The sequence below is a fragment of the Podarcis muralis genome, chromosome 3 (assembly GCF_964188315.1).
Source record: "Podarcis muralis chromosome 3, rPodMur119.hap1.1, whole genome shotgun sequence".
Taxonomy (NCBI): domain Eukaryota; kingdom Metazoa; phylum Chordata; class Lepidosauria; order Squamata; family Lacertidae; genus Podarcis; species Podarcis muralis.
In genome coordinates, this window is record NC_135657.1 from 118,944,711 (window position 1) to 119,088,889 (window position 144,179).

At 43.5% G+C, this 144,179-nt stretch overlaps 3 protein-coding genes and 1 long non-coding RNA gene across 7 annotated transcripts; 2 read left to right on the forward strand and 2 right to left on the reverse strand.

Moving 5' to 3' along the window:
- The first annotated feature begins 4,053 nt into the window (after positions 1-4,053).
- Positions 4,054-55,625, forward strand: B3GNT2 (UDP-GlcNAc:betaGal beta-1,3-N-acetylglucosaminyltransferase 2). 4 transcript variants are annotated; one of them, XM_077926569.1, is made up of 3 exons: positions 4,054-4,164; positions 20,860-20,950; positions 51,986-55,625. In XM_077926569.1, exon 3 carries the CDS (start codon positions 51,995-51,997, stop codon positions 53,186-53,188), a length of 1,194 nt encoding a protein of 397 aa, XP_077782695.1. In that variant the 5' UTR covers positions 4,054-4,164; positions 20,860-20,950; positions 51,986-51,994; the 3' UTR covers positions 53,189-55,625. The 4 variants fall into 4 exon arrangements, with proteins under 4 accessions (XP_077782695.1, XP_028577750.2, XP_028577751.2 ...); XM_028721917.2 differs by lacking the exon at positions 4,054-4,164 and adding an exon at positions 4,486-4,600; XM_028721918.2 differs by lacking the exons at positions 4,054-4,164; positions 20,860-20,950 and adding an exon at positions 31,513-32,175.
- Positions 6,438-16,915, reverse strand: LOC144327340 (uncharacterized). The gene is made up of 3 exons (XR_013392427.1): positions 14,527-16,915; positions 14,070-14,142; positions 6,438-6,734 (listed from the first exon to the last, which is right to left on the reverse strand). It is a non-coding gene; the product is annotated as an uncharacterized LOC144327340 (long non-coding RNA).
- A 23,871-nt stretch (positions 55,626-79,496) lies between the features above and the next one.
- Positions 79,497-92,132, forward strand: LOC114593259 (uncharacterized). Its single transcript, XM_028721638.2, has 7 exons — positions 79,497-81,370; positions 82,164-82,229; positions 83,103-83,203; positions 84,398-84,486; positions 84,772-84,917; positions 90,067-90,219; positions 91,497-92,132. Exons 1-7 carry the CDS (start codon positions 79,858-79,860, stop codon positions 91,808-91,810), a joined length of 2,382 nt encoding a protein of 793 aa, XP_028577471.2. The 5' UTR covers positions 79,497-79,857; the 3' UTR covers positions 91,811-92,132.
- A 27,291-nt stretch (positions 92,133-119,423) lies between these two features.
- TMEM17 (transmembrane protein 17) lies at positions 119,424-127,240 on the reverse strand. The gene is made up of 4 exons (XM_028721913.2): positions 127,111-127,240; positions 124,160-124,263; positions 122,475-122,588; positions 119,424-120,288 (listed from the first exon to the last, which is right to left on the reverse strand). The coding sequence occupies exons 1-4, from the start codon at positions 127,217-127,219 to the stop codon at positions 119,935-119,937; spliced, it is 681 nt and encodes a 226-aa protein (XP_028577746.2). The 5' UTR covers positions 127,220-127,240; the 3' UTR covers positions 119,424-119,934.
- Positions 127,241-144,179: the final 16,939 nt, after the last annotated feature.

Sequence of the window (144,179 nt, forward strand, 5' to 3'; positions counted from 1 at the left end):
TAAAATCAGACTTGAAGTCACCAACATCCTCTGCTCCAGCAAACCACCCAGAAGCAATTTACACAAAGAAGAACAGAAAGCACTCACCAACCTGAGGAAAGACAACAACATAATCATTCTCCCAGCAGACAAAGGTAATGCCACTGTTGTGATGAACACATCGGACTACCAAGCAAAACTATCAAATCTACTCCAAGACCCTACCTACCAACCTATAAAAACAGATCCCACCACCTATCTGGAAAAAACCACCAAATCCAAAATAAAAGCCTCTCCTATCAGTGAAGAAATCCAGCTAAGAATCATCCCCAGAGAAAAATCATCCAGATGCCCCAAACTCTACGGCCTCCCCAAAATACACAAAGAGGGAACACCACTCAGACCAATAGTCAGCTCCATAGGCTCACCTCTACAAAATCTCGCTAAATTTCTCGCCAAGCAACTTCAGCCCTATGCAGAATCCATCTCTTCACACGTTCCAAACTCCTTCCAGTTCATAGAAACAATAAAGAAGCAAAACCTACATCCCAATGACCTACTTGTGAGCTTCGATGTTGTATCTCTCTTCACACAAGTGCCCATTAATGAAGCCTTGACAGCCATTCAAAACAAATACAATCCCCCCGAATACATCTTGGACCTGACCAACCACTGCCTAACCAACACGTACTTCATCCACAATGGACAAAGATACAAACAGATAGAAGGAGCACCTATGGGATCACCCCTCTCACCGGTCATCGCAAACCTGTACATGGAACACTTTGAAACCAATGCTTTAGACAAGTCAGAACACAAACCCAAACTTTGGCTCAGATATGTTGACGACACCTTTGTAATTTGGCCACACGGGAAGGAAAAACTGGACAGCTTCCTCACACATCTCAACAGCCTACACCCCAAAATACAATTCACTATGGAAATAGAAGCCAACAACCAACTTCCCTTCCTTGACGTCCTAATCTACAAAAAACCTGATGGCTCCCTAGGACACACTATCTACCGGAAAAAAACACACACCAACCGCTACTTACATGCACAATCACACCACCACCCTGCACAAATAAACTCCGTAGCCAAGACTCTCATCTCCAGAACCAAACGCCTGGCTGACAAAGACCACTTGACAACTGAGTTACAGAATCTCTCAAATGTGTTAATTGCCAATGGATACCAGCAAAACAGGGTTACGAAGCTAATCCAAAAAGAAACACCCCCCAAAAACCAAGACACAGAAGAAAACAATGGCATGGCCCTCCTTCCTTATATCAAGGGCACTACAGATAAAATTAGCAAAATCCTCCATAAACACAATATCAAAACAGCCTTTTGCGCCAACCAAAAGATAGCCAATATCCTCAGAAACCCCAAGGATAAAATCCAGTTGGAAAACCAAGGGGTCTATGAAATACCCTGCAAAGTCTGCCCAGCCACGTACATTGGACAAACAAACAGACGAATAAATGCACGTATCGCAGAACACAAGAATGCCGTCAAAAAAGAAGAAAAAACTTCCTCTCTTTTCCAACACATGAAAGAAACAGGACACGAAATTAATTTTGCAGATTCCAAATTGCTCTCTAACATGGAACATCACCACAAGAGAATAATCATGGAAGCCATCGAGATAGAGAAACACCCTCACAACATGAACAAGCGTGACGACACATCCCGCTTGCCAGACATCTGGAAATTAGCCCTCCCCACAAAAACTGACACCAGATCCAGAGGCACACAGAACGCCATCACCAATCAACCACACCAGACCCAAACCCAGACCCTCTCCACAGATAAATTACAGACACCATCCAGTAGCCAAACCATGATGGCACCTCCGGATGCTGCACCCCCCTGCAATCCCTACACAGATCTGGCTGGCACAGGCCACAAAACCACAGCTCGCCCCTATACACGAAGCCAAGCCAGAGCACAACTACAGCCATCTTCTCAGAAAAACTCTTCACAAAGTTCAAGAGGTCAAGACACAAAGGCTTTAGCAACTAATCCACACCTAATGACCCACCTAAGTGGTACTCAGGATATCACTCAAGAAATCACTCAAGATATCCCTCAAGCAACTAAGGAACAAAAGAAGAAAAGGCACACTAGCCTGGGAACTTCCTCTCGGCCCAGAACATTGGAGGCTATACACCACACCCCTCAACAGTATTTATAGGAACTCAAACACTGAGATCCTGCTCTGTTCCAGTAACAAGAAGCCGAAAGCACCAGCCTGAAGATGACGAGTGAGACCTCGTCGAAACGTCGCCTAGACACCCCAACTTTTACACGGGAAGACACCCGAGGACACCAAAACCTGCATACCTATACCCGTGAAAATCTACGAAAGCATATATATATATATATATATATATATATATATATATATATATATAAAATACCATATCCTCCCATCTTTGGGGACAGGGCTTGGCTGGCAATGGAGAAATCTGCCAAGCAGCTTTCACACTAGATTGACTCTAAGGGGATTCATGAAGAATGACACTTCTAGCTTGTGCTGGCTGGAGGCTCTGCTTTTTCCAAGATCTGCTTTCTCATATGTCTAACATCTCTCATCACTAATTGTGCTGCTCCTTTACAAGTTACATAATACTGCACTGCTGAAAAAGCTTTTGTTTGCTGAAAAGGGTAAAATTTCACAATGGAGGTAAAACACACTAAAAAGGAAATGGTTATAATCTCATTCCAGTAGAAAATCCTTCTCTTTGCAGAGCCTTGCCCACCCCCTTCTCCATCAGCCATCTCTTCTCTGAAGTGGTCCTCAAGACTCTGAATACAATTGTAATTTGCACATAACAGTCTCTTCTGTGTACTGCATTAGATTTTGAAGCCCTGTTGATTAAAACAAATATACACAGATCTCCAGCTTTTAAAATGTGCTATTGCAAGCAAAGGTGTAGCAAGAAGTACGCTCAAAGGAAGATCACTGGATATTAAAATGACATTGTCTTATCCCATCAATTTCCCTTTGGAAATTTATTTGCCTGCCAGGAAGGGACACCTATTGATGGAAGATTCAAATGTGCAAGAGAACAACAAGTGGAATATAGCAGAAAGACGGGAACGAGGAGGGAATGACTGGATTGGGGAATAATCAAAGGCAGAGGAGAAAAACGTTTTACATTAAGAGGGGTGCAAAGGGGAGTAGTGTGTGTGGAAGAATAGCAGGGAGCAGGAATGGGCCCCAAGGCTGTGGGAGAAAATAACGGCTATTGGAGGTGGCAGAAGGGAATCTAATGGCTGAGTGACAGGAACGCACTCCCCCCCCCCAAAAAAAATCCTAACACATTTAAAGGGAAATCCAGCTAAGCTTTGGGAATGGCTGCCCAATCAACTGTATCAGCCCCAAACGATGGTGTGGGGACAGAGGTTCCCTGTTTGCAGGGCTGTATTTTTGTGAAAACAGTTCTGGAAGCAGATCTTTGCTACAGATAATATGGATATTACTGGTCAGCCTTGCTCCCTGATCTGGGGCTTGAATCTATCTGTGCCTTATAGGGAAATGGTGGTGATGCTATTAGGAGTGGCATGTAAGGAGATTGCACAGCACTGGATGTACATATAAGGTTTCTCCTTTAACAGGTTGATGCCCTGTGTCTGATCTGTTGTACAGTGGTACCTCGGGTTACATACGCTTCAGGTTACATACGCTTCAGGTTACACACTCCGCTAACCTAGAAATAGTGCTTCAGGTTAAGAACTTTGCTTCAGGATAAGAACAGAAATTGTGCTCTGGTGGCGCAGCGGCAGCAGGAGGCCCCATTAGCTAAAGTGGTGCTTCAGGTTAAGAACAGTTTCAGGTTAAGTACGGACCTCCGGAACGAATTAAGTACTTAACCTGAGGTACCACTGTACTCTAAACATGTAAGCTAGCGTGCAAGAGTAGTTTGGTGTTTTTAAAAGAAATATCATTTTGACACGTAACCTTTTTATGTCAACTGTCATAGGTATATCATCCCCCATCCCCCTTGTTACGTAGTTGAGAGGTTATGTATCCCCAAGTTTTTGAGTGTGAGAATTTCAAATCTGCAGTTACTTTTGTGATTGGACAACATTTAGCTTGGTCAGTCTACTACGTTTGATGCAGAAGCACGTAAACTGCTTTCGGAAAAGAATTTGAATTCTACCTTCTGAAAATATCAGGTAATGCATAAGAATAAGTATACAACTGCAAGTACTTGGCATTTTTTTTAATGATTTCTGTGCCATTTCACACGAATTTTACTCACCAAGCAAAACTAAATTATATTAATTTGACCCAAATGTATTTTGCATTTCCACGTCATGGTACAATTTTTTAGCACCTCTCAATTTTGGAATTTGAAAGCTGGAAAATCCAGCCCGTGGTGCCATTGCAGGGCCTGTTTGCCAGGGCCCCCACTGTCTGCTGCTCTCTGGGTGGCCGTTTGGAGGGCCCCTGGGCTGTGGGGGGCCCAGACTTTGGCCCCAGGGCCTCCTTGCCTTCGCTCCCAGCCTTGGAGAAGGAGGCCCAGCTGGTTCTCCCTGGAGGTGGGGGAAGGGAAGAGGCCGAGCCGGACGGGGCGGCTGCGCTTGCGCTGTGTGGAAGAGGGCGAGAGAGGTAAGGGGGCAGGAATCAAGCAGCCATGGGGCTGGAAGAGGGTCAGGGAATGGAGCTGCTGTGAGAGGGGATGGGTGTGTGTGTGTGTGTGTGTGAAGGGAGAATACTGAAGCATCCCAGAGGAGGGAAAGGGGACTGGAAATCTCCGCCTGCAGGGCAGCCATTTTGTGGCAGGGCTTGAAACTCCACATTTCCGACTTCGCCCCGTGGGCCCAAGAGGCTTTCAGGAGCCTTCAGATTTACAGCTTCCTCGTGTTTTATTCCCTTCCCACAGCTAAAGCCTGCTAACGTCGTTCTGCATATAAATGCAGGGAGCCGGGAGACGTTGGTGGCGCTGACTCTCCATCATTCCTGTGGCCTGTGAGGTTGAAAAGGGCCTGGGGGGCGAGAGGGGGCCGGAGGGGGTCCCTCTGTCAGTTTTCTGCCTTTGAGGCCTTGTGCTCTCAAACTTCCTCCACAAAAATATACATAAATATAAATAAAAGAGGGTCAGAAACAAGAAAGCACATTCAATTCGCACACCTTTGTTTATGTACAGATGAGGAAAAATAATTCAGATTGAAACATCCTTTTATATTGCAGTGCAGATCAGATCATCAGAAGACATAAGCATTAGTAAAAAAAGAAAGAAAAAAGATTAACTTGCTATTTGCTTTTTAAAAAAGACCTTTTCTGGCCTTTTTTGCGAAAAAATTCAAACTACTGCATGGAAATCAATTGCTTTGGCAGTGTTTGATTCAACACTTAGCCTAGCCAAATCCACAAGACATTTCTGAGACATTGTAGATAATTATTAATTAGCTAAAATTTGCTAAACAACCTCTCTCCAGAAGCTACTGTTGCTGAAATTGTCAATAGTATACTTAATACTATTAATATTTGGAAACAGGTCACAAGTTTACTAGATCTAATGGCTTTAACTTGATATTTGATTTGATTTATTATATTTCTATGCTGCTTTTTATTCAAATGAATCTCAAAGCGGCTTGCAAACAATAAATAACAAGAACATAATAGAATATAGTAGAACATAGTAGAACATACAGCATAAATCATAAAACAATTAACAAATTATCAATGAAACAATTACAATCTATAAAACACTTAACGAAGCAGCAACTAAAAAAATATGCCAAACATCACAATTTCCCTCCCAGATCCCCTTTTTGACCCTGGGCAGGAGTACAATGTACCCCCCTGCAGCCCCCTCCCCTGCTTTCCAAACAGGTGTCATTGTGTCAATGGGACTTTGTTCTGAGTAAATGTGCTGAGTGTTGCATTATTGTATGAGGCCAGCTAGTTGCTAGTTCAAATCTTACTTTGATAGAGAATTCACAAAGTGGCCCTAACAGTAAGTGGAAAACCTACATTCTAGGTTGTCCGATAGATTGCTGAGAAATGAGCTGGGCCTGAGTGAAAAGTGCTTGGAAGCTCCTAAAACACTTTAGTATTGTGCACCTGTTCGGCTTTCTTTTAGAATCTAGCCTGATTGCATTTTTAGTTTCTGTTCTGCATTCTCATTCAGACATAGTTGAAGATGTTTCCTCCTGCTACTTCCACTTCTCTGCTTTAAAAAGGTCCTCTTCTTTCTCAGCAAGCCATAGCTTATTTCTCACAAGGGCAGAAATGTCTGTTGTGCCTTTCCCCCCAAAATTGAAATTCTATAATATTCTTAATTTGATTACTTACGTCTGTCTTGCCATCCTTAGTCTCTCTTCTTACTGACTTTAAATTGTTTTCTCCGGCACATTTCTTCACAATACAGATGAACCCACCAGCTGGGATGGGATTAAATAACAGGATAACCCACCCCTAGGAAAAATGGTACTGTATTGTAGTTCTCTGCTTATTTTAAGAGAGATGCAATTTTCATACTCTTTACTGACCATATTAGGCAGTATGCAATGTGAGGGTCTCCCTCTAATCTTTACTAGTGCTGTTATGTGCCTTCTCCATGTAGGGTCTAATTTCTTACCCCACATTATGCCTCAGTCTTCTCCTGCAAGGGAAGAAATATTCAGACCCAACTTCTTTCTGGCAGTATGCCTGTGAAACAGACAGGATCAGGAAGTGGTGGGCTCTTCTTCATTTGCAGTATTTTTAGCAGCTGTCGGGTGACTGCCTGTCAGGGATCCTGGAACGGTAGATTTCCTGCATTAGGAGGGGTCTGACTAGATGACTTTTGAAGCCCATTCTAATTCTGTGATTGCGTGATTGGCTGCCACTAGCATAGGATGAATAATGTTGGAGGGAAATCAGGTCTGGACTATCAGATGTTACAGGGAAAGGGAGAAAGTTAAATGTGGTGGATCCTTATCCGAGAGATGTTCACAGATGACGCAGACTTGACAGCACACTCCAATGAATCTCTACAGAGACTCATCAGCCATTTTGCCCAAGCCTGCAGGGAGTTCAGCCTTACCCATAGCCTGATGAAGACCAATATCTTAGGTCAGGACATTGCCAGCACTCCACACATCAGCATTGGTGATCACACACTTGAGGTGTTGACAATTTTGTCTACCTACGTTCCACCATAACCAGCAATCTCTCCATCAACGTTGAGCTGGCGAGGCAGCTATGGCAGTGGCTCACCTCTCCAAAAGGGTATGGGAGAACGTGATGCTAATGTCCAATACCACGATAAAAGTTTACCAGGCTTGCGTCTTAAGCATGCTGCTTTATAGAAGTGAGTCGTGGGCAACTTACAACCTATTTGGAGTGATGTCTCAATGCCTTCCACATGAGCCATGTCAGGAGGATTTGGAGGATCAAATGACAAGACAGAATTCCAAACAAAGATGTGCTCACATTCCCAGCATGTTCACATTCCTGTCTCAGCGATGTATATGCTGGCATGGTCATGTCCACAGAGTGGAAGATGTCAGGATTCCCAAGGATGTGTTTCCAGCACCAGGCCAATTGGCAGACCAACTCTGCATTACAGAGATGTCTGCAAAGGTGACAAGAAGGCTGGTAACATCAACCATGCTATGTCTCCAGGCACTTGCAGACAACCACAATCAGGGCCAGATTTGGGTTTAATGAGACCCTAAGCTACTGAAAATGGGACGCGGGTGGCGCTGTGGGTAAAACCTCATAGCCTAGGACTTGCCGATCGTATGGGCGGCGGTTCGAATCCCCGCGGCGGGGTGAGCTCCCGTCGTTCGGTCCCAGCTCCTGCCCATCTAGCAGTTCGAAAGCACCCCTAAGTGCAAGTAGATAAATAGGGACCGCTTTATAGCGGGAAGGTAAATGGCATTTCCGTGTGCTGCGCTGGTGCTGGCTCGCCAGAGCAGCTTCGTCACGCTGGCCACGTGACCCGGAAGTGTCTGCGGACAGCGCTGGCCCCCAGCCTCTTAAGCAAGATGGGCGCGCAACCCCAGAGTCGGTCACGACTGGCCCGTACGGGCAGGGGTACCTTTACCTTTAAGCTACTGAAGGTAATGGGGCTTAATATATGTCCAGCTGTCCTTTGTCAACAACAAATTGTCACTGTTTTTTGTGTTGAATATATGCTATATGGTAATTTATGGACTTAATGGATATCTAAAGCCATTTGCACATAACAAAATATGTACATCATAGGAGCCTACACAACACAAAACAATGTTGCTGCATGTAGGTTTTATTTTATTTGTTTTTTATCTTATATTTTGGAAATGTACATCCAGTTGTTTTTTCCTTTAATTTTTTGGGGGGACCCCAAGAGATTGGGGCCCTAAGCTATAGCTTGTTTAGCTTATACATAAATCCAGCACTGGCCGCAATGCCTGGAGATAGGCAATCAAATTGTGCGTCCATAGCAGTGACCACAGGAGAAATGACCCCTGGTAGGAGCACAGAGAGAAGAAACATCATAGTCCCAGTGGGACGCCTTCATCTGCCCCAGCTGCAACAAAACAGGTCTCTCCCACATTGCTCTCTACAGCAGTCACTAAAATCATCCAACAGCTTGACCCAACCCCAAAAAAGTACACTCCTCCATTGTCTCCCAAGACAGACAGATTCCAACCTCAGTACAGTCCAGCCTCAAAATGCAGGAAATTTTGGTCCTGACACACTTCCTCCTCCTCCCCATTCTGCCTCCAGTTATCCAGCTCTGCATTTACTGCAGCACTACAAATGCATACCACACCTTTCATGTTTAAATGCAGAATAGTTTGTTGTTGTTTTTTAAAGCTGCTGTTCCTGCCATTGCTACTATAATAAACACCGCTTACAGGAGATATTTTAAGACTGGGAGAAAGTCAAAAGATGAATGGAAGGTTGGCATGATGTTTATTGGACAAATGGCTAAACAAATTAGTACCTGTACTGGATCTGGGAGTTCAGAAAGTGGAGGCTTGTTCAGCCTGCTTCAGTTCCCTCTGAGAAATCTGCATGCAGAAAGAAGCATTCTGTTCACCATGGTGGACAGATGTAATACAATTCTGGCAAGACAGAGGCCTGTGGATGATTGGTTATGCTATATGAGAAATATGTCAGTTTCCTGTTCTGGATGAAGCTACCTTCCGTCTGCAGGAGCATGTTTGTAGTCTGGGAGGATTCTTTGATCCATCATTGTCATGGAGGTTCAAATGACTAGGAATGCTTTTTACCAGCTTCCAGCCATGTGTCAAGTCCAACCATTTTTGGATAGGGATATTTTAGCTACAGTGGATGATGCACTGGTGACCTCAAGACTGGATTATTGCATTTTATGTGGAGCTCCCCTTATGGTTGGTCCAAGAAAGCAGCAGGCAAGTGCAGAAGGCGGTAGCATGACTTCTAGCTACTTCTGCTTTCCGACAGTACTGCACATTATGCTACTGGGCCACATTTAATATTTTGCCACTAGTTTATAAAACCATTAATAACTTGATCTGAGGAATGACCGCCTTCCCTACATTTCTGTCCTGCCACTGTGGTCATCTGTAGGCACCCTCATGGTACTGCATTGCATCAGAGAATCATTCTGTGGCTATACCGGTTAGGTCAGCAGTGGGGATTCTTTATCTTTAACCAGATATTTATCTCCTCTCCACCCTGCAGGCCAACTTTGACAGTTGGGTTGAGACCTGTCAGAGTTGCCCCATGGGGGTGGAAGTGACCAAACAAGACTGAACTCCCCACACATCAGCTGATGCACAGAGAGCTCAGTCCTGCTTTCTGCAGGGATCAGCTGTGTGAGCCACAAATCTATCTCTGCCTGCGCCACATCTGACATTGCATATAATGTGCGCACTAGATTTAAGCCTCCTAAGTATTGCTCAAAGGGACGTGGGTGGCGCTGTGGGTTAAACCACAGAGCCTAGGACTTGCCGATCAGAAGGTTGGCGGCTCGAATCCCCGCAACGGGGTGAGCTCCTCTTGCTTGGTCTCTGCTCCTGCCAACCTAGCAGTTTGAAAGCACATCAAAGTGCAAGTAGATAAATAGGTACCACTCCGCCGGGAAGGTAAATGGTGTTTCCGTGCGCTGCTCTGGTTTGCCAGAAGCGGCTTAGTCATGCTGGCCACATGACCCGGAAGCTGTACGCCGGCTCCCTCAGCCAATAAAGTGAGATGAGCCCAGAGTTGGCCACGACTGGACCTAATGGACCCTTTACCTTTAAGTATTGCTAACAGCTGAGCTAAAGAAGGACTTCTTCTTTTTCATATATATGGGGTAGGGAGAAAATGCAGTATGTCAAGTAGTGCTAGAGTGATGGAAAAGTTGCACTTGGCCAAATGTGCTAATGTTCACTTCAGAGGCACAAGCAGAGAAAGGCAGGGAAAGGCAGCAAAGATACTTTTGGCAGAATAGTTGCCTGTTCTTGCCTCCTGGTTGGCTGGGGACTGGAGCTAGTAAAGGAAAGTATTTGTCTTCTGAGCAAATATTGTTGAGCGAGAACTTATTATGAATGGTGGCAGATATGTGAGACGGTTGGCTGGGAGCATCTTCCGTGATCCTCAGAGTGCCCTTTCCTGAACTGATCATCCATTGATAGCGCTCTTCTCTGACATTTTCTGGTGCCGCTCTGTTTTACATTATAGTGAAACCAGGGTGTTCTGTCTTATGACAGACCCTGGGCATCTTATAATCCTAATTGAATAACATTAATGTAATTAAAATAGCACAAACAGGATGTTCTTGTTCATTCAGTACAGTGGATCTGGTTCTTTGTAGAAGATTTCACTTTTGAAAGCTTTTTCTGTCATGACAGCTTTGTCATGAAGGAACAGGTTTTCAGTTGTATTTCTGCCTGATCTGTCTTTTTGTGCATGCAAAATCCCAACTTTTCGGCCAAGAATGCAGCTTGCTCCACTGTATTTTGCTACATCTTTTCTTTTGCAACAGTCAAAAAGGTCAACTGAATCTACAGCATTTTTGGTCAAGAGACAAATTCAGTAGAACCATGAGGTCAAATGGTGTTAGAGCTAAGCTGGAAAGACCCCTTCCTTTAGCTTCCATACTCAAGGCAGAGAAATGGGCCATTTTTTGCAGCAAGAAGTGAAACTACCCTAAACCATTTCAAGGGGTACTTCAAGATATAGTGCCATTCCATTGTACCCAGCCACTCCCACACCACCCCCAGAGTTCTCTCTCTTTTTGCTCTGTAGAGATGAATGGGGACATCATTCTTAGCCAATGAAACTGTACCAGGTTAATCCAAACTGGTTTACCCCACCCCTACTGTAAATACAAACTGAAACAAAGATTTTACTATTGAACAAAAGACATAATTTTATCATATGCTTGTAGAAAGCACCCCTTTTTGTTGTGATTAATAACTGGGAGGGGAGAATAGTTTTTCCCAATGCCTGTGAGACCACGGTGGTTTGAATAAGTGCCTGAAATGTGATTTAATGCAAATTACCATTTGCATAGAGCCCACAGCATCACTGATGTCACAGCTCCTCTTCTCCCCAGTGTTTACACCATGTTCAGATAGAAACACTGGACCTCAGTCTGCTAAGAGGCGTTTGCATGTCATAGGAAATGCCCATAGTTCAAGGCACAATGTGAAGAAGGTGGTTTAAAACTATGGCCATAGCTAGTTTTACTTTGGGAAGGGATTAATCAGTAGTGGGTCAACATTGCACCTCACTCTGCCCTCCCAACAGAAGATAGCTGGCCCCAGATGTTGCTCTGTAAACGTATACCTTTTGTCTCTGGGATAGCAACCATATAAAAGGTAAAGGTACCCCTGCCCATGTGGGGACGCAGGTGGCGCTGTGGGTTAAAGCCTCAGCACCTAGGACTTGCCGATCGAAAGGTCGGCGGTTCGAATCCCTGCGGCGGGGTGCGCTCCTGTCGTTCGGTCCCAGCACCTGCCAACCTAGCAGTTCGAAAGCACCTTCGGGTGCAAGTAGATAAATAGGGACCGCTTTCTAGCGGGAAGGTAAACGGTGTTCCGTGTGCTGCGCTGGCTTGCCAGAGCAGCGATGTCACGCTGGCCACGTGACCCGGAAGTGTCTGCGGACAGCACTGGCTCCCGGCCTATAGAGTGAGATGAGCGCACAACCCTAGAGTCTGGCAAGACTGGCCCGTAAGGGCAGGGGTACCTTTACCTTTACCTTTACCCCTGCCCATACGGCCAATCGTGTCCGACTCTAGGGTTGCGCGCTCATCTCACTCAAGAGGCCGGGAGCCAGTGCTGTCCGAAGACACTTCCGGGTCACGTGGCCAGCGTGACTAAGCTGCATCTGGCGAGCCAGCCCCAGCGCAGCACACGGAAACGCCGTTTACCTTCCCGCTATAAAGCGGTACCTATTTATCTACTTGCACGTAAGGGTGCTTTCGAACTGCTAGGTGGGCAGGAGCTGGGACCGAACAACGGGAGCTCACCCCGCCGCAGGGATTCGAACCGCCGACCATATGATCGGCAAGTCCTAGGCTCTGTGGTTTAACCCACAGCGCCACCCGCGTCCCAGCAACCATATAGTACCTGGGTAATACAGGGATGCGGGTGGGCTTGCCTAGGGCTTGCCGATCAGAAGGTGAGAAGGGTGAGCTCCCGTTGCTCGGTCCCTGCTCCTGCTAACCTAGCAGTTCAAAAGCACAAAGTGCAAGTAGATAAATAGCTCCAGCAGGAAAGTAAACAGTGTTTCCATGCGCTGCTCTGGTTTGCCAGAAGTGGCTTAGTCATGCTGGCCACATGACCCAGAAGCTGTACGCTGGCTCCCTCGGCCAATAAAGCGAGATGAGCGCTGCAACCCCACAGTCGTCCGCGACTGGATCTAATGGTTAGGGTAGCCATTTTTATGTTGTGGATAGAGGAGACCTGCCTCTTGCAGAAATGCAGTGAGCACAGCTGTTTCTGGCACTGGAGATGCAGTGGTAGATCCTTGCCTGCCCATTTAAGGCACAGAGTCTTGGCTTGTAAAATGGCAGGGGGACCACTATTTGAGTGTCATGGCAAATGACTCATACACACTACATTGGGAGATGTTTGCATTTGTCCTATATTGAAAGACAGGTCACTTATAGGATGTGGGCCCTTTTGGTGGATATGAAGAATTGCAGATAGTGGCTGAGCTCTGCAGAATGCTGGTTTTTCCACTACCTTGCCATCCAGCAATACTTTCAATCAGGGCTGGCTCAAGACATTTTGGCAACTGAGGCAGACCCCAAAATGGTGTCTCTCCTCCTTGCCAGGGAAGAAGGGGTAAGGGAAGATCAGGAACAAATGAGGAAGAAAAATCAATATTGGGATCTTCTGCCCTGGTGGATCCTACTGCCTGAGGTGGTCACCTCACCTTGCCTGATGGGTGGGCCGGCCCTACTTTAACATTCCTTGGGAGCATACAGAAACTCTAGGGGAAAGACTGTGACAGATTGGGAAGGATGGTGAAAACATGCTGATAGCAACTCCATAAAAATGAATGTGGCCCTCTTTCTTAGCACTGAACAAATAAGTATTACCCTTATGTATCTGAGCTAGCTCACCCCCTCTCCGCTGACCTTTTTGCATAGAAGCAGAGGCTATTGCTCAAATGCCTTGAACTACATAGATGTGTCTACACTGATTTATTTAAAGTTTCACATCAGAGTGCTGAGTTCTTTCACAAATGAATACTGAAAATATGTGACTGCAACCCCTGGGAAAGGTTGCCTGCCATTCTTCCTATATCGTCGAGGACTGTGTACACACTAAAGCTTTAAAACACATTCCAAGCACATTCTTTCCCTCAAGGAATTCTGGCCACTAAAGTTTGCCTGTCACAGAGTTACAATCCTCAGCAATCCTTAACAAACTAGAAGGCCCAGAATCCTTTGAGGGAAAGAATGTGCTTGGAATATGCTTTAGAGGTGTTGTGTATACCCAGCCCTTGACAATGTACAAAGAATGGCAGGCATGCTTTCTCAAGTGTTGCAGTTGCATAGTTTTCAGTATTCACTTTGGAAATCAGGAGAGCTGGGTCTGCTTCCATCCCTGCCCTGATAAGTGTCCCAAATGACCTTTGGCAATGCTTTCTTCTTACGTAAGAGGAAAACAACGCATACCTGCTCCCAGGCCGCTTAATGCATGGATACTAATGCAGTACTGTATGTCGATGATGTCTCTTTCTTCTTATTGCTGTAACAAAGTGCAATAATCTTGTTAATGTTATGATTCTTTAGCCTTTGGTAAAGGAAGATTTGCACAGCAGTTGGTTTGGGGTGGGGGCTGCCAAGTCAGCATTTCAGTGGTACCTTGGTTCTTAAACTTAAATCATTCTGCAAGTCTGTTCCAAAACCAAAGTGTTCCAAAACCAAGGCACATTTTCCCATAGAAAGTAATGCAAAATGGATTAATTCATTCCAGACTTTTAAAAACAACCCCTAAAACAGCAATTTAACATGAATTTTACTATCCAACAAGACCATTGATCCATCAAATCAAAGCAATAACCAATGTACTATGCTATAAAATAAATAAGACAGTATTGTAGATGATAAATTTTTTTAAAAGAAATCTTACCTGCACTGATGATAGTCATTGTTTAGATGGGGGGCTTTTATTCATTTCCGCAGTCACACAATCAATCACAAGGGGCTCGTCTTATACACGGGTAGTGCTGAGGGGTGTTTTCTTAATTTGGAGTCCCCAAAATTATACATTGGGGCATCTTATGCCTCGGAAAAATATGGCAATAATGATTTGCCTATCTCAATATTTTTACATATGAACTGGATTTCACTCTTGACTTTGAAAGGGAACTTAGAAGGGTATCTCACAAAAGAGAAGACATAGGCCAGACATTCTCTGTTCTTCCCTTCTGAATTCAGCTTCTCTGGCTTCAAGATGATGATCCATGTTCCAAGGTGTAGCCAGAGAGCAACTGCTGAACCTCGCTTGACAAGTTTCCATGACTTCTGCGTAATGTTTTTCTCCCCAGAGTGAGACACTCATTGCCTGGAGAGATAGCATGACAGGATTGTAGCTTTAAAATGAATGTGTTCAAATTCCCCATCCACCAGTCACTTCTCTGTACATTATAGCCTTGGGGAATTCACTTAACTTCTTTCTGTTTTATTTCCTTACCTGTGAAAGAGAGATGGGTAAGCACAGTACTACCACTGGGGAGCCAGTTAATAGCTTTAACAGGTTTACGAGACACAAGCCCTCAGCCAAAAAGACCCTACTTACTTCAAATTAGGGGGATCCTTTCAGGATATATGGGGTCCTTTGTGGCTGTTATCTTGAGGTGAACACCACATTTCTCTGCTTATGAAAACAGAAACTACTCAGGAATGAGTAAGGGTTCATTTGGTGCCTCCTATCTCTTCTTTTTCTTCTTCATTTCAGTTTCCTTAGCCAGGGCCAGATTATATGATGTGTGACAGTGGGGCACACAAGGTTCACAGAGAGAGAACAGTGAGAGCACACTCTAGCAAAAGAATCTGATCATTGGAAACTAAAAAAGGGATGTGTAGTAATAATAATAATAAAGTGCCATGATTTGTGCACTTAGAGAGTGACAAAGGATCCTTGATTGTATGTGTAAAACAAAAGCATTCCTTGTTGCATTCCATTTGCATTTAACATTTTTATTATTAGAGAGATTTTAAAAACTAATTTATATACCACTTGATTGTAACAAAAAACTAAGTGGTTTATGAAAATGTTAAATAAAGCATTAAAATTATCAGTGACAACAGTTAAAAACAGGTATTTAAAAACATTATTAAAATCAACAGTAGCTAAAAAGAGATAAAACACACATTATTTTTACATGTCTGGATAGGCTTGTCTGAACAAAAATGTTTTAAGAAAGTTCCAAAAATAGAACATTGCACTAACGGAGTCTTGAAGACACCAGGGCATGAACTACTGTGGCCAAGGTTTCCCTGTCCAGGAATGGCTGTAATGGTTACACCAGTCACAACTTCTAAAAGGCACTTCTAGCCACTAAGACTACCTGGGCCTCTAGTGACAATACTGGATCTAAAAGCACTCCCAAACTGCGGTCCTGTTTCTTCAGGAGAAGTGCAACCCCTGGCCAGGGCTGGCAATTGACCAATTTCTGGAAAACAGGAACTTTGATCTTATATTTGTTCTTATTTTGTTTGGGGGTACCTGTTTAGCATTTTAAATACAGACCATAGGTCTGCAGAGGTGTATGGGGTGGTAGGGAAGGGGTAGAACCTCTGGTGGGAGACATGTCCTGCTCCTTCTGCGGTAGTTTGTCCACCTTTAGTCCCCAACCTGTACTCAGCTCCCGTCTGTGGTTCCTAGAAGCTGTCAGCATGCAACAGCAACCACACCCCAGGAACCGGCCGGCTAAACTAGGTGAGGGTAGCCGATGGGTCTTAAACCCTCAATGAATTAGGGACTTTCTCTGCATACAAAGACAGGCTCCGGCAGATTGAGTAGATGAGACCAAAAGTGGCTCTAAAGGCCAAGAAGGCAGTTTCTGCATGTGGTGTAGAGGGAAATGAGGGGCAGAGGGGCTCATCAGCCAGGGAAGGTATCCCATCTAAATGAAGGAAAACTCTGATCCTTAATCTCCACTGCCTTGTCAGATATCTTTGGGAGAAGACTAAGGAGTAAATCCTAATATCTAGAGTGGAGTCCCTAAGCTGCCTGGATGGTGCCTTGTATGCCTTGTTCCAGTAACTCTTGCAACCCAACTGGTGCCAAATGTATTGCTCTGCTTTCCTTTGGACATCAGTGAGACTGAGGGGGGAGGTCTTGTCGTCTTGGCAACCCAGGACTTCCATACACCAGTGGCGTAGTTAGGGGGTGCGGGAGGGGCTGATCACCCCGGGCAACACTGGGCCTGCAGGGCACCCAAGCTGCCGCCAGCTGTTGGGCGCCTGGGAGGAATACTCTTTACCTTGGCACTCAGGTCTGTTCATCTTTCTGTTCTTGCATTGCACCAGGGCAGGGGTCTGCAACCTTTAAGACAAAAAGAGCCACTTGGACCGAAGAAAAAAAAACTGGGAGCTGCAAAACCATTGCAACATTTAAAACAGTGGGGAGTGTCGGGGCACACAATGCGCCTCCTCCCCTCGCTAGTATCCGCCCCGGAGCCGCGGCAAAGGTGTAAAAGAGCCACATGCGGCTCCGGAGCCGCGGGTTGCTGACCCCTGCACCATTGTGTTTTGTTTTGTCTTGGTTTTTTGATATTATGTCAAAGAGGAATTAGTCAATGCCTTTCTTAATGGACTCATTAAATGAAGAGCCCTTTGACCATTTATCTGAAATTTGGCAGATGTGCTTCATTGGGGGAGGGAGAGGGAAATGTCTGAAATTTTTGTTGCAGCTGGATGGAAAATTTGTGTTTCTCCCCTATATCTTATCATCTGATTGAAGGTTAGTGAAATACAAATGAGAATCCAGCACATGATTCTTCTTTTCAAGATCTTCTGACTACAATAAAGTGTTTCAGATACTAACCGCCCCTCAGTGTTTCTGGATTAAATGATATTTTTAACCAGGGCCTTGTGGCTTCCTCAGACACTCCTTAATGCTATTACAGATAGTTCTTTCATTATGACCATCTTAGGAAAAGGGGGACTTACTTTTGTAAAAAGGGATCTACATCAGACTTTGCTAATCTTGAATTGTATCTTTCTACCATTGGAAGCATCTTGTGAGTGGAGTTCCATTCACAGGATGCTTCTGCTGGTGAGAAGGAGTGAGGCAACACACACTTTCCTTGTCCCTACAGCCCCTGAAAATGTGCTCAGTAAGGGGAGCTGCAAGCAGAGAGGAGAATCAGTGAAAACTGCCTCCCCTTTTCCGCCCATTTGTTAGAATGACATTTATTTCATCACAAAATTTTACCAGTTTTCATAATTCACAGTTGTTCCAATGATTTCAATTAGAGACTCTACTTCTACAGCCTGAAACATCTATACTTTCTGATATTGGTGACATTTATGAACATTTGATAACGGGATATTAAGTTTTCCATTCTGAAATGACTTATTCCAGAAATACCTGCACACAAATTACAGCTGCCAGCTGCTTTGTGAGTGTAGGGTAAAGGGGAAATATCTTGGAGGACGGGGGGAGGGGGAGTACCCATCATTAATTAGTATAAATATGGGTAACTATCAGCTTCTTGCCATCTATTTAACTTTATTCCTGCCTACTTCTTGATGTAAGATTAACATTGAACATTTTGTGGTTGAGTCAAACAATCAGTGGTGCCTCTGTTTAAACGGTATGAGCAGCTGTTTACTAGCTTAGGGGAAATGATTGTACAGTTCCAAAATCCATTAGCCTCAGTACTTGTTGCATTAAAATGTATTTAGCTGGACAACCATGTGTGACAAAGGTACACATATTCCTTGTGAGGTAGGTGAAGCTGAGAGCGAGAGGCAGCCACCACCCACATTATATAACCCTAGTCTGAATGTGTAAGAATTCAGACCTCTTCTGTGGAGAACAGCAGATCTGGGCCAGTTTCCTTCTTTTAACCAGGTAGCTTTAGGCACAAGTAGCCAACTGTGGGTGAGGGAGACTGTGGGCAAACAAAACCTTATTCAGTCAGCTCCAGGTTTATAATTAAACTTTTTATTAAAGGCTTCAAAATAAGCAAGTAGAAGAACAAGAAGCAGCATGAAATTTAAAAATAAACAAGTGTTTTCTAGCTAACCTCACCCTGATATAGATTCTAAGCTAGGTTTGATAAGTTGAAAGTAGAGTCCCTTCAGGCGCCATGCAAACAAGTCATTGCAGGGTACCCTAGAAGGCATTCAAAGGGGTGACAAAAGCACCAGGGGAGATCAATGTAGCCCAAAGTGGGTATGCATGCATGCCTAAAACAAGGTTGCCACCCTCTCTTCTCTCTGCGTGCACCCCCTTAACCTGTGCTGGGGGTTCCCCAAACCCTACAGACAGATTTAGGGGATGCAAGGGTGGAGTCCCATTGCACAAGTGGACCTCATTCTGTGTACACATCAGCTTAAATGAATCCTGCCCATTCTTTTTCTCGCTGGAGATTCAAGAAAAGGGCTGGCCAGGAAGAAATGAATTGATGAATCAGGGGAAAGCCAATTCTTCTTGGGACACCTGAGGTTCATCATGTACACAGAGAGGAATTGACCATTAACACTTGCCAACAACCAAGTAAGCTGATAGAGCAGTGTTTCCCAACCTTTTTTGGGCAAAGGCACACTTGTTTCATGAAAAAAATCTCGAGGCACACCACCATGCCAGATGGGGAAAGGTCACTTTTTACTTATGTAAAAAAACGCGAGCCGCGTTAACCCCTGTAATGCTTTCTATAGAGTAAGCATAGGGGACACTGGGGGATGTGGAACCAAGGGGGCAGTGGGCCAAAAGAGTTCGGGATCTACTGTTTTAAACAGAAATAAGAGCCAGTGGGTTCTTCCTTTTTTAAAGTATCGTTTCAGCGGGGACAGCAGTCCGGATTTCCAAAAAGCGGCGCTTTCTTGCGTCTGAGCAAAGAAGAGAGAGAGGGGAAAAAAGAGAGAGAGATTGATTTGTGGCTGCGCAAAGGGGGGAGGAGCCCGCCCCGTCGCCGCAGGCTTCTCCCGGCTGAGAGCCAGAGGACGGCGGCGGAGCAGGAGGAGGAGGATCGGGTTTGGCGACGGCTGCTGTGTCCTCTCCAAGCGCGGGGCTGGCCTCCGCCGCGCCCGATCCTCCGCGCTCGCCGCGCTTCTCGGCGGAGCAGGTCTCGTGCGGGTGCGAGGCGCTGCTGCAGGCGGGCGACCCCGGCCGGCTGGGCCGCTTCCTGGGCTCGCTGCCGCCCGACGCCGAGGCGCCGTGCCTGGAGGCGCAGGCGGGCGAGAGCCTGGCCAAGGCGCGCGCGCTGCTGGCCTTCCAGCGCAGCGACTTCGCCGAGCTCTACCGCCTGGTGCAGAGCCGGCGATGGGATGTGGGAGGGAGCTCGCTCGCCGCCCCGCGTGTGCCTATGTGGGGCACGTTACAGCCCCGTGACGTCAGCGCCACGCAGGCAGCCAGGCAGGCAGACGGCGAGAGCCCCGCGCTGGGCGGCCTCTCCTCGCCGCCGCCGCCCCGCCTCTCGCCGCCCGCCTCACCCGCCTCCCTCCCACGGCACACCAGGCAACGTCTCGCGGCACACTAGTGTGCCGCGGAACACCGGTTGGGAAACACTGTGATAGAGTACTGGTAGGAATGAATGGTAACAGTCTCCTCTTGGTCCCTGTCCAATGAGATTAACTAAGAATAAACACGACCTTGTGTTTATTGGGTGGGGTGGGGGGATGCTCAAGATGTGTCTTGTTCATTATAACGGAGTAGAAAGTTTCTGGACTGAGATAGAATTTCTTAAAGTAAAGAAAGTCTGACCTGGTTTGTATATTTGAGGCCTGGGAGTCCCAGTAGCCAAGTCACCAGTTCCCTGCAAGTTTGGGTCAGTAGAGGGGATGGCATGAAGCTGGTGTCCCATTCTATTTTTCTGATCACTGCCACTAACTATGCCATACCTTCTCCTCCCAGAAATAACAGCAGGATATTCATACTCCCCTCACACCTACCCCCACCATGCTTACTCCAGCATATCCTGCCATGCTTATCACACCACAATTAATTGCTTCTCAGTTCTCCACATCCTCTGCCACTGAGGAGTGACCCATTCACTCCAGGATCACAGATTAACATCCACAAACAAATATGTTCCCAAAACCAAAGAAAGATTTTTCCACACAACAGGGCCACTACCCTGTATCACTATATCATATGAACTATTGATGCAAATTCTGCATTACAGTCCCAGCATCTAGCAGACTGCATCATGCCTTTTTGAAAAAGCCTCCAGGACATCCAATACCCTCAATATATATATTTATTTTTAAATTAATATTTCAGTTTTAGGTTCAAGGAGACTGAACAAATTGAAGTGAAAACTACCGTCCGCTGTTGTCGACACATTTGAATTCTCTGCTTTGCTCCTCTCTTATTTCTTGTAAGTTACATTTTGTCTTATATATACATTAATGGTTTTTAATGGTGGTGAAAATATGGGCCATTAGCCAAAATAATACTCATTGAAATATGAATTTGTTCAAAAGTGACTGGCAAAATATTTTTTTAAAACTGCACATATCTTTTTTATATTTTACTGTATAAAATTTTTATACTTTTATAAAACCATGTAAAAATGGAGCTTCCCCCCATTATGAACATTTCTCCACCCACCCATGTTTATTATTCTTGTGGTTGCCTAGAAACTTCTATGTGCAACTGAAATTGCAAAGAAATTATAATAGTGAGTTGACTACTACTTGAGAGTGAAAGTATACATTGCTTTATATTAAGATGAAACCTTATTCAACTTTAGTGCCTGACAGAAGTCTAGAAAGCAGGAATACTGGACTTAATTGTTTAACAGTAGACACGACAACTTGTTATATGTCCCCATGGATTTTGTTTCTTTCAACAAAAAGCTCTTACCCTGGGAGGGACATGGAGAATGATAGTCATGTGACCATACCAAGATGTGGTTAGCTTCCCTCTTCCCAAATATGTTCATTTGGATTCCAGATTTTTTCACTGCTCTCCCTGTGAGCAATGTTTCCTTTGGTCTTTTATTGGAAGAACTGTACTCTCAAGGACAGACCTATCACATGCATGTAGTGTTATATTTATTGTGATTTATTTAAAACATCTTTACCCCACCCCACCTCAAAAAGGGTTCCAGAGCAGCTTACAAAGATAAAATACAAGAACATATCTGACATTGTGCTGATAATCTAAGATACAATGCAAAAGAAGGCATTGAGAGGGAGGGAGAAAGAAACACTCAGCCACTAGACCTCAGTGAACAAAGTTCTTATAATGACCAGCTGGAAAAGAGCAGTTCAAGAAAAGGAGGAGCCAAAAGTTGCTCATCTCCCACTGAGGGTGTAGCAACACTTGCTTTCTCTCTGCTGCAGCTTGATGGGATGAAATGACTGCTGCCAGATGACAGTGGATGAGGGAGGAACATGATGCAGGTGGTTTAAAGAGATTACTAAATCCCTTTAGGGTGTGGGGAAATGTTACAGTATTGTTTTCTTAAGTGATCCAGATCCTTTGTCTTCAGTATACTGTATAGTGTACAAAGGTCTCTATTACAGATTTTTGCTTCTAGCTGTTCCAGGCTCTATTCCCAAACATACCTGGACTGCAATGTCACCTGTGTGACAGAGAGAGTGCATGGGCAATAAACATATGATAACAGTGCATTGCAAAGTGGACCCAGATTGGTCATGCTTCTGTAAAGTAAAACATTAATGCACACAGGGAAGAAGATTTAAGAGGTTTTCTAGTGCTTTGTATAGCAAGTTGAAGTGTGACATAACCATCAACTCTTTGATTCTATGATTCATGCCATTGCGTGTAACATTTATAGACCAATCAAAGTCAATTAAATCCCATTTGGGGAGAAAACATAGGGTTATGCATGGGCTTCTATCACAGTTTCTTCCAAAAGTTTGAAGCACATGGTTGTCTTTCTTACAAGATGACTGTAATATTTGATTAGCTTTCCATGGTGGAAGGCTTACTCTGCGAGGTGGCATCAGCAGAATCCAGGCAAACACTCTCACTCTCAGTTTCTATGGCTTTTCCAGATTTGTGTTGCTGCAGAATATATGTGCCAACGAAGTACTCAAGAGTCTTGTCAAAGAAAGGACTCAGATTGTGGTCTTGTAAGCGTCCATCACTGATTTAGGTTAAAATTGAATGCTGAAGGCTTTTTGGGTTGCTGAGAAAATAATAATTTCTGAGGGGAGGGAAAGGAAGCAAAAAGTGAAGAGAATGCCTAAGCTTTCTTACAACCCAACGTCACAGGAACATGCCTGGGGCAGGCAGTATTGCTGAATCAAGCTCTGTGTCCTTCAGTCATGTTAATCCTTTTGGCTGAGACATTACATAACCATTCCCTTCCATATTTCTGTCCTGTCTGGCCTTTCAGCAGCCTTGGCTTCACGTTGTGCTAATATGAACATGTCCCAGGCTGAATCTGGTTGTGGTGGCTGTCAGGCTAAATAAATAGCTTTGTAAGCCAAATTATGTTGTGTAGTCAAGAAGAAATTCATCTTTTCTTATGAGCATTTATTGGGGGAAGTCATTGAAAGCTAGGGCTATAATTTTCTCAGTTATGTACTATGAAATTTGGAACGCTACAAAACCCAGAAGCTTTAAAAGAACAGAAAGCAAGGCAAACTTACCACAATAACAAAGGAGGTACTGGGGGTGGGGGAATCCATTGGAATCCAGTAAGATCTTATTTTGACATGGGTAAATAAGGCAAATTTGCTTGTTTGCAGATGTGGGTATTGTAACATGTGTTCTCAGCTTCAGCTGGAGAAAGACTAGGTTTTGAGAGTCCTGGGGGCAGTTTGAAAGAGTGATCACATCTTGTGGTGAATATAGTCATCCCACCTTCTCTACTAGTAAACAGGTTTTGCAGGTTTTTGTATCTTTTCATTTCTAAATATCTCTCCCACAAGTTGTAACCATGAGTGACTCATAATAGAACATAACCCTAGAACCACTTCAGAATAAGAACATGCGTAGCTCTGCTGAATCTAAGGACCACCAAGTCCAGCATTCTGTTTCAAGCTGAGGCCTTCCAGATGCCTTTGGGAAGCCCACAAGCAGGACATGAAGGCAAGAATTCAAGTAGGCCTCAAGAATCTGGTGTTGAGGAATGCTAGGCTCCACCTGCCACGCAGGGGAATAATTGAGAAGGCCTTGCATATGCACATAAGAACTTTGCTTTAGAACTGAGTAAGCAACAAGCAGCCTGCAGGGATCTGGGATAAAGAGAAAGCTGTAGGGCAGACCTGAAACAGGTCTAATTCCCATTGCTTCAAATTCTGTCGTATAATTCTTAGCTATATGCACATATATATGTGAAAGTAATCACTAGGGAGCAAGCAGCTACTATAGCAAACAGTTATTTTTCCTGAACTCATTACAGCATTTGGACCCTGGCCTGTTCCAGCAAGTGGTCAGTTTTGCTTGCACATGCAAGACTGCTAGTTGCAGTGTCTAATGCTGATGCTGTTTTATATACAGATAGAAAATGAAACATGCATTCTAAAAAAAAAAGTTGCATTCTGCAAGCATATATAAATGTACCCAAGTTTGCCTTTTAGATATAAAAGGCATTTTAAAACATGTTCACATAGAGATCAGTCCCACTGTTGTCAAACGGTCCCCCCCACCCCCCGCCCCTAGAATTGGGAGCCACTTTCACTGAGGTTCCATTACAGGACATGTGTAAGTGGGGATTCCCCCATTCTACCGACCACCACACCCCATTCCACCTTTTTTGGTGCAGAAAAAAATGGAGAGATTTGGTGCAGAAAAAAAGAGGATTTGCAGATATGCAGAAAGCATGGGTGACATGAAGAGGGAGAGAAAGAGAGAGAGAAGAAGGGCACCCCACGGCACCCCTGACCAATTGTTAAATCACCCAAGGATGCCGAGGCACACAGGTTGAAAACCTCTGGTTTAGACAGATAAACAAGCATGTATCTAGTTATGATGAAGACTGTGTAATTCTTTTTTATACTTTAAAAAGAGGGACCCTCCTAATCTGAAGCATGATTATTTCCTTTTAACAAATGAAAATACTCCCCTTAAAATATTTGTATCTGTGCATTACATGAGAAAAGGGACTGCCATTTCCAAGGTAATAGAAGGACATGATACAAATGTGAGGGATAAATAATTACTTGGGCACATCATGAAATAAAAATTAGCTGCCTCATCAGACACTAGTACTTCTCATCCCATTTCAGCAAATAATAGCACCACACTGCAAGGATCAATATTACAAGCTATACAATGTAAACACCATCAAATCAAAGGAAAAATACCCTTTCCTTTTTTTTAAGTCCATAAGCAACAGAGTGATGGTGAAATTTGCAGTGATTTGCTTACTGAATACAATAAGGTGAGGCTTGATCTGGCAAGCAATAGTTCCTACTCAGTTATTTCCCAAGAGAGAAGCATTCAAGGGCTTTCACCTCAACTTTTATCTTATCGTACATAATCAGTCTTACCTTTCAAGTCTACTTCTCATGTTACTTTTTCCGGTGCAGAGACAATCTGATGTTGCAAAAAGTCTGTATCTTGTACTGTCTGATTTAATTTCACCACGATTCTGCAGAATTCAGCTTCCTGAGAATCTCAGCTTTCATTTGAAATAAAGCATGTTTCTTCCCCTTACCTTGATGATGATATGCTTGAAAGTGCATCTGCTTGGTCAGATGTCAGAAGTCCATTGAAATGCTAAATAACATCTCCAGTGATTGAGGGAGAGGGGAAAGTGTGCCCTCCATGCTTAAAAAGACACATACTGAATTTACAGTAATATACAAATTGATTTACAGTTAATCCATTGATTGCTTAATCAGTTAAAATATAGGTAAATAACTTATCAACTAAACATTCATCCCCAGGCGACACCATATCTAGACTATACTGCCTTGTAACCACTCTTTTTGACACACAGGAAGTCAAAGAATAGATTTAGGACATTCTAGGAGAAACAGTTAGCAGCATACAGGAACTAAAGAGCTGAAATTGGAGTGCAGCTTTATCCTTTTAGATACTAATACCACTGGTTCACAGGAACTATTTTTAAAAAGTGCCAGTTCTACACAAGGACCACTCAGGTGTAGTAGACTGTACTCTTGCATACTTGTTTTGTCAAAAGTAATTATCTTTGCTTTAATGAAGGTTGACATTGGGGAAAGTGCTATATAAATATTAAATAGGGATCACATTTAGAGACAGAAGGGATTAGTATAATTGCTGTGCAATTTTTGAGTTCTTCTTCCCTGGACTGGCCCCACCATTAGGCAGAGTGAGGCAGATGCTTGGATGGGGAGTTGGACGGGGTGAGATATGGAGGGGCAGCAAAGTGGAGGAAAATAGAACTGCATGTGCCACATTGCCTGCCCTGACCTCCCAAGCTAACATGCAAAATTTCATAACTTAGCTACCAGTCCAATTGGCTTCTTTATGTAGAATGGGAGAGGAGTAGCGTCTTATCCCTTTACCTTAGGCATCAAAGTGTCCTGGGCTGATTCCAGCCCTTCTCCAACCTCTTTTGTCCCTGCATCTTGAAAGATGGATCAGAGAGAATGTTGTTTTGATCACTCCCAAATGATCTCGGTCTAGTCATTGAGCCAGTATTAGCTCCTTGAAACCATAGGGTCTATAACATAAATGGAAGAAGACTCATTATGATTACGTCAGAACAGAGATGAAAACCCACTTGCAGTCTTATTAAGTTGTGGCAAACAAATCATACTTTGCCACCACTGTCTGTTCAACATAGTCCTGCAGAGGTCTTTCATGTAGTGAAGGGCCTCCTGGGTGCAGACCTGGCGAGAGAATTTCTATACCGTCCTTCATCCGAGGATCACAGGGAAGTTTACAGTATAAACACAGAAATACATATTAAAAAACAAAACAATAATCCTCAAAGAATTAGTTAAGTAATTAGCAGATAAAGTCATTGCATCCATGCCTACTTTGATGCCATAGTTGTGACAGTTTGTGCCATATGGTCATGTCACAGCTTGTGAAACATGAAGATGTGTGCCACTTACTTGGAGGGATAAGGTCTACTATTTGTCTTCCGGAGTCATGCCTATCTTAGCTGATGAAAACTGCCAGGGCAGGGCTGGGTGTGTGAATCTTTGATGTCGTGAAAACCTTTTTTGAGGGGAGAATGATCCCTGCTATTTTTAAAGAGGCAGTAGTGAGACCCATGGGGACGCGGGTGGCGCTGTGGGTAAAAGCCTCAGCGCCTAGGACTTGCCGATCGAAAGGTCGCGGTTCGAATCCCCGCAGCGGGGTGCGCTCCTGTCGCTCGGTCCCAGCGCCTGCCAACCTAGCAGTTCGAAAGCACCCCCGGGTACAAGTAGATAAATAGGGACCGCTTACTAGCGAGAAGGTAAACGGCGTTCCGTGTGCTGCGCTGGCTCGCCAGATGCAGCTTGTCACGCTGGCCACGTGACCTGGAAGTGTCTGTGGACAGCGCTGGCTCCCAGCCTCTAGAGTGAGATGAGTGCACAACCCTAGAGTCTGTCAAGACTGGCCCGTTCGGGCAGGGGTACCTTTACCTTTTAGTGAGACCCATGGTAAGAAGCTTAATTTAGACGTTTGGTTTGAGAGATCCCAGTTTTTAATCTTCCATTTTCGGTAAGCTGATATGAGCAGGCAGTGTCAGGTGATACTAGTCTGGTTTCAGGCCTAGTTTTGGAGCAGAAGCAGCCATAATTGCCCAAGTGGATGACTTATGCTGGAAATGGATGGACCTGTTGCCTGGGCTGGGATACAGTGTTGCGGTAGCTCTGGTTCTTCTTGGCGAATCAGTTACAGAAGGTGCTGCTGAGGAATTTGTTTCACAGGCCTTTGACTTATGGGGTGCCTCAGTTTTATTCTGTCCCCCATATGTTTTAACCTCTACATGAAACCACAGGAAGATATCTGCATGCATAAGTGAATTGTGTGCAAGTGAGGAGCACCCCACTCCATCTCCAGCTAATGAAGAGACCTTCGCCAGAGCCCAAAGGGGACATCCCCTTCAGGCTCCAGGGAGGGTCTCCTTGTGAGCCGGAGGCACAGCAGGGCTTTGATAAGGCTCTTCAGGTCTCTCCCCCCACTTCGAGGTTTCTGGTACCATGCATATGCGTGGTCGCACATGACTTGAACACACGTGAGATGCCTGTACACCAATATTGATCTAGTGTCGTAGGCTGCCAGTGCCCAGTTACCACACCCAATTCAAAGTGGTCATGAATTTTAAAGCCCCAAATAGTTTGGGGCAGGTTACTTACACATATAAAAGGGACGCGGGTGGTGCTGTGGGTAAAACCTCAGTGCCTAGGACTTGCCGATCGAAAGGTCGGCGGTTCGAATCCCCGTGGCGGGGTGCGCTCCCGTTGCTCGGTCCCAGCACCTGCCAACCTAGCAGTTCGAAAGCACCCCCGGGTGCAAGTAGATAAATAGGGACCGCATACTAGCCAGATGCAGCTTGTCACGCTGGCCACATGACCCGGAAGTGTCTGCGGACAGCGCTGGCTCCCGGCCTATAGAGTGAGATGAGCGCACAACCCTAGAGTCTGGCAAGACTGGCCCGTACGGGCAGGGGTACCTTTACCTTTACTTACACATGTATCAACCTGCCTGTACCTTAAGTTCTACTCTAGAGGACCTGTTGAGATACCCACTTGCAGAAATCACTAGGAATGTTGAACAGAGCCTTCTCTGCAGTGATTCCCCCAATTATGGAACTTGATCCAGCATGAGATCAATTGCTCATAAAGAGGACAAATGAACCAGCAGAGACAGCAAGGAGGATGTAGTGGTACTTGAACGTGGAATGGTACCTTCAATTGCATGACAGCTTCAGTTACAGAAACTCCCATGTCTATTCCAGTTTTCTGGCATTTAAAGGTAAATGGACCCCTGACCATTAGGTCCAGTCTAAAGTATCTCTGGATCCTAGCCCTTAGAAGCTTGTGAATGTCCCCAGGAAGAGGGAGACCAAAGCTTTTCTTATAAACTACACGTGGCTTCTACTTATCTGAGGGAGGGAAATGCATTAAATTGATCTACATATACATTTCCCAACATGGTGCCCATGGGCACCACAGCATCCTCAGGTACATCCCTTGGCACCTGCCAGCACCCCTGCCTGGAGTTTGGCTTTGTTGTTGTTTTGTGGGGTGACATTGCCTGTAGTTTTGGGTGGACTATTGGCTCCTTTTTTCTATTTTATTTATTTTTGGAGTGTAAATAGCTGTTATGCTCGAGGGGCTGTTGCATGCAGGAGTGGTCTGAGTATCACTAGTTTATCTGGTGTGAATTGAGCACTTTGTGTTGCCCACAGCAGTTTCTTAGATTTCCAAATCTGCTCCCAGGCCCAAAAAAGTTGGGGACCCCAATGTACATTAAAGCAGAGCTTTCCAAACTGTGTGTTGTGACACAGTATGTCAGCTGCAGTGTGTCCACAAACGCTCCCCACACTCCTCCTGGGGCTGGAAAGGGATTACTGTAGTTTAACCTCTGGTTTGATAGTAAAACTCAATTACTGTGTCACGAAATGATGCATGTCTAAAAAGTGTGTCATCAACATGAAAAGTTTGGAAAGCTCTGCATTAAATCTAGATTTTTTTCTAAGCTTAAAATACACACTTTTTGCAACTGTACTCTTGAGAACTTTGCACTCATCTACAAGTTTTAGCAGGATTAATATATACTGACATTAAACTGCATGGCATTAATTTAGAAATTTGATGACACATGAGCTCTCTTACACACAAAAATATAGTCTTTAAGACATAGTGCTACAGTGTGAACTAAGAACTTGTTTACATTTTCCTGTATGACTTGTGTTGGGAAGGATGTTGTCACTGCCGTTCTATCCTAAGTGGGGTTACTTTAAAGTTGGAGTGCACAGAACTGAACCCTTAATTTTGTTGAACTCGGGTGAGAGAGGAGTAGATGAGTCGAAAGTGCTGGAGGGGGCAAGGGGCTCCATACTTTTTAGATGAAAAATGGACTGGCAAGAGAATCCTAGCTCTCCCATACACTTTGCTATTATATGGCTCACTGCTACTTATAAAAGCAAAATGAGTCGGCTGCTATGGACATACAACCAACTCAAGAGAGTCTATTTTAAGTTTATACATAAATTGTTTGAATGTACAAACATACCACAACAATGCTCTCAAACTACACTGCTTTGCAACAGTTTAGCCTCAAATTTACATGAGAGTTGGATTGACCTTTGGAACCTGATGACTCTTACTCCTTTCCCCCAAAATAGCTTTCCCCTTCCATACCAAGGTCTGAATTCTTGTCCTGTTAACAGCAATTATTACATTGACTTTGGTAATGAAGTGACTATCAGAACTAGCAGATGTCTTGTAGAATTTAGACTGGCTGACAGCTGGAAACGATGCGCAAGGATCCGTTTCCTTGTATTTGTGCTGAATTCTAATGAGAATTTACTCCAGCAAACCCCTAGAGGAGATTCTGTTTTGGTGCACTAATTGCTTGTGTGTGTAATTATACCAAATGTAGATGAAAAACTGAAGCCCTAATTTGTCCTGATGATAGTGAAGGAAGAACAGAAAAGCAACAAAGCAATTGGGGGGCTTCCAGACAAATGAGTTACCGTAATTTTGGAATGAGTTCGTGAACATATGCTTTTCACAGAGTCCACACAACATTGTGGGCATCAAAACGTTAGCCTGTATTTATTGATTTACACACACTTAATCCAGATTTCCCCTTAATGTAAAACATCTGATAAGTGAAAATAACCCAGCCACCCATCCAATCACCCCTGGTAGAAGATTGTTGGTGTATTTTTTTGAGTTGGCATTTTGTCACACATGATGTTTCAGTAAGCAGCCTCATATCACCACACCCCTAATGTCTATTTGCCCCTCACCTGAGCACAGTAGATGGTCACTCATCACACCAATTTCCTCCAACTGCTGTACGCTGAAAGTACATCTATAATCTATAATTCTGCCACCTCTGTACAACTCTTAAATAAACCTTATGCAAGTCAGGTAAATACCACTCTTCCACAAGATCTCAGTATTTAAAAAGCAACAACAAACAGGAATGGATATTGCCTCATGCAAAAAACCACAAGCTTCCATTTTTCCTATTGTGAAGCAGAATAACTAAGGCTATTGTTATTATTTATTAAATTTGTATACCACCCTCATCCAAAGATCTCAGGGTGGTTTACAACAGAAAAATATAAAACGGCTAGTAAGATTTATTCTTGTGTGCTTCCTAGGATTATTTTTAAAGGTGCACCCAGGTGCAGAAATGCCTCTGTACATGCCCAGAATGGAAAGAGGGCTGGCAGATCTGTGACTGAGGAGCTGGCAGAAATATACAACCCAAACAGCCAAAACCCACCCACCGGGGAAGAGGGCTGAAGAAGCAGGGATGTGGTGGGGGCCAAGGTGCCAAACCCAGGGAGGGGGGTCTTTACGACCCGTTTACACGGAAGACCCTTGTCTGCAACTGCAAACGCCCTCGTTGGCATCTCACCCGCGGGGTTTACAGCAGAAACCCTGCCAGGCGCTCCGGCGGCGTTCCGCACCTGCCAAGGTGCCTTCAACCCCCCATCCCGCCCCCCTCCGGCTACGTCGAGACCCTTTAGGGCCGTGCTTCGCCCCAGCGGCCAAGGGAAGATTGAGCAAGTTTGTTTGTTCAGACGTGGCCGCGATGGGCTTCTTTCCTCGTTAGATCCGCAGCTGCTGTTTCGCGGGAATTGCCAGCCTTGCTTCGCCGCGCTCTTCTTCCCCCTTCGCCCCCCGCTCCCTCCTTTTCTGCACTTGGAGCGGGACTCTTTCGGGCTCCCTCTCCCTTTCCGCCTCCCGCCGAGAGGCCTGTCTCCGAAGCGGCCGCCCAGGAGGTGGAGCTTGGCTCCTCTCGCTGGCTCGCTCCTCTCCCCGTTCGCCGTCTGTTTCCTCCGGTGGCAGCGGCAGCGTGGCCGCCTGAGGGGCTGCCTTGGGTTCCTGCGCGAGCGGGGCGAGAGGCTGGCGGGAAGCGGAGCAGCCTCGGAGGGCACCCGAGCAACAAGTGGCCGCGCCGCCGCCGCCCTGCCCTCCCCTCGGAGCAGGTAGCCTCCTGGCCAGCATGTCCCCCGCCACCCGGCGAGCTGGCGGGCCCGCGGCGCCGTCGCCGAAGCTGCTGCTGGGTTAGGCATTGCCCGCGCTGTGCCCTCGAGAGCGCCGCGCTCTCTGTCGGAGCCGAGCGAGGGAGTGAGTCACTCGCGCGCAAAAGAGGGAGGAGGGAGGCGGGCGGAAGCGGCGTTGGCGGCGTCGCCACCCGCCCTTTCCCGGACTTCAACTCTCCCTTCCCCGCTGCCGTCGGGGAGAGCCGAGGGAAGCCGCCGCCAGGCCTCCAGCACCGGCCTCGTTCCCGGCGAGAAGAGCGGAGGGAGCCGCACCTGGGGGCGGGGAGGCACGCCGCGGCGGAAGCGGCGCGCAATGGGAGCAGCCGCGGCGGGTTCTGGCGCCCCCGACGAGGCCATCGCCACCTGAAAAGCGATGGTGGCGGGTCCACCGACGACGGCACGACTAGGAGCAGCAGCGGCGGCCCGGGCCATTGTCTGCCAAGGTAATGCGAGCCTCCATCGCCAAGGTGTGTGTGTTTGTGTGGATGGCGGGGCGGGCAAGGCAGGAGTGGACCCGCGGCCACAGCCCTCCTGCGGGCTGCTCCGGCGTGGGGGGGGGGGGAGAGAAGGGGAGGCTGCGCTTTCGGCCGGGCGTCGGAAGGGGTCACGCGCAAGGACTTGGCGGACTTGGCGCCCTCTCGCTCCCCTTCCCAGCCCCAGGCTCCGCCGCCCGCCTGCTTCGGGTCTTTTGCTCGCTTTCCTCCGCCCCGCTCCCCGGGCTTGGACGTGGAAAATTCTAGCTCAGCCTGTGGCTTCAAGACTGGGCGTTGAGGTCTATGAGACAAACGGGGGAATTTCCTCTTCGGGCGTCCTCGGTGGCCGCGTGCGAGCGAGACTCAGATTTGTGGCGTTGAGATTGGAGCCTGTCTTCTTCTGGCGTGGCTCTTTTCTTCTCTTTTCTCTTTTCTTTCTCTTTCTCTTCTCTTTCTCCCTCTCCCCCCCCCAGCTGTCCGCTGCCTGTCCCACCTGCACAGGCCATTCATCAGCCTTGTCTATATTGTATTCAGGAATGGTAGAGTTCATGTGGGCGCAAGTGAAAATGTCGAGGGGTTTTGTCTACAAAGACATTGAGGTTGCAATCCCAGACACATTGACTTTTACATTTGACTGGGGGCGGGGGCGACGACTTCTAAGTGCATATGTAGATGGTTGCCCCGTTGGGAGGGGGCGGGTGGTTGGCTAAGGGTGATGGTGAAATCTGGATAGTAAAAAGAAGTCGGGCCAGATTTCTGCTGCTGTTATTCAGGTATCAACATGACACAGAGCTGTTTCTGTTTCTGCTTGAGTGAAAAAGTAAGTTGGCCTTGAGATTTGTTTTCTACTCTAACACTAAAGAGGGCTCCCCCTAGGTACAAATTTGAAAGGAGGAATATAGCAGGCGCTTGCCCTGGCTGCTCTTACCTTGTGATCTTCTGGCATTGGTCATGAATTACAGTATATTGAAGAAAATTGCAACACAGAGCCCTTGTTGTGAAGTGGGGCAGTTCTACTGACAGTTGCCCCGTAGAAGCTGCAGTCCTCTGCTGTAAAGTGGAAAAATAATTCATTCTAAATTGGAAGTGGCAAGCATAATCCATGCCAATTTGCCCCAAACATAGAAGCATCCTCTGGAATTCAATTGGAGTTCTTTTTTTAGCATCTGTGCAGGTTTTCTTCTTTCACATTTAGTGGAGTTAATTTTATTGTAGGGTTTGACACAATGATCTCACTCCATGAGGGTGATTTCACGCATAAAGAATTTACCACACTGATATAGGTGCAGACATCAAACATGAATAAGCCTTAAAATAACCTACTTTAAATTTAGTTGGTCTTTAACACAAGAATGTATAGCAGAAATTGTTTTAAAAGTCTTTAGCATGACCTCCAGATAACAGCCCACCATGGTGTAGTTTAATGATTAACTTTAGGATTCAGTTAGGTAATATGGAATCTGTTTTGACAGGAATTTGTTACCTTTCATCAGATAAGGAGAATCCTTGATTCTTTTGTGCTCTTGAATCTTTCCATTCTTGCCAAAGATCACAAAAATTACGTGTTGCAATGAGTTTTTGTTATGTTACGAAGCACTTTATTAAAAGTGGTAAATACCACTGTTTCATAGATAGGGATATAGTCATGGTTATTTATGTTTCCATACCTCTACCTCTAACTAGTCACCTGCATGACAACAGTAATGTTAGCTTTCATAAAATGCCCCATGCTGTAGATTTTTCCCAATAAGTGTCATTTAATTTTCATATAAAATTTTGATTTTCTTTTTTAGACCTGAGTAGAATATATCTGGTATGGCTTAGGTGAAAGGTAGCAAAAGGGTGTCTTTTGAGACTTCTCATAATCCAAGGAAGTGAATGGACTATTTCCATAATTCCCTGGTGTGTCACCATGTTATCAGGGTGTTAATAGGCCTTCCCCTTTATGTCACATGCTGGGTCAGGTGTACAACAACCTGGAGAAAAGTTGCCATGCTACAGGTAGGGAGGGATCAACTGGCTGCTTAAGAGCCTGGTTGCAAAGAGTAGCATGTAGCCATGCAGTGGCGTAGCGTGGGTTGTCAGCACCCGGGGCAAGGCAAGTAATTTGCGCCCCCTAACCTGTGGATTTGCGCCCCCTAACCTGTGGATTTGCCCAACCCCCAGATGTTGCGCCCGGTGCGGCCGGGCCCCCCTGCACCCCCCACGCTACGCCACTGTAGCCATGGTAGAGAAATAAACTTTTAACATAAGCAAAGGGGAAGGCAAAGGCACTGGAATTTTGTGGCAACTTGGGAGATGTTTGTGATATCCATGAAATAACTTCAGCCTGCTATAAACATGTCATCTGCATTCCTCAGGTTTTGGGACAGAACTTCATACACTTACTTATGAGAGACAAACACACATGATTATAAGACACTTATTTTTCTCCTCAGGAATGCAGTCGTAAAATGCCTATGGGTCCACACCGACCTTGAGGAAGGGAGGATGTTTGTTTATTGTGGATATCCTCACCTGTTTTGTTTTGTACATTATAATCAAAAATATATATATTTTAAACATTGGGGAAAAGCTGACTGTTTAAGAGTCTGACGTAACCTCCCTCAACCTGATACCAGCCAGATGTTTTGTGTACTTTAAACACCCATCACCCCCCCCAAACCAGGATGCTTAATTCTTAGGATTGATGGAAGTTGTAATCTAAAACCAATGTTGGGCACCAGATTGGGGAAACCTGGAATGGTGGAGGAGAAGGGACTGTTGGCAAGGGAGTGGTACTGGAGAGTATGGAAGGCAGTAGCAGAACACCAGCACGCTGACTGGAGCCGAGGCAAACTGAAGAGAATTATGGTGAATCTGATTCCTGGCTATAGGAAGTACTGAAGCTTGATAATTGCAACCATTCTGTTTACAGACACTGGTAAATGAAGGCAACTGCTCAGTTTCAAGTGTCTTCCAAATATGCTGCTTGGTAGTGTTTGCATATGTGTATTCATGAAAGAAGCCTTAGGGCTCTTTGTGCATGATGCAGATTAAAGGTAGATTACAGAAACTGAAAAAAGAGTTTATGCTTGGAAGTAAATCCTGTTTAGTAAATCCTTTGTAATAACTCAGTGAAAGTTATTACTGAATAAAGGTTTAAGTGTACGTCAAATGTTATGGACAAAGGACAAAACAAACATAGAGAAGTGTGTTTGTCAATGCATAGCTCTTGGATGCTACTCCACTTTTCAAACTTTGAAATCTATACGCTATTTTGTAGTTAATCAGGATTGTAAAAATCATGAGTCTGTTAGTCTGACACACACACTTTAAGGAACAAGTTATAATAAAAGGTGAGAATCTCTTAGAAGACCATGTTCTTAAAAAGTCAGGATGTTCTGTGTGGGTGGATCAAGGGGATTTAAAATCATGTTTTGAATTGCCAGGGGAAAGGGCTGATTATAAAATGTCCTGAATGTTTAACCCTGTCTTGGTTGCTGTAGCAATTAAAACTTACAGAATCATCAAACTGGAAGGGACCATGAGGGTAATGTAGTCCAACCCCTGCAATGCAGGAATCTTTTTGCCTAATGTGGGGCTCAAACCCATAACTTTGCGATTAAAAATCTCATTCTCTTCTAACATTATCAAAGAACCTCTGGTCATACTTCTGGGAGTGTAGCCCACACATGTGAGCTGCAATGATTTGTAATTGCTTGGGGCAGCAATTGTGAAATTGAGGATTTCTGCAAGCATAACACATGAAGCATAACACATGAAGACTTAAGTTTGGGCACTGTCCAGAAGCAAGGACAGCTAGATAGTTGACAGAAATGTTTCTCCTTGTTACAAAAGTAAAACGTTCTTGCCACCTGATTGACAGTAAAGATAGTCCTAGCTTGAGGTGCACAATAATAAATACCTAACAATACACCACACATTTTAGGGTGGGCATACTTTAGGCTGATGGGGGTCTATTTCGTTTTTTCATTCCAGAGCCCCAGATCCACTAGCTGGAGTTGCTCAAAAACAGCAACATAAACATAAGGGTTAGCTGCGGCAATTCATAAACTAGCAGGTCAGATTTTAGCTGAATGCAGTAGGCCTTATAGTCCTTGGTGGGCCAAAGATTGTACTTGGAATATTCAACAGCGTACGCTGCATGTTTACCCAGAAGTAGCCCTGTCAGGTTTCTAGACTTGATTCATTGTGTAAGTGCTTACCTTTTTAAAGCCCTATATAAATTGGGACCCAGGTACTAAAGTACTTCCTTCAGCGAATGACCTGGCCCATATGCTAAGTAGACCTTTGGAGAACCTTTTCTCAGTATCTCTGCTTTTTTTGGTGTTGGCTTCCTGCCTCTGGAATGTCTTCCTTAGGGAAGCTTCTGGCAAAGGCTCTTACACATTAGTGTTGTTATGCAAATGCCTGCTTATTTCCCAAGACCACCTTGGCTGAATTTTGTTTTATTATGCTGTTGCAGTTTTATGCTTTTGCTATTTTATTGCCATTTGATTTTAATGTTTCTAACAGTTTTATTTATTTATTTAATTTCTATACTGCCCTATACCTGAAGGTCTCAGGGCAGTTCACATAAAACATCAAATACATAAAATCAAAACAAAAATAATAACCCAATAACTCCCCCCCCCCCCAAAAAAGAGCCAGCATTTTAAAAAGAGTATAGGATGTTAAATCAAGTCCGGCAAAAGCCTGGTTAAATCAAGTCCGGTAAAAGCCAGGGAGCCACTGCAGAGAAGGCCCATTCTCGTGTTGCCACCCTCCTGACCTCTCAAGGAGGAGGCACATGAAGAAGGGAACAATGTCACTTCAGCAATACTGAGGGAGGAGGTAAAAATATTCCTAAATAAATAAGCACCACTTATTCTGCTGGGCACCAACACAATGTAAACTCTGGATCAGAGAGAGGGGGAAAGTACCAGTGCATGCTACTAATTCAACTACTGTGAGAGAGAGCATACTTTCAGTGAGTACTTACATAATAATATGAGATCACTGAGCAGAGAAAACGGAGTCGAGAATAGGGCTGTGTAATTCTAACCTTGCTGGCTTAGCCAAACATTGCAGTTGCTAGCCCTCCCCCCACCAGTTATAACCCCTTCTCTGATCCAGAAAGAAGTAGAGAGGATCATGCACTGTTGGGCAGTATTTCCTGAAGCCACACAGTGGGCTTTAGGCCCTGCTATCAAACATTTTGCCTGCATGCCTCTTTCGCCTGAGGACCACATTGTCTTCTGGGCAACTTTCCAGAGACCTCATGTAAATTGTGGGCAGGACTAGAGGCCAGGGTGGGAAACGTAATAAATGTAATCTTGTAAGTTTATACAGTAGGCTACCTTCTACCCACCCATCCACACCATTCCCATGTACCTCAGCACCTTCAGAGCTTGGAGGATAGCTGGCAATTTGTCATACTAGAGAGTAGCAGCATGCCTGCCTTGATGAATGTGCCCTGAGCAAAAACTTGAAGGCACTTCAGCTGGTGACTGAGACTGATACATGCTACTTGTTCTTAGCCATTGCTCAACCAGCCATTATCACACTTATGACACTATAGCTGCTGGTCCAAGGCTGCTGGCAAAGCAACCCTTCCGTTCCAAGCACTACTACTGGAGTGTCTTTCAGGAATGCAGACTACTCTGCATTCTTCTACCACTTGACCAGAAAAGGAGTGAAGCAGCTGACTGAATTACCCTCCAAACACTGGCTCCCTCGGCCAGTAAAGCGAGATGAGCGCCGCAACCCCAGAGTCGTCCGCAACTGGACTTAATGGTCAGGGGTCCCTTTACCATTTCAAATTATACATGTGCCCACAAGCAATTTTCCATGCTTTCTCCCCACCTTCCCTGTATGCATCCATGATGTCTGCTGTTATAGAAGAAGGGCTAGCACAATCTGAGCATCACATTTAAAAAGGGAACACAAGTGACAGTTTCTACCATGACCAGGAGCAGTAGTCAACATGTCCCCACCTCAGAGCTCTTGACCTATTTACAATGGCTTCACCTCCAGAAGTCAAATACAGTGGTACCTCGGGTTAAGAATTTAATTCGTTCCGGAGGTCCGTTCTTAACCTGAAACTGTTCTTAACCTGAAGCACTGCTTGAGCTAATGGGGCCTCCCGCTGCTGCCGCGCTGCCAGAGCACGATTTCTGTTCTCATCCTGAAGCAAAGTTCTTAATCTGAAGCACTATTTCTGGGTTAGCGGAGTCTGTAACCTGAAGCGTATGTAACCCGAGGTACCACTGTATTTTTTGTCCCTGGGTTTGTTTTTAAATAGAAAGAGTTTGGGTAGTATTCAGCTAAATTTTACTTTGAGTAGAGCCATTGAAATGAATGAACATGACTGTCAGATGCATTGATTTCACTGGGTCTACTCTGAGTAAATCCTAGTTGAAAGAACTCTTAAACTCTAGTAAAAAGTGTTGGATGAAATTTAATGAGTTCAGTTCAAATAGATTTTGTGTTTAGACCTTTAATAACGCAGTCACATAATTTCAAACTATGATACTTTAAAATGAAATGTGTTGTTTTATGTTTATATTCTTCAAAGAATCTGATTTAAATAAAAGCTTTTGCTCCCATGTAGCAAGTGTGTAATGATTGCAGTCCTAATAGTTTCATCTTAGCTCTGAAATGTGGTTACTTGGTTTCCCTTTCAGATAAGAAAAACTTAACATACTGGCTCTTTACACATTTGTAGAATCATAGCTACTAAATTATCCTCAAGAGTTTTTTCATGTGCATCTTTGACCAGTGACTCATCTGACACCTCACAGTAAGCCAAGGGTTGCTAGTGTGGCAAACATGTGCTAACAGAGGCTTTCCCCACTTTCCCTGGTGTTTCCTTTTTGGATGTCAAGTGGAGAGACAGCTGAGAGGGGGAATAAGAGGACAGGAGGACAAAGTGTGTTAAAACAAGCGTAGTTCCTTTGGTCACCTGAAGGCCATTGAATCTGGCCATTGTGCACAGTGGACAGAACAACATGGATAGTAAACAAATGCTAACCTTGTAGAGCAGGGGTAGGCGATGCGGCCCAATTGCCTTCTCAGCCCGGCCCATGGACGGTCTGGGAATCAGTGTGTTTTTACATGAGTAGAATGTGTCCTTTTATTTAAAATGCATCTCTGGGGTATTTGTGGGGCATAGGAATTTGTTCTTCTTTCCCCCCAAAAAATATAGTCCGGCCCACCACATGGTCTGAGGGACGGTGGACCGGCCCACAGCTGAAAAAGGTGCTGACCTCTGTTGTAGAGTAACAACTTTCACTCTGGAAATTAGCGCTAGCATTGGTGGCAACAGCTAGATAAGTCACACATCTTTAGAACATTTAGATGCAGCACAGAAGATGAATAATGAAATGTTGCATTACTGTATATTCAGCTAAGAAAAAATAGAGCAGAAACCCCTTGAGAGGCAATTGGTATTTAATCAAATAGAAGTCCTAACCAGTGTTTTAATGCTGGTTGGATTTTTTTTTTAAGCAGAGGGAAACTTGATGAAATAATTTCATCATCAGTAGCTTAGTATAGAGCCTAATTAGACATGAGTAGAATGAATAGAATGTTATGGGATGCAGGTGGCCCTGTGGGTTAAACCACAGAGCCTAGGGCTTGCCGATCAGAAGGTCGGCGGTTCAAATCGCCGTGATGGGGTGAGCTCCCGTTGCTCAGTCCCTGCTCCTGCCAACCTCGCAGTTTGAAAGCACATCAAAGTGCAAGTAAATAAATAGGTACCGCTCCTGCGGGAAGGTAAATGGTGTTTCCGTGCAGCTTAGTCATGCTCGCCACATGACCTGGAAGCTGTACGCTGGCTCCCTCGGCGAATAAAGCGAGATGAGCGCCGCAGCCCCAGAGTCGTCCCCGACTGGACCTAATGGTCAGGGGTCCCTTTACCTTTACCTTTAGAATGTTACTTGGCATGGTTAAATATTTCTGAGGTCTAAACTTACTCATGGAAAACATCAAGGCTTCATTTCAGGCCCCTGCAGTATAATGTGGGTGATCCACTAGCAGAATGCAGCACCTCTTCAACAGTTGTTGGATAAACTGGGACTAAGCTCACTTGCATTGTCCATGATCCCATTCCAGGAGTGCTGAGCAATAACTGATCTTTCTTTCCATTTTTTGTTGGCCATCTATGGAAGGGGAGGACGTAAGCCAAGTAGCCCAGTTCAGAAATCATAAGAATACCTGTTATAGAGCAGGGGTGTCCAACAGGTCGATCACGATGTACCTGGTTGATCCTGGCCAATCGAGGGACACTGATGCCCCCCCCCCAACAAACACAACAACTTTGGCTGATCCTCCCCCCAAAAAAGCTCAACAACTCCAGTCAATCCAATGTGTAGATCACTGCCAGTTTGTTTATAGTGGAAGTAGATCGCAATCTCTTGGAAGTTGGACACCCCCGGTATAGAGATATGAACGGAGGACAAGCATGAGGGCTCCTGGCTAGTCTTTTTCTTTTTCTTTTCGTTTCATAGTTGAAGAGTTTGGGTTTGTCACTGTGGAAAGCTTGTAATCTTAGTCACCATGGCACTTGGAAAGTGTTGCATGATTCATTACTCAGTCCTTTCTTTTTGACACATCATTGACTATTCAGATGTTACTAAGAATCTGAACACATGATGGATGCATAACATAGTGCAACACAGGGTTGGCCCTTCTGAGCTGCCCTCTCATTGAATTGCTGATATTCTTCCACAAACATAGTCAAAGCAATTGTAACTGGCTCATGGTGTTTACCTATTCACAACATCGCTGCTTATCTTGTTAGATGGTGATGCATTGCAAACAGTAATATTTGGGTTAAAGGTCTGTTCTTTGCTGGTGGAAAAAAACCCAAAGTTTCAGAAGAGGCAGCCAAGCAACTAGTGATCCATTTAACCCCTCTTGTCTTTTCTTCCAGCTTCTGTTAATTAGTAGCTGAACTCCAGCTTTTTATCATTCTTTTTCATAGTAGTTTAGCTGCTAGGAGCTCTGCAAGCTGTTGAAAAGCAGTCAGAGATTAATTCAAATTCTGCTCTCTTTAATTTTGACTGTTGTTACTGAAATAAAAGTTCTCTTTTTACCATATAATTCATTATCTCAACTATCAAAAGCTAGTTGTAAATTCTGTCATCATATCTTTGTTATTTCTTTTAAAACAATATTTCTGAATTTTATTTCAGTCCCTTGATTTCCATTACATGAATTTTGTGGTGCTACTTACAGCATATCAGGAGTTCATAGTTCAAAGTATATAGAACCCATTTCAAGGAACTGTAATGCAGGTTTACCGCAATCCCTGTTGGAAAAGAAATTGACTAAGAACTTGACACAGGCATGGGCTTATGAGAACTAAATTAACCAGAAGCTGAAATGCTTTACCATTTCAACCTTTACTGACTGCAATCTTAAATATTCTTACCAAAAAGTACCTCGTGGGATCCAGATTCTAAGTAAACCTGTTCAAAATCAAGGTGAATGACAGGCAGAGCAATCCTAAGAATTCTTTCTCAGAAATAAGTCTTTTTGAGTAAATAGGACTTACTTGCATAGGCTTGTAGAATTGGATACTTGAAAATTAGACATTAACATATGTAAGTGCAAACTGAATTTTGTGCCTTGTGAGCAGAACCTGTGTTCCTGGAAGGGAGAAAATGTGATTAAGTAATCAGAGTTTCTATAGTCGTATCACAGGAACAAAATTAACCTACTTGGGCATCTGGAAATTCCCATGCTGTAACCAGTTTGATCTAGCTATTCAAATACCATTGCTTCAACAGCTTTTTTCATCAGCATTACAGAACAAGCATTTAATATTATCCCTTAGACATTGTGGCTGGGGTGGGAAGGATTCCGGCTGAAAAAATTAATGCTTGCATGATTGACTTTGTGTAGTTTAACCCTGTTTCTTCTTTTCATGTGGAGGGGCTAAGGCAATGATCTGAGTTTACACAACAAACAATTAATAAGCCATTTATTGCAGTCTGCACAATGTAACATACTCAACACTAGAAAGATCTTTTTGGTGTAACAGTAGATAACCGATATAAGACAGTCTAGAAAGTAGCACTTCTTGAGAGACTAACAAATATGCTGTGGTTGACATGTGGACAGATCAAGAAGGGTGGCTTCATCCCAGTGGTTTGATTTTATTACATATGCTATGTTGTAAAGAAAATCTGCCCTTTTCCCCTTATGGGGTATCCAAGAGCCCGTATAGAGTCCTTACGTGGGTTCCCTATTGGTAGGAGAAAATAACAAAAAATAGATATTTTTAATTCCCTGCCCTGGAGCTCAAGACCACCCCTCTATACATCATACGTACATCACAGAAGGTGTAACCCAAGACCACCCCCTACAAACATCATACCTACATCACAGAAAAGGTGGTCTACAACAGAAATTTGAATGTTGTTGCTTTTTCTGTCAGTCAGGTTATCTGATAATTCCTTATCTGATTGCCTTTCCTGGTAGTCTGCCCATTCCTTTGAAATAGTGATTACCCAATTCCTGTAACAAGGTTTTTCACTTCCTTCCTCCTTGCAGAGAAACATTTGGTCAGCTTGGGAGTCAAAATGGTTTTAGGTCAGTCTTCCTGTGTTGATCTGTGCTTGGTTGGTCATTTATGAACATATATATATAAGACCTGAAATTTTATTATTACAGCTAGTATGTATGAACAATCCCGCCCCCAGCCTTTGGCTCAATTTGGTTTATTTAAACAATATTTTCACTTCCATTCTCACGTTCAGTTATATATCAGTACCCAATTTTGCCTTATTTGTAACCTAAAAAGAAAATGATTATTATCCATATTCAGTTTTAACACAACCACAAGGATATTTGACTGGACAGTTGGCTATGTGATATTGAATGTTAACTGTTACTTTTATCTTGTTTAAATTAGTTTATAAACCAGGAACCTATATATTGGCCACTAACCACAAACCAAATGTCTGAGATATGCTATTTTTGTTATCCATGAATGATGGTACAAGATGGTTTTGGTCTATTTATTTGGTTTATTTATTTATAATTGTGGTCCTTTATATAAAACCCAATAAAGAGTTATTTAAAAAAACACAAAAAACAATACAGCCAGTGGCCAGTGAAAGAAGAAAAGTTAGAAGTACTGTATCTCTTTCTTACACCGTAATCCTTCCCAGGATTAAAACTACATAAAACAAGTGAAGCAGTTTCAGGATGGAGCTGCTAACTTGAATTTATTGTTGTCTGACACAACAATAATAATACTGAAACATTAAGTTGGCCTTCCCCAATTTGTGGCCTGTCAAATGAGACACAGCTCTCATCAGCCCCGGTCCTCATTACCAATGGTCAGAGATTATGGAAGTTGCTGAAGAAGGCTGCCAACCTCTTGACTTTATAAAGTGTACATTAATCTAAAATATGCTATCTATGATTTGAAGCTAATTGTTTAAAATTCACGAACATCAACCCCGAATCTTTATTTGCTTGTTGCCCCCCTCCCCAATCCTTTTACTTACACAGAACTTTACATATAATTAAATTGATGATAACTTTACTGTTCAAGTGCCAGGTTAACAGAGGCTAGCCATAATTCTACTTTTATAATAGAAGCAAAACTTTTCTTCAATAATATGAAAGTTGCTGTATTTACTTATTTATTTGCAAGCTTCCTTGCCCTTTGCCATAAAGTCCCAGGACAGGTTGCAACAATATACAATTACAAAAACAAGTAAAGCAATTATAATTTTAAAATAAGTAAAACACATAATATAGGTAGCAACCATTTTGCACGGGGGTTCCATTCCTGCCCCCCCCCCCCACATTAGTGGAGCATGCATAAGCATGCGCTGTTCCATCCCTTGTTCTGCCCTCTTCTGGGTCTAAAAGGACCTACGTGTTGGTGGTTGTGTGCCAATCAGACGTTCGCAAAATGGTTGCTGCCTGTACAGTTATAATAACCTGAATGGTACATATTCAACAAAAGGCACCCACACACTGAACACCTTTTCTGCGGTGGCTTCCTGCTTGTGGAATGCTCTCACCTTCATTACATATCTTACATATCTTTAGGTGCCAGGCAAAAACATACTACTTCTACTTCTTCTTCTTCTTCTTCTTCTTCTTCTTCTTCTTCTTCTTCTTCTTCTTCTTCTTCTTCTTCTTCTTCTTTCAGGCCTTTGGCTAAGTAGCCAATCTATGTTCTATTATTATTATTATTATTATTATTATTATTATTATTATTATTATTATCATCATCATCATCATCATCATCATCATCATCTTACCTAGTTTCTCCTTCCCACCTAGACTGTCTTAGGAAGTGGAGGCAGCTGAAAGTTAGGTGGAGAAAGCAGACCATGTGTTGAAAGCCTTGAAAGCAAGTGACGCCTTGGGAATCACATACATTTTTGTGCTTGAATCCCCAAAACAATGCACTGTGCATTGTAATTTAAAACATGAAATGGGGTAGACTGCAACCCCATTTACCTGCCCTATCGAGTTCAATACGATGTATTTTTTAGTAGTCATGTTTAGGATTGTACTGTTTAGTTTCTAGAGATGGGCAGCCTGATCCGATGCATGTTTACTCAAGATGTAAGCTCCACCAAGTTCAGTATGACTTGCTTCCACATAAGTGCACAGTCACACATCATTATGCAGAAGTTCCATTTAATGCTGTGGGCTTCATGACACACTTTGTATTTACAAAATTTAGCTCAAAAAACAAAATAAACTACACATATGTAAATTATTGTGTAAAATTGTTTAGAAGATTTGTTCTTTTTCATGGCAGTTTATCAGATGACATTTGCAAAAGCCTCTGAATTACACAATCTCTGCAGCTCCAAATATGGGCAGCAGCTACTAATATTGACCTACCTGAATACATAATCTTGGCCTACCTATATAGTTTGCTGTTACTTGTAATCAGTTTTCACAAGTGTGTTGGATATCTAAAATCTTACCCTTCCTACCCAATTGTGTTGATGCTGGTACATGAAACTCATGCTGTGTTGCAGACGGTGCCCCTTCTTTCTGAAGTCTGGAGAGGACTTTTAAATATCACTTCAGTGTATCCAGCTCCTAATATGTGCTAACAATGCACTCTGATGTCACGGCATACAGGAGAAAGTGCCAGTGCAGTTTTATGTAGCAGCTTCTCTCTCCCCTGTATGCCTTACAGTTTTTCTGTTAGGAAGAGTCAATACCAAATCCTCTCCTTTCCATCTGAAATTGTAATAAATTCAGGTTTGCTAGCCTGATATCATAGCTCATTAATGCCATCCTGTCTGTATTTTATATAGTAGTTTGATAGTCATTGAGCTAGAATGAAGTTTTTTATTTGCTTAATTTGAGTATCTTCCATATTGCCTTCAACCATCTGGAAGTACTTGGTAAGTTTCCTTTTGCTATATACAATATTATTAACTGCTTATCTGATTGGCTGTTGATTCATAGTCAAAAGGCCAACTGTGCCATCTGAAGCAGTGAGGTTGTGTTGCACGTAATACTTAAGCCATGGATTAAAATGCAGCACATAAAAAAACTAATTCAATCAGTAATAATGCTGTGAGAAAATTTCTTCCAGGCCCACACTGAATGAAGTGGATGGGGAAGACTAACAGATCATATGACCCACCATCTTCTAGCCACAGGGCCAGCCAACCACCACCATTGCTATTAACAAACCAGCTGGCTGTCTGCTAACATAATTACCATATTTTTCACTCTATAAGACGCACTTTTCCCCTCCTAAAAAGCAAGGGGAAATGTGTGTTCATCTTATGGAGCAAATGCAGGCTGCACAGCTTTCGCTGAAGCCAGGAGAACAAGAGGGAGCAGGAGCCTCCCACTGTGCTCAGGAGGCTTCGCGTTGCTTTCACTCCCGCTGTACTCAGGCGCCTTCAGGGAAGTGGGAGGAGAAACTGAGCCCCTTCCTTTTCTCCTCCCGCTTTGCTGGAGAGGCGCTGAGCAGAGAGGGAGAGAATATTTTTTTCTCTTGTTCTCCTCCTCTAAAACTAGGTGCGTCTTATAGAGCGAAAATTATGGTGGCTGGTCTGCCCATCTACTGCTGCCACTTCCCCCTACTCACTCACCTGCTCCCACCAGCTGCAGTGGCAGTAGAAGGCCTGGCTTCACTTTGACAAAGAGTTCATTAGATTTTTGCTTCAGAATACACGTCAACATTTTCTTAAAACTTTAGTGTTTTGAAGAAGTTTATAATTGTATAGTTAAGCTGTGATTGAAGTGCTGCAAAGTGACACTGGCACTCTCTGGACGCCCTCTTCCGCAATGCCTTGCTCTCCCTTTCCTCAGAGAAGCCAGGAGCATTCTCAGGTTTGGTGAGCAAAGAAAGGAATATGCAAGGCAGCACAGCAGTATTAGGAGGCTGGGCCCAGTCTTAGGTGTGCAATGTCTCGCCCCCACTCTGGTTTCTGCTAATGTTAGCAGAAATCTGCTTCTCTGCATTTTCCACCCATCTATTCTAATCCCACCCTCTGGAGCAACAGGGAACACTTATACATGAGAACCCTTCAGATATTTGAAGACCACAGTCATGTACTCCATTAATCTTTTTGAGACTAAACATACATAACTCATATCACTTAGTTACCAGACCCCTCACCATGCTGATCTTCCTTCTTTGGAAGCACTGTAGTTAATAAGTGTCATTCTTTTAATGTGGTACCCCCGACTGGGCACAATACTCCAGATGCAACTAAGTCACATAGGACAGGATTCAGCTAACGAGTCCCGTCAATGGAAGCCCTGCGCAAGGGCTTCCAGTTGTTCAATGGGGCTTCTCCTCCTCCCCAGCACCCCTAGAATTGGCTTGGGGGGATCAGGAGAACCACAATTGGGCTAATATCATGGTTTAACTTTGCATGCAAACACAACCCTTAAGTGTAGCCAAAGCCTGCAGTCTGCTTTCTCTACAAGTGAGTAAAATTCGCTTAGATAGCCAAGATTCCTTCTCCTTAGTGTGCAACAAAAGCAGACATAAGATTGATGCCTACCTTATTTTTTTTGCACCTGTCTCCTATGGAGACGTAAATTAATTTACATTTAAATAGCTCATTCCTGGCAATTACTCTGGTCACAATTATTTTGTTTTTAGAAGTGGTTCTGTCCTGGAGTTCAGTTATTTATTTTTACTATTTATTACAGCATTTTTATACTATCAACAATAATTACTCTTTTTCACACTATGTACCCCCCCAATATAAAATATAAAAAAACCAATGTGAACATAAAATGAAAATTTAAGATTACGCCTTTATGGGGAAATTCAAATGGATATTTTAACGCTGGGCTTGCAAACAGCCACTTGCCTGGTAATCTGTGGTGAATAAGAATTGCCACCAGAATTGCTACATTAAGACTTTAGGTTGCTTACAGTGCAGCATGACTTTCCCACTCCCTGTACAACCCCCAAAGCTTATCCCAGGTGTTGAGGAATCCCCAGGAAATGGTCGGAATTGGAGGAGGAAAAAATTGGTATGAAGGCATTTTGCACAAGAAGCATTTATAATTTCCTATCTAACTGCTCTTGATTGATCTTGTCTTGCTTCTTAAATTTCTCCCATGGTTAGCAGTAGTGAGAACTTAAATGGTGGGGACCCTAACTTCTTTTACTTGCCTGCTCCTTCTCTGATTTTTTGTGTGTATAGGAAGCATGCAGGAGAAGGAATGAGAGCAATATAGATCACCGTCTGCCTGTCAAGACACCTCTAGGCATACCAGATGAAGGTGGCTACAGACCGACACACACAGTACAGTTGTGTACCAGGGTGCAGGTTGGATCCAGACAGCTGCTGGCAGGGGGCGGGTTTCTCAGCTTTTGCCAACTCCTTCCAGTAGTAGCTCCCCATGCTGTTCCTTAGGGTTTACAAGCCCTCTGGATTGGCTTTTCAAGGGGGAACAGGGAACTTCAGTGGAAAGGAGGAGGTGGGAAACCCTCTAGTTTCTTAGGATCCATCTTGATATCAAGCTATGTTTAAGGTAAGCTTACGTTCCTGCTACTGTTCCTCATTCACAGTTTAGTATTAAATACAGTGGTGCCTCGCAAGATGAAAAGAATCCGTTCCGCGATTCTATTCGTCTAGCGGTTTTTTTGTCTTGCGAAGCAACCCTATTAGCAGTTTAGCGGATTAGCGCTATTAGCGATTTAGCGGCTTAGCGGCTATTAAAGGCTTAGCGGCTTAGCTGCTAAAAGGCTATTAGCGGCTTAGCGGCTTAGAAAAAGGGGGGGAGCGGGGGGGAAATCGCAAGACTTGCAAGACGTTTTTGTCTTGCGAAGCAAGCCCATAGGGAAAATCATCTTGCGAAGCAACTCAAAAACGGAAAACCCTTTCGTCTAGTGGGTTTTCCGTCTTGCGAGGCATTCGTCTTGTGGGGCACCACTGTACTGGGCAAAGTTATTGCCCCAAGATAGAAGCATATTTGCTTTTTAGCATCCTAAAAATAATTTTGCTCTCTTTTAAATAACTAAGGAGCTTGCCTTTATCTTCGGAATGCTTTAATTAAAAATCAGGCATAAAATAATTAGGTGGTAGTTAATTCCACAGACTGTTTTGACTCTTTAATTATGAGGAAAGGCTGTGTTCTCCTGCATGTTGGTGGATGTGTGGGTGTTTTACTAGGGCAGGGCCTTATCAGCTATTGCACACAGGCTCTGGATCTCCCTCTCCTCAGTGATACATCTGGCCTCTTCACTCCTGGCTTCTGTCTCCACACTGATAGTGCAATCCTATACATTTCTACTCAGAAGTAAGCTCCACTGAGTTCAATGGAACTTAGTCCCAGATAAGTGAGTATAATATTGCAGCCAAAGACTGTTTTGAGGGCTTTGGGAATAGTTTACTTTCTGTTTGCTGCATTTGTTTCTGTGCTTGTTTTGCTCTCAGCTATTTGGGTTTATCTATCCTACCTACATGAGCTTTTTATACATATATCATTGAGATTGTGGCCACTTCTTTAAATGTTCTGTTTAGCAGAAAAGCATGTTGTAAATATTTTTAAATGAAAGTAATGCAAGTGGCATAATTCCAAGGGGCATTCAGGAATTATTTGTGTGATATCCAACTGAGTAATGCCCTGACTGCCATTGAATATCACCCTTTGCCATGAGTATTTTTTGAAAAGAAATTCTAATTGCTACTCTTGCACATTCCCTTAGGCCTGTAGGGTAAAGATTGCTGCTTAACCAGTACTGTACGGTGGAACTGGTATTACAACTTCCAAACAAGTAACTTTGCTGCTGTTATTTATGTGTTCTACGCTGTAAAGTGCCACAGATGTCTAAAGGCACCCCTTGTTTTCAGTCTGACCTGCTACACGCATGTGGGAAGGGTTTGGGTATTATTTAGCAAACAGCAAACCTTCCTCCGCCGAGATAGTCTGGTACAGATGGATGTGTCCCATCCTGTCTCCCCCCACCCCCAGCACTCATTTTTATCCTTGCACCAGGCTTGATAGTTGGTTATGCTGAGAATGAGTGGCAGGCCAAGGTGAGCTTCATGACTGAGGGGGGATCTGAACCCGAGTCTTTCGGGTTCAAGCCTGGCACTGCCCATAATGCCACACTGGCTCTAGTTGTAGAATCTTATAAGGGCACTGCTGCAGCTACAGAAGACGACCAACCCTTGGGTCTCTGCGGCTGAATGATAAATTTTAGGAGCAAATTAAAAACCATTAATTCCCAGTCTGCTGCATTAGAATTTAATGCAAGCTTTTATATGAAAGGGAATTTTGAAATATTTTTCAGGGTGGGGAGGGGAATGTTAAACACACAATCCTTCATATAAATTTTAAGGTGCCAATATATGAAAGGTCTCTGTCACATAATTTGCATGCTTAAATCAACTGTATACATCAAGCTTTACCTTAAAGACTCCTTCAGCCTTTCCTGACCCATAACTTCCAGTTAGCGCAATATGTTCGTTGGTGCTGATGGGAGTTGTAGCTCAAAAGATCTGAGGGGGCAATAGGTTGGGGAAACTGTGCTACTTTTTTCCCTAGGAGGATCAAAAGCAATATTTTTGGATCCTCCAAACATGAAAATGAGAGTTCACAAAAGCCTCTCCTTGTTCAAACACTCCATTTGGAAATGGGAGGAAAAAACAACCAATGAGCTAGAGCTATATGAAGGTAAACTCAGGCTAGTTTTCTAACCACTTACACTGTTTTCACAATTGCCTCCTTTAGAGTAAGATCAAACATTGGTAAGATGGGGTTCAGGTGACCTTCATTAACATCCTGGTTATTAAGCAACATTTTACTTAAATTACATGTTCCTGTTGCAACAGTGACTTAGAATTAGTATGGTCATAGCAAGATCTTTTATCTGATCATATTGAAGAACGTCAAAAGAAGCCTTGTATCATCTGTATCATCCTCAGAGATCTGCTGAGTGCTCTTCTGTTGAGATTTGGACAGGGTCAATGAATGACGGCCTTTTCGGCCACGCCCATTCACTGCCTGTGGATCATTCTCCCCAAGGGAGCTTCTTCTCCTGCTCCACCCCTTCAAGTCTCCCTGGTGCCAGAGAGAAACCTTTCTTTTCTCATAAGTCTTTTAATTGTTTTCAACATTAAAAAAATCTTAGCATCTTTTTCAGCCAGTGTTTTAATTTTGCTTATTGGAATTATATAACCTAAGAGCGATGTGTGTGTGTGTGTGTGTGTGTGTGTGTGTGTGTGTGTGTGTGTGAGAGAGAGAGAGAGAGAGAGAGAGAGAGAGAGAGAGAGAGAGAGAGAGAGCGAGCATGCTTGTGGTGGGATTGTGTTGCTAGCTGTAGTTTGATCATGATGTTCTATACGGTTAATCTGTTTTAAACTGTACATTGCCTAGAGGCATACGTAATACTGTACTTGTAATAATATATTTATTCCACACACTGCAGTGCAGCATATGGGCAGTGCTTTATAAGTCAAAACTTATAATGAAAACTACAAGTAGTACTATGGAAATAACTTTCTCTGAGTTTATTTTATACTCCATATTCAGTTCCACTTATCAGTAATACAAATGACTAATCCAGTACATTAAGAACTATTTTGTTAGGTAGCTTGTTCTCCTAGTCAGATATAAGAGCATGTGTCCGAGAGAGAGAGGTACCCTTGAGGTTTAGCTTCCTTTATCAGGGCCAAACCTTTAGTGTGTGTGCCCCTGCCCTGTGGCACTCCTAGCATATTTTATTATCTTTTTATTAAATTTCTATACCACCATACATCCGTGAATCACAGGGCAGTTTACAATAGAAAAACACAAACATACATAACATAATGACAAATAAAAACAATTCTTCCCCCAGTATTTATTTTATTATAGTAGTTTGGCAGGAGCATTCCTTGCACATTTTTAGACACCTTCTAAAAACTTTTATTCAGACAGGCCTTTCAGATCTGAGATTCTTTGCCAATCAATTCTCAGTGATATGTTTTACATTTTTATTTTAATACTGTGTTTTTAGTCTGTATATTGCCCTGTGATATTTTATATGAAAATGTGGTTTATAACTATTTCAATAAACTGCAAGGGGTTGGACTAGATGACCCTTGGGTCCCTTCCAACTCTATAGTTCTATGAAATAAAATCTTGTTGTTTGTTCAGTTTTATACCTTTCATTCATACTGGTTGCTGTAAGCAGCTTGTGCATTACTGTATTCCCAGTTCAGGATGAGATTTTGATTTACTGAGCTTCGCATTCTTCCAGATGCCTAGTCAAACAATAATTGCATTCATCTGGAACAATATCTTGCTATATATACCATTACATGTTTTTCAGATGTTAATGGCTCTTTCTTTTTTCTAGATATGAGACATGAGTGTTGGACGCAGAAGATTAAAGTTGCTGGGAATTCTAATGATGGTCAACTTCTTTATATATGTGATTGTGGAGGTGTCAAAGAGCAGTGGCCAAGCAAAGAATTCAAAAAGGCACGTTATAATACCACAGGCCAAATTCTGGAGAAAATTTGTTCCTCACAAGGCATATTGGAATAAACAGCAGCAGAAGCTGGAACGCTTATCCAATCCGATTTTTGCATTGCTTACAAATATGACAGTGGAAGAAAGCTTATCTTCTAATGGCAGCTTTTCAAATGCGTGTGATCCTGACCCATTTGTAGCTCTACAAATTAATGGCTTTAAAGACTTGCCAGATAGATTTAAAGACTTCTTGCATTACTTGAGATGTAGAAACTATTCATTATTAGTGGACCAACCACACAAGTGCAAACATAAACCTTTTCTGCTTCTGGCTATCAAATCACTTATTCCCCATTTTGACAGAAGACAAGCAATCCGACAGTCTTGGGGGAAAGAAATTAAATCGGGAGATACAACTGTTGTGAGGGTCTTCCTGTTAGGCCAGAACTCTCCGGAGGATAACTTTCCTGATCTCTCAGATATGTTGAAATTTGAGAGTGAAAGCCACCAAGATATTCTTTTATGGGACTACAAAGATACTTTCTTCAATTTGACCCTGAAAGAGGTACTGTTTCTGAAATGGGTGAGCAATACCTGCCCAGATGCCCAGTTTATTTTTAAGGGAGATGATGATGTTTTTGTGAACACGCATCAGATCCTGGATTACTTGAAGAGTTTAACCAAGGATAAAGCCAAAGACTTGTTCATAGGTGATGTGATCAAAGATGCTGGACCTCATCGTGACAAGACACTGAAGTACTATATCCCAGAAAGTATTTATGAAGGCTCTTACCCTCCATATGCAGGAGGTGGTGGGTTTCTCTATTCTGGTGATCTTGCATTAAGATTAGCCAATGCATCTGACCAAGTCCTGCTCTATCCCATTGATGATGTCTATACTGGAATGTGCCTTCAGAAACTTGGGCTTGCTCCCGAAAAACATAAAGGCTTCAAGACTTTTGGCATTGAAGAGAAACACAGGGATAATATTTGTTCCTACACAAATCTAATGTTGGTCCACAGCAGGCAACCCCAAGAAATTATTAAGATTTGGACGAACTTGCAAGATCCAGATTTAAGTTGTTGAGTACATATATGTCCAAAAGTTCTCTCCAAATTTGGGTTTAATTTCTTGGCTAAATGGTTAGTACTTTGAATAGTTTGTTTTGCAAAGCAAAACTCGCTATAAATGGTTTGTCCAGAACTTCTAAAAGAACAATTACATCAGTAACAATGCACATCATGAGGATATGGCATGTAGATGCAATCCTTTATCTTTCCACTGTCGCGCGTTCAATACTTTGACCGAATAAAAACCTGAAAAAGCATACCCTTCAGAAGTTGTGATTAAACTATTAATTTAATGACCATTTAGCTCAAATATTAGAAGACCTTTCCTGTTTTCTAATTATAATAATTATTTAATTGTGGTGATAGAAGCTATACACTGATTTGTTTTCCTGAGATAAGATATCTCAGAGACTGTTTTGGAACTCAAATTCAGGAAAGTAACTTCAAAATAAATAAACTTGGGTGGAGTGTTCAGCTCTCATACTCTGAGTACTCCTATTGGAATTAAGTTACAAGTAATTTAAGTTTATGGATTTAAATGGACCTACTCCTGAGTAAAATGCAACTCATGCCACCAAACAGTTGGTTTTTATGGCTTTCCTTTTCCACTGTCTCGTTATATCCTCCCACTCAACAGTATTCAGTTAAATGTTATGGAGATCTGTGTAATGTGTATGTAACTGTGTTTAAAATATCAGATGATACATATCTATGGCTGAGAAGCTGTATAGTTTAAAGTATATTTTGGGAGGTTAAGTGTTGCTTTGCATCAGACTTAGCTAATGGTCAAGCATTTTACACTTTTTCTTAAACTGGTATCAGACCTACACAGTCTCTTTATTTCCACAGTAGGCTTAACATTTGCTCTGTTGTCTTTTATGTTGTTAAAAAAAATCAGGCAACTTCACTGATAAAATTAACTGATATGTGAATTGTTAATTGGCTTACAAAAACTGGGCCTTCCTTATGGTCTAGGGTTAGAACTTTATGAAAATGTGCAATTTCTGAGATTCCAAATCACTCAAATGACCCCTATAATTATTAAGGGTATCTCAAAGTCACAGGTCCTAAAACATTCTATCTGCCATATCTTCATCTGTGTTATATCAGACAATTATTCAAAACAATGACTGCTTTCTTTATATACGTAGAAGTGCCTGTATTTATTGTTCAGATGGAAGACCAAAACATTTTCTTAAATATATTTAAGAAATATTTGTATAGTGTTGTCAGTCATATTTAAATAGAGTAAACTATTTTAAATGTGTTGAAATATAAAAAGTTAAATAAAGTTAATTGTTTTTGAATTTCAAAAAGTACATGTGTGTACATCCCAATTTGTATAGACAAGTCTAAATAATTCACACTATAATGATCACCATCAGTATGTCAACTTTAATTTACTTGAGAGCTCTTATGGCCTGGGTCTGTGGTTTGTTGCCCCATAAGATGGGGCCATGTTCTTGTCCATCACACTGGTGCAATTTCTACCATTGCACTGCTTGCTAGGAGCAAATCATAACCAGTCAACAAGGAGAGACATTTTGCGCTGGAAAAGCCCCTCTGTTTCTGTGGGTGCAGCCAAGTTGTCCAAGTTCATTTCCATTTCCATGTTGTAGGGGAGGCTTAGTGGTATTATGAGGTAACAATTCAGTGGCAGAGAGACTGAGAAAGAGATCTACAGGCAGCAGCCTTGGTAGTATATATATAATGCTCATCTTGACGATAATCCAAAACTTAGAGCAGTGGCATTCTTCCACATTGTTTTGAGATAGGCTCCAGTCTCCTCAGAGGGGTTTCTATCTTTTTGATGTTTAGATTTGAAGGGAAATCTGTTCATTCTTAAAAATATTCTATCCTGATATAGTTGTATGCTTACGTTAAGAAAGAAAATTGCTGAGGGAGGAATTCATCATGGCAGTCACTAGCACAAGCTTTTCAGCTTGCAAGAGGAAACCTTCTTCCCCCACATGCATTTCTGGAGGTTGTTCTTATACCCCACAGCCAATTTGGGGTGGGGGTGGAGGAGAGGAAGGGGGAAGCCCCATTGCAGTAGTAGCGCTCATTAGTGTATTCCCCTACTCTAAGGCCACTGTTCTGTTCCCCCTTACATGGAACAAGCACTGTTGAACTCAAAGGGGCTTATTCCTGAGTAGACATGTAGAGGACTGGACTTTAAGGCCCGCATCCTGTGAACATTTGCCTGTGGATAAGCCCCAAAGAATACATTGCAACACACTTCTGAGAAAACACACAGTAAGCTTGTTCACCTTAGTCCTTGTCACTCACCTCGTTTTTCCCCATTTTTCTGTATTCTGTTTTGTTGCTTTACTCCACGTTTACCGCACCACAAAGTTCATATTGTCTGCAATCTCTACGTTTTATCAAGAGATAAAAATGAGTTTTTTAATTCTATTTTTGTAAATAAAATAAAATGTCTTTGAATTTGAAAAGTGTGTTGCTGTAAGATTTGATTAGAAACTTGTTTGCAGTATTTTAATACTTTGACTTTACAGCCGATTGGTTCTATCTGGTATGTTCTGTGTATGCAAAAGCCGGAACATATTCCACTTTATGCTGGTAGTAGCACTTTGGCTCCACTGAAATAGGTGGGTCAAGTTACTTTTGAATTCAGTCTCATTGATTTCACTAGACACTATCCAGAAATAAAACTAAAAACAACACCTGGCCATTGAGTAAACTCCATGTATGCTGCTCTGAGCTTCTTAGAAAGGAAAGATAATAAAATAAATAAATGGTAAAGCCCTTAACAGTAAGTTCCCAATAACTTAATGAATGTAATGAAATTCAGACAATTTAGACTGTTGCCTAAGGCTGTAACTCCTAATAGGGAACAGGTGCTGTAAACTTAGGAACAGTCCAAGCTGTGCTGTACATCTTAAAAAGCAAGTTAATGAGAAATACACAACAGTCCCATTTCAGAATTACATGTGCAGCCCAAATTCATGTTTATTCAGAAGTCTTTCTAGTTCAGTGGCACACACTCCCTTTCCCTTCATCACGGGGTTCCAGACCTGTTCACGAGGGCAGCACGAGTAGCTTAGAAGCATTACAGTAGAAATTGATGATGGATGCAGCACAAAGACTCTTAAGAATCTGAAAGCATATGCTGCCAACTTGTACCTGTTAAAGTGGTAAACTAGAGCTCTAGTTATAGTAGTTTATTGCAGCAAAAGCAAGAGTCTTGTGGTATCTTAGAATGTTTGGCATAATCTTTCCCTGGAAAAAGGAACCCCAACTGGAAGAGTACACCACTTCCAGACGCACTATAATCCCTGTACAATACTTGGATAAGGCAGCACAAATGTTACATATATATGCGCATATATATATATGCGCAGAATATGGATAGATATCTTTTCAAAATAAGAACAAGAGCACCAAGTGATATTTAGGACATATTGTTGTTAACAAGGATTTTCAACTGACAAATATGATAGCTCAGAAAAGAGAAAGGTTTCTTTTTGTTGATTAGGAGATGATTTCTTTGTCTCAGATTAGACCTAATATAAATGAGATTATCCAGCAAAAGCAAGTTCACACCTCTCCATGTGTTTGTACACATATTAAGGTTCAAATAGAAGAGACTTGTTTATATTTTGGGAATGATTCATGTTCTTAAGTAGTTGCATTATTTTATACTTTCTGGATGTTCCATGATCCTATTATAAAGTAATTGTGTTCTGTATTATGAATCAAGCACAGCTAGGAGTTGTTTCTTTTTTGTTTTTCAGTGTATTCCTTACCAATAAAAATTGGGTGTGGTGCGAGTTTATTTTGAAAGTATGGCCCAGATAATTTTCTTTTGATAACTGCTGTACTGTGGTTTGCTAACCCAATCCTGGTTTGTAAGCAGTACTTAGTTTGGACATCATGGAAAGCCATGGATTAACAAACCACAGCATCTTCAGCAGCTGTGTCTTTATATATTATTGTATGATTGTGCTATAACGTGATCAAATAGCATTGTAATTCTCTGACAACAATAGTTATGACTTCAGTTCTGTTTGTTGTTAATATCTGTGATTAGGTTTCTAAAATAAGTTAATCTTTCATTGTAGTCTTTTCTCTCCAACATGTTTCTTGAGCAGAATATGTTAAGCATTCTCCACTTTAGAACAGCAGTTTTAATATGGAGATAATGTTAGATGAGGCTGTGTAAATAAATACTGGAGTGGAGAGTGGGAGACAGAGTGTGAGCTTTTCAGATTTGAGTGCCTTCAACTTGACCTGGCACAGCAGGACTGGATAAAACGCTTCTTTCTTCTTTCGTCTTGTTTTGAGCAAGGCCTGCCTGGGTTGCTTGGACAATATTCAAAAACATGCTTCTTGTCTGAAAAGGTTCCACAGGGATCAATTAGACAATGGTAATAGCTAGCAAAGCACTACTTAGGTACGTACATAAATGATAAACAAATCCATATTTTAAAGTAGTTCCTTCTCTTACGGGGAAAAAAAATCGCATGAAATAATTTCATGTTCACAAAGGCCCTTTTCAAAATGTGAATGTACATCCAGCTTTTCCACATACTTAACTGTGGAGTGTTTTGTTTTTTAGGGTATATATCGGCAGGCAATGTACTTCAGGTTCTAAAGTGAAACTCACATTACAATGCAAGGTTTAAAATACTTGAGAAATTTAAACAAATACCAGAAAGATCTGTGCCTGTTTGAAATGCTCCTACAATGGATGTTGAATGTTCCTACAATTGCACGCTCTCGTGTTTTTGTGGAGCAAGTGTGCAGTTTAAGAAATGCAGGAAGATCATTCTCCTCGCTGTGCACTCTGATTTATCATTCTTTAGGTCTATTCTTTCTTAGCATAAGCAAAAGTGAGTCTGTGAACTAGGAACACATGAGAAAGGCACAGGGTGCGAAGAATAGCGCCTGTTCTAACCTGGTGCTTATCATATTCTTTTAGGGTCATACTAGGTGTGAGGTTAACTGCATATTTTAATGCAAATAGTATTTACAGGGAAGCCTGAGCAACCTTTTAAAATACTGTTTTTATTTATTTTCATGGTACAGAAAAATTTTGAGAAAACAACTAGTAACTTGTCCTGATAAAATTACAGACATTTATCATGCCAGGTGTTAAGGTGTCATTTGATTGCTCTAAGAGATCACGCCACATTTTCCCATGAGTGCTGGGTGGATTCCTGCCACAGCCTGAACGATTTATGTATTCAATAAACATTTGCCATATGTTATACAAGGAATATGGATTGTGTTTGCCCTTTACCACAAGCCTGAGCAACTTGGAGGGGAGGGGATTCATAGAATCTTAGAGGTGGAAGGGACCCAAGGGTCGTCTAGTCCAACCCCCTGCAATGCAGGGGTTGAATTGATGGTTTCCCCTCTGAGACATGGTTGCATTTTATAATGTGTTGTTGTTTTTTGCCGTTTGCATTTTGAAGGAAGCAAAGATGGCGGCTGTGAAGGCTTCCCATGAAATGCAAATAGCTGCTTCATAAAGACAATTTGTTTGTAAGATCACAGTGGGCGGAAGCTAAACGCTTTCCCCTTTCCACTCCCAGGACCCTCCCTGCAGTGGCCACTTGCATAACCACTGCAACAATAATTATCACATAGTCTTTGGTCCTTAGACAACTGGAATAATAGAATTTTCCTAAGAACCATGCCTCCAGATGTTGCTGGACTATAGCTCCTCTCCTGCCTGCCTATTGGCCGTTCCTGGTGAGGGGAAGCTAAGAACATCTGAAGATCATCATGTGGGTTGCCACTGGCATGGAAAGTTCAGTAAGAAGCTAAGCTTGAAGCACAATTAAAAGTCATCCTTGTCTCTTTGTGTGCAGAATTCACTGGAACTAGAGGTATACTGAATATATATATCTCAGGATTTAAGAGGCAGAAGGAAAAGAAAATTACGTCAAGGATAACACTTCTTTATCAAGCTCTGATTGGTCCCAAGTGATTAAATTACAGCTCGCTTACATGAGACCAAGGGAGCTGTGTTATTTTTCAACACAGTTACTTTAATTTTCTTCACTCATAGGAGAGGAGCGAGGCTGGTGGTATCCTTGGGAATCCTGAGCCATGTTTCCATGGAAAAAGAGGTTTATTGAAATGGAAACACAAGAGTTCTTTGAAAGAGTGGTGGACAAGAGATTCTCATGAATTATAATTTTAAGTGATTTTATGTGAACCGCCCAGAGATCTGCAGATAAGGGGCAGTACACAAATTTTAATAATAATAATGTTCAAATGTCACGTCTCCTTAAAAAGTCTTTAAAAGTATGACTTGGGTACCTTTCAGTTGTACTTGCATAAACATAACTTGTAGTCCATCATTTTCACAAAATAAATGCAGGTGGAAAACAATCTTAGTTTTGCTTCCTGAGTAAGAAACTAATAAGAAATTAAAGACATACATTTTCTTTACAAGTGCTTTTATTCTGTAGTACTATGGCAAAAGTGCATCTCCAGCATTCAAAAGTAATAAAAGGATATTCCTTCCCCAAGTGGTGTGGTCATTTAAGAGAGTTGCATCATTCTGAATTAATCTCATAATATATAATATGCTTTGAGTATCTGTATCACGTCACACAACCACTTTTTGTGCTACAATCATGATGGCAATAAATGCACTGCTGTGACTTGAGACATGAAGGATGTTTACAACATGAAACAAAACACCACCCTGTAATAATGGAGGAGGGGAAGAATTTGGTATGCAAAAAGGTATCTGCAAAGCAACTAAGCCACATTTAATAACCTTTAGTGGGAGTTAGGGTGCTTAAGAGAAGACATAAATTTGGCTTAAAAGTATAATAAATCAGAAATTCTCCAACCAAGCGGCTTTGAAAGAGGAAAAAAAAAATCAGTTATTTGATTAAACGTTCAGACTTTCTGTATGTATGATTCTGCCTGAGATAAAATTGAAAGAATTCCATATGACATGGAAATGCCTTCTACTTGGCAACTTTGCTGGAAAATGCAGTGCTGGCTGTGAGTGAAAGAAAACCAAAATTGGTAAAACAGCATCTCAGTCTAGCTTTTGATTAACCTGCTTTTTAACTTCTTATTAACACAGTTCTGCTATCGGCTCAGATCACATTGTGCTCCCACCCCCCCTTTACTCCATGCTCTTCTTGGCCCAGCCAATTCCCATTCTCCTCCAACTAACCTTCAGTTGTTTTAACACATAACATTTTGCTTTACATGGTTTTGGAGGTGAAACGTGTACACCTTCTGCCTCAAAACTGCACAACTGTTTTGTACTTCCACGCATATGCAGCAGAATACTATGGCATGACTTTAATATGCCTTTAATACACAGGTCTGTGTGCATGATTGAGGGTATTGTGTGAAGCAGCTGTTAGATTTGACAGAAGAGTTTTCCTGTTGCTGAACTGGAGACTAGATAGGTAGAATACAACTCGTGGCCTGCTCCTAATCCTTGTGTTCCTAATTTGCAGCCTTCCACTGATTTGGAATAAAAGTGAAAAAGTTAACATCAGCAGAAATCTAACATCAGCACAGAGGCAAAACTGCCTTTTTATAGTATCCCTAAGGCTGAAATCCAGCACACTTCATTTATACTAGTATCTGCCTCTCCAAAAAGTTTCTTCACATCGGACTTCTTCCCCGGCTTCCTTATCTCTCCCCAAATGCTGCGCTGCTGATTCAGCAAGGCCATGTACAGGTTTATCTGTCTCTAGTCTAATTAACCAAGTGGGGTGTGACTCAATGACTGCTCACAGTTCTGTATGGATAGCACTGAATACATCTTTGGGATATTTTAGCAGGGTTGTGTTGCATCATGCCATTCTGTGTTGCTCACTGAACAATACCGCTGCAGGAAGCAAATCACAACCCTTTGACTTAGGTATCCAACACTTCTTAATCCACTTTGCATGTCTGTAAACAGCTGACTGAGGGACGCGGGTGGTGCTGTGTGGTCTAAACCACAGAGCCTAGGGCTTGCTGATCAGAAGGTCAGCGGTTCGAATCCCCGTGACGGAGTGAGCTCCATTGCTCGGTCCCTGCTCCTGCCCACCTAGCAGTTTGAAAGCACGTCAAAGTGCAAGTAGATAAATAGGTACCACTCCGGCGGGAAGGTAAATGACATTTGTGTGCACTGCTCTGGTTCGCCACAAGTGGCTTAGTCATGCTGGCCACATGACTCCGAAGCTGTCTGCGGACAAACGCCGGGTCCCTTGGCCTATGGAGCGAGATGAGTGTGCAACCCCCCAAGTTGTCCGCGACTGGACCTAACGTCAGTGACAAAAGCACAAAATAGAACCACTAAGGAAAGAATTCTGTAGAAGTTTCTTGTTGAAAGAGTTCTGTAGAAATAGTGCAATGGTTGCCAGACAGGAAAGAGCTGAGGAGGAAGCTTTCTTCGCCTGTGAGGAAAGCTCTACAGAACTGTGGAGGTTTGGCTCAGCCCTGCCAAGCAGGGAAAAGTTGAGTTGCAAGAGTGTGGGAGGTGAGTTACAAGGTGGCAAAACTGGTGCACAGTGCATAAGATGACCCAGTTTATTGGTGTAATGGGCATTGGTCCAATGGAACAACACTTGCAAATATCCACATGCTTTTAGTATGAGCAAGTGAGTGCAACGTATGTGATTCATTTGGTGGTATCCATAACTCCCTGTCCTCATCATGACAAAACACTGAAAAGAGATTCTGATAACAGCAACAATTTCTGTTTGTATTTCTCATTATTTGCTGCTGAGCACTGGACCCTTTTGTGCTCTGCTACCTGGCAAACTCACCTGGCAGGAAATTTCTTTTGTAAAGCCAATTCATTTGAGTTCTAAAGCATGAAATATGTTTGTGTTAAGCTCAGCGCGCCCAGGCTTCAGCATGCAGGCAACTCTCCGCAAGCCGTGGGAGCCCGGCGCGGGCTCCCACGGCTTACGGAGATCTGCACGAAGCCTGGAGAGCGAGAGGGGTCGGTGCGCACCGACCCCTCTCGCTCTCCAGGCTTCAGCGAAAGCCTGCATTCGCCCCATAGGACGCACACACATTTCCCCTTCGTTTTTGGAGGGGGAAAAGGGTGTCCTATGGGGCGAAAAATACGGTATGTTGATAATGCCAAGGTTGTAGGTTTGATCCCCATTTGGGACAGCTAAAATCTTAGGTTGGGATTCAACTAACAAGCCCCACCAGCAGAAGCCCATGCAAGGACTTCCTCTAGCACAGTGAGGCTTTGCCCTTCCTGTCCCACCAAATTGACTCACGGGAAATTGGAAGAACCCCCCAGAACAGCGCATGGGAGGAGGAGAGGGCAGATCATTCCATCTGGCAAGCAGAAATGCATGCACAGACAGAGCAATCTGCTTAAGTGCTACATTGAATTCCTCCCAAAACGAAAACATCTAATTTCCACAAGGAAAATTAAATGCAAAGCTCCCCACCCCAAACACACACAGCTCACATCAGAGAGCCCTGCCACTTCTGCTCATCTTCACCCATCAGAGGTTTCCCCCAATGGGCTGGTGCCTTCTGTTGTCTCCCTCTGGGGATACCCTGCTGGCATGTGCTTCCAACACCATCTTGCAATGCTTGTGTCACCTAAGAGGTGGTCTTCAGACAGCCTTGCAGCTGAGACACCTAGCCGGGCCCTCAGAACACCAACCAAGGCTAAACAGTTCTGGTAGCGGAGGAGAGGGAAGAGGCCAAACAGTCCTCCCCTCCCTCTCTGTTCATGCTCAGCAATAATAAATGACTGAGGAGGCCCTCATCCAAATGCTGCCCTCATCCTGGACTTACTGCATAGGCTAGACCATCTTTTTTTACCACCTCAGATCCTAATTTGTAAAAGGGGAACAAGTTATTGTATGGGCGTTGCTGTCGCCCTCAAAAGGAGAAATACTTTAACATGAAATGAGCAGAGATGAGCAATAGGGCACTGACTCACTGGCTCCTTTTTAGCAGACCACTTACTTCTGTGGAGGGCTCGTTTCATTTAATGTCACCCTTGTGTGTTACTAATTTTGCAAATGCAGTCATGTACTGTTTGAAAGGTTTTCTTACATCACTTTTCAGATGATGTGAAACATGTATTCTGAGCATACATGCATTGTTTGCATTCTCTAGGCATCCGTTTCACCACCCTTTCATTCTACAATGCCCTCCTTTTAGTACCTTCCTTTGCGAGGTATAAGGGCATTGTCTTGAGCTTACTCAGCAGAGTCCTGGCAATCGGCCAGTACTCAATTCAAGGAACATCTTCAGGTGTGGGATTTTACCTAATGCAGATTGCTGGGATAAATCATCAGTCAGCTTGAGTCACTACAGCCTGTGCCCGTGTGCTTGGCATTAAAGAGCAGAGGTTCCAAAACACATAGTAATTTCCTCCCCCCAGAAAGGGAGGCACTATCTAAATTTAAGCACCTCCCCATGCCTGCCTGGTAGTTCTTTGAGGCTTTGACTGAAATGCCGCAATGAAAAGATTCCTCACTTTTAAAGGCTGGACAAGATTTGGGGGCTTGTCAGGAGACAACAGAGCTAGTAATAAAGACAAGAGAGAGAGTGGACACTGAACTGAAGACTGATAAAGAGAAACTGGAAGACCAGGCCAGAGATGTCATAATAATATTGGCCAATATGGGGTGTTTTCAGTCTCCTCTGTTGCTAGGCAAACTTTAAAATACATTTTTTAAAAGCTCCAACAACTCTAGCAATGATTTCAATTCCTCCAGCTATTCAGTGTGTAATTATGTAATTTTGAGGTTGATACTGAAATCTGAGAATTAGCAGAAATCTCCACTGTGTCATCAGTCAGAGGCTGTTACCAAATCTACTCACAGACACATAGACATGAGCCTGAATCTTACTTACAGACATTTTCACAGAGCTACTACTTTGAGGATCTTTATAAGGCACAGAAATTATTGCTACTGGCACAATTACATTAGAAATGACCCATATTGCTTTGCTCATTTGGGGGTAATTGGCAGGAATCAATAAATGCCAATATTATCTTGTTTCTTCAGGGGAATTAGCAAGAACCCACACCATATGCTATGCTTTCTTTAGTTTATTTCTACAAAATGGCAAAGAGCAAACAGGAATGGCTTTGTGGCTTGAAGCACCAATACAGAAATGCAAGAGAGTTAAATGGTTACAAATTGTGCAGGCGACCCAATTCTCATTGCCTGGACCCTGAGCTTACACTACAGTTCCTACTACACAGAGAGAGTCGGGTATTTCTCGGGCAGGCACTTAGAGACCCAGTGAGACTGCAGAAGGGAGAAACAAACCAGGAGGAGGAAAAGTTGGCCTGCAAGTTAAGGGAAGTCCAGGTCTCACGAGAGCTTTAGGTAAATAAATGAAACATGAAAATGAGAAGTGAGAGGGATGACATGCAATGGTTATCTGTCTTTAGAATGAGGGAAGCAAAGAGAAGCAGTTTCTTTGGTTTTTACCAAGTTCACTGTCATGGCTGGGTCCAGGGCTGCTGGCAATGGCTAAGCTGTTGATTCTGGGGTAGTGGAGACCATGACAGCTATGTACCATACATCTAACATGGTTTTAGTTTGAGCTTGATAAATTGAAACACACATATCCCCATTTTGCTTTTTCATGTGGAAAGGTGGCCAGGATACTAACTTCACCTGACAAGCAGTGCAGCAATTGATGGCTTCCAGCATGATTTGTGTGACATTCAGTGGACTGTTCAGTCATCTCATCTATTGGGGGGGGGGGGGTCAGTTGCAGAAGCATTGGATTTTCCTCTTCCAAGTTTCACTGTTGCATGAGTAGGAAACATGCTGTGTTCAGTAAATAGGACTCCCACTCTGTTTAGCCAAACCCTGAACACCAAAATTCATCACAATAGTTTTAACCCCAAGTTAATTCTAAGAACACAGTGGTAGGATGTTTCACAGAATACCTTGCCCACGGTAGCAAAACCACACCTTGAGTTTCCTGAACTGCATATGGTGGAGGTGGGAACATGGTTGGTGGCAGCAATTAACCAAGTGAGGGCCTGGCAGGGGAGCCAGGAATTCAGAAGGACCCACCAGCTGGGAGCTGATTCTGTGCAGGGCCTCAGCCGGCACCGTCCTCCACATAGGAAACAGATGCATGCAGTGGGAAGCTGTGAAGTACAGGACTTTTGAATGAAAGCTGTCTGGCTCCCATGCGCAAAAACTTATCCGGCATGCAAGGCCCACCTGGCACTGCACACCTTCTTGCCCTTCCAGCAGTTCTCCTTTCTGAACACACCTTATGTACACTTATAATGTCCTGCTAATATTCCATGACAAATCTCTAGTCTTTGGCCTCTTCCCGCTTTCCTGTTTATTTGGGCTGCTATCCATTTCCTAGGAAAGGCAGCCTTGAATTAACTGCTTTAATTATTCACTCACCTCAGTAGAAACATTCAGTTATTACAATGTGTTTCTCCCTACTAGAAGTTAACTCAATCCTTCGTGTGTGTGTGTACCCTGCTAGTTCCACAGACGCGTTTCTTCCTGTCAACACAGGAACCACTGAACTGGCTTTGCTCATGCTATTCAGGCGTGCTGATGCTGATCTTTATCTCTTTGACTACTTCTTAGAAACATGTTGCACTCTCAACACTGCTAGTAGCCTACAGGCAGGGCTGGGGTGGGTGTGGGGAGATAAGCTGTGCTTGATTCATGGCAAGATCACTTGGGGAGGGTGGGTTCCCATATCTGATAAATCGGCTGCCCAGCCCAGGGTAGCATCCCCCCTGAAAGAGCAGGCATGCTCTCTGGGGTGTTTCTGCATCCAGCTTTGTCACTGGAAGCCCAAGTAGCCTCATTGGCTAGAAGTACCTTTTCTGAGCTGCGCCTGGTATGGCAGCTATGACCGTTCCTGGACCAGAAGAGCTTGATCCACAGGAGTGCAGGCATTGGGGACGTCAAGACTGGATTGCTGCAGTGCGCTCTAGATGGGCCTTCCCTTGTCCTGGAAACTGCAGAATTCTGTAGCCTGGTGTCTAAACTTCAACGGATGGGAATCCAAGCGTGTGCTTAAATGGCAGTCAACATATCCATTTATGATGTGCATATTCTTTCTAGCTCTGGAAGAAGCTTGATGTGAGAAGGAATAATGGAAGGTCCCTTTAGTACACTCCCTTGTTACATTTGGGCACAGCCTGTTCCCATTTTCCTATGAATGCAGATCACACCTCTGTGTGCTGGGTTAATTAGTTTGACACATCATAAACAAGGCAAACCACCAGCATTAATTGGCATCTGCCTAAGTGATGCTTTATAAACTCTAAATTACAGCATCGTAATACCTCCTTGAGTTTATCACGGTGGCTCGATCAGACTGAACTCAGAAGCTCAACTTTATATTACAGCGAAATACTTTCATGACTAACTGGTACACTGTATGTTATGACTCCAGGCTCTGCCAACTTCAAGCTTGGCAGCCCATGAACCCAGGTGGGACTTGCAGGAGGAGAACAGATGCCAAGTGCAATTTGACAAATGAAATGGATGGGGAGGTAGGGAGCATGCTAAACAAATTCAGTACAAATATTCTGAAGAGAATGCGGATTTCTGCATACAGCCTGACATTGACGTCGTGGTTGTTACTGCTGTTGCTACCATTATTTTGCATGACCTTTCTCAAAGAGTTCCTTTTGTACTTAGAGGCTCAGCTTCCTTGGGCAGAGAGAATATTCGAGACTGAGTGGTTTTGTGCTATTTGTTTATTTACAAATGCACAGCTTGAGCAGGGGGAGGAAGCGTGTAGGCGCACAAACAGATAGTGCTAGTGGCATCATCCCACCCCGCAAATCCTGGTGCCCATACACCTTAATGCTGCTTCTTGGAAACCAGCAATATAAATGCAAGCTGTTTCACTTCATCAGGCCTAAACCAAAGTGCCTCTTTCTTTTCCATTAGTTTAATAACCAAACCTGCCTTTTGCTCCCACGAGGACTGGCAAGTGCCACTTCCTAAAGCTGGCTTCTTAATTTTTTTAAGAGGATCAGCCATACCAAGACCTGAGGAGAGAGCTACTTTGCACAATCAAAGTGGATGTTTACAACATCATTACTGCATGCAAAGTACATTTTAAGTGGCTTAGTCATAAAGAAACTACTTGCCCCAAAGATCTCAAAGTACTTTTAATAGAAGGAGAAGAGAAAAATTAGAGGGGCAATAAAAGAAGCAACAAGCTTTCAGTAAAATAATTTTTAAAAATCAGTTTTCCAAGTTGTTAAAATGTCTGTTTAAATAAGATTCAGTATCAGTCCCCCACCCCCACCCCACCTTTTTGTGTTTACTTCACTGGCCTTGGAGTCTGGCCTTGATGGCTGGATAAAACAGGCATAAGTTTATTACCCAACCTCAGCAATACAGCTCATGAGTTCTTTTATTGTACCAGAAAGAGTCTATGTTATGTTATCTTGACTTTGTGGTCCTACCCATGTGCTCAGCTCATGCCAAAACTAATGAAAGTAGCAGCATCTAGCAAGGTGGCCATTTGCAGACTTAGAATCATAGTATTGTAGAGCTGGAAGGGTCTTACACTGGTTTTCCTAGCCAATTTGCAAGTTCTCCCACTGGACAATGTTCAAGGCAATTTTCAAAAAGATGCCTACTGTTGTTTCTAATAGCCTGAAATGTGTTCTCCTATTAGTGCTAATATCTCTTTAAAACATAAATGACCAGGAAATCCTGTGTAAATAACATTAATGTTTATTTCTCATCTTCAGCCTTTTAGCACTGATCTTTCTGAAGCCAACACAGCAACAGCCTGTGCACAAGAGAAAGGTGAACCCTGAGATGCACCCAAATAAAATAGATATTTTATTTTAAAGTTTGTTTGTTTTTTTAAACCCACCCAAGTAGTGCATGCATGGGATTGTGAGGTGGGGGGGGGGAGAGCAAGTTCAGGGGGGGGGGCTGGTGCAGCATCAGCTGAGGAGGAGGGAGAAGCAGAAAAGAAGCTGGAATGGGGTTGGAGGAAGGCAGGCAGGCAAGGAGACAAAGCACCAAGGAAGCGAGAGGTCTGTGTAAGGTACAAAATGCTTTTAATTGATCAAAGCAAAGTGGGCGGAAGAGAGGGTGCAGATACACACACAGAACACAGGGAGGGAGGAGCGGCTGCCACTGCCGCTTGCCAGCCTGCCTTGTTGTATCTCACAGCCACACAAGCAGGTTTGCTGCCAGTCTCTTTCTGTGTATCCTCCCAAGCCCACTCCATTTCTTCCCTGAAAACAACCTGGCTAAGCACCAGAGTGTAACCAGGCTGAGATACCCTGTGGCTGCCCTGTCTCCCCCGCCCTCCAATTCCATTCCATAAGCAGCACGGGTAGCAGCAGATCTTCCCCGCTTTCCTGCATCCCTTGAAATCCCTGATCCTCTGCAGGCCTACTAAACAATGTCCAGCCATATGAGGCTCAGTTGCAGAGCACATGCTTTGCATGCAGAAGGTCCCGGGTTCAACCCCCAGCATCTCCAGGGAGGGCTGGGAAAAGACTCCTGTCTGAAATCCTGGAGAGCTTCTTCCGGTCAGTGACAACAATGCTGGGCAGGGCATTTGGGCACCTGAGGCAAACCACAAAATGGCACCTCCCCACCCCAGCCAGGGAAGAAGGGGTGAGTGCAGATGCATATCAGGAACAAGGGAAGGAATAAAGATCTACTTTGGGACCTGCTGCCACTGTGGATCCTGCCCCCTGAAGCAGGACCGGCCCTGATGCTGAGCTTGGTGGATCAATGGTCTGACTCAGTACAGGGCATCTTCTTGTGCTGCTCATGGGCTTTGCTCTTCCCATGTGGCTCCAAGAGGTTTGTGAGCATTGTTCCTTCCATGGCACAGGGCTTGAGTTCAAGGCACCATGCACTGATGACAAGCCCAAACCTCAGTCACCTGGAAGCTTCACGTTGGGTGGGGCTATTGGTAGCAGAGCACATGCTGAGCACGTATTAGGTATCAGGTTTTGTCCGCAATAGGTAAAGGTAAAGGTACCCCTGCCCGTACGGGCCAGTCTTGACAGACTCGGGTTGTGTGCCCATCTCACTCAAGAGGCCGGGGGCCAGCGCTGTCCGCAGACACTTCCGGGTCACGTGGCCAGCATGACATCGCTGCTCTGGCGAGCCAGCGCAGCACACGGAACGCCGTTTACCTTCCCGCTGGTAAGCGGTCCCTATTTATCTACTTGCACCCGGGGGTGCTTTCGAACTGCTAGGTTGGCAGGCGCTGGGACCGAGCAGCGGGAGCGCACCCCGCCGTGGGGATTCGAACCGCCGACCTTTTGATCGGCAAGCCCTAGGCGCTGAGGCTTTTACCCACAGCGCCACCCGTGTCCGCAATATCTCTAGATAAAAATGAATCCAGGGAGAAGGGCTGGGAAAGTCTGGAGAGCTGGGGGCCGGGGAGAACTGGAGAAGATGGAGCCAGGGCCTGACTCAGGCTGTTTTCCAGCATGTTTCCTCCTGCTCTGGAGGGGAGGACCAGAACCAATGGATTCAAGTTACAAGAAAGGAGATTCCGACTCAACATCAGGAAGAACCTTCTGAAAGGAAGAGCTGACAATGGAACGGACTCCCTTAGGAAGTTGGGGACTCTCCTTCTCTGGAGGTTTTTAAGCAGAGGTTGGATGGCCATCTCTCAGGGATGCTTGAGATGAGATTCCTCCGTTGTGGGGGGTTGGACTAGATGATCCTTGCAGACCCTCCAAGTGTCCCTATTTTCCAGGGAACATCCCCGATTTAGAGAAGCTGTCCCGGTTTCTGATTTGATCCTGGAAAATCCTGCTTTTCTTAAGGAGAAATATTGGAGAGTATGGAGTTATCTGACCCCTGAGCCGTCTGACGGCAATCCTGTATAGGAAAGGGGATTTTTAAATGTTTACTATTTTATTACATTTTTATATAGGTTGGAAGCTGTCCATAGTGGCTGGGGCAACCTCGTAAGATGTGTGGGGTATAAGTAGTCAAATTATGCAATGGGACGTCCCTATTTTCATCGGAGAAAAGTTAGAGGGTATGCCCTTGGGCTCCCTTCCAATTCAGCATAAGACATTGTCATGAAATTAGTCAGCAACAAAGACAAACAAATCATAAAAATCAACTGATATCAAAATTAAGGTAATAACAACAACCTACCTAGGACTTTAAGGGGCGCGGGTGGCGCTGTGGGTAAAACCTCAGCGCCTAGGACTTGCCGATCGTATGGTCGATGGTTTGAATCCCCGTGGCAGGGTGAGCTCCCGTCGTTCGGTCCCAGCTCCTGCCCACCTAGCAGTTCAACAGCACCCCTAAGTGCAAGTAGATAAATAGGGACCGCTTTATAGCGGGAAGGTAAACGGCGTTTCCGTGTGCTGCGCTGGTGCTGGCTCGCCAGAGCAGCTTCGTCACGCTGGCCACGTGACCCAGAAGTGTCTCCGGACAGCAATGGCCCCCGGCCTCTCGAGTGAGATGGGCGCACAACCCCAGAGTCGGACACGACTGGCCCGTATGGGCAGGGGTACCTTTACCTTTACCTTTACCTTTTTACCTAGGACTTTAGGGGTGTCAGCACTATGGATGTGGAAAGGCAGGATCTGAGCCAAGTAAAGTTAAGCTCTTTGGGGTCCCTTTCAGTGGGACAGAGTTGAGTTCAGTTGAGTTCAGTTCAGTGGGACAGAGTTGAGCATACGGGCACCTGAAATTGCTTATCTTGCCTAGATCAAGCCCTGCGACTTTTGAGCTAGCAATTGCAATTAATGTATCATCACCACCTTATATCAGCCGCTACACATTTTACCATTATTGTATTAAGGCCATGTTTCTTCATGGAATATATCACATGTTCATCTCCGAACACTACTTATGCATGAATCCTGTGATAGTTGGGGGTGGGAATAAAAGCAAAGCACGTGGAGGGTTTTTTTAAAAAGGCAAAACTGTATTCAGAATTATTATTTATATATGGCCATCCATGTGATTCTACTTCTCAGAGGACAAATCCCTGTCCTGAGGAGCTTACAATCTAAAATTTGCCAAAGGAGAAGCAACAGTGGAGGAAGGGAGAGTAGGAAATAAATATGCTCTTGTTTCAGTTCCACATGATGAGGCTTGGTAGCAGGCTTCGTTTTCGCAGGGCACGGGAATTAGAGGCTTGAGCCCTGAGCGTCACAGAAAAGAAACACTGGGTTTGAAAAAGCAGCAGTTGGAATTGCAATATGGTATTTGTGAAGCCAGCTCATGTGTGTCATTTAGGAGCTAACTTTAAACCAGGATTGCCACCTGCTGAAAGGTCACGGGTCCCTAGCAGGTTTATCAGTCACCAAATTGCGAGAACGGCATTTCCTTTCCAAGGTCACAAAGGATACTGCCATTAAAGCTTCGTGGTTCCGCACAGGCAGATTTGCATAGGCAGATTTGCATTGGTAACAAGGATATTTGCATTGAAATGAACACCAGGATACAAAATACTCTGTTTCCCACACCCCAGATCTCTCTGAGCAGTTTAGAAGTCTAATAAACATTGAGATTTCCAAGAGCTGGCTTGTTTGTTTTTAGCACAAAGCAGTATGCAATGGTGACACCTGCTGTGGGAAAAGAAAACTGACTTGAGGTTGCAACCCTTCCCTGAACCCTGATTTCAGAGCAGTCATACATGGGAGCCTGGGAGCCAACTCCTAGGGGCCAAGGTCCCTTCGGCTCCCCCAGTAAAATATTTGAGGGGGGCGGGCCCCCTAAAGTTGATGGTCATTGCAATTCAAATGATGTGCACACACCATGTCATGTGATCAGTCATGTGGGGCAAGGCTTACCTGCCCCCCCCCCAATTTTATTCAAGATAGCACTCCTACATGGGAGTGTGCTGTGCTGTAAAAGTATTCAGCCGTTTCAAGCACCAGGCTCAAGTGTGCCAGAGGGGAAATATAAGCCATTGTGGAAGGGATTTTTATCAATGTGGCATGATTTAGCAGAGGCTTGATGCTTCTGTTGCATTTCTTTAAAGAAAAAAAGCAGCATAACAGAAACAGAAACATAAGTTTCTGCCCGGATAACAAGACCACCACCCTGCAGCCTCGCTGAGGTGGTCCAAAGGAAAACAGAACAATATATTTGGCACCTGCTGGGCTGCAGGAGTTGCTGGAAGGAGGCGTACAAGACACTGTCCAGCCATCTTAGGGACTCCACTCTGGATTTGTGTGGGGTTTACTCCTTAGCCTTTTCTTCTCCCGAAGATCTCCTGCAAGGCACTGGAGGTTTAGGGTCAAAGATTTCCTCCTCCTAGATGAGCTACCTTCTCAGGTTGACAAGGCCCATCTGCCCCGCATTTCCCTCTGCAGCTCCTGCAGAAACCCCTCCGTGACCATTGGACCCACCATTGGTCTCATCCACTCAATCCCCCAGAGCCTGTCTTCGTGAACAGGGGGGTCCCACTTACCAAGGCTTTGAGACCCATCGGCTACCCTCACCTGGTTTAGCTGACCAGTTGAAGCCGTTCCCGGAATGTGGTCACTGTCGTATGTCGACAGCTTCCAGGAGCCACAGGTGAGAGCTGAGTGCCAGGTGCTGAAGATAAAGTGAAATATCAAAGTAGCAAGGAAATCATCCCCATTAGCTGCTAATTGCAAGAAGGGATATTATAGATAAAATATTTACCCTTGGATTTATTTATTTATTTATTTATATTCCATGTATTTATAGGCCACACAAAGCAACATACAAGAACAAGAAATGAAGGCAACATAAAAACAGCAATACAGTGGTACCTCTAGATGTGAACGGGATCCGTTCCGGAGCCTCGTTCGCATCTAGAAGCAAACGTAACTAGCAACGGCACGTCTGCGCACGCACACGTCGCTTTTCGCCGCTTCTGTGCATGCGCGTGACATCATTTTGAGCGTCTGCACATCCGCAAGCGGCGAAACCCGGAAGTAACGTGCTCTGTTACTTCCGAGTTGCTGCACAGCGCAACTTGGATGCGCTCAACCCAAAGCACATTCAACCCGAGGTATGACTGTACAAACATTTGTAAAATGTTAATACCTTAAATGCAATCTTAAAAATTACAAAGCTGGTTAGAGTAGTACAGCAGCAGGCAAATAATATTTCAACATGCATCCATCAGACAGAAGAAAATAGTTCTCCAAAACAAGAAGTTTCCACCTCCCAAGAGAAGTGAAAGAGCCAAGCAGCTTCTCTGGAGGAAGCAAATTCCATCCAGACCATGCAGATGCCTCTGGCCTGCTGCTTCATCAACCCTCCAGAGCAAAGAACGGGCAGTCACTGTCTTCATGGTTGGAGCCGCTGCATCCCTTGCATTTCTGTCTTTCTTTAACCATTCAAGGCCCAAAGCCTCTTTGGGGGGAGGGGGCAGGGGGATGTCACTTAAATGGCTGTAATAAATTCCTATGTCTGCAGCACTTATGGCTACAAGCAACCGGGCTTCTTTATTGAAATACCTGTGTAGAAAGGGAAACTTTTGCAAGGGCAGCTTTTTCAGCCTTGAATGGAAAGCTGAAGCTAATGAAGCTCCTTCTTCTGCACAACCATTCAAACTGCAGGAGCTTCTGGTTAGACTGCCCATCTATTCCCAGCCATCACTACTGTTAGCATGCCATTCTTCCTTGTAATATTTCCAACGTGTGTGTGTGTGTGCGTGCATTGTGGGCGTTGGCTAGTTTTCTTAGTTGTTGAAGACCCAAAATATATTCCTGTTCCCAAAATACTGTTTAGAGAAATCCTACACTCCTTGCATGAATGTTTTGCTTGGGAGGCATCCATTGCCCATCCCAGTCCATGTTGCAATCGCACACAAACATCTCGTGCCTCTCCCAGACCCTGGAACACCTTCCCATGCAGAAAAATCACATTAGGTGCTATGTCAACAACGTCTCTACTTACAGACGTCAGTATTCATTTCAGGACAGCCTTACAGCAGGTTAGCAGTGAAAGGAAACAGATGTTCTCTTGTCTGAAAAACATTGGCCTTAGATTACCTTCTCTGGTCTCCGTTCAAAGCTGTCTTCACAGAGTAAGGCCACTGTTCAAATCTTGATGAACCCATTTTTTAGCTGTTTGTGTCTATATACCTCTATGACCTCAGTAGGTACTCTACAAATATTTGCAGGGTTAGAGCCAAAGTTGTGGATCAGATACTTTGCTCTCCTACTTCAGGGGGGAAATGTGTATGGCTTTATAAAACTTCAAAGCAGTTTCACTTTTCCTAATCCAGGCCTGTCCCACCACAATCTCTGGGGCCAAGTGAGCAGGGTGCCTGGTTTCTAAAAGAGGAGGAGCCTAGGCTCACTTTTTCTGGGAAGCCACCCTTCCTAATCCCAGCCAACAGGGATAGGTATTAGTCTCATTTTCATTACTTTGTATGTTCTAGAGCACAGCATCAACAATGAAGACAATGCTGCCGAATTCCAACCTGCAACTCTTGATACGGCTGCTAGTTTTCCTGCTGTCTTCAGTCTGTGCCTTCAACAGTAGCCTAACACATAGAAAATTTAGCAGCTGGAAATTTTCTTCATCATTTCATGTCCATGGCAGGAAAAAAGGGAAAGCTTTGCTTGCTTAATTTCAGTGCAGGGCTGGACCCAGACACATCAAAAAAGCAATTCAGTTAAATGCGTTGTAAACTTCATACAGGGAAATTCGCTTGGCGAAAGACAGGGCTCCACAGCGCCATCTGGTGTCACAGTGTTGTAACACATATAAAGCACTTTGTACGAATGTAGGTGAGTCCAAGGAGGCAACTACTGAAGCCACAGGATTGGGATCAGTAAAAGTATTCTTATCACCTCAGTGGCACTTTTCAATGGACAAGACACCCCTTTTCTTCTATCACCTGGCGTTTGCTCCATGAACAGGAACCGCTTCTACCCACGGATCCAAGACTCTATATTTGCATCAGCTGTCTGAGCTCAGGCTGAGAGGTTGTGAGGAGCCCATAGCCCTAGAGGTGGCTGAGCTGAGACTTTCATTTCCAACCTTTGTGCATGATATATGCTGCATGCGTGTCTTCCATGCGCCATCTCTGAACAGCACCAAGAGGCCAGGCAATCTAGAGAGCTGCTTTGGTATTTAGGCTTGTAGTCAACTCATAGCCTGAGCCTATGCACGTTTACTCGGAAGTAAGACCCATTGTGTTCAGTGGGGCTTGCTCCCAGGTAAGTACATTAGACTGGAGCCTAAGGATATTTCATTAAAGTTGCCAAGAGTTTTCTGACATTCCATACTATGAGCTGAACTGGCACTTAAGTCATGACTAATTTCCCCATTGTTTTCGGTGGAATGTGGGTTCAGCTAGCCTAGGCTGCATTCTGAACCCCACTTACCTGGGAGCAGGCCCCACTGAATTCAATAGGCTTTCCTACTGTTACTGCTTGCATGAAGAGAGATACTAGCTATACAAAACTTTTCCCTGTGCCTTCATCTGCCAAGAAAAGTCTGCCCCACTAAATGTTCTAAGAATACAATTTTGATCAGTCAGCTACTAAGTTGTACTATATTGCAAGTTGCATTTCTTGTTAGGAAATAATAAATGCATTGAAACACAATTAACCAGTTTTTTAAAAAATGTTAATACACTTGACAGATATACAATTTGGTAGGAAGTAATACAGGAGCATGAAAATAATATTCTCATTTAATGTTTAAATAGGGAGCATACTGATTTCTTGGGAAATGTCATCTGTGCTGCAGCTGATGGTGCTTTGCCCACTCAGCTATCGGCTTTCTTTGGTGCTAAAACAACACATGGCCACCAGAGGGAGCGAGAGGACCAGCTTTACTGTATATCCTTTCAAAGCTTTTTTTGGTATCAATAATGCACCATTGAAAAGGTGGGGCTGTTGTAAGTGCTGTGCTGAAACTTACCAACATGGGTTTGGGAAATCTTAGGTTTATTGGCCTTGGTCCTTTATGGTATGTGTGTCATACATTATTCTATTATTTGACTTCAAATTCATATTAAGTCTAATACTATGTAGTCATTGAGAATGTCATTTAACTCCATTGGATTTTCTTTAAGGAAGTATTTATTTCCTGAATAAACATGTATTTTATTTATTAACAATATTTCCATGCCACCCCATGACTGAAGTTCACTTCGAGGCATCATGTACATAAAAATGGTTAATATAGATAATATAAAGCAATATAAAACACTTCACATGAGAAATGAATCAATAAGAGCAATAGGTAGGACTTTAAAACTTTAGGAAGCCCCAGAAAATCTATTAAAAGCCCCTCCCCTGGGCTTGCTGATCAGAAGGCCGGCGGTTCGAATCCCCGCAATGGAATGTGCTCCGGTTGCTTGGTCCCTGCTCCTGCCAACCTAGCAGTTCGAAAGCACGTCAAGTGCAAGTAGATAAATAGGTACCGCTCTGGCAGGAAGGTAAACGGCGTTTCCATGCACTGCTCTGGTTCGCCAGAAGCGGCTTAGTCCTGTTGGCCAAATGACCGGAAGCTGAATGCCGGCTCCCTCGGCCAGTAAAGCAAGATGAGCGCTGCAACCCCAGAGTCATCAGCGACTGGACCTAATGGTCAGGGGTACCTCTACCTTTACCTTTAAAAAGAATACAGAGCAGGTGCCTCATGAACCTCTCTGGGAATGGCATAAATAGAAACAATCTTTATTATCAAATTTAAAGGCATGTTTTACAACAACTTAGAGAGTACAGTCCACAGCTAGCAAACGCCATCTGCCCACATTTGTTTTTATGTCCATCTGCAAACTTATTTCTTGGGGGCTTGGCTTATTAAGCAAAGTGAAACTTACTTCCAAGTAAACATGCAAACATCCTCTCAAGCAAGTGAGCCCTCAACTATTTAATTAGTGCTACCTGGAAACCTTGTAATCTGATTGGATAATAGAATGCCTTTGGGTGGAGGGAGAATTGGCTGGCCTTGAAAAGTGAGAGAGAATCCAGCAACAGGCTTCCCTAAGAGAGAGCAAGTGAAGCAGCTGCAGCAGACACTGAATGGTTTAGGAAAGGAGCAACTGTGGAGATATTTAATGGAGGGGCTTGGTAAAACTTTATGATGAAGTTGCTTTTTCCACTGGCATTATTTCTTCTTTTGCTTTGCTCTTGCTCATTAGGGAAGGAAACTACCAATCAACCTTCCAGGGGTTTCCCGACACCAAACTTTGATGTAGGAAAACATGATGAATGGGTGAGTATTGGTGTTGGCCTAAGAGTCAAGCCAAACACATCTTGCCCCAAGAGGGCTTCATGTAAGTGCCTCATTCTTCCATTTATATCCCGTGTACCTCTGATAGAAATAGCCACATATGTTAAATAAACGCACCATTTCCTCTGTAGAGTAAACTGTGCACTTCCTGGAGTTAATGGGATTTTGGCACTTAATAAGCAGTGAGCCCTGGAATGACTGTGTGTAGGGAAAAGCGCTTGTATCTGTGCTATACCTGCGTAATAATAAGAGTAAATCCCTTGGTTTTCTTTTTAGGCAGACACAAGTCTTAATGGATCCCAGGATTCAAAACCAGGTGAGCTTTAAAATTGACAGTGAAGGAGCAAGGTGATTCATTCATGGGTTTGACAGCAATTTTGTACTGTGCACAAGTATTGTTGGGATTTGTGTACTTTGGAGGGGGGGTGCAATATGGCTGCTGGGTAGGCTCAATACCAAAGGGATGATTCAAATGGTGAGGTAATCCCTAGAGGCTAGCTGTCTTCCTTCCAGGATGGGGTGCTGCGGAGCAAGGAGCCCGTGAGCAATGGATTTCTGCTGCTGCTGTTCCTGACTAAGCCCTTGGGTTGGGCTCTGCTAAAACAAAGAGGGAGAACGGCTAGAGAAAATGTCAGTCCCTGTTTTAAATCTGGGAAGCATAGGTGGTGTGTTTGTTTTGTATCCCCCCACACTTTAAATGCACAAGTGCCCACAGGGCAGTATTTACATTATGTTTATTTCTAAAGTATCACATTACTCCCATGGCAGAAACAGCTGCCTCTCCTATTCCAGCTTTAGGGTGTTCTTTGAATTTTGCAGATCTGGTATTTTCATGCCCCTCAGATGACCACCAGTGGGATTCTGTGATTTGATTTATTCTTTGCCAGTTTTCCTCAAGCCACTATTTCAGGCTCAGCTACATAGGCTATGAACTTTGCAGCTGAGCAGTGAGAAGATTCAGATTAACTGAGGAACTGGAGGGGCTGTCGCACCACATCCCTGGAATCTCTCTGTGTTGGGAGCCCTTGGGAGGGAGGTGTTGGGCTCAGTGCCTTGAAGCTGCAAAGAGAGCCATAAGAAGGAGAAGTCAAGCAAAGCAAATCCCATTACTGGATGTGATGGCTCAGATGCAAGAAGATGGAGGCTGTTATTTCTGAAACATACAACCCTGATCGACTACCTATAGTTCTCAGATAGTTGTATTTGTGCTCTTGATAGCTTACAGCAAATGGGATAGGAAATACAAACTTTCAACATTTTCTTCAGCAGATTTTGTCCAAGTGGCACAATGATTGACTGGTTGGTGTCAGAAGATTAGTGTGGTGTTTTCCATACTGTCACAACCACAACAGTGGCCTCCAGTCAGCACCAAGGAGCAAGTGCTGTCAGCTTTTGACATACATGCCAACTGCACGTATATACCAAGAAGTAAAATAAAATGATTTTTCAGCTTCATTCTTAACCCTGGATGATGTGGCGTTGTTTTATATCTGGAAAGGATGTGTGAAGTGGCCCTGTGATAAATCTTCAGAAATGTTTTCTCTTGCCTTGAAAACTGGCAAATCGCAAGCCAACTGTTCAGCAGTTGTGTTACCTCGCAAGGTGTGTCCAGAGTCAGCATTATTTTGAAGTTGCCTAAACTCAGGCAGGCTTCCACTTGTTCCCCAACCAGTGATCTGTCAACATCAGCAGTCTGCTTCTGGGGTGTGTGTTGGGGGGCAAGGGGAGCTTGTCTGAGCAGATCTTTTATGCTGTCTCTCTTTGTCTACTGTAGACCTATAGTTGGCCTGTAAGCAATATGGGTATACTGCAAAACAGGTAGAACACCAAATTGCCTGGCCAGATTGACATAAGCATAACTAATACAATGTATGAAGTGCTTCCAGATGCTCAAAACATTGAATAAAGGCCAAGAAACCAGGCCAGTCCCTACTTAGCTTTGCAAATGTGCTAGCAATTTTATTGTCGTTCTTCTAATGCAATAAACCAGGCATAGGCAAACTCTGGCCCTCCAAATGCTTTGGAACTACAATCCCCACCATCCCTAGCTAACAGGACCAGTGGTCAGGGATGATGGAAATTGTAGTCTCAAAACATCTGGAGGGCCGGAGTTTGCCTATGCCTGCAATAAACCAATTGTGCTCAATAAATGGATCCTCCAAACTTCCATTTGTTCTGCCACTACCCCCTGAGGAAACCCGCAGTTTAGTGCTGAATTGGAACAAATGGCAATTGGTTTTTTTGCAAATTGCCATCTATTCTGATTAGCATGAAAGAGCAGGTTTTCAGGAGGGAAATGGTGGGACAAAGGCAAAACCACTCAGACCTGTGCCAAGAAAGCATAGGACAAGCAGAAAACCCCTTGGACCCATGTTTTCTAGGCTCCGAACAAGCGGAAGTGTGGATGAGCCCAAAGTGATGGTGATTGTACACCTTCTTTCATCTTCCACCTACAGAATTGGGATTCCCTTGGCTGCTGGTGTATCTTCCTGTAACAAGTTGCCACGCTGTCTTGGAGGGCGATGCTGGAACTTTCTCTCCTCCAGATCTGAGCAGGATGCCAGGCAACAGCTGGTGCAACTGGACTATCTGGGCTGGTCCTCACAAGCACATCTTGATTTACATAGAAGGATTTGAAGGGGTTTCACAATGTGAAGAAAATCAGGATAAGCTCATATTCCAAGGAGTCTTGTCAAGTGTCGAAAGCAAAGTAACTTATGCATGCAGAAACCATGGTACTTTGGTGTTTGCTGCACAGGCTGTGGCTGTCCATATAGTGTTTTTGTCAACAATGTCTTCTCACAACCATAGTCATAAATATTTTAAAGGACGGTATTATGTATTTGAAGATTATGAAACTTTTACTGGTGGTGAAAGGCCAGTTGTGAAATCTAACAGCAGTGCTGGACTTTCTCCCAAGTCTTTTATAATGCACTCACAGCATATTTTGGATTTTGTAAACACCAGCAGAAAGCTTAGCAGCGAAAATGGGCTTCCTGCGACTAGTAAAGAGAGGTGGTGGAGAAATGGCAAGGCTACAAGCTTAGAATCATTCCTACAGCCTACGGTTTCTCTCTTGAAAACCAAAAAAAAAGTTACCTTGAAACCTCTTGATATAAAGAGGATACATGTTGCTAAGCCAACTATTGATGACATTGGGAATGGGAATGAAACCTCTTCCAGCAACTTCAAGAAAACTCTAGTCTTAGAAGCAAGCAGTTTTGAGAATGAAGACAAAGCAATTATGTACAAGCCAATTGCCTCTTCAGCCACACTACGTGTGTCCCAAAAGGTCAGAATGATGACAAAATTGGTGGCAATGAAAGGTCATGGAACTGCCACTGAATCTGTCAATCTTCAAAATAGTGGGCACAGAACCACACGCTGGGAGCCAGCATACAAGAGCAACACTGGGAGAACAATATTAGGAACATCTGCCTTGAGTGGCACTACTTTCCCACAAATGTTCATGGAAGATCAGAGAACTCCAGTTTCACCTCCTAAAAGTATCCCAGAGAAGAAGCAAGAACAGGTTCCTCACTCACTGCTGACTAATTCTGAGTTCTCCAGGAAAATCATGGATGAAATGGAATTTCAACACTTGGAACTGCAGGAAGTATTGACAGGAGAGCAGAGGAACAATCAAGCCTTTGGAGAAGAGAATGACAACAGTGATAAGTACAGAGCAGTGAGTACTGCTGTAGGGAAAAATGACTCTCGTGGAGCAGAGCAGTTCACTACAGAAATGCCAGACATTCCTACAGCCAAGCCAAAAACCTATCTGACCACTGTAGGGTACCCTAATGTGCTTCCTGCTCCTTCTCTAAGGATGCTTAATAGGAAACTCTTGGGCCCCACAACCACTACAGCTACGAATTTCCAGGCTGTTCCCTCAAAGAACTCAAAAGGTACCCAAGTAGAGGCAGTTTCTACTTCGCCTCTCAACAATCCAGTAACCAGAAACGCAGAGCGACTGCAAAAGAAGCGCACAAACCCAAATCCTCCCTACTCACCTTCTGCTCAGGTGTCAAGTCATAAAACTTCATTGAAAGCAGAGAATAATTCCTATGGTAAGTCTTGTTACCTCTAAACTGCTTATCTGTCAACTGAGGCTAGTAAATGAATGGAGCTAATTGGGGAAAGTACAGAAGAAATCCTTGCTAGCCTGAGTGTTTCAGAAATCTGGCTTAACTCCATTGAGCAGTGTGTGGTTTTCAGCTTTTTCTAGTGTTTGATATAGGAGGGGGAGTCAGTAACTGTTGGCAAACCAAACAAAATTGTCACTCTAAATCCGAGCTGCTTCACACATTGAATTTCCCCCACTCGTTCAGTACTGGTCAGTCACTTTTATTATGAATGGTCACTGCTCTTCCTTTGCAGAATTTTCACTCTGTACTGTTTGCATTTAATTGTTTTTATTTTATTTATTTATTTTATTGATAATGGAACCCTACTGTTTGACAAAACTCCAGCTATGTTTTCTCTCTCTTTCTTTGTGTTTGCGTCTATATTCGCCTACCGACTGATATTCTAGTTCACAAAAGACTATGCCACAATCCATTTGTTAAATCTTTAAGGTACCACAAGGCAAATGCCCCCAATTCTCTGAAGGCTGTCAGATGTCTTGTGTTCAGTGATAAATGTTTTACTTGTGCATATAAACATGTGTGCAAGCATAAAGTGTATTTTCATTCCACATATTGCATATGGAGCTGCGGGGGGAGGATTATTTTGCAATAAACTGTATGTACTGTACATGTTAGTCAGATACAGTTCTGACTTGATGGTGTTTATGGGCGTTGCACTAGAACTCTCATGTTCCAGATACTAGATTGATATTTTTCCGTTGTCTTTCTTCCATAGAGAGGGATTCTGTTTTGAAGCCCCATGACAATAATTTTGTACTGGAATCTGAGCACAATCCTGGAGGTAACGTTTCCATATCCCCTTCCTCAAGGGTGGAAGAACTTTTAAAAAACTTGTTTTCCCAGTGTAGTTTAATCATAATTAATAATAATTTATTATTTGTACCCCACCCATTTGACTGGGTTGCCCCAGCCACTCTGGGTGGCTTCCAACAGATATAATAACATAAGAAAACATCAAACATTAAAAACTTCCCTAGACAGGGCTGCCTTCAGATGTCTTTGCAAAGTTGTGTCGTTATTTATCTCCTTGACATCTCATGGGAGGGCATTCCACAAGGAGGGTACCACTACCAAGAAGGCCCTCTGCCTGGTTCCCTGTAGCTTCACTTCTGCCAGAAGGCCTTTGGAGGTGGACCTCCGTGTCCAGACTGAACGATGGGGGTGGAGACACCCCTTTGTGTATACTGGGCCAAGGTTGTTTGGGGCTTTAAAGGTCAGCTCTGGGAGCCAATGTAGATCCTTTAAATGGTTGGGTGACCTGACACATCACTGACTGTTAAACAAATGATACTCATGCTGCAAGTAGGCCATTTGGGTGCAGGGAACACTTTCCTTTGTGCTCATTTATTTCCTGCATTTATATCTCACCTTTTCCTCCAAGGAGCTCATGCTTCTCCTTCTCTTTTAATTCCCACAACAACCCTGTGAGGTAGGTCCATCTGAGAGAATGTGACTGGCCTAAGGTCACCCAATGAGCTTCATGGCTGGGTGTGGATTTGAACCCTGGTCTCCCACGTCCTAGTCTGACATCTTAACCACTAGACCACACTGGCTTAGGGGGCTGTTAGCTTTAAATACAGTGGCAAGCTGTTGGAATTGCTCTGCTATTTTCTATATCCTCACTGTACTTCGGCAATCTTTGGGTCTTCTGCAGATCTTCTGTTTGAAATAAGTTTTGGTATAGAAAACAAAGGATGGAGCTCTCCCACTGGAAGTGAGTTGGAAAAAGCTCTCATAGACTCTATTAAGAGTCAGGTAAGAAAACAAATGGCACTGGTTGTATGGTAAAGCCGGTTGTGTTTGTAATGCTATATGTCAGTCCTTTTAATAGAGGAGCCTCAAGTCCTCAATTTTAGTTCTTTCTTTTTGAGGTGGGGGCACACCTTGCCTGTGGCACGTCATGTTGATGCTGGTATCATGTCAGTTCCACAAAATGAGTTTAATAAATTTTCAAAGTGCACAGTTAGTTAAACATGGGTATTCAGACAAATTAAAGACAGCAGAAAGGTTGGATTTTCAGCTTTTTGTGACGAATAAAATGGAAGCACAAAGAATCACCAGAAAGCACACAAGGAAATGGACATCTTTGGGGAAATGGTGAGCATTCGCTATTTTTGGAATAATAAGAGCTTTTGTGAAAGAGATTCAGAGTGACTAAGAGATGTTGATATTGAGAAATGGAATAAGAATTTTGTGAGTTAGAAGAAGGAAAGAAGAGTGGAAACATATTTGTAATGGGTATGAGTTACTCGTGCGTAAACTGCTGCCTCTCCAGGCTAAATTGCCTTGTTCAACCTTGTTCTGACTGCACAGCCCATCTCAACGTGGCTGCCTCAGTCGCTAGCAGAATCCGTCAGTGGGCGTTTCTTAAACCTCTTCCAACATAAAAGCTGTTTGACGCCCAGTCTCCTCCTCCTCTCACTGCGCGGGAGTCTTCTGCGCAGGGAGGGTGTGGGTAGCGGAGGACCTGTGCTCTCCTCACTGATGTCCAGTGAAGAGTCCTGGAGCCTTCTCTCCGATTCCCCCATCTGCCCCCCTTTATCCCTGGTGTTGCGCTGATTTCCTTCCCCCTCTACTGAGCTGCTTCTCCCCCCCGGTGCTGGGTCCTTCGCCAGCATCATCTGGGAGCCTCCCCTTCGCCTCTCGCTCCGATGTCAGTTCCCTGACAATATTGAAGAGATATAATAGATATATAATACATATTTATTATAGGTGCAATTGAAACACTTGAAGTAAAGTTATAAAAACAAAATAGTATTTTTATATTACATATACTTGCGTAGTTGTCCCATAGTAGGAAAAACTGAGATCCACCATACCTAGGTGAGGCTTTTGTTGTTATTTTTAACAGGATATTAATTATGCTATCAGCACCTTTGTTTCTGTTGCCATTGATTTAACCATTGGTTATCTGTAATATAAACCCACAGTTGGGCATTTTTTCTTCAGGTGCAAGAGAAAGTGAAACTCCTCTCAATCAAAGTCAAGGAAGTCAAGTTAAAGGAAATTATAAGGAAAGAAGAAATTGAAACTGATAGGTATGTCAGCTAAGCTATAAGATTGCCCTAAAATGGTAACAAACTTGGTTTAAAGCACCCTGAATTTGCGTGCTATTCTTTATCAGTTGCACTTAATGAGGAAAAGCCAACAATATTATTTCCAACCCTTCTTCCTTCCTTCTCTGTAGTAAACCTTCAACTTGCCTTCTGTCTTCTTATTCCCAAGCTGAGATAATACCTTTATTATATGTGCTCAGCTACTAGAGAAGGGAAGTGTTAATGTACTCACTCATTTGAAATTAATACTTCCATTTTTATATGTAGACAAAATGGTCCAAACCTGATATTCATGTTCTGGCTCCATCTAACACCAGAAGAAAAGAATATATCTCACTTATTGCATTTGCAACTGGAAGACCTTGGTGGAGCATCTGTGGAACTTGGCAAGGTTCAGACAGTTGTGGTGAGAGGTGTGTAAAAAGAGTTACACTATTTATGGGTGGTATAAAATAGCAAGTTAGATAGAGTTGGGGAGGTCTGGGATGGGAGAGTAAGGGGGGGGGGGAATTCCACAGGTCTTCCTATCACTAGCTAGAAAAGAAACTTTAATCATTCAGTGAATAAAATTCTGGGCTTGCTATTTTTGCACCAGTGAAAGTAGGAGGAAAGATTAGGCCTTTAATCCACAGAACAATTAAGCTGATCACATAGAGCTGGATTCAACTGAACAATTGCATTAATGAGAGCCAGCACAAGAGGGCTTCTCCCAGATAGGCTTGGGGAGTCAGGAGATCCCCCAGAACAGCAAACAGATCGCTATTGCTCCATCATGCAAGCAAAAGTGCTTTTGCAGACAGAACGATTGTAATAGTGTGATGTTGAATTACACCTTAACATTGTGTCACTGTCTCCTAAATCAATTTAGAAGTTGATTACATGGCATCAAATGGAACTGAAACTTCATTCTAGTTGGTATCAGTTGAAGGATGCAATCCAGGTATTGCATGCAGTTTGACCCACATAACTCTACAGCATACAACAAAAGCCTAATACCTGCTTTTCTCTTCAAGAGAGGAAAATTTGGAGCAGGGAAGCCATTAAGGGGCATGTGTAACTCTTTCCCACTGAGAGCCATGGTGTAGTGGTGAGAGCAGTGGACTTGTAATCTGGTGAACCAGGTTCGTGTCCCTGCTCCTCCACCTGCAGCTGCTGGGTGACCTTGGGCCAGTCACACTTCTCCGAAGTCTCCCAGCCTCACTTACCTCACAGAGTGTTTGTTGTGGGGGAGGAAGGGAAAGGAGATTGTTAGCTGCTTTGAGACTCCTTCGGGTAGTGATAAAGCAGGATATCAAATCCAAACTCTTCTTCCCAAAAGTTGCTTCTCTCCAAATCATCTTGTTTCTCCATCTGCCTTCCCCTCATGGAGTTTGAAGCACATTCGCCTTTGGCTTCTAGCACTTTATTTTACAATGACAGGTCCTGCTCCAAAGCAAGTCATTGTTGAAACCATGCACATGAAGACTATGGGTTATCCCCTCAGTGTCCATGACCCAGCTGCACTATGCATTTAAAGCAGGACCATACCACTTTAGGAAGTTATGGCATCCCTGGGGACTGCAGTTTGTTAAGGGTGCTAAGAATTGCTAGGAGACCCCTATTTCTCCTCACAGAGCTACAATTCTCAGCATGATTTTGTTGGGGGTACTGGTCATTCGTTTTCAGAAAACTGTCTTCCTGAGTTTCTGCATGTAAGATGAAACTCTGGTTGTGAAGCTGGATTGTTTACACTGGTGCAAAGATAAGACAGTGAAGTCATGGGCACGCGCAGCGCATTATGTGAGAGTGACTAAGAGAGAGTTTCGGTTTTGATCTGCTGAGAGGATGCAAGCAGATCTGCCGCGGGGATCTACAGTAGTTTCTGTAAATAGCAACTGTTAAGTTTAATGACAGGCAATAAAGTACCGTATTTTTTACACCATAACGCTCACTTTTTTCCTCCTAGAAAGTAAGGGGAAATGTCTGTGCGTGTTATGGAGCGAATGCCTACGGATGGCGGGGGGATCTGCTGCAGTCGTGAGCAGAGGATCCATGGTTCCCCTTCCTTCCCTCCTCCGTGGCTCGCTTTGAAACAGCAAAGCGGGAGAAGAGCTGCTGAGTGGGGAGGAGAGAGGGACAGAGAGCCTGCTTCTTTAAAGGAGCAAAGCGGGAGAGGAGAGGAGCCGCTTACACGAGTGTAAGCGGCTCCTGTCCGGTTGGTTTCTTTAAAGCAGTGTTTCCCAACCGGTGTTCCGCGGCACACTAGTGTGCCGCCGGACGTTGCCTAGTGTGCCGTGGGAGTAGTGGCGTAGCGTGGGGGGTGCCAGGGGTGCCAGTCGCACCGGGCGCAACATCTGCGGGGGGCGCGAGTCCAGAGGGAAGGGACAAGTTCCTTCCTCCGCCGGGCTCCCCGCCGCCACCGCCAGCCTTGCGCCCTAGCGCGCGCGCCCCCCGCCGGCGCTGCGGCTGCGCTCCACTCACTGCTCGCAGGAGGAGCAGCCACTGCAGCAGCGCTGACACCGCCACCGACGCCTGGCCGGGCACGGGCAGCCTCCGCACCCCGACGCCGACGCCATCCCCTTCCCCCTTTTTTTCCAGAGCTGGGGGAGGGGGAGGTTTTAAAAGGGGGTCTTGCATTGGCGATCCTGCAGCACTTTGGAACGCACGACGCGAGCGCGCAGCACGGATCAGCCACGACCCCACCCCGTGCATTTCCCGGGGAAAAGTGCTCCACGTGGGAGGCGCGTTTCCCCTTCATTCCCTCTCGTGCAAATCCTCCTTGGGTTCCCTCCCCCGTCTTTCCTCTCCCTACCTCACCTCGTCGCCTCCTCGCTGCCTCTCGCCTCCGCAGGAGCGTTTCCCTCCGCGGAAGAAGGAGCAGGGCGCTTTTGCAACTTTGCCTTCCCCGCCCCACCACGGAGCACATTTTCCTCGCCCCCCCAACCCCCGCATGTAGAATAGAAGCCCTCCAGCCTCCACGGTGCACAAACTCTCCCCTCTGCAACGAAGCGCTTTGTTGCATATCTTTGGTGAGGTTTTTAGGCAGTCTTGGTGCACCTTAAATCAGCGCTAATTGCGCCTGGACGCAGTATTTACTTCTGAGTAGGCCCCCTTCTCCTCCCCCCCCCCCCCGTAGCACCTGACGTTGCTATTCGTATCATCAGGTTTGTTTGTTGATAATTTAATTGTTTTAAAAGCATCATGCTAAAGAGCTCTCTCCCACCCCCAGACCCTTGGGCAAAACAGAAACACACACATACACAAACACAGAGATTGAGCCCTGCAGGTTTTATGAAATGAATGGATTCTGAATGCCTGTTTCAGTGGCTTGTCCGCCTTAGGCTGCTGGGCCAGACACCTGTTACACGGTGCAGTCCGTAAGTTGTGAGCGCTGCTACCTGCCGCCGAGACCACGTAACGACAGTCTTGAAAGACCTACATTGGCTCCCAGTACCTTTCCGAGCACAATTCAAAGTGTTGGTGCTGACCTTTAAAGCCCTAAGCGGTTTCGGTCCAGTATACCTGAAGTAGCGTCTCCGCCACCATCGTTCAGCCCAGACACTGAGATCCAGTGCCAAGGGCCTTCTGGCAATTCCCTCACTGTGAAAAGTGAGGTTACAGGGAACCAGGCAGAGGGCCTTCTCGGTAGTGGCGCCCGCCCTGTGGAATGCCCTCCCATCAGACATCAAAGAGATAACCATTACCTTCTATGCTGTTACTATTTTTTTATTTTTTTTTACATAAGTAAAAAGTGACTTTTCCCCATCTGGCATGGTGGTGTGCCTCGAGATTTTTTTCATGAAACAAGTGTGCCTTTGCCCAAAAAAGGTTGGGAAACACTGCTTTAAAGCAAGCAGGCTCTCTGTCCCTCTCTCCTCCCCACTCAGCTCACTACATAGCAGCAAAGTGTTTCAGCTCTCTAAGCTGGGGATGAGCGGGAAGGAGGGAGAAAAGCAGAGCCTGCTTGCTTTAAAGGAGCAAAGCAGGAGAGGAGAGGAGCCTTCTCCCCTTATACCCCTCCCTCTTCATTATTAGCAGCATCCTTCTCCACCCACCCCACGCGTGCTCCTTGTCCCTTGAGTGCTTTTCCTTCCCTCCCCACTTAAAACGTGGTTACAAAGCACAGATCCACATGGATCCTCAGGATTTTTGCACTGGGTCACCCAAAATTCACCATCAGATCACATAGCATGTCCATGGCTACGGCTTGCACCAAAAAAATCACGCACCCACTGTTGCCTGGGGCCGCAGTGGTGCAAAAACGTGGTTACAAAGCATGGGTCCACATGGATCCTCAGGATTTTTGCATTGGGCTACTCCAAACTCACTGTCAGATCACATTTCTGTGGCCACAGCATGAACCACAAAAATCATACATCCACTGTTTCGTTTAGAATATTTTTTTCCTTGTTTTCCTCCTCTAAAAACTACGTGTGTGTTATGGTTGGGTGCGTGTTATAGAGCGAAAAATACAGTAATCTGTCTCATCAATTGAGACTCAGGGCCAATTTCCTCATGCTTAGCTGCAGTCTGGTCGGAAGTGTGCTGGGCAAATCTGTTTATGGCACTCTTCACGCCATAAACAGCAACAGCCAATCCTTTCCAGGGAATTCTGGGAATTTTAGCTCTGTGAGGGGAATAGGGGTCTTCTTACAACAAACTACAGTTCCCAGGATTCTTTGGGGGAAGCCATGACAGTTTAATGTGGTATAACAATGCTTTTAGGTGTATAGTGCAGATGGAGCTTTAGTGTTGTCGAGTTAAAAAGCTAGTGGTGGTGAAGATCATCCACCCTTGACATTTCAGCCAATTTTGCTGACATTCTGGTGCGCCACATGCCAAGTACATGCTTGAGCAGGATTTCTGGTGCAGCCATAATGGAGGTTGCGCAGTGCTTCCACCTGTGAGGAAGTGCTTGTGAAATGCATAACCATAAAGTGTTCATTGTGAGTGAAAGAGCTGGGCGTGGGGTGGGGTACCATAGAATGGATGCTACAGGAAAAGTGGGAGGGATTTTTTTTTTTTTAATGTCCACTGAAAGAGGTGAAGAAAAGGAGAAGATGGGAAATTAATCAGCTATAATACTTCAAATACTGCATGCAGTGCTCATATCTAAAAAGGTAGCTGGCTAATAAAAGCTTTGTGCATGCAAAGACTAATCCTTAACATCAGGGAAAAGCCAAAGCTTAAGGAAAATCTATTTTATTCCATACATATGGAATGCCATAGCATTGCATACCCCAACATTTTCATTTATATTTTTGTTATTTTGACTTATCCTCTGTTTTCAGAATTGTTTGTATAAGTTGTTTCTAGTTTATATCTGTTTAGCTGGGATTGTGTAACGTCTTTTTCTTCTTCTTTCTTCTTGCACCTATGTGACTTAGGGCTGTTGTCTTGGTGTTTATTCTGCCAATCCATGGGAGACAGAAGTAAAGAGTGGCAGTAAGACAGCTTCCAGTGCATACTAAATTCCTACTTAATTGGTTAGCTGTGGCTTATATGAATGGTAGTCTGAAAACATGCTATTCAAGGTTTATAACCATGTTACTGCAGAACAATTTTGTTCTCTCTACCTGCCAGATGTGAATGAATGCAGCTCTGGGATTGGGCTATGTGGTGACAAGGCAATCTGTCACAATGGATATGGTACATATATATGTCAATGTAAAGAAGGTTATGAGGATCGTTCTCCAAAAAATTCAGGAACCCTGTGCTTTCATAATCCACAGACAGGTATGTATTTATAAATCTGCTTTGGGATTTATTTATTTATTTAGTATTGGGAATTAGAATGAGAATCCTTAAGGATAAGAATAAAAATAATTAGTAAGAATAGTAAATATGTTATGCTGCTTAACATAACAGCAGTTTGCATTAAAATGTTAAAACTAAAATATAAATGCTTATCACAAAATAAAACAGAGACACATTGGACCATTAGAAAGTGTCCCTTCTCGTTCTATGGGATATCAGTTGGGTGCACATCTTAATCTGGAAGCTGTTCTCTTGCTTGTAGTGGGATGTGCATGTGGCAGTATATTCCTCTTCTTAAACCCCAGCCAGCTGGCACAAGACTGGGCTCATCCTACGGCAGGGTTTTTTTTTCTTATGAACAGTAAATCTTGTAGAATCAGACAGAAGGTGAGTTTGAAATAATTGTCCATCTTAGAAGAAGTATGCTATTTGCATTGGAAATTCAACCAGCCAGTTTACCGTAGCAACCTCTTAAGCTGTCAGAGTAAGATTATGCCTTTCTAGTTGTACTGTGGCTCCTGAAAGTCTTTGATGTAGTTATGCTTCTGTTCATATCACCTGAGAATATATGGATGAAGGTGGACACAGTGTTTAAAAAGCAGTCACGGTGAGTTCTTCAATAGTGTGAGCTTAGCCTTAACAATTTGCATGACAGACAGATATTCAGGCATGTGTGCCAGCAAGCTTTATGCTGATTCAGCCTTCAGTCCTGCGTTTTGCTTCACACTTGGTGCGCGCTGTCTTCCTTTTGTTTCAGGTGTGATGTGCATTATGTTCTGTTATATGTTCTTCCTTGACCTTATAAAAAAAAGAAAAAGAAACAGCAAAACATTTAGATAGTTGCAAAACTGCCCTAAGCAGTGTAAGGAAGTGATGGTTAGTAGCCTATGGGGGTTAATGGACAGGGGGGTTATCCCAGATTTGCTTTTAAACAAAGAAATTCAAACTGTGCATAATGCTGCAGAAAGCAGGGCCGTATTTTCCAGAAGAGGGCAAGTTATGTTTGCACTGCGTGTGGCAGGAGAACTTCCTAATTCAGCATTACTATGTTCTAAAAATGTTGTGTCTTCACCCTAAGATAGTTAACTCCTGTCCTGAGTGTGGAGGAGCATGAAATGTGAATGTTGGTCTCCTAGAATCCTTGACTTGTTCTATGACGTGTTGGCTGAGCTCTTTTGAATGTGGAAGGCAATTTTGTGCTTAAAAAACATTCGGGAAAGAACGAGTTCAACAAAGCAGTTTTATTTGTCTTGCAGGCATTAGCTCCTTGTTCCGCTATACCGAGATTCTTGTAGGTACCACTGTTTTTTTCATCTGTGCTCTTGTAGTGGTGATCAGTGTGCTGTGCAGCATAGTAAAAAATAAATTTACTAAGAAGGACTTGCACTTTCAAGAGGCTGCTTTGCCTGGGACATCGACATCATTTGATCAGAATAACATCCACTCTCTCCTTAGTCTAGACCCTGGCCTGTTAAAACTCAGAGCCAAGTCGCCAGAACGGCCTTTACAACAGAGAACTAGCCCCAGTGAAACGTACAGAGTATCTCTTGAGCAGTCTGAATGTTTATAAAGAAAATGCAATACAAGTTGCACCCCCCTTCCCCAATTCATAATCTCCTTTCATTTCTTGTTAGTGAGTAGATGCTACTTTCTGTTTCTTAGCAGTTCTTACAGAATTCTTTTTATCACCCCTTGTCCTCTGCCCAGTTCCCCCAATATCTTAATTAAAATGTAACTCTTATAGTATTTTTTCCCTTCAATTTATGAGCGACTGTATTTTCTGCCAGCCTTATATATAAACAGCAATGAATATGACTTCTGTTCATGACTGTTAATAAACCTGATATCCTGCTCATTGTGTAATTGTGTATCTTGGTTAATAGTCAAAATAAATGCATGGGGCAATGGGAAGGCTGTAGGGTTGTTTCTGGACAACCTGTTTATTCAGGTGTTCATCCTGATTTATTTTCACAAAGTTTGTGGGTAGCTTAGACAACACCAGCTATTTATTTAGCATATGTTGTGGTCTGCAAACCAAGGGGAGTCCCACCCCCTGCCATTCTCCCCCCCCCCCAAAAAATTATTATTAAAGTTTTTACAAAACATTAAAATAGGGTAGTATCTAGAGCAAACAGAATCAAAAAGACAAGAAATAGAGGAGAGAGAAGAACAAGAAAATAGAAAAAGAGAAGAGAAGAAAAAATAGCAATAATCATAATAAAACACAAAATTATATGTATATATCCCTCTATCATAATTATACCTTAATCTCCAATCCACATGCAAAGAAAAGTGAGTCTTCCAGCTCTCACTTCCTCCTTTCTCAGCCTCACACCCTGAGGAAAACCCCTCTGGCCTGTTTTCACACTGGTCCCTCTCTTCTATCCATCACCTCTGCATCTATCTTCATTTATCCCACATATAAATCTTCAGAAATAAAAACATGTGTAAGAATAAAATCAATAGAGTGGCTCCCCCAGTTGACGCGCCAGGCGTCCCCGGTTCCCTTTCGGTTGTGGCGGCGGCAGTGGCAGTCTCAGCAGCCCGGAGCCAGCCTGGTAGCTTCAGGAACTGCTCGCTCCCGTGGCGCCTGCCATGTTGCCTCGCTGGAAGTCCCCATTTGATGTGTCTTGTGCCGTTGAACCAATCATGCGGCATTCATTCCCTACTAATAAATCTACAACACTTAAAGTATAAATCCGGGGACATTAAATGAAATCCGGGGACATTCCGGGGATGGATTTTGTCAGGGGACAGATTTGTAAATCTGGGGACTGTCCCCGGGAAACAGGGATGTCTGGTAACCATAATATATTTGCCTTGCTCTAGATGCTTGTCAGCTTCCCAGATTTATTTCCCCCCTAGTACGAGATGAATGTCTTCTTCAGAACATCTGAGGCAGGCTGTGCCCTTGGACACACACAGCCCAGTCCAAAGGCGAGTTAGGTATCTCCTGACCACCTCTCATCTCTGTAGAACAATCTCTGCTAGTGGGAGTGCTAGCAGGCAATATCTTAGCTTGCCATAACTCCAACGGGAAGTCAACATATGTTGTGGTCTGATTGTGCAGAGATCATACAAAAGTGTAACAAGCAAGTAAATGCTTTCCCCCATTGCTTTCCTTATCACAAAAAGTCTGGGTTGGGGTTGTTTGGTGGGGTTTTTTTGGTAGAAACAGGCTTGTTCCACAAGAACTCCAAACCAACTTTAATTGTGTAAACTGAATTTTTAATTTGTGTAAACTGATTGAATCCCACCCTTCATTGCAGTCAAGCCAGCTAGCACAAGGAACTTCTGGCTGCCTCCAAGAGCAGGAGACCTGAGCCTTCCTCTGTCTCTTGCCAGTAAGTAATGTCTAGTAAAAGCAGGGCCAGCCCAAGACATTTTGGCACCTGAGCCAATCCACAAAATGGTGTCCCCTTCCTCGCCAGGGAAGAAGAAGCAAGTGAAGATCTATATGAAGAACAAGGGGGGGGCGGATCTACACTGGGATCTGCTGCCCCTGTGGATCTTGCCACCTGAGGCTGTTGTCTCACCTTGCCTCACCTTGCTTGCTGGTCCTGAGTAAAAGGCAGATGGTATGATGTCATGATCAGAGCTCCACAGCTTCTGCTCCACTTCACTGGCAGTCACTTGCAAAAGTTGGGGGAACTCTGATTACAGCAACATTTTGTGTGGTGTCTTCAGAAGACATTAGCAAGAAGATGTGGGGCAGCTGCTCTTGCAGGTAACCAGGCAATCATTGAAACACCTGGCTCAGCAAGTTCCTTGCCACCTTGGGATTTTTTTTTAAGTCAGCTTATCAGTTTATTAAATAAATGAATATCACAAGATATGATCTGTAAGCTTCAAGCTATTGCAAACTTCTGGTACTGCAGTTTGTGTCCCCCCCCCTTTTTTTTTTTTTTAAAAAAGAGCAAGATCCCCTTTTCTCTTGAAGGGTTGCAGAGATGAAAAACGTTTTGTTTTGCACCATGTCTAGTTTGCAATAGCCTGCTGGACACAAATCTCCCTTTCAGCCCATCCCTCACAAAGGGGAATTCTCAACGTGGTTAGAACCCATAAGAAAAATTTCTGAAGAAGGACAAGCTTTGCTACTGCATTGCTCAGGCTCTTCCTGGAAGCCTCATTCAAGAGCCTGTAAATTGCTCAAAGGCAAAATGATGCTAGGTGTATGAAATAAATAATAATAAACAAGCAATAGCACTTGCTTTTACCTGAGAATTCCCACTCTCCCTTGATATGATGTAGCCTTAAATAATTCCTTATTTTTTTAATTTTGAAAGCAGAGCTGTGTCCACAAGGTGGCAATGTTTCCCACAGAAAGAAGAGTTGAGCTGCTTTCATATTACAAATGGTACTAACATTCTCTGATAGATTTTATTTCATGCAACTATTTGCATCCAAAGCAGCCCTTAAGACTTTTGTATATAGCCCCTTACCCCAATAATTCCCACAGTAACCCCTGAATATGTGCCAAACCAGCAAGGCAAACAGACAACAGCAAAACAAAAAAAATTCCTTCCAGTAGCACCTTAAAGACCAACTAAGTTAGTTCTTGGTATGAGCTTTCGTGTGCATGCACACTTCTTCAGATACCTTTAAATGCACACAAAAGCTCATACCAAGAACTAACTTAGTTGGTCTTTAAGGTGCTACTGGAAGGAATTTTTTTTGTTTTGACTATGGCAGACCAACACGGCTACCTATCTGTAACTGAGACAACAGCAAGTCTCTGCAGAATGCAAAGCAGTGAACAAAGCACCCTATAAACCCTTGCTAAAAGTAAATCAAAGATTTAGTAAAATCACTCAGCCAGGTTTGTTGTGAGGATAAATCCTGCGGCCCCCGTACACCTGTTTCCTTCTAGCCCTGATATTCTTGAGTCTTGGCTCTTTTAAATATTTGAAGCTGTTGTAGATGTACCATTCTAAATACTATGGAAATTAATCATAGCTCTAGCTGTAGTAAAAAGTTGAAGCCCTCGCGCTTATGCCTAGACCAGAAACTCTTGCCACTACAGTACAGTACTACAAATAATTGCCTCCCAAGTATTTTGCTTCACCCACACATCACACTTCAAATGTAGCAAGGCAATCTATTTAAGGATTTTGTGTATGACAAATCTTAGCACCAAGTAACTGCCTGCATCGAGGAGCAAAGGATAATTTAACATCTCATAAGTGTGTGTGTGAAGTCTTTATTTTCTGTTTCTAATCATTTTTTGCAATTTCTTTTATTCATACTGTGACTTAACAAAAGGCTTTGTTTCATTTCTGGGTTTCCTAAGCAACTTGAAAAGGATCAAAATTTCTGTATCCCAAGCCTTCCTCTCATATTTTCATGTGACGAGGACTGTATGCCAGATTGACCACTGGCTAGCCGGCTCATGAAGAGGCCATTGTTGAGCTCAGAAAGGCCTGCCTGTGTCCAGGGGACTCTGGGAACTGCGAGAATCATTGCTCAGCACTTTGCATATCTCGCCCCTGCTAGCAACTCTGCCAGGATTCCTTCAGCTATGTGAGCCCTTCTGTGAATACCACGAACCAAACGGGGCACATATTTTAATCCACAGTCTTTCATATTCACACACGCATGATCACTTTTTCGTACATTTCCCCCCTCAACACTTGTAGAAAATCATGCTTAAATACAGCTGTGACAGACCCTACAGCAACTGAAAGAAGCGAATGTCACACTTCGCTCTGAAAAACGCAAGTTTGGAGTCCAACAAGTCTGCTTCCTGGGGCATATTACTATTGCAAATGGGATGAACTCAGATCCAGAAAAGATCACATCATTTGATAAATGGTGAACTTCTTGGGATGATTTTTGTTAAGTAATTTAATTCTCTGAAATTGTAAATGCTTGTATGCAATACTGTGTTAAATTTGATTGGTTGGTAACTAAATTCTAGAGAGTTATCTAGTAGTTTTCATGTGATTGGCTAATGTTGGTCACATGGATGGAATCTATTGATGGAGAGACTCCATTTTATGTGAAGCAAAATTACTGTGTTTTAGAATGCACTGTGAACACTGCTAAATCCATAGTGGGCACCAGAGTGTTGGGCCTGGACAAAATAATCAGTTTGGTGGCTGGAACAGAAACAGAAGAAATGAAGAGATTTCTGGCTTGCCTTCAGAAGGGTAGCCCCCACCATGTACCACTAATGCTGTTGCGCAACCTCTCTCATTACCAGGGAAACTGGTATCTTCTGCTCATGGACTACTATTTCTCATTTCCCTGAAAAAGCCACATTGGCTGAACTGACTTCTCATATGGTTGTCCAACATTTCCAGGCATGGGGCCCCACAGCTTGTGAGGAGTGATAATGGACCTCAATTCTTTACTGCAGAGATTTTCAACCTTTTTGAGTCCACGGCTCCCTTGGCCAACTACATTCTTTCTGTGGCACTCCTGTGGGTCTCAGGAGCCCAGTTATGGCACCCCTTGCCTGCAGAGCTAGCAGCTCCTCACCCCTTTTCGAAGACCCTCCCTTGTGGAGTGTTCCCTCAGCATCCTCTCCCCTCTCCTTGGGAGTCCTCTGGGCAGCTGCTGCCATGCTGTCTCTGAGCTTGACCCCCCCACCCCACCCCAAAGAGAGGTGTCTCCTCACACTGCCCCACAGGGGCCTGGGACTTGTCCGTCCATTCCCAACAGCAAGGGCTGGCAGACTGGCTGGCTGGGCTCCCTTGCCCACTTGCTTGCTTACTCCAAGGCTGCCTTAGCTCCTGGCAACCAACGCCCCCTGGTCAGCCCCAGAGGCAGCATTCGCCTGTGGGGCTTGTAGCTAGGGCTGGGGCAACAAACAGCTGTGCAAGCCTTCGGGAGACAGAGATGCTAGAGGGTATCAGAGGAGGGAGAGAAGGAAAGAGGGACAGAGGCCAGTGTTACCTGCCGCACCCCTGACCATCATTCAAGGCATCCCAGGGTATGCCCCCCCCCCCCAAAAAATTGTGCCAGGGTGATGCCCCACCCCCACCTCACCACACTATGCCTCTGGGTTTCAGTGTGTAGTCTTTTGATTAGAGTCATTGGCCGAGGTCCCAATCTTGTTTTCTTTGCATGCAGGGACCCCAGAGCCTGGTAACTGATCAAAGTAAAAATTATAACATACTTTATCAGTCAGTCTTTATTTCAACAGCAGTCTTTCCCCCCCCCCCATCATTCCTGGAGGATGCAGACCCCATTAGCCATCAATCATTGTGAAGCTCTAGCCTCTCTGCACACAATTTGAGCTACACAAGTAACTCAAAGTTGACTTGACAGTTACATTTTTTAGAGTATCGAAAATTGGTATTTTACTCAGAAATTATCACAAAAATATTTGGCATCTACTTATTTGAGAACTGACGTGTGTGTGTGTGTGTGTGTGTGTGTCTGTCTATCTATTATTTATACGTGTGTGTGTATAAGTGTAACATTGTGTGTGTGTGTATCCTGCATTCAAATTTAGATGACAACAAAAGATAAACCATGTACCACAGAGTACATCTGTTTTGTCCATATTATTGTAATGTCATACAAAATTGGCTGTATCTTTTGCATTTGTGGTAAAGTCAGATGGTATATGCAAGATACACAATGTTCAGAATTTTCTTGAACTAAATAAAATAAAAACAAAAACCTCCTAATTTACACTTCTGGTCTATTTTGCACCCCCTTTTCCTGCTTTATTTTGGCTAAACAACCCACTCTCCATAAAAAGAGAGAGAGCTTTGTTTAATGCAGAGACACAGCTGGAATTTTGCTGCCCTCTGTTATGCAGAATTATCTTCCGTTAATGGTTTGTGCCCACATCCCTGTTATTTATTCCAGCGAACTATGAGCTCAGCAATAAAGCAGAGCACCACTGAGATAATAAACTGAAACGTTAAAAAAAGTAATGCTGCCTTCTTTGAAATTTGATTCTTTCCTGTCTGCTATCAATTCATGGGTTTTGTGATGAATACAATTCCACACATAATTGAATAGCAATCAGATTTGGAAGTGACACACAGCCTATCTATAGATGGCTTTCTTTTGGAAGATGTGATTTGCTTCCCCCTTGCTTCTGCCATGAACTTAGTCCTGTTCTAGCAGCAGCAGTTTGATAACTGTGTATGCGTAACGGAGTAATTTTAGTTTCAGTACAGAAGTCTCTTCTCAAGTTTTCCAGGCTGGAGATAGACAATAGATTTTTCAGAGACTTGAAGGTTTGGAAGAGGGGCCAGTGCTCGTGAAGTGCAGGCTCATCTTGCCTAGGTCTGTTAGTATATTGTTTCAAAAACCTACATAACAGTTTGACTGGAGGCAACAATGGGACAAAAAAATGCAGCAAGTGTAGCAAGGGAAGTGATCCCTCTACCAAGTAAATTTCTATTCTGATGGTAATTATTGTCATTCTGCAGACTAATTGCAGTTACATTTCCTGATCCTTTACTACTCAAAACAGGTATGCAGTTTCACCCCAAAGAGTAAATCTGCACTCATTTTTCTTTTAAAAGGGTGTGTGCAGGTATGCAGGTCTTCCGCTGACCAGGTGCTTTAGGTGAACACTTTAGGTGAACACTACCCAGAGAGCAGAAGTGGGGATTTGTCAGGCCCACCTCTTCACAAGATGCAGTAAGATACTTCAGCACTGTACCATTTTTCAACCTCGTCTTGAATGTGGTATGATAGTACTCTCGTTGCAATGTGTACACTTTCCTATTATGGTTTCTAGTCATTATTATTATTTTTTACTTACTATAACTTCTGCTCGATTCAGCCCAGAACACCATTGCACAGAAAAAACTGAATATACCCAGAGGCAGGGATAATTCCAATATGACTCCATTAAACCTCTGAAAAGTTATTGAACATGTTGACCTTAGCTGTGGTTCCAGCATTGCAGGAGGTTAGAAGCTGCGCAGAGGGCCTGGGGCAACCCAGCCAGATGGACGGGGTATAAATAATAAAAAAATTATTCTGGAATAGGACATCCGTATTTTCATCAGAGAAATGTTGGAGGGCTGAGGCCCCTTTGTGCTTACTCCATTACCTGGCTACCTCTAGGCCCAAAATTTCTCTCAAGATGCCCCAAAGTGATAAGAAATGAATTTAAGATTGTAACCCACATAATCATGTTCATTATGAATGTTTAAAAGTATGAAAAATCTTCTCTGCTCCATAATACATCACACACATTTGCCTTCAGTTCCTGATATATTTTCCAGTTTTGTATTTTGAAATAGGCTAGGCCCAAACAATTTGATTGAAATGTGAGCAATCAAAATAGATGTGCTAGTTCCTAATTTTTTTCTGTGTTCAGTTAGGCTTCCTCATGTTTTCAGTGCATCAAAGTCAATTTCATGGAGCCATTTACTATTTCTCTTCTGGGATAAATGTAGCTTTTTAAGCTTTTGCTATCACCTCTATGTGTTAACCATGAGAAATGAAAGGACAACATTTCTGCTGCCAGAAAAAGGGGCTGCCAAGGGCACTTGCCTAAAATAAAATAATTGTCATTTCCTTCCTCATGAGTGTGCCTGAATGAGGAAGGGAAGCATAGTGTGACACTGCAATTTTCTCAGGCAGCCGCTTGCTATGGCACAGAATAAATGTGCTCCAGCCGGCTCTCAGCTGTGTCTCCAGCTGCTTTCCAAAGGGATTGCTGCTGATAGTCTGGGACAAAGCGCACCAGTCCACGTCACGGGCAGATTTATTTTAAAACCAGTATGTGCAGTTAATTACCATGCTGCGGAATGCTAGAGGAGCGTCAGGGAAAAGCAAATCAAAGCTGCAACTCACATAGCAGCTGCTGTATGGGTGCCTTTCCCAATAATTCAGCACAGCAAGTCCTTCATGGCAGCAGGTTACCATGGGAAATGACAGATTTCTGCATCTGACCATGACTGCCCCCTAAGTGGGGGGGGGGGGAGTGTTTGTTTCCTTTAATTTATTACGTTTCTATCCCACACTTCCCTCAAAAGATCCTGGGACAGAAAACAATAAAACAGCAAAGAACTACAAATATTTGGAAACATATATTCTCACACCTAAACAGATCCTCAACCCTGCTATAGAAATTCCACCACAGGGCTTATCTGCAAATAGCGCTTTTGCCTGTATCAAAAAGGCAATATGCTGAGTTTACCTTTGGGCTCAAAGTTCTGTTACGAAATCACAGTAGTATTTAACAGATGGATTGCCGTTGCTAAAGAACCAGAATGAAGCTTTAACAGAGAGGGAAGCTGGCAAAAAAACAAGGTTTTAATCCCTGGCCTTGTCACATGACCAGATTTAAGTTTAATACTATAGGCTCTCTAAGTCACTGTTGAGCAGCTATATAACAGAACATCTGTTTGTACTTGCATGTATGCATCAGAAGTAGTTGATATTATCTTTGTATTTTGTGTGCTCGCTTTGGCAGCACATACACTAAAAATCTTTGTATTTTGTTTCTCTTGGATTTTTGTTTTGCCTATTGTAAACAAAACTGTTCTTTCAAGGCCTTTGCTGTATCAGTATTGCACATTAAGAAGTTCTGAATTAGGTGGGTCTCACCATGTAATGCTACTGTCTACAAGTATTCTACTGATGTACCTGAATGCCTGTGGCACTCACATTCACCCTCATAGCCATGTAATAAAGCTTGGGAAATTGCCCTTTTGGAAAAACTCTGTCAAAAATTGTGTGTGGTCAAAGGGAAGAAATGAATGTTCTGTGAACTGCCCTGAGACCTCCTGGTATAGGGAGGTATATAAATTCAATTAATAATAATAATAATAAATGACACGTTCATAGCTGGGGGGGATTATTGTTTTTACAAGCAGAGCAAATAACAATAGACCAGTACTGAAAGCCTGTGGATTACACCTCTCATACTGGATAATTTGTAAGCTAACTCTCAATAAGGATCTGTACTAGAAATATTGCATGCTATTATTGCTTTGTGCTTATTTGGTTTTTATTCATTTTATTAAAAATAATAATAACACAATAATAACCAAAAAATACTAAATTGTGTTTAGGTTTATGTTTTCCCATGATTCTCTGGGGGAAGCCGTGGCTGCCTAGGGGTCCTCCGTGGGCTTTAAACGTAGAGTGTGGATATCTGGAATGGATACCTGTCAGTTGAGGGTATTTGGGAAGATCTCAGAGGATCAGAAGAATCAGAGGATCAGAAGAGAGCTTTCCCAAAGATGGCTTTGCTTGATCATCTGATGGGAATAAGCAAGGCTTCAACCTTCTTGGTGTTGTATTCTCTCCTCAGGAAGCTGAGGCTTAGAAAAGGGCCTGTTTATCATCAAGGTAGTAGCACACATGTCATAAAAGCAACCAAAGAAGGCCTTTTCAGAGTGAGGCAGGGAGATGAATATGATTGCTTTACAAATATTTTAAAGTTCCCCAAAGGCTTTTGAAGGTGAATAAGGCTGTACAAAACATGAGTGGAAAGACACCATGGAAGTGCACCTATTGCATTTTGGTTACTTCCTTCTTCTGTGGATTAAATTTTGAAGGAACTGTTCTGCTTTTCAACAGAAATTTGATTTATCCAGTACTGATTGCGGAGTTCTTGTGTCCTTCTTGGAAGAGGGATGTGCACAACAGGGAGTGGGTGGCTCAGAGCCCAACAAATGCCTATTTTTCTTTTTTTAAAAATAGCAATGAGAATTGGATCAACTCTTTGGAGAATGGTGTCTCTGTGTGGTTTTTATTCACACTTTACAACGTTATGACTTCGTACTTTAAGAAACTCTTGCAGCTGGATGTTGGAAATTCTTGACCTCAGTCCACAGAAAGGTAGCTGTGTATTGAAATCAATGGGTCAAGTAAGGAATTTAGTTCATATGATTTCCACAGTGCTTAGGTACATCTAACTCACATATTTCTTGGATAAATTGTTCAGCTGAAAGCCACATTGGCCCAGCTTGAGAATGAGGGCTGGGTTAGTTTAGATAGATTTTATTTAGGATTTGCTCCAGAACTGTCATACAATAAAATGCCAGAGAGAGAGAGAGCGAGAGGAAGGTTAGAATTTCCCAGTGGAAATATTCTGCTTCCACCCAAAGGCTGATATTGCTAGAAGAAAATGCTGCTGCTCTGGGGGAAGAAGCTCTTCAAACCTCATGTGCTGCAGCAGCCAAAGGAAGTGCTATCAATACATAGTCATCACTTAAAACTGCCCAAGTATTGTGCAGTTTAAGCATAGCAAAGGTCTGACTCACATTCTTTTCCCTCTTGAGCATCTGCTTTTTAAAAAAGTATCTGTAAGAGATTTTGGCTTCCAACTGGAACAAATACGTATTAGCACAGCCAATCTCATGCTGTGGTTTACCTACTTTTAAACGGGACCGTGAATATTTATGTAGCCATGGGAGAACTAGCCAGGAACTCTGCAACCTGGAATGTGTGATGCAGTCTACTAGTGAAGAGGCTGAGCTGTAACCCAAGAAGACTTGACTTCAAAGCTCATTGCACCTGCCAGCTTCCAAATTGTTCCATAAGCAAGGACTGAAAAGAGTGCTTTCAATCAACACTCCACCCACACCTCCCCATTGGAAGACTTTGCAAGGTCCTTGCCTGGCAGGTGCTCCCTGACCCCAGATTCATGTTCCATCCTAGCCATGGGGTGGAGGCAAGGCAGGGATACCTGCATGCCGGGGGGCGGGGAGCACTGTTATTTAAGCACAAAAGTAAGATACTGTGTGTAATGAAGGCATGTTAAGCAAAAACGAGGTTTTATTAGAAGTGATGTGATAAAAGAGAGACCATTTTACATATGGGAACAATTTAATGCTGTGTATGTAAAAAAATGTTATTCCACAAATTTATATATCATGTGACTGTAAAAGAAAACAAACAAACCTTAAAGCAGTTTACAAAAAGAACAATAATCAGTTTACAAAAAGTATTTAAGTTCTAAGTTCTGTCAGATGAGTGGTCCCTGTAGGCCACTGTGATCCCCTCTTGTGACGTTTTGTCCTTGTGAAGCTGCACCAGCTGCTCCAAAACCAAATAAATAGAACATGTGTGGCATTTATGTGCTTATGTGTTGGTGACAGATGCTCTTAAGCCTGATTACTGTTTATCCAGCGTTTCAGTGAACAGCTTGGACAACTGATGGAGCTAAAGGGTTAAAACTATGTCCAAAGGAGCGAAATACCAGCAAGCCTTCAGTTAAACACTGACCACTAGAGGGAGAAGTGTTCTCCCCAAATAGGTTTTATAGTTACCGGTATTTGCCATTGTTTATGAGCACAGCAGGATGAATACTGGATGCAAATAGGGAAGGCATTTCTAAAAGACAAAGCTGTGCCAAAGTTAATGGCCTTTGGCTGCACCTCCGGCTTTCAGCTCCTCCCTGGTAGTCACAAATTAATATTGGTGCACTAATGTAAACCACAATCCAAGCAATATAGCAGCCTCTGGAGCTTGGGTGCTGCACTTAAAAACAACAGAAGCTCAACACGATTGGATTTTGGCCCTGCTTTTTGGACTTCTCCAAATGCATAACACAGCTTTGTGAAAATTGCATAGATCAATGCAAACATCAACAAATTTAGTGCAAAATAATGGAGTATACTTGTTATGTAAAGGCAAAGTTTTGTGCAAAGCAAGTTCTGCAACAGACAACTGGTCACAAATCTGTTGACCCAAGCAGTAAATGTACAACTTGCTAACTATTTGGGCCTAAGAAATAATATGCTGCAGAAAGCAACAGAAGTAATAGAAGATGGCTTTAAAATTATGTGAACCACCTTTCTTGGTCATTTCTGAGAGGTCACCTAAAGCTTCACAACTTGACCAATGCTAGGGCTGAAGTTTTTCTCAAATAAATGCTAACATCGCTGCTATTCTAAGGAATCCTTTTTCAGCCAGCCTATATGTTCCTAACAAAATGGAGAAAGAAGATGAAGGTCCATTTCTGTTTTATGTCTAGTATCACAGTTTGGTTTCCAGAGGTTTTTCCTCCATTTGGATGGAAAGCTTCATAGCAGGTCCGTATTGTCCCCTTGCCCTGACTTCAGGCAAGATCTCCACAATGCTGCTGCCATCATGCAGACTCCACCTCAGTGTGATACTGGTGCCTCCCCTTGCCCCAGTATTCTAACTCCAGACCAATAGCGCATGGAGCACAGACATGTTAGCAGGTCCCATAACATCATTCTAGCCTGGGAAGCTTCCAAAAATCGATAAATGTATGGGTGGACAAAAACATGCCCATCTGGGTGGATTTTGACATTTTAAAGGAAATGTCCAGGGTTTTGAGGGGGGTGGGGGTGGTTGGGCTGGGGCTGCTCTGCACGCCACAGCTGCTGCCAGCCCGAGTCAGGGAAAGAGGCGCATGGGGGCAGCAGCCCCGCCCACCCACAGGCCTCTTTCCCTGGTTTGGCCTTTCCTGTTTTTTTGCTCTTCAAGATATGACAACCCTATTCTACTGTCATGCATGAACAACAATCTTACTTTCATTATAAAATGTAGTAGAATACATGTCAAGTCAGCTCAATCTTATCTATGTTTACCAAACACACTGGCTTGCCCCCGTGACTGAGGAGGCAGGTGCCGCGCAACATGCACATGCTGTGTGCACACATTGTGCAACTTGCTGATGTCATGCGAGCATGCTGCCTGATATGCACGCACTGTACGCGCATGCTGCGCAATGTGCTGAAGTCACTTGCACACAATGTGCTGACATGTCATGCACATGCCATGCAGTTTGAGCACATGACACAAGCTTGCTGCGCAGCTTGTGAAAGTGATGTGAGCACAGCATGAGCACAGTTGCCACAGAATTTTGAGGGGGCCTGGTCTATTCCTTGAAACTTTTGGGGCACTCTCGCCCCCCCCCCATGGGACCTCTGATGTGGGTGCCACTGAGTTCAATGGGACTTATTCCAAAGTAATTGTGGCCTTTGTCTTTTAATGCGTGCATATTGAATTTAGTGGTATTTACATCTGTGTAAACCTGCATGGGCTTGGGCTAAACAGTTGCACTGCTAAGCATACTGTTATGAGTTTGTGGGCGCCAGACACTCATAATTCCTGGATTTAGTAAGTGTTAAAGTTTAATCAATGCTTGGAGAGTTAAACTAGAAGTCAGGCTCTTAATAGTAGGGTGGAGCCAGCAGTCCCTCCCAAAGTGCTGGCTCCACCCCCTCTGGTAGCCAATCAGAGAGAGGCTCTAGCCCTCTGGTGGAATTCTGATGTACTGCATCACCAGACTCTGGTCTGGCTTGGCTGTCCATCACAATAGACCATTAACAGAGAACAAAGACAGGGAGATGGGCTCTGAGCAACGCAGAGCCTCTGCTGGCCAGCAGATGGGAGGAACTCCTCTCCGGACTATGAGAGAGACAAAGCAGAGTGGAGAGTTTAGGATTGCGGCTGGGGATGATAAAGGCTGGAAGAAAACAGATTCAGCCTGTAAAACGCAGCAAGCTGAAGAAAGGCCGAGCCATGGCTGGTGTCTTTCTGAAGCCAATGCTGTGGCTATGGGAGAAGCAAGACTCTCTTGGAGTGTCAATGCTGTGAGCCCCTCCATTATAGACTCAGGTTGTATATATGAGTAAATAAACCATATGTCATAAAGACACCACATTCTCCGCTGGGCCTCATTTCCAATGAAAACATGAAATGTACCTGGAGCCCTAGAATCTGACACCGCCCACAGATTGTGGTGATGTGCAACAAAACATGGTAGTGTGTTTCATTGTTACTGGCAGCCATCTTCTCAGTAAATGAATGTACCAATACCAGAGAGAATAACTTTTTGTCCTTGCAAAATATAGCTCAGAAATAACATTCCTGGGGAGAAACAGCATATACTTTAGATAGTGCTGAATCCCAAGTGATTAGCTTTTAATTATTATGGTGTAAATTACTTAACAAGTTGGTACTTTTCATGGTAACTGTTATCACATGACATTTACAGAGCTCTCTCTGAATTTCACAGTCACTGTGGCAGCTGCATAATTACAGATCTTACACAAAATGGGTATTGTGCCAAGGATCTAACACCCCTTTTGGGGGTGGGGTGGGGGCTTAATAGCTAGAACAAGAGCTTGGGGATTTAGATAAGAACCACCAAACTGAGCCAGATCTCTGAACCAGATAACTCTGATTGTTATAGGAGTTTTGCATACACCCACACCCATTATATTTCTAAAATTGAAAATCCAGACACAAAAGTTGTTGAGCTCTTCTTTGCTTGGGGGGGGGGGCAAAGTTTCCACCCGGATGCTGCTTATGGACTCAAAGGAAACTTATGTAGCACATTTCAATTATGAAGTGATTGGTCCATTTATTATTCAGCCTCATGGTCCCAGACTCTAGAGTTTTATACACCAAGCATAAAGCTCCTTCTCTAGTGTACTATACTTGTGATGGTGAAGCCTCAGGCTCTGACTGATTGGCTGACCTGTGTGAAGGCACAGAATTCTGTTAGAATATTTGCTGTCCTGATTCTGCAGTGGGATGGAAATACATGAGCTCACTCAAGCTACAAGGACAATAGGAAAAATTCCAGGTGCTGCAGAGGCACAAAGCTAAGGTGTGAGAGACTACTATGTGCAAGTTGTGCATTTCTTCTGATTCTACAGAATTTGTTGGTAATTTGTTGATGAAGCTGCATGCACCTCACTACTTATTTGCTTCCTTCCTTGTTAATTTCATCAGATCAAGAGGAGTTGAATAGCCAATTCCCGGAAGTGGGTGGGTGGGGGAATCTTGTGCCTTCAAGTAAATTATTTTTGAAACATGAAGATTGTTTCAACTTTCAACCAGCTTCAAATTCCACTTCCTTGCCCCTCTTTTTGAAGTGGTGTTTGAGTAGATAATGGCCTCTCAACTCCAAACACTCTTGGATGACACAGGATATCCGGATTCATTTCAATCTGGCTTCAGGTATGGTTTTGGCATTGGAACACTATCATTTTGATGAAGAACTTTCATGAGAAAATGACAGGGGAATGTGGTCCTTGTCATTTTCCAGAACCTCTGAGCACTTCAGTAGTATCAATATTGTGTTCTTTGGCGTTCAGAATTCAGAATCTGGGGAACTGTGATCCCATTCATATTTATGTTATTGATTCCAGATACTGGTGCTGGGAGTGGGGGGACAGTTGCTCTGACAATTGTGTCATGGGGCATTATAGAACTATGTTCTGCCCTCCATGCTATTTATTGTCTATGTAAAGTTGCTGGGAAATATTGTTCTAATAATTGGGTTGAAACATCAGTAATACTGACAGGGTGCTTGTGGGTTTGTGCTCAATGCTGTGCCCTCCCACCCCTTGACATTCATGACTAATCAAAGTGATCTTGGGGGTGGGATGACTGGATGGGTTCTGAGTGTTGTTCTTTTGCATGAGGGGCTCATGCCTGCTGCCTTGAAGGAGTGATAATGGTCCATTCCTGGCGGGGGATGGGAACCACTCTGGAGCAAATAGAATTTTAACAACTACTAAAGGGAAAGGTACCCCTGCCCGTACGGGCCAGTCTTGCCAGACTCTAGGGTTGTGTGCTCATCTCACTCTAGAGGCCGGGGGCCAGCGCTGTCCGGAGACACTTCCGGGTCACGTGGCCAGCGTGACGAAGCTGCTCTGGTGAGCCAGTGCAGCACACGGAACGCCGTTTACCATCCCGCTATAAAGCGGTACCTATTTATCTACTTGCACCTAAGGGTGCTTTTGAACTGCTAGGTGGGCAGGAGCTGGGACCAAATGACGGGAGCTCACCCCACTGCGGGGATTCAAACCGCCGACCATGCGATCGGCAAGTCCTAGGCGCTGAGGCTTTTACCCACAGCGCCACCCAGGTCCCTTAACAACTACTACCCTTTCTTGGAGAAACTAGTTATCTAGACCCATTCCAATCTGGATTCAGGACTGCATTTGCCTTGGTCATTGTATTGCCCGAAAAATGGCCAGTTGGTGGTGCTCCTGGTTTTGATGTAAATGTAGCTTTAAATCTTTATTTATCTGCTGAAATGTCATGGCTTGTCCAACTACCAAACACCTGGCCCCCCTGGAGAGAACAAGATGCCTGACAAGTGACCTGTACCTAGTTTGGCCCCAAGGATATGCCTGTTGGCTGACCATCAAGGCTATGAGAACAAAGTGATTTCATGAGCACACCTGTTATCAGACCATGCTCTCAAACCCGTGTATGAGAGCCTAGTTTCAGCAGTTCTCGGAGACTTCTCGCACAAGACTTACCAGAGGACGTTGGCTATTGTTCCCAGGGTCTCCACAGCAATTGAGGAACCATGAACTTCGCTTTTGCAGTTATCTCCCTAATATCCTTTTGTTTTTGTATTTTTTGCTTGGTCCCTTATGTTAACTGCTATTTTATCTTATTATTAATATTTTCCGATTAATAAACCACTTCTTCACCTGACAGTCTGATAGTCCTCCATCTGCTGGGATCCAAAAGAACCTCTTGCCTGAGTGATAGGAAGAGTGATTCTGCTGTTCCCTCTCAATATCATTTCAGATTTTGATATCACTGACTATGATATCCTCATACCAGATACTGGGTACCACTTAATATTTAAAGTTTATTGGGCATTAAGCATAAAATACTCCATTCACCTATTACTCCCTGGGTTACTGAATGGAAGATTCAGCTTTCCAAGGACCAAAATTCATTGACTTTTGGGCCTTTCTATCCATTAGTAGCCATGCTGTCCACCAGTTTTGGAGGATTACTTGATCAATCACAATGTAATTCATAAATGAAGTGGGCTTTATCTCTGTATCACTAGCTGCAGATGTTACCCGGCAGTGATTCAACAGCTTCATCTAGCACTCTAGACTGAATGTTAAACCATTACTAACTACAATGGAACAGAAAATGCAAGAGCATATTAAGTTTACATAAACCACAGGATGCAAGTTAAGGACAAATAAATAAAGGCTTTGACACATAAAAGAGATAAATCAGAACTATATCCTGAACTCAACCTTTTGCATCTTCAGAGAAATACTAACCTCTTCCAAACAATCAGCAAGCAAAATAATATTTTTTACTTACTTGGAAGTAATCTATACCCTAGTCATCTGAAGGCTGCTGCTGAGGGGCTAGGGATAAAAAAAAGGCCAGGGTTGCTGGAGGAATCTCTCATAATCCTCATTCCAAATACAGAAAACTAAGCGAGTCACAACACTAAGGGTTAATTCACGCAAACATCTAGCTCATTTGATTTATCTCCAGTTGGTGACTTTGGCTGTGTACAATTTAGTGGCTTCAAATGCAGTGATGCTAAACTCATGTGAACGTGGCTTCAGACACAGCAATGGGAGTGCCCTGGAGCCAGAGTAAATGGAAATGTATGCACAGCCCTTTTCTTCACTGCATGTATAAAACGGCTGCAGTGTAAAATGTGTTTGCATTGACAACAGTAGGGTGTTGTTTTTTTTAAGCTTTGATCTGCGATTGCTTTCACAAATGCAAGTAAGGAAATTATAAAATGATAGGCATGCACACGTAAATCAACCCTAAGACATTAGCAGACAACTTCAGCATTGCAAATGTAGAAATCCAAGGATCGGTGGGTACAGCAGCCCACAAAAACAGTGGGCTGGTTAGACTCTACACCAGGGGTCAGCAAACTTTTTCAGGAGGGGGCCGGTCCACTGTCCCTCAGACCTTGTGGGGGGTCGGACTATATTTTGGGGGGGAAAATGAATGAATTCCTATGCCCCACAAATAACCAGAGATGCTTTTTAAATAAAAGCACACATTCTACTCATGTAAAAACACGCTGATTCCCAGACCGTCCGGGGGCCAGATTGAGAAGGCGATTGGGCCAGATCCGGCCCCCGGGCCTTAGGTTGTCTAGCCCTGCTCTACACTCATATGTGCTTCCCACTGCAAATACTGGCTGGCGTGCCATGAATGAGTGACCGGGGGGCTCTTTGGAGCCCCCTATTTCCCCACTCTTGCACCCTTGGGGGTAGGCAATGGATCACATCATTTCATTTTAGTATTTCTAGACTATTTTAAAAGACAAGGGTAGGTAATTTATCAAACATTAGATGGGTATAAGGAACTCTGCTAGCTGGTGTTTTGAGACTCCATTACATTCTGCGACTGAATCACTGAATTTCCTGTGAGGAAAGAGAGAAATAATACAGTGCTAAACCCTAATTTGCCACTGGATCAAGGAAGGACTTTGATTGCCCAAGGCCACATGGGAAGGAAGGAACTCCCAAGTGGAGGTTTGGCATCATAATTAGACTTGCACGAAGAAAGGATTTCACCCTTTTCTACTCAGAGAAGAATATATCAATCTTGCCAATCAATGAAGCAATTTGTATTTGAATAGGATTTTCTCTGCGAGAGAATTCTTTTATTTTTAAAAAGCAATCTATTAAAGTCCATACTTTTGTTAGAACTAAGCTTTATAAAATCCTATTAAAATCCTTCCCAAACCCACTGTATCTCTTTCTGTTCTATACTCCCAATTACATTCTTTAGAACTGTTCTGGAAGTATTGGTAAGTGAACATCCTGAGGTTTCTCAATTCATGCAATTGAAGGGGGGGAGGCAAAAGGAGTGTTTTTCTTTTGACAGTATAGTTTAGTTCAAAACACTTTCTACTGATCTTGATTGGAGCTCGGAACAGGCAGAGGTGGAGCTCCTTATGTAAGTTCTTGAAAATATTTCCCTCTTGGCATGCAGTTTCTTGTATTTTCAAGGGCAGATCTTCCTATCAGATAGGAGTGGCCTTGCTTTTAAAACTCTGGAATGATTTGTGTTTTTTTGCTAGGCGTGGATTGTGGAATCTGGCTTGGGAACTATGAGAACACTAATGTTTTAAACAACTGCCCTCTTATTCAGATCTTGAAAGCATGCATCCACTTATGACAAAGGATCCATATCGTGAATAGAAGGTCTAGGTGCTAAGCTGATATGTAGAAGGGGTCGTATACACTTAGGGTGCCCCTTCCAAGAATAGTAACTTGACATGCTCAGGCCAAAGCTTAGCCAAAATGCAGAAAAGGCAAAAACATTTCTTTATAACCAGGTCTTTGACTGGCTGACCATACTATTGAATTATAAATGTGTTTGTGGGAGGGGGGAATATCAGTTGGTTTGATGGTGGAGGTGTACTTTGTGTTCCTCATTTTGTATTTTTATGTTGTGAACCACCCTGTGATCTTTGGATGAAGGGCTGTATTCAAATTTAATAAATAAATCATAATAAAACTGTTTTTAGTGTTGTGTTTTAATTGTAACATGCAATAGAACCTTAGGGTGAAGGGTGGATTAAAATAATAATGATGATAATTAAAAATGAATACAAAGGGACCAGTCCTACCCTCCCACCCTCCTTCAGCCAGTTGCCGCTCTCCCACTTACCATATTTTTCGTTCTATAAGACGCACCAGACCACAAGACGCACCTAGTTTTTGGAGGAGGAAAACAAGAAAAAAAATATTCTGAATCTCAGAAGCCAGAACAGCAAGAGGGATCACTGCACAGTGAAAGCAGCAATCCCTCTTGCTGTTCTGGCTTCTGTGATAGCTGTGCAGCCTGGATTCGCTGCATAAGACGCACACACATTTCCCCTTACTTTTTAGGAGGGGAAGAGTGAGTCTTATAGAGCAATAAATACGGTACCTGCTTTTGCTGTTTGTGTTCCCATATTGAGGCTTCCACAGTCTTGGTGGGCTGCTGTTTTTGTCTCCTGAGAGAACCCTATCCCCAGGTGAGGCTGCGGAGGCAGGGAGAATGAAAATTTATGCTACCTTTTTCGCTGTAATTGAGTGCAGAACTAAACCCTTAAGGAGCAAAGGATTCCCTTCCCAACCCAAGACGGTCTAAATTTTCTGCAGGTATCAGTAGTGTCTTTCTGGGGTTACATGAGCAGTACAGTCATCCCTCCACTTATGCATGTTGTACGCACATAAACAAATAGAATCACAGAATTGTAGAGTGGGAAGGGACCACAGGGGTCATCTAGTCCAACCCCCAAGCATCCAAGGCAAACCAGGAAATGGCAGGAGAGAGCTGGAGAGCTCCCTACTGTACCCGATTTCACGTAAGCCCACGTAAATACAGGGATGCCTGAATATACTGTCTGCACAGTGGTGCAACTCCAGCATAAATTAACAATGTTGGTGTTTCTTCTTGTACTGATGGTGCAATAGAATTTAGTAATGACCCCCATCCCCACCAGCAGATGGAGATCAGGGCTAATAGGACAGCACTGTTAACAGGATAGAGAGTTGTCCCTTATCTAACAACATTTCTACTTGTTCTAGGCAGCTGGGAGTGGTGGTGATGGTGGCAAAATAATCAAACGTGTTTGCTTTTTCTATCAACATGGTCTGTGGAAAAGGCCTTTGTTACTTTTAAACTTTTGACTGTTTCATGTTATGCTACTTTCATGGAAGATGCTCCAATTGTTCTTTGAATTTCCCATGGCTCTAACACAATGGTTCCATATTTTCAGAATATGCTTTCTTGAGCTCCTGTTCCCTTTATTTTCATGTTCTATGCCTTCTCTAGCACACATTAGAGGAAGCCCAAAGTTTCTACCAACCTATTTACTTATATGTATCCTTTGTCTTGTTTGCGGGGGGGGGGGGGGACTCCCCCCCATCAACTCTGCACTGGTGACAGTTCATTTGTGGTCCTGAACAACCAGTGTAGCATTTATGTATCACTGAAGCAAACTGCCTTAAGCAGAAACATTTGGAACATGCCTAAACAGCTCAGGGCTCTTTCGTACAGTTTATAACATGCACCATTATGCTTCAAAACTAAGTCTGATGCGGAAATAGATATTATCAGGGCCTAACAATGCAGTTTGGAAGGCAATTCTATTACAATTGCTAACTAACCAGAAAAGCAAAATAAATCCTTTGCTTATGCCAGAAAAGGGAGAGGGGAAATTGTTGTAGCTTGTTTTTCACCCTGAGCCACTGGATATTTGGGGATGGGGGGGGAGGTGCTGTACAGTTTAGGTGAATACAGTGGTACCTTGGTTTACGAACTTAATCCGTTCCGGAAGTCCGTTCTTAAACCAAAACCGTTCTTAATGCGAGGCACACTTTCCCTAATGAGGCCTCCCACCGCCGGTGCCCTTCCAACATCCGGATTCCGTTCTTAGACCGAGGTAAAGTTCTCAAATCAAGACACTATTTCCAGTTTTGCGGTGTTTGTAAACCAAATCGTTCTTAAACCGGACTGTTCTTAAACCGAGGGACCACTGTAAATTGTTTTGCTTTTTATCTAGACTCCACTGCCAGACCCACCAAAAACAACTGGGTTCACCAACAGGGCCCCTTATAAGACCTGTGTAAGGGGACGCGGGTGGCGCTGTGGGTAAAAGCCTCAGCGCCTAGGGCTTGCTGATCGAAAGGTCGGCGGTTCGAATCCCTGTGGCGGGGTGCGCTCCCGTTGCTCGGTCCCAGCGCCTGCCAACCTAGCAGTTCGAAAGCACCCCCGGGTGCAAGTAGATAAATAGGGATCGCTTACTAGCGGGAAGGTAAACGGCGTTTCCGTGTGCGGCTCTGGCACGCCAGAGCAGCGATGTCACGCTGGCCACGTGACCCGGAAGTGTCTCCGGACAGCGCTGGCCCCCGGCCTCTTGAGTGAGATGGGCGCACAACCCTAGAGTCTGGCAAGACTGGCCCGTACGGGCAGGGGTACCTTTACCTTTAAGATGATCTATCCCAATCCTGGAACTTGGCCGTGGTGCAAACTATTAAAAAATGGTGGAACAATTGATATCACAGAAAGGGATAAATTTCAAGGTAAAATCCTTATTTGGGATGGACTTGTAGTATGAACAATAGAAAAATGGACTCCACTTTCTGCCCATTGGATTGTGAACTGCACTTTCATTGAATTAGAAATAGATTTGTGTGTGTGTGTTGTTTGCTTTTTACAATACTGGAGAAAAGGGTTTGCAACTGTAACTTCTACTTCTAAGTAAATATATAGGTAGATTAGGGTATCAGGTGCATTAACAAGTTGGGCTACAGTATTTTGTCACCCTAAATCAGAAGAGAGAGAGAGAGTGTGTGTGTGTGTGTGTGTGTGTGTGTGTGTGTGTGTGACTTCAAAATGCCTTTTCTTTAATGAAAATGGCTTCTGGGTGCTACCAGAGGAATCACTATAGCACGTGGCTATAGTAACTGACTGAACACCTTGTTTAAAATTATGATTTCCCATTTTTCTCTCCATTTAAATAAATGGGTTGCTTTTTGTGCATAAAGTGACTAATAATGATAATGATGATAATGATAGTATCAAAATGCAGTTCACTGAAACAATTATTTAAAGGAGAGAAGAGGTAATAAAACATCATGTGAGCTGAGAATAAGTAAATTTAAATAAAGTTAAACCAAAATGATGCAAAGTTGTGAACCTGTAAGTTTGCTTTGAGGAAAATACTAATTTTAGAATTTTGAATGTTTGGGGTTTTGCAGCAACTGATTATTTTATGCTGAAATTTGTAATTTCTCCAAGGAGCTAAACAGACTTGTAGCCCATTTCTGACACAAGCATGCTGATAAGCATCACTACCTACATCTTTAATGCATGGTCCATATTTCTTTGTTCAGGTTTAACGTTAATTTTTAAAATGTTTACATACACAGAGGTGAAATAGGTTTCTCTAGGGCATGAAGGGCAGGATCTAAATGTCCCTCCTTTTTGCCAGGGAAGTAGCAAATAATCTTTGTAAGAAAAAGATTTTATGCTATGAACTGGCTGTCAGCCAGCATTGAAAATTCAAGCTGCTCGCTTTTTATTAACTGGTATCAGAAACAACAAACAGCTTCAGCAAGATGGCAGCAGGCCATGTGGCAAAATTAAAAAGCAATCTCCCAGCCTACCAGATAACAGAGCTCATTGTTTTAAAATGCAAGTATATAATCATAAACAGTCAACCACAATCTCCTCAGTCAGCCTACTGTACGCTGCCAACTGCAGTAAAACTGCAGTACTAGTATAAACCTCCTTAGCTGAACAATTCCCCATACAATCCAAATTAATTGGGTTTCCCCAATCAGTTTTCAACGACCTCTTCCATTTATCCCATTGTTTGGGTTGTTGGATCAGTACAACAGTTTCCCGCATTAATCTTAGTGAGGATTGCCATATTTGTGGAATTTCCTGGACATTCTGGGAATACTGCAGTTGGAAACAGTATCTGGGCAGAAATCAGCAAAATGTCCAGGAAAATCCAGACATGTGGCAACCCATGTCAGCAGTTTTTTCTTAAAGATAACTCAAAAACAACTTTTGTGTCCAGATTCTCACTCTTTGAAATACGTCAAGCCTATCTTGCACCCACCTGGAATCAAGGGTCTGAAAAAGTGTTGTCTGGATTGTGTTCATGATATTTGACAACCTTATCTACGCACTGGCCTCACTCATGGGCATTGGCAGACTTTATTTTAGGGATGGGGCAGAACTGAGTTATCTGCAACAAAATTGGTGAGTTAAGTATTTTTATTTATTTACTTGATTTAAGTGGGGCAGCTGCCCCCCATCCCCCGGCTAAGCCCATGGCCTCACTTGAGACTCTGGTTGCTATGAGTTTCATCATGATAAACTGGAGGGGGGATAATCCTATGTTGAGTGCTTCAGGCGACAGCAACACTGTATTCTCTCCCACATGGGTGGTGATGTGGTCGTGACGGATGGTTTTTCCCAGCTCCTGCCAACCTAGCAGCTCGAAAGCATACCAGTGCAAGTAGATAAATAGGCACTACTGCGGCAGGAAGGTAAATGGCATTTCCGTGCGCTCTGGCTTCTGTCACGGTGCTCCATGCACCAGAAGCAGTTTAGTCATGCTGGCCACATAACCCAGAAAAGCTGTCTACAGACAAACGCTGGCTATCTCAGCCTGAAAGCAGAGGTGAGTGATGCCACCCGTAGTTGAATTCAACTGGACTTAACCATCCAGGGATCCTTTACCTTACTTTACCTACCTATACTCTTCCTTTCCCTCTAACGCAGGAGTGGTGAACCATTTTTAGTCCAAGGACCACATTCATCCTTGGCCAACCTTTCAGGGGCCAGATGCTTGCAGTGGGTGTGGCCAAAAGTAGCTGTGGCCATCCCATACTCTCACAAACTCAGGTACACAGAGAAAGAGCACCCCTCCTCAGCAGATCCATGCAGAGATGGGAGTCTTTACCCCGCTCCATTGAATAATCAGATGGCTGGACAGGAGTCACTTTGCATCTCCATCAGGATGCTGGCCTGGAGAGAACTGTGTCTACATTCATTCATTCATTCATTCATTCATTGGTGTGGGGGGAACTGTCTAGAAAAAATGGCCTGTAGGCACCAGTTCTAAAGTTGTTGAAGCACACGATGACCAGGTGAGACCTTTTTAGGTTCTGGAACTCAGAGCATAATGTCTGCCCTCTCATTACAATGTGCCTTGTATGTCCTACATTCCTTAGTTGGTATTTTGTCATTCGACAAAACCAGGTCAAAATACTAACTATAAAATTAATTTTTTACAAGCAAAATGATCACATAGTACATCAAATGTGCGACCTTAGCAAACAGTGGCTACATATACTAAAAACAAAAACAAAAATCAATTTATCCCATGATTTACATAGGTCATACTCACGTGGTTAGCAACTTGGTCCTAAACATAGTTCTCTCTGAAGTAAGGTGCTGAGTTTAATGGGACTTACCTTCTAGAAAGACTTCCCTCTGGGACCGCACCCTGGGACTTACTAAGTTTTGTCCAGTGTAATTTCAGTTTCAATTTACTTTTTCAGAAAACTTCATAAACCTTTCAAGGATTCTTTTTAAAATATATTTTATGGCTGTTTTCAATCTTGGCTTATATCTGTCATATTTCATGCTCTATTCCACTTGGGGAGGTAGGATTCAATATTGAAGAACAAAGTAATCCAGGGCTTTTCTTCATTTCAGTCTTTTACATACACGGCGCAGGTTCAATCCTGTTGCATTTGACTTATTCTGACTGCTACCAAACTAACCCTTTTTTGTGCCTTCTTTTCACTGTTTCTTGTAATTTTCTTTACCCCCTCCCTTTAATTTTGTCCATTTTGCATCCCCAGTCAAGCCCCATTGCACCTCCTCTAAGAGGTCTGATACATCCCTTTATGCTTTTTCATCCAAGCTGATAGTCCAAAACACTAAGACACGCCAGAGGTTAGCATTGCATTTTCTCATCAGCTGGAGAGAAATTCAGCATTTTCCAATAAAAGGCTATGTCCCTTGAAGATTGCTGTTATTGATAAGAGAGAATAGTCAATCAGCCTGTAAATGTGCCATACCAATAAAACACTATCTTCTGAAACTTCCCCCCATAATGCTAATCTCCTGACTAGAATCTCATAACAACTATGTGGAATAAAATAAATACATTCCCTGGGGGTAAAAATAAATAAATGAACTAGCCACATCATTATCTATTTAAGAGGAAGAAAAGACCTGAAAGAGCCCTGCTGGCACCCTTGCACAGAATATAGCACTATTTTAAACTGTACAAGACCACCAGTACTGTCATAAAACAAAACCTAGGTATATCACAGGCATGCTAATTGCATAGAATTAGGTATTTCTTATGTAAATTTGTCTTGAAAAAGCTGGAAAATGTAAATAGGTGCCAGCTCTGCTCTGCTAAATTAATCTGAAACAATAAATGCAAGGTGGACATCAGCGTCAAGCATTTAATGAACCCTAATTATGAAGTCTAAAGCTTTATGATTAAAAGCAATTCTAGAAACACAAGCAAGTTATTGGGTGATCTCTCTGGGAACGTGGACTCTCTCCATGACACCTACCCAGAATTGTGGGTATGCAAGAGAGCAGGAGAGACAGGGCAACACTGAACCTCTGCTTTCCACAAGAATTTACTGGCAGTCGATTTCTGAGCAGCTGTAATGATTTCATGGTTACCACTGCAAAGCAGGCCCAGAGAGAGCTGTATCGTTAGAGCCAGTGGTGGTGTCACAAAATACACATTTTACAGGCTTGTAACAACATTTCTTAAACTGTGTTGCACTGTTGGATCACTATTCCATCATGTTTTGTTGCCTTTACAGTCATATCACTGTAGAGCGGGTATGAGGTTTTCAGAATTAAAACCTATCCTCAACTGTGTCCTTTATTCAACTATCCTTAGATAGTTAGAAATTAGTTTGAGAACCCAAATTGTGTTACAACCAGTTCTGAAAACCTGAGAGTGGCAGAAAACACTTTTTAGATGGATGGAATTGTGTAGTATATGGGTAAAGGTAAAGGGAACCCTGACCATTAGGTCCAGTTGTGACCGACTCTGGGGTTGCGGCGCTCATCTCGCTTTACTGGCCGAGGGAACTGCTGTTTGTCCACAGCTTCCCGGTCATGTGGCCAGCATTACTAAGCTGCTTCTGGCAAAACCAGAGCAGCGCATGGAAATGTTGTTTACCTTCCTGCCGGAGCGGTAACTGTATATCTTCCACTTTGACATGATTTTGAACTGCTAGGTTGGCAGGAGAGGGACCGAGCAATGGGAGCTCACCCCATCGCGGGGATTCAAACTGCCGACCTTCTGGTTGGCGTTGTTGTTGTTGTTGTTGTTGTTGTTGTTGTTGTTATACCCCCACCCGTCTGGCTGGGTTTCCCCAGCCACTTTGGGCGGCTTCCAACAGATTATTAAAATACAATAATCTATTAAACATTAAAAGCTTCCCTACCCCACTAATATATTTATGGGTGAATTTGTATTCTGGAGCAAGTGCCATAAGCACCATCCCCTCCTGTCACTTCTTTCTAAGAGAGAATGAAGGACACCCATACTCTACTTTTCCAATGGACCTGGACAGAAGCTGGATCCATTAGAATTGATACAAGCCTTAAAATTCAAATAAAGTTGAGAGCCTAAGTGGGGAACAGCTTCAGTCTACCTCCTGCAGTTTCAAGGGCTTGGCCACCACTGTTGAAACCTTTAGCCTTGGATGTAGATTGTAATGTAGTAGCTGTGGAACTTGCACACTTTCATGGCTTTGTCTTCCTATGTACAGTAATCATGGAACTATCTCAAAATGAAACTCTCCTTCAGGTAAGTCCATCAGGCAATTCTGTTTTGGGTTTTAGAAAGAAGGTCATAGAGGAGCAATACACATTGGAAGAGCTATGTCTATCACTTGCAAAGTATCATTCAACGGGGAATGCTAGCTTGCCATAGCCAATTGCAGTAAAATATTTCAATAGAATATATTAACACCAATTTATTTTTACAAAATATTCCTTTGCAACAGTTATTGAAATATTAAGAAAACACATTTAAAAATTAAGCCAAGTATAAAAACAAAGACTTTTAGAAGTCCAAAACAACTGTGAATCTGAGGGCTACTGCTGATATAACATTTTTCCTTCACTGAAAAATGTCTAAAGAGGAATGCATGCTAAAGTGTTACAGGGGAAGGCACATCCATGTGGATTACACAAGATAAAATTGGCAAGATTGTGTAGAAAGCTAACCTCATGAATCATGCCTGCAAAATACATGCAGGTTTTACATTCCAGTGTCACATTTTTTCCTGTGTTAGTATTTTTTATCACAACAGAATTGGCTCACAGTGAAGACACTGGTGGCAATGCTCATCTTACAGGTTTCTAGCAGAAGAGTAGCTTTTTTGTTATCTGGAACAAGTTCAGAGTTTCAGAAACCCAAATAATTAAGGCAACAGGAACCAAGGAAGATGGGCAGGTGGCTGTTCTGCATCAAGCCCTCATGGCAGATGTCCAACTAGAACTTGTTGAGCGAATTTCCTCCACACGTGGCCTCATATCCCATGGAGCCTCCACTCTCATTTTATGCCAGCTTAGGTTATCAGAGCGGAAATGACGATCTAGCTGGTCAAACTCATGAAGACGGAAGCGAGTTGCCAGTTGGTTCACCATTCTTCTGAGGGCAATGAATGCAGTAACAACCTGGAAGACAAGGAAGACTACAAAGACGATATTCACTGCTCGCTCCAAGGGCTGGATCTTCAGACCTCCATTTAAAAGCAGGAAGAGAATTAAGGGCAGTTGTAAAAGGAGACTCAGGAGCCAAAAGCCAGCTAGTTCAGGAACCTATTAAAGGCAAAAAAATAAGGGGGTGTGTGTGTTTGTATCAATATACTAACCTCCTGGCAGCATGACGACTCAGTAGTAGAAAATTTATTGGTCAGACTTTCTAACACCTGTGTCCAAAGTGTGAACACTGAGAAACTAAGAGCCACAGAGATTTTATTAAACAGCTTTTCAACTTCTGCAGATTTTCTGCTTCTGTTGTTGTTGCTGCAGCTTTCAAGAGAACCCTGCCAACAAAGTGACTTTTCCCTCAGACCCAACCCCACCAGACTTTTCACTCAGACATCTCAGCCAGATGTCATTTTGCTGACAGGGGGAACAGAACACAAACAGGACTGGGGAGAGCCGGGGGAAGCGAGGGAGTGGATGCAAATTGCTAGCTTGTGTCTCTTCAACAGGAAGCATTGCCCTTTAGCTGCCCTGGACAGCAGCAGAGGACAAATTGTATTGCTCACATTCTCATCTGTCTCCCCCTAGGAAATAGGGTCACAGTTGCAGCAGCAGGTTCTGACCTTACAGCATTTTTCAGGATAAAGAGGTAGGATTTACACAGGCAACAAAAGTCAGAATGAAGAGACCATGATTAGGAGAAGGAAGGGGGTGGGGTGGAGAAACCCACTAGCACCCCAATCCTAAACATGTAGCGCATAATCCAATCAGAGGTGTAGACAGGCTTCCTTGCGCCCTTGGCAAGGAGCTGTACTGCCCTCCTCCCCGCCATCCCTGTGTGCCTCACCCAGCTGCCCAGAGCAGCGGAAGAACAGCTTGGAGAGCGTGCAGAGGGACAGACAGGCTCCTAGCCACTCTCAGTCAGAGTAGAGAGGTGTGGTTTTTGTGCCCCCCTGGGCCTGAGCCCTTGGCGGGGCCCAACCTAAAAAACCCTTAGGTACGCCCCTTAATCCAATACAGACTTAAACATGGAAGCAAATAGCATGGTGGGGCAGAGCTGCTTACCTGAGCTCCTGGTAGGTGAGCTGCTGCTGCATACAGGGATGGGGCAGGGAGGGTGTTGTGGTGGAAACACACTGAACTGAACTGGTCACTGCATTTGCAGTGTTCTGACCTTGCCACTGTCTCGCTCCTCTCAATAAGCAGCAGTGCCTCACCTGCATGGAGGCCATGTAAGTGCCTCTGACTCACCATACCGGCTACTATTGCTTAAGCACCTGAAATCAACATGCTTAAGCATCTTGTGTGTAACATTTTTTCAGTAGCTAGGAAAACACGCTCTGCACATACTCAGGAGCGTTTCTTTCCTTTCTTACTAATCCATGCAACTGCAAGGCTAAAACATTAATCAGATTAAGCATTGAATAGAATTTTAGAATGTTGGAATTGCAGACAGCATGTTAGACTGATCCACCATGCGCTTCTGTGCTTGTTTATTCATAAGTAAATCTCACTGTATTTAATGGGATTATTCCTAGGTAAACGTGCATAGGAAAAGTGCAGCCCCAAAGTCTTAACCTTATTCTTTGTTAGACAGATACACATCAGCTCCATTTCCTTCCAGATCCACATTATATCCCAGGTTGTTGGGTTTTTTTACATTTCATTCCAGAATGGCATTTACTAATACTAGCACTGTGGTTTTTTAATACTTAACATTTCTGTAGTGTATTTCAAGTACTCAAAGTGCTTCACATACTGTTTTTCAACTCTTACAACGGCCCTGTGTGGCCAATAGCATTCATTACTCCATGTTGCTTTCCCTGACCCATTAAGACTAGACCTGTTTTATGTGTTTGAATGCATCAATTCCTCTTTTATTTTTAAAAATGCTTTTATATTACTGCTTATTGGTTTTACAGTATGCTTCATTTTTGTTTTACCATTGTGCACCACTTAAGAGACTTTTAAAATATTCCATTTAAAAATATTTCAGAAGAGGGTAGGAACTTAGGCTAGAGAGCAGTGGTTTGCTGAGACTACCTAGTGAGCTGCTTCCCGGCTTTCACACTTTGTCTTGGCCACTGTGCTACAGAAGCTCCTCCATACAAGTGCCTACAAAAAACCATGTATGAGTCTAACCAGCATGTCTGTGTGGTATCTTATCTTCAGGACTGAGTCCAGCTACTAAATTTGTTGGGGGAAGGCTGTAACCTAAGAAAGGTTATTCAATATTAATAATCTATTAGTCTGAGATAACTGCTCCTGAATTCCTCATGGTTGTGAGGCAAACTTACCTTCTCCTGCAAATTCCCCATGTATCCTAGGTACAAGCGGATCATTTCAATCAGAGAGGTTAATATAATGACTGTCACCAAGATGAACTTGTAGTAGTCTGGTAAGACTGGATACTAGAATTGAGAAATGACAAAAAATTAAATACAGACATACCTCGTTTTGTTGCGCTTCGCATTACTGCACTTCACAGATAATTGTGTTTTTTACAAATTGAAGGTTTGTGGCAACCCTGCATCCAACAGCATGTGCTCACTTGGTGTCTCTGCGTCACATTAATTAAGGTTGCAGGGCCGTCTTAAGCATATCCGCCGCTGTGGTGGAAAGATCCCTCTGGCGCCCCACCCCCGTTTCCCAGAGTTGTCAACCTTTTCCCAAGCCTCTGTGGGGGCCTGGGAAGGAAGCTGCACGCTCGACAGCCATACGGTTGACGGGGCGCAGCTGGCAGGCGTGCAGAGGGAAAGGGGAGTCTGCCGGCAAAGCTGCGCAGCTCCCCCACTCACTGGGGCGCCCCTGAGAGGCCCGCACCCTGGTGCAACGCGCCAGTAAGCCCAATGGAAAAGACGGCTCTGAAGGTATGTAGATTGCTTTTTTAGATATACTACTATTGCACACTTAACAGACTACAGTATAGTGTAAATGTAATTTTTATATGCACTGGGAAACCAAAAACTTTGTGTGACTCACTTTATTGCAATATTTGCTTTATGGCAGTAGTCTGGAACTGAACCCACAATATCTCTGAGGTATGCCTGTACTACCATTGGCCAATTGACTCTCATATTCTTGGAATCCATACTATACTGAGAATCTAACTGTGTTTCCCCCCCCCCCCCAAAAAAAACTTGCCTGCTTATGTAATAAACCTGTTTGCAAGTGTCACTTGACCACAGCCATTTCATTAGGTTACAGCAGGGGAGGGAGAGAAGGAATGGAGAGCCATCTCTGCTGAGAAGTCAGGCCCTTCCCTCTCATCAACTGTCACCTGACTGGCAGCAGTCATTACACCAGGCTGCAGCAGAGGTGGAGAGGAAAGGGATGGAGGGTCACTCCATCAATGCAACTGCGACCATTAACTGTTTTCTCCTCATCTCCTTGAACTTTTCCACTCTGGCTGGTCATTAGAAGAACTTAATATAGGAACCTATAACAGAGTTTGCTTATCAGGCATGTCCAAAGTCCGGTTTGGGGGCCTAATCTGTCCCGCTGGTCGGTTTAATCCAACTCCTGTGGCAGATTATTTCCTGGGGTAAAATCATACAAAAAGCTCAACAACTTCAATCCTTTGTAAACTTTGTTTACAAAGCTCAACAACTTTGGTTGGCTCTTTGGTCGGCCCTTCACTTCATCAAATCTGGCCCTCTTTGAAAAAAGTTTGGCCACCACTTATTTCATCCTCCCTCCTTATCTATTTTTCCGTTGTGTGATTGTTCTTTAGACTGTAAACATAAGGACTGCCTTGTTTGCACTGATATGCAAACTGCTTTGGGAGCTTTTTCTGGCTGAAGAGTGGGATACAAAATTCTTTAAATAAACACCACTCAGAACATTCTCAATCTTATTATAGAAGTACGGCTATTACCAGGTATGTAGATGCACAATTACTAGTCTCTCTCTTGCAGAGCGTGTACAGAACAAGAGCAGATGAAACAGGATTATAAGAGTACCAATTGTCTTCTGAACTCACCTTCAGCTGCAGCATCACTATACTGCTGACCCACCAAAATGGGAAAAAGCAGAGGTTGAAATAGAGGGACATCTGCAAGGGCAAACTGGAGACGATTTCATTATCTGGAGAGACAGAGGAAAGAACCCACCAGCCACTTCAGACATTTTTCCTTCTATATGTTGAAGGCTACAACTTTATGCACAGTTACTTTGAAGTAAAATATCCATAGGTTTCAGATGAAAGAGACGCTTCTGAAAAAAGACATGCTTGAAATTCTAAGCCCAAATAATCCGTTCTTTCTTTTTTTGTTTTATGTTGTTTTGTTTTTTATTTAGCTTAATCTGTTTTTATTGCTGAAACGTTTCAATAAAATGTTTTTTTAAAGGAAGTAATGGTACCACTCTATTCTATCTTGTTCAAACCACATATCGAGTACTGTGTACAGTTCTGGGTACCACAATTTAAGAAGCACATTGACAAGCTGGAATGTGTGCAGAGGAGGGTGGCCAAGATGATCAAGGGTCTGAAAACCAAGACTTACGAGGAACAGTTGAGGGAGTTTGGTATGTTTAGCCTGGATAAGAGGTGACTGAGAGCCATATTCAAATATCAAAAGGCTGTCACATGAAAGATGGAGCAAGCTTTTCCCCCCCGCTCTGGAGGGTGGGACTGGAACAAATGGCTTTGAGTTACAAGAAAAGAGATTCCAACTCAACATCAGGAAGAACTTTCTGACAGTAAGAGCTGTTCCATCAGTGGAACAGACTCCTTCAGAAGGTGGTGGACTCTCCTTCCTTGGAGGTTTTTAAGCAGAGGTTGGATGGCCATCTGTCAGGGATGCTTTAGTTGCGATTCCTCCATTGTAGGGGGTTAGACTAGATCAGGCACAGGCAAACTCGGCCCTCCAGATGTTTTGAGACTACAATTCCCACCCTCCCTGACCACTGGTCCTGTTAGCTAGGGATGATGGGAGTTGTAGTCCCAGAACATCTGGAGGGCCGAGTTTGCCTATGTCTGGATTAGAAGATCCTCAGAGTTCCTTCCAATTCTATGACTTATAGAAATCTTTTTCAGTTCCTTTAGGAAATCAGCCATTATTTCTCAATTGATTCTGGAGTTCTTGCCTCAGCAAACATCTTGCAAGCTATTTCATGTTTTTGTAGTGTCAAAAATACTACTTCCTGACATCTGCCTTGTTTCTTTTCAGCTTTCATTTACACCACACTGCTTCAGCCACTGGGTTCATTACAGAATTTGACATGAGATTCCTGCATTGCAAGGGGTTGGAGGAGATGACCCTCGACATTCCTTACATCTCTATGATTCTGTGATTCAGAAAAATTTAAATAAACATTTGGACGCGATGGAATTTTTAAAAGCATATTATATGCCTCATGCTAGTAACATTCAAAATTACACAAGTTGTTACCCGCTTTTACAAAAGCTCCTGAGAAAGCCACACATTTTTGCAGAGTTGAAGTGGCCAGTGGCCAGAAAGCGTGTTCTCACTAAAGGAGAGCACGGGTTGCGGATGGGGCCGAGCAAGACACCCTCTGGGTTGTCAGGCAAGTTAGGCTCAAGGGCTCGAACTAGATTGGTGGATGGAGTTGCTGGGGTAAAATTGATGTTGCCAATTTTAGGGGTGGGATCAGAGATTATTTAAGCTAGGGCCACAGCTTGTTCCTTTCTCTTTCGCTGTGGACACCGGATCTCCCGCCCGCCCTCCCTTGATTGGGCTTCGCTCTGACCTTGCTATTGCCTGTCATGGGGTCGTCCGCATTGGTGCGGGGGCCTAGTAGGAATTTTTCCTTTTGGCTGATTAGTGTGTGCCAATTGGGTTTTGCCTACTACGTAGCAAATCGTCACAACTTGTAAGGTTGGCGGTTAGGCATTGGTTAAATTGGTTGGTGGAGGGGTATGGATTGGCTGTGCCTACCCCTCCAATGCTGCTGCTGCTGGGAATTCCGTTAAAGGAATTCTGGGGCTTACCATCCCTTCGTCCAAACCCTTGGAGCAGGGTGCGGGCCGTGTAAGTTCCCAAGGAGCAAGCAGGAAATAGCTGAGGGTCTGTGTCGCAGTCCCAGCTGTCCCTGGTCTTGTTCCTCCACACGCTGACTCACGGGAGTCAGCGCTGTCCCCCAAGGCGGGGGGGACAGCTAGTCATAACCAATGCCTAAGCAACCACTCACATTTTGTATGATAATAAAGTTGTGGCCAAAATTATGCCAAAAACCTTAAACAAAAATAATGTGTGATGTGTGAGTTATTGGGAAGGGTGTCTTGGGGACCTCAGCACGCAAATGAAGAACCCATTTCCACTAGGGGCTGCTTCTTCTTTGGTGTGTTTTATTGATTTTCAGTTACAAATGAATTACGGTAGATATAAAGTAGAGAAAAAATAGTAACAGCAACAATAACAGCTGCAGGTTGGTGTGCAGAGCCATCACAAAAAGTGAAAATGTAACAAAAGCAATCCCAGATGAGGTTCATTGGATGTATAGTCAGATGAAAGTGTCATTCCGCAACGTTCCCTGTGTTGCTGGTGGATGGAAGCCGTGCATATCCAATAAAAGGCGGCCACGTTGTATGAAAGCTTGTTTATCTTTCCAGTATGGTGCCCTTCAAAGAGATTTATATTGAGTCCTCCAATACCTGGCAATTATTCATGTGGCAGCAGTTAACAAATGAGTAATAAGGTATTTATTGGGCATTCCTTGGGCTTCTTAAGGAAAACAAGACAATAGTGCTTATCAATAGTGGCCATCACCCACCCACCCAAACGCTCTGGGAGGAGCCCCTGATCTTGCATTCCCTGCAATCTCCACTGCAGCTGCAACTGCCCAGGGTTCTGCACTGCATCCCCGCCGCCCAGCGCCCTTCCATCTCGACTCCTGGCAGCCGGCCACGTGACGGCGCCGCCGCCGCCATCTTTGTAGCTGGCCCCTCCGGCGCCCTCGCCCGCCACTCACCCGGCACGTTGTCGGTGGCGCTGCTCCCGGGTCCGGTCCGGTTGTTGTCCGTGAAGACGGTCCGGCTGAAGGAGCTCAGCCGCCTCCTCACGGGCTCCGGCAGAGACATAAACGCGCGCCGGCGGCGGCCTCCGCTCGTTGCTACGGCAACTGGACGCCGCCCGGCGCTCCGTGCGCAGCCGCGGCGCCGCCTCCTCAGATGCGCCCAAAGAGGTGCGCGGGAAACGGAGTCCGCGCGACTCGGCACTTCAGGTTCGTCCACGCAGCGGCCCCAGCAGGTTGTGGGTCCGGGGGAATCGGGTGGAGTAAAATAAAAGGCACGCGTGTAACGATGCGCAGCTCCCCCTTGACAGGGAAGTGGGAGAAAGGTGTGGGGCTACTTGGTGGAGGGGAAGAAGGGACCTGAGGAGGCTGCTTCGCTTCCATTTAGGCTCCCTAGCAAGAATGTTCCTTTTGCAAACGCGGGGCTCCTCCTCCAGCCTCTTCGCTCCGAGCAATGCTGTGCAGCTGGCAGGATCTGAACCCGCGTCTCCCTCCCTCTGCCTGGGATTTTGCAAACCATTTTGGGTTGCAGCTCTGGGAAAGCCAACTCGGGCATCTCAAGGAGACAGTAAACCACCCTGGGTTATTCTTCAGCAGCAATTTAGTAGTACAGTATATGATATATTTATTTATAGCCTGCCTTTTTCTCTGACCGAGCGTGGGCCCTCCGCGCGCCCCCCGCCCGAGGGGGCTGCTTCAGACAGCCTGGGGCCGAGCAGCTTTCCGCTTATCCCCCCCCCCCCTTTCTCCAGGGAAAGCCCCTCTTCACCGCTGAACTGGAGCAAATGTCACTTCGCTGAAAACCCGAAACTGGATCTTGAAAACAGGAATGGGACGCTGAGTTCAATTCAGTGGCAAAGAGCGGGTTTTCCTGGGGGGAAGCGGTGGGGCAAAGGGAAGTGCGGAGCAGCAGGAACAGCCCCCAGCACTAAGAGAGGGAATCCGGAATTAAACTGCCCCAAGTGGCATTGAAAAACAGGATGGTGCTGTGGTGGTGCTCTCCATACACAGCTCTAGCCAGTGCTTTTTTTCTAAGAAAAAAAATGTTTAGGAGTACTGTACTGTCATTTTGACTCAAGAAAATCACCATTTTATAGTTGAAATCGGAGGGGGGGGGAATACAGTAAATGGACAAAAGTACAAAGATTCACAAAATGTTTAGGGGTCTGTGTCCCCCCAGTTCCAGCCAGACATCTTGACTGTTCTAGCTGTAATGAGGTCCACAGTACATGTCACTCAGGGGCTCACCCAAGACAATTTTGCCATAAGGGCAGTGGGGGGAAGGGTCAACTGTGTTATAAAAAACCTTCCAGTGGAGGCAACCACAGAAAATACCCCGGCCTGCTCCAGTTGGACACCCAATTCTGGGCCAACTGACAGTACCCACCCTGTGAGGGAATCAGGCACAGATAATGCTGGGGATTGTTGCTGTCTCCCAGGTCTTAGTTCAACACTTTTACCACTACACCGTGCAGTCTTTGTGATTTTGACATGAGCTTTTAAGAGTGTGGGGGACAATCTTAGCTGTAATCCTGTACACACTTTATTGGGAGTAAGTCCCACTGCACACTGTGGTGTTTACCTTTGAGTAGAGATGTATGAGACTGCACCATTCATTACTCAATAAAGCCAATTGTTTTTATTTCTCCTCATGCATACACTTTGTAAGTAAAACAAAAGCCACTGAAAGGCTACCATGGTTTTAAATCAGAGGTACTGTAATCTTTATGTATCTACAATGGTTCAGCTAAGCTGCCTGGTAGATGCTGGCCAAACTCCTGTGGATTTTTTGGCAACAACATTGACCCTAAACTATATGCACTATAGCTTAGGAAAGTCAAGATCAAGTCTCAGCAGTTTTTAAGTGAACAAATGTTCACTTAAGCTAAGCATAGCCAAGCCTGTGGTTTAGTGTTCTACCAGAATCACTATTATGAGGTCAGCCTTTCTGGAGATGGCCAGCCCTATTACTGGACAAGTTGCGATTTTGTTCAGAGTGTTCTGAACCTTCCTTAGAATAAAAAGAACAGAAGGTGAGAGCTGAAGTTGGAGAGAGGAGCCGAAAAGCTTGTTCAGAGCTGCTTGTCATAGAATGATAGAACTGTACAGTTGGAAGGGACCCTGAGAGTCATCTAGTCCAATGCAGGAATCTCAACTAAAGCATCCATGACAGATGGCCATCCAACCTCTGCTTAAAAACCTCTAAGGAAAGAAAGTCCACAATCTCCTGAGGAAGACCATTCCACTGTTGAACAGCTCTTACCTTCTTACTGTCAGAAAGGTCTTCTTGATGCTTAGTCGGAATCTCCTTTCATGTAACTTGATAGGTTGGTTCGGGTCCTAGCCTCTGGAGCAGGAGAAAACAAAAACTTGCTCCCTCTTCCATGTGACAGCCCTTGAGTTATTTGAAGATGGCTCTCATATCTCCTCTTTTGTAGGCTAAACATACTAAACTCCCTCAACCTCATATGGCTTGGTTTCCAGACACTTGATCATCTCTTCTGCACACATTCCAGCTCGTCAATATTCTTCTTAAAGTGTGGCACCCAGAACTCACCACAGTACTTCAGATGTTGTCTGACCAAGGCAGAATACAGTGGTACTATGACTTCTGTGTGTAGGAGGTTCTTTATTTGTATATCGTCAAGATATACAGCCCAGTCTAGTGTGAGAATCTGATCAGATATTGTATTGAATATTAGAACATTAGCAGGATTGTTATAAACTCGTGCAGTAAAGATAATTTAAAGGGAATATAATGGGAAGTTAATAATTAGATACAAATTGGTTACGCAGTAGGAAAAAGATACAAAATAAGGAACTGCAGAAAGGAGGGGAGGGAAGTTGAAGAAAATGTGGATTGATTATGTAAAGATTGTTTTTTTTCCCCTGTCAAAATACATATATGAAAAAAATGGGGGATGGGGTTAAGGCAGAATACAGCAGTACTACTAATTCCATGTGTAGCTGGCTCCTGATTTGTGAATCATGAAGATATACTGCCCAGTCTAGTGTGAGAATCTGATCAGAGAGACAGTAAATTGTGATATGTCTCAAATTTCATATCTTAAAAGAATGGCAGCTCTTTAATTATAAAATGGATAAATGGATGTATTAGAAGAGGCTTCTACAATATGACATAAAATAATGGTTCATTTTCTTAAGCAGGATGCTAACTATGGAGGAACACTGGAAAGCAAAAATCATAGATGTTAAAAAGATGGGGGGGGGGAGAAATCTCCGCACCTGTTGAAATCCCCTCTTCTACAAAAATGTTCAGGTAGGGAAGCCATATCTTCCCAAACCTCTTCCCACTTCTCCATAGTTACCAAAGTCTGACAGACATAGCCAGCCAACAATTATCATTGTTATTCTAATGCTTGTAGTTAAAAATAAAATAAGATGGTGCAATTAGCTTAACATAATACTCCCAGAATAATGTTAGGGAAGTTTTGTTAGGGAAGAATAATGTAAGGGAATGTTGGCTCACCGGACCCCTTGATAGCATAATCCTTAAAGCACTTTGCCCATGCTAAGAACTTTTGAAGAGAATGGGCACAATGCCAGTAGCGTGTTTTGAAGATCAGTTCGTTAGACAATCTTCTATTTATGTCACTGACACTTTAACACCCACTGAATGTTTTGTCTGGCTCAGAAGAATTAGTACTACTGATTTAGAGCCCCTGTGTGCACACTGATTTGTTACACATAATAGCTAAGTGTCATACAACACATGCTACTTATCATGGTGTTGGCAAGCTGAAGTTCCCACTTGTTCTTAGTGAACTCAATATTATTGACTGGTGGGAGTTTGTGCATAAGTGTATTTATGTCACTGTTACTATCTAGTTAATACAAGCTTCAAATGTAGCTCTGTTATAACAGTCCATCTAGAATCCCTCTTAAGCAGTTGATTATGTGCTTGCAGAATTTTTGATTTGCTGTTATTTTTTTAAAGGCTTTTTAAAATAACACTGAAAACCCCCCACAAGGGTTTGCTGAGAGTTAACAATTTATGGTTGTTGAAAAATGCTTTCCATACTCAAAACAAAGAGCCGTATCAGTGTAAAGCATTATTATTATAATTCTAGGTCCATGCTGCTTCACAGGGATGAAAGATGCATAAGGCATTTTGACTGGAATTCAGAAGCAGCTCTCCCAGTGTTCCAGCTTTTCCTGTGTTATGAATTATGCAGAATGCATTTTGGAAGCTAAGAGTTGAAGTATTGCATTTAACTGTCATTGTGTTGAGATTGCCTAGCAATATACATGGCCTTTAAAAGCCTGACTCCGAAATGACAGAACTGTGTATGATTAAAAACCATGAAACTGCAGGTGAAGCAGCACTGAATGACTCTTAGGGACAAAAAAGATATGCAATGCTAAATGTGTCATTACCAAGCACATCAAAGTTTTAAACATTAAGTAGCAGGTGCAAAGTCTTATTTTCCTCAGAACCGCAAAGAAGGGAATTGGCTTCCATGAACCTGATCCTAACCAACAGGGAAGAATTGGTTGATGAGGTGATGCGGATGTTGGAGAGAAATTCCTACTCCCTCGTAAAAATGTAAAGGTAAAGGACTCCTGGATGGTTAAGGCCAAGGCAACCAGCGTTTGTCCACAGCCAGCTTTCCAGGTCATGTGCCTAGCATGACTAAACCGCTTCTGGTGCAATGGGACATCATGACAGAAACCAGAGCGCACGGAAATGCTGTTTACCTTCAACAAGTCTGCATCCGTTGGCAGTAAAACAAACAAACAAAGGTTCCAAACAACTTAAAAAGAAAGGTACAGTACTTGTTTTCCTTAGGAAAAGGAACATGTAAAGATGCAGGCTGTAAAATCTTCCTTTTGGAGAGTTTCGGTTCATTTGGTTTTTCTTGAAGCTGGGAGCCATTGGCTGTATGGGTCATTTGCTTTTTCCATGAAGCACAGAGAGAAAAGACTGAGTGTGGTGGAGCAGAGCCTGTTGAGAGCCTGCTAAGCCACACCCACATGTAAACTGAGTAGTGGGAACATTGGGTTTCATGATGAGAAAGAAAAACTCAAACACAGTCAAACGTGCACAGTGGCGTAGCGTGGGGGGTGCAGGGGGGGCCAGCCGCACCGGGCGCAACATCTGGGGTTAGGGCAAATCCACAGGTTAGGGGGCGCAAATCCACGGGTTAGGGGGCGCAAATCCATGGGTTAGGGGGCGCAAATTACTTGCCTTGCCCCGGGTGCTGACAACCCACGCTACGCCACTGAACGTGCACTGGAAAGCTACAACTTTCAAAAATATAGTAGCTTCGACAACTTAAATTTGCCTAACTCTGTGTTGGATTATGGCAAGTATCTTCTTTTTTCTCTTTGGCGATCACTTGTAGCTGAGTAAGATTCTCTTCCATGAACATGGTCTTAACAGTGAGTCCATAAGTGACTGGAGAACCTCCTCCTCTATGGCAAGTATACTTAATCTTCTGAAGGCTGTGCTTTATACATGAATAAAGTATTCAATTCTTGTTTCAATTCACCTACTATGTGCATAAGCCCACCTGTGTATAACTTTAGGTTATCACCTGGGCACCCATCTAGGCCATCATTTGGTGGTGTGCTAACATTACAAGCAAATGGGTCAACTTGGACCAAAGACTTAAACGCGTTGACAGGCACAGCATGGGTAGGAGCTATACATGTGTTCCATGTTATTCTAAAAATGAGCTCTGATATCATTAATGAGAAGGCAATTGGTATATAACCAGTGCAATGCTGCAATTTATTTTTCTTGACAATTGACACAGAAAAAGCATATCCATTGCAATTTTTGCACATGGTGAATTTGAGGAAATTCTCTTTACTTTCTGACAGTGTGGAGTTAGAACAGCACTGTTTCTGGATTCCCTCACCCCTCCGCTAGAACAGTTGACAGATTGTTGAGTTTCAAAAGACTCTCTCCTACTCTTTGACCTTATGGCAGGATCTTGGCTGCCTTCATGAGCTATTGAATGCACAGATCCAGGACTTTCTTTATAGCATTTCTTTGGCTCACTAACTATTACAGGCCACAACAGGAATCTAATGAGGAACACATACCAAATTCTTGGACAGAATGACCCATACCAAAAGAAAAAATGCTGTTATTATTTTTCTATATAACATCCAGATTGGGGAAAGGGACAGGGAGGTTAGTGTGGTTTATTAAGAGAAATTGTAGATGATGATGATGATGATGATGATGATGATGATAAATTTCTAAAGAAAAGGTATAATTTATTGTTAGAATGGGAGACTAAAGATGAAGAGGTCAAATCTGTAATGATCAAATGGACACAAGATATAGGACATAATACACAAATGGAAGACTGGGAAAAACTATGGAAAGTTAATTTAAAATTTACTGGTTGTATATTGTTAAGAGAGAATTATATGATTGGATTTGCCAGCAGCATTAGTTAACAGTTCAGCCAAGGCTGATTTAATGCTTGCTTAATCAGAAATTTTTATATGCCTGTTGTCTTTGTCCACGGAGTTTTCTTGGCAGGGATACTGGAGTGGCTTGCCGGTTCCTCCTCCAGGTGGATCACGTTTGGTCAAAACTCTCCACTATGACCTGTTCATCTTGGGTGCCCTGCTCAGCATAGTTCATAGCTTCTCTGAGTTCTTCAAGCCCCTTCGCCTCGGCAAGGCAGTGATCCATGAAGGGGAATTTTTATATGCCTGTTGTCTTTGTCCATGGAGTTTTCACAACTAAACAACAAATCAGAAATTTGTCCACTGCTTTTCTGCTGAAGAAACAGACCTTCCAAAAGTTTGCCTCTGAGGATCCTATCACATGACAGTTCAATTAGTTGTTGTTCTTTTTCTACAGACAACAACTAATTGAACTGTCATGTGATAGGATCCTCAGAGGTAAATTTTTGGAAGTGAATTTATCTGAATTTTGGTTTCATGTTATCAAAATTTCTTGGTAGCCAAAATGGGCTTTATCATGATTAAAACTTTAAAAATATTCATAATGTGTCATATTGAATGCTTTCACCATACCATAAAGGTTGGGAACCACTCATCTAATGTGGTAACATTTCAGATTGATATATTAAACATCAAACAATTTGATCATTAACAAAAATGAATAGATTTGGGGTGCCTGTATTGTGGAAGCGAAACTCATGCAAAGAATAGTGTGTTTTGGAATAATTGTCTTACACCTAAATGGTACATGACTAGACATGGTGGAAAGAGTCTGTCTGCACCATCTATAGCTTGATGGCTGTGTGTTGCCATTCAAACCTCAGACTCATAAATCAAACCAAGTGTCTGCCTCCAGCATTGGTTTAGCAGCACCTCTGACATGAATTTGTAAGGCGGGGGGAGGAGTATTCTTAAAACTCAGGAAGGGAAAGGTATGGAATGTAGTGTGGAATGTGGTGTCACCAGATCAAATCTTTGAAAATAAAATGTATTTTCTGGGTCTCAGGGATAGTTACAGAGTAGTTGAACACCCAGTACAATAACCCCACCCAATGACGGAGAAAGTGCATTAGAAAACCCATAGAAAAGATAAAAGCATAATGACTTTACAGTGAGAACATCTGCTGCTACTACTACTATTGTTACTGCACACATATAATTTTCTTTCTCTCAAAGAGTTGTAACTAGGCCAAATTCATCCAAAATGTTTCCACCATTTTTAAAGCAATCATAGCACTGAATCCATTAGTACATCAGGCATAGCACAGTAACAATTTTGCACTCTATGTATCCTTAAAGTGCAGTCGTACCTTGGTTCTCAAACGTAATCCATTCTGGAAGTCCATTCGATTCCCAAAACTGTTTGAAAACCAAGACGCAGCTTCCGATTGGCTTCAGGAGCTTCCTGCACTCAAGCGGAAGCCACATAGGATGTTCAGCTTCCAAAAAACGTTCGAAAACTGGAACACTTACTTCTGGGTTTTCGGTATTTGGGCGCCAAAACGTACAAGTATCACAGCATTTGAGAACCAAGGTACTGTATAACTGTATATGAAGTCAGTGGTGGAGCTAACTGATTGGGCACCCAGAGTGGCACACATGCCGTGCACCTGGGGGCGGGGTGATCGACAGGGCGGTGATCCGCCTGGGGGGCGATCAGTGTAGCAGTGATCCGCCTGGTGGGATTTTGTCACCCCCCTCAGGGATAACACCTGGGGCGAACCACCCCCACCCACCCCTTCCTACGGCCCTGTATGAAGTTCTGTCTGCATGGCTGGCTTTCTTGCAAGTTCCTTTTACATGTAGAGAAAAGTGTGTGTGATATCACCATTATCTGTGTTTGGGAATTCATGTGATGCTAGTCCTTATTCCAGAAGAATTCGGCACATTTGTAGCCCTCGTACAACACAGCGCAGGGAACAGGGGTGGATCTACTATGAAACTAATGAAGGGTCCCTAATCCTGGAGGAGCCCCAGAAGCAACTTTTAAAAATTTGGTCTAGTAGGTTCAATTTGAGTCACACAACTCGTTGATTAATCTCTGGTTGTATGTATTTCAACAATCCCAAAGTTTGAGAATCAATAGCACTGGTGTTGTAAAGGTTGTTGAAAGCAACCCCACTGAAGAAGATAACAGTGGCTACCCAGATCTTGTTGCTGGTTGTGAAGGGCCTCCCATAACAGTTCAAGTTTCAGGGCCCCCCCAAATGTATATTCACCACTGGCATGACCCTAGCAGAGACAGTAAAGTAGACTAAACTCCAGTTTTAGAGGAGTCGGGTGCCAACTTGAATAAAATATTGGGGGGGGGCAGGTAAGCCCCACTCCACAGAATTGATCACATGACAGGGCACACCCATACCATGTGAATGGCAATGCCCATCAACTGGGGGGGGCCTTCCCCCTCAAATATTTTATTGGGGTGGCAGAAGGGGCCTCAGCCCCTAGGGGTTGGCTCCTATGAGAGGAGCAGTAAGAAAACCTCATGGGTGTGTGTACACACACACACACACACACACAGAGAGAGAGAGAGAGAGAGAGAGAGAGAGAGATAACAAGCTCAGTTTTCCTAGGTTAAAAAGGTTAGGCTATTTTTGTGGTGAGAAAAGACTGAACTGAAAGTTGAGCATTCAGTTCATCTTAAATTCTGCTAAAATCTAGTCTAGCTCATCAAAGCTGGTAACTTGCACTTTCAATAGTGGGCTGTCTTCAGTTAAGAAGCAAACTTTTCCCCTATTATTTAAAAAGTTTTTTAACAGGACTCTGAGGAAAACAGACCTTTTCCACAAGGAGTTAATACACAGCCCAGGAGACTTAACTGATACAAGCCCACCCCACTTTTCAAATTACAGTGGTACCTCCGTTTTTAAACTTAATTTGTTCCGGAAGCCATTTCTTACACCGAAAACATTCTTAAACCGAGGTGCGCTTTCCCCAATGAGGCTTCCCTCCACCAGTGCCCTTCCACTGGTCGGCTTCCATTCATCTTCCGGGGCAAAGTTTGCTAGCCAGAACACCTACTTCTGGTTTTGCAGAGTGTGTTGCCCAAATCGTTCGTTAACAGGACTGTTCTTAGACCAAGGTACTCTCCAGTGCTTTCTTTTCCTTCTTTCTTTTTAGAAAACAAGGTGCCCGTGCTCACCATGAAATGGTTACAGTAAGTGTCACACTTTTAACATTAGGGGGGGGGGGAGGTGCCAGTACTGTTTGCCTTTGAATACCCCCAGGGGGGGAAAGCACTGCTGCTCTCAGGAATTGGAGCCACACATCCTGACCTAGCCTGCTCCATGAGCAGCAGGGAGCCTCAGCTGATTCAGGGTTCATCCACACTTCTGCCAGTTCCTTGCCTAGAAAGCAGGGGTCTGAGAGGTTTTCTGCTTGTCCCACCACTTTCCCCAGGGAACCTGCTTTACTGCTGACTCAGAGCAACCGTCAATCCATGGAAAACCCCACTGATGTTTGCTCCAATTCAGCAGAAAAGAGCAGGTTTCCCAAGTGGAAGTGTGGATGACCCCTACGTGTCCCTGTCCCGGCTGGCAAAGTGTCAAGGTGATTTAAACGACTGAGTGGGCTCTGCTTTCTACATTTATATGCTTGTCAAGTTCCTCCAGGCTACTGTTGCAGTTTGTATGCTTGCAAATCACCCTACTTGTACTCTTTTGTTTTCTGACTGTCTGAAATCATTCCAGAGCTCCAACTGGAATGTATTATTAAATACTCTTTTTCTCACAGCAAAACCACAAGAAAAGAATATTGAGTTGTCTAATTCTATGCCAATATATCTGTGAGCCTCAGCAAGGCCGTCTGAGTGAATTGGAATGATTTTTCCACTTCTAATTTATCACCCAAAGCAGGAAGTCAAGGATCTTGCTGTGGTGGAATTCATGAGTCTCACTTTGGGCATTAATTACATCAGAAACAGGAAACAGGAAGCATAACTCACACTCTGCAATCCAGTAACGAATGAAATGCGAACTAGCCCTTTTATATATCCCTTGTAGTACATGGCATGGGCAGACTAAGAAGCCCTCTGCTTTTTTTTTTAACTTATTGCATGCACCACTGATGTGACACAAATGCTGTGTCCAGACAGGGACACTCTCTTGCAAATGATCTCATGAGGGTCCTCCCATTTTTTCACTCAAAATATTCATTGCTATTTGACATCTTGCTACCCACACCAAAATGCAGAGCTGTCAGAAAATATCCTGTATATGGGTTTGTTCATTTTTTTGTCCTTCCCTTCAATAATCCCTCCCTCAGTTATTTTACAGGTTGAAACTGTAGAGTCTTTCAAAAATGTAAATATCATCAGCAAGGAGGGAAAGGGTCTGGTAGTTGTTGCCAACCAGGATTTTCCCCAAAGCACTACCAACGTCAGAGAGAGATTTTTCCAGGGACCACAGCAGCAGAAGTAAGGTGGTGGTGGTTATTGTTTTAAAGAAGAATCAAATTTAAGGGAGTGTGACCAGTTTGGTTGCACTGGGCATGGAACCTCAGGGATGCCGCAACAATGATTTAGAATGGAGCGCAAGAGCTGGGGAGGGGGTGCGTTGAATTTTGGCATTGCACAGAGTGCCCCTGAAATTTGATATCCCAAGGTTCACCACTGGCATGAAGAATACCTGACTTGGCAGTGCCTGTGCAAAGGATCAGAGGACTGTAGTTGGTCACAAACTGAACATGATTCAGAAGTGTGATTTGTCAGCAAAAAAGCTAAGGCATTTTTAATGTGCATTAACAGAACTTTAGCTTCCATGTCATGAAAACTAAAAGAGAAAGAGAATAATGATGGGGGGGGGGGAGAGGGAGAGAGAATAACAGCATTCTTCAAAGGGCTGTCACAGAGAAGAAGGCAAAGAGTTGGCAGGACTAAATCTAATAAGTTCCAGTTGCAAAATGATAGATTTATTTGAGCATGAAGAGAAATTTAACGATGGTAAGAGCATTTGAACCATTACCTACAATGAGTCTTAAGCTTGTTTGCATGCATGCAGTTACAATCCTTCATGCAATCCAGAATCCTATGTCGCTGGGAGTTCCTGAGCACATGGAAGCTTTTCCTTGCATTCAGACAAACATGCTACCTTCAGACATGGCCAACTCAACATGGCAAGGTTGAAGGTGGGGCAGGGCTGACACACACAGCTCTATGCCTCCTACACCCTTAGAATTTTAGAATGTCTTAAAATGGTTAGTGAGTACAGTTGACTGTAAAGCAGTTGACAGCAGCAAGAATTGCCCTTGCACAATAATGGCTACTTAAAACATTTTTTGTATACCTGTTGTCTTTGTCCATGGAGTTTTCTTGGCAGGGATATGGGAGTGGCTGGCCGGTTCCTGCTCCAGGTGTATCACGTTTGGTCAAAACTCTCCACTATGACCTGTCCATCTTGGGTGGCCCTGCACGGCATAGCTCATAGCTTCTCTGAGTTATTCATAAAACATACTTAAAACACTGAGTTCCAGAAAAACATCTACTTCTGCTTCATTGACTATACAAAAGTATTTGACTGTGTCAACTACAGCAAACTATGGCAAGTTCTTAAAGAAATGGGAGTGCCTGATCACCTCATCTGTCTCCTGAGAAATCTCTATGTGGGACAAGAAGCTACAGTTAGAACTGGATATGGAACAACTGGTTGGTTCAAATTTGGGAAAGGAGTACAACAAGGCTGTATATTGTCTCCCTGCATATTTAACTTATATGCAGAATTCATCATGCGAAAGGCTAGGCTGGATGAATCCCAAACTGGAATTAAGATTGCCGGAAGAATCAACAACCTCAGATATGCAGATGACACAACCTTGATGGCAGAAAGTGAGGAGGAATTAAAAAACCTTTTAATGAGGGTGAAAGAGGAGAGCGCAAAATATGGTCTGAAGCTCAACATAAAAAAAAGCTAAGCAGAGACATCACCTTGCCAACAAAGGTCCGTATAGTTCAAGCTATGGTTTTCCCAGTAGTGATGTATGGAAGTGAGAGCTGGACCATAAAGAAGGCTGAATGCCGAAGAATTGATGCTTTTGAATTATGGTGCTGGAGGAGACTCTTGAGAGTCCCATGGACTGCAAGAAGATCAAACCTATCCATTCTTAAGTGCTCATGGGAAGGACAGATCGTGAAGCTGAGGCTCCAATACTTTGGCCACCTCATGAGAAGAGAGGACTCCCTGGAAAAGACCCTGATGTTGGGAAAGATTAAGGGCACAAGGAGAAGGGGATGACAGAGGATGAGATGGTTGGACAGTGTTCTCGAAGCTACAAACATGAGTTTGACTAAACTGCGGGAGGCAGTGGAAGACAGGAGTGCCTGGCATGTTCTGGTCCATGGGGTCACAAAGAGTCGGACACGACTAAACAATAACAACACTTAAAACACTGCAAATTTCACAAATTAACCAATGAACAGATGAACTAAAATGATTTAGAGAGTAACTGGGCAAAATATGTCTGACCACTTTAAAAGGAAGGGAACCCTTGGTAAGGTAAAGGTAAAGGGACCCCTGACCATTACATCCAGTCGTGGACAACTCTGGGGTTGCGGTGCTCATCTCGCTTTATTGGCCGAGGGAGCCGGTGTACAGCTTCCGGGTCATGTGGCCAGCATGACTAAGCCGCTTCTGGCGAACCAGAGCAGCGTACGGAAACGCCATTTACCTTCCCACCTATTTATCTACTTACACGTTGATGTGCTTTCAAACTGCTAGATTGGCAGGAGCTGCGACCAAGCCACGGGAGCTCACCCCGTCACAGGGATTCGAACCACCAACCTTCTGATCGGCAAGCCTTAGGCTCTGTGGTTTACACCACAACACCACCTGTGTCCACACCCTTGGTAATGCATGCCAATTAAAAAAATAAAAATTCCTACCAGCACTTCCAATCTGCTTCTCACAAAGCAGATCTGGGTGGAGACCTCAGCTGTTGATTAAACAGGGCAAGAATAACCGCATATGTCATGGTCAAATTCATATAGCCCACAGAGCATTTGTGTGCCATACTAATACCACCCACATTTTGTCTGGATTCTAAGTCAATCTCTGTTCACCTTCGTCCCCTTTACCCCTAACCTCCAAGCACTTGTTCAGAACACAGACTTCAGGTCCCAGAAGCAGACTGACATGCAATAGAGGTGGGTCTCATCAGCATATTGCTACACCCCAAAGCTCTGGATGATCTCACTGGCTTCATAGAGATGTTAAATGGCATTGGAGATAACACTGAGCCTTACAGTACGCCACATAACAGGTCTTAGGAAGCTGACAAAGCACCCCCAATAATTGCTCCCGAGTCCCACATGACAGAAAGGAGCAAAAACTAAGGGAGCCCAGTCTCTGAGATAGCCGCCAGATCTATCCAAAAGAATACTGTATTGCTTCAAAGCTGCTGAGAATTGCATCAAAAGAAACAGAGTAATATTTCCTGTTGATTTCGAGATGGGGAAAAGCCATCTCAGTGTCATAACCTGGATGGTTATCATTCAGCATATGCAACGTTTCTGTTCCAGCATTATCTGTATTTGGGTTTATATGCATTTTTAGCTATGTTTGCATTTGTTGTAGTCAAATCTGACCCATAATTTAAAACAAAAAACAAAACACAGTATTCTGTAGTTTGTTTTTCAGTTTATTTTTGCCAGATTGTTATTGTTGTGATGAAGCACCTCTGTATTTGAGTTTAGAAAAGCAATAACCTCCATACAATTTGGTAATGAATTATGTATCCAGAGTGGAGCTGTTCTCTTTAAACTTGCTTTCATAAAGCCTTGCTGATTCACTCAAATTAAATATGGCCAGGATTTTTCCATTACTTTTTTATGACTGTGTTCCGAACAGTGCCCAACTATAAACCTAAACCAGTAATTGATCTCTCTTAGGAAGCTAGCTGCCTTCTTCTGAGTCAAACGGCTGGTCCATCTAGCTCAGTATTGTCTTTGTCCATGTTAAAACCCCAAATGGCATCTTCTGAGAAGCCTGACCATGCACAGAAACTCACATTCCCCAAAAGCATGTAGTTTTTATGCATTCCTTTTGCCCTCTTACACTCCAGAACTTCTGTCCTCTTATGCTCCACACACCTCTCTCCCTCCCCTCCCCCCACACCTTCCCAAGTGCACCTCCCCCCTTCTCTCTTTTTAAAAAATAAATTTATTTAGTTTTTCAAATTTTGAAATTTAAAAACAACTGTCAAACAACCAAAATAAAAAGAGAATTCTGTAGATTCCCCTGGACTTCCCTCCTCTCCTTTGTGGGTCCTTAGTTAACTTTCTCCTCCTGCATCTTCTCTATTAATCCAAATCTATTAAATCTCCATTACAACCATAATTCAATGTTAAACCACAAGGGTTATTCCAATTCTACTAATAATGTTAATTGTTTACAATGATTTTTAAGGTAAATTAAATATTTCCCCCCATTCCTTATTAAAGTTTTGGTCTTCCTGATTTCTGATTCTTCCAGTTATTTTTGCCATTTCAGCATAGTCCATCAACTTAATCTGCCATCCTTTTCTGGTAGGGACTCTATCTTCTTTCCATCTCTGGGCTGGTAACATCTGAGCAGCAGTGGTCATGTACATAAATAGTATTTTCTGATCCATTGGTATTTCGGCACCTAGAATTCCTGGAAGAAAAGCTTTGGGTGTTGTTTTAGAAAAAGTTATTTTTTTTTATATTTTTTTTTTTAAAATATTTTATTAAGGATTTTCTTGTTTTACAGAAGTGTAGTGCCTCATATATATTTTTCCCCATGTAACATTTTTACAAATCCGTTTCATTTGTTGAGGCATTAGGGGGAGAAGAAAATAAAAATAAAAATAAAAAAAGGAGAGAAAAGAGAAAGGGGGGTGGAGAGAGGGAAGATGGATAAGGGTGGGATTGGGTGGCGGTGTTTCTATTATGTTTAATGTGTGTAGAGTTTGGTGTCAGCGTGCTTGTGTTGTTCACTTGTGTTCCTTTGGTGGTGAGAGAGGTTGGGGTTGGCCTAGGGTGTGATTGTTTGCTTGTGATTGGCTGTGGTGATCTTTGTTTTCGTGTGTGAGTGAGGTGGGTGGGTGTTTTGGATCAGGTTAGCCATATTGATTTGTATGCTGTTGGTGGATTATTGTCATTGTCCTGTTGGGCTGTGTGTGTGATAAAGGGGAGCCATACCGGGGTGAAGGCATCTTCTTCTGTTTGTCCCCGTGTCAGTTTCAGTTTATTAGTTAATTTTTCTAGTAGGGCTGTTTCCCATACTATTTGATACCATTGGTCCATGCTTACTCCTGACAGGTCTCTCCAGTGTCTGGTTATGGTGTTTCTGGCTGCTGAGAGCAGGTGGGTTATGAGTTCTTTGTGGTGTAAATGGGCATTGTTGTCTTGGAAGATGTTTAGTAGGGCCAATTCTGGGGTGGTGTCTATTACTTGCTTAGTTATTTTACAAATTTCTTGTATGGCTGTTGTCCAGAATAGTTGGATTTTGGGACACTCCCACCACATGTGGAGGTATGTGCCTGTGGAGGTGCACCCTCTCCAGCATTTTGGTGAGGTTCCTGGGTGTATTAGCGCTAGTTTCCTTGGTGTTAGGTACCACCTGTAGGTGAGTTTCAGTGTGAGTTCTTTTCTTTTCGTTGATATGGATTTAAAGGGGGGTTTAGACCACATTCTGGTCCATTGAGTGGGGTTTATCTCATAGCCTATGTCATTCTCCCATTGATTTTTGATTGCGTCTAGGGGATTTGCGAGATTTTGGAGTAGTATTTTGTATATTGCGGATACCATCCCTTTACCGTTTCCCTTTGTTGTTAGGAGGAGGTTTTCGAAGGTTGTCAGGGGCCTAGTTGCTGCTGATTTTACTGTTGGGTTGTTTAAGAGGGCATGTAGTTGGTGTTGTGTTAACCAGGGCATTTGGGTGTCTTCTAGTTTGTCTTGTATTTCTTGTGTTGACAAGGGTTTGTTATTTTTATAAAAGTCTATTAGGCGATACAAGCCTTTGGTTCGCCAGGTTTTTATCTTGAGGTTTTGTGCTGCATGGTGGAATAATGGGTGGTACGCCAGGGGGATTAGTGGGGATGGGGTTGGGGATAGTTTGCCTATTTGTGTTTTCCATGCTTTGAGCATGGTCTGTGTGTACCTGTTAAGTGTTGTGGGAATTTTCTTTAGTTTGTTTGGGAGGAGTGGGTATGTTGTGGTGCAGGTGTTTTCAATTGTGTCCTTCTCTAGGTGTACCCATTGTTTTGTCTCATCTTCTAGTATATATGGGATTATATGGCGTATTTGGTTGGCGTTGTAATATGCTTCTATGTTGGGGATTCCCCATCCTCCTTCTGAGGTGGGGAGGTGCAGGTATTTGGGGCTTATTCTTGGTTTTTTATGTGAGAAGATGAAAGAGTGTAGTTTTCTCTGCCAACTGTGAAGTTGGGTTGAGGGGATCCAGATTGGGAGGGTTTGGAATAGGTAGGTTAGTTTTGGGAGTGTGATCATTTTGATCATGGCTATTTTGTCTGAGAGAGTGAGGTTCATGTTATTCCATCTCTTTAGGTCTTTGTTAATTTGTCGCCACAGGGGCTTGTAGTTGTGGAGGTATAATTTATTGAGG

Coding starts and splice junctions, on each gene's coding strand:
- B3GNT2 (XM_077926569.1), top strand. CDS start 51,995: ATGAGTGTTGGACGCAGAAGATTAAAGTTGCTGGGAATTCTAATGATG.
- LOC114593259 (XM_028721638.2), top strand. CDS start 79,858: ATGCCAGGCAACAGCTGGTGCAACTGGACTATCTGGGCTGGTCCTCAC. Junction 82,230..83,102: donor ATCTGAGCACAATCCTGGAG/GTAACGTTTCCA, acceptor GGTCTTCTGCAG/ATCTTCTGTTTGAAATAAGT. Junction 84,487..84,771: donor GAAGAAATTGAAACTGATAG/GTATGTCAGCTA, acceptor TTTTATATGTAG/ACAAAATGGTCCAAACCTGA.
- TMEM17 (XM_028721913.2), bottom strand. CDS start 127,219: ATGTCTCTGCCGGAGCCCGTGAGGAGGCGGCTGAGCTCCTTCAGCCGG. Junction 124,264..127,110: donor CGCCACCGACAACGTGCCGG/GTGAGTGGCGGG, acceptor CTGTCTCTCCAG/ATAATGAAATCGTCTCCAGT. Junction 122,589..124,159: donor TAGTGATGCTGCAGCTGAAG/GTGAGTTCAGAA, acceptor TCTCAATTCTAG/TATCCAGTCTTACCAGACTA.